This window comes from Phocoena phocoena, chromosome 6 (assembly GCF_963924675.1).
Source record: "Phocoena phocoena chromosome 6, mPhoPho1.1, whole genome shotgun sequence".
NCBI classification, from domain to species: domain Eukaryota; kingdom Metazoa; phylum Chordata; class Mammalia; order Artiodactyla; family Phocoenidae; genus Phocoena; species Phocoena phocoena.
In genome coordinates, this window is record NC_089224.1 from 102,380,833 (window position 1) to 102,525,011 (window position 144,179).

At 48.2% G+C, this 144,179-nt stretch overlaps 1 protein-coding gene and 1 pseudogene across 5 annotated transcripts; one reads left to right on the forward strand and one right to left on the reverse strand.

Annotated features, from left to right (window-relative positions):
• Positions 1-13,155: 13,155 nt before the first annotated feature.
• On the reverse strand, positions 13,156-77,736 carry GGTA1 (glycoprotein alpha-galactosyltransferase 1 (inactive)). Of its 5 annotated transcripts, XM_065878569.1 has the most exons (9): positions 77,408-77,655; positions 68,212-68,306; positions 43,239-43,354; positions 34,264-34,352; positions 27,263-27,298; positions 25,461-25,526; positions 24,467-24,559; positions 18,387-18,524; positions 13,156-14,098 (listed from the first exon to the last, which is right to left on the reverse strand). In XM_065878569.1, the coding sequence occupies exons 2-9, from the start codon at positions 68,297-68,299 to the stop codon at positions 13,405-13,407; spliced, it is 1,320 nt and encodes a 439-aa protein (XP_065734641.1). In that variant the 5' UTR covers positions 68,300-68,306; positions 77,408-77,655; the 3' UTR covers positions 13,156-13,404. The 5 variants fall into 5 exon arrangements, with proteins under 5 accessions (XP_065734641.1, XP_065734646.1, XP_065734645.1 ...); XM_065878574.1 differs by lacking the exons at positions 68,212-68,306; positions 77,408-77,655 and adding an exon at positions 76,320-76,373; XM_065878573.1 differs by lacking the exons at positions 27,263-27,298; positions 68,212-68,306 and having other exon boundaries at positions 24,467-24,568; positions 77,408-77,658.
• Positions 77,737-116,896: 39,160 nt separating this feature from the next.
• LOC136124849 (large ribosomal subunit protein eL30 pseudogene) lies at positions 116,897-117,244 on the forward strand (annotated as a pseudogene).
• Positions 117,245-144,179: the final 26,935 nt, after the last annotated feature.

Below are 144,179 nucleotides of genomic sequence, written 5' to 3' on the forward strand. Positions count from 1 at the left end.
ACACATACAGACTGAAAGTAAGGGGATGGAAAAAGATATTCCATGCAAATGGAAACCAAAAGAAAGCTGGAGTAGCAATTCTCATATCAGACAAAATAGACTTTAAAATAAGGACTATTAAAAGGGATAAAGAAGGACACTACATAATGATCAAGGGATCGATCCAAGAAGAAGATATAACAATTGTAAATATTTATGCACCCAACATAGGAGCACCTCAATACGTAAGGCAAATACTAACAGCCATAAAAGGGGAAATAGACAGTAACACATTCATAGTAGGGGACTTTAACACCCCACTTTCACCCATGGACAGATCATCCAAAATGAAAATAAATAAGGAAACACAAGCTTTAAATGATACATTAAACAAGATGGACTTAATTGATATTTATAGGACACTCCATCCAAAAACAACAGATTACACATTTTTCTCAAGTGCTCATGGAACATTCTCCAGGATAGATCATATCTTGGGTCACAAATCAAGCCTTGGTAAATTTAAAAAAATTGAAATTGTATCAAGTATCTTTTCTGACCACAACGCCATGAGACTAGATATCAATTACAGGAAAAGATCTGTAAAATATACAAGCACATGGAGGCTAAACAATACACCACTTAATAATGAAGTGATCACTGAAGAAATTAAAGAGGAAATAAAAAAATACCTAGAAACAAATGACAATGGAGACACAACGACCCAAAACCTATGGGATGCAGCAAAAGCAGTTCTAAGGGGGAAGTTTATAGCAATACAAGCCCACCTTAAGAAGCAGGAAACATCTCGAATAAACAACCTAACCTTGCACCTCAAGCAATTAGAGAAAGAAGAACAAAAAAGCCCCAAAGCTAGCAGAAGGAAAGAAATCATAAAAATCAGATCAGAAATAAATGAAAAAGAAATGAAGGAAACGATAGCAAAGATCAATAAAACTAAAAGCTGGTTCTTTGAGAAGATAAACAAAATAGATAAACCACTAGCTAGACTCATCAAGAAAAAAAGGGAGAAGACTCAAATCAATAGAATTAGAAATGAGAAAGGAGAAATAACAACTGACACTGCAGAAATAAAAAAAATCATGAGAGATTACTACAAGCAACTCTATGCCAAAAAAATGGACAATCTGGAAGAAATGGACAAATTCTTAGAAATGCACAACCTGCCAAGACTGAATCAGGAAGAAATAGAAAATATGAACAGACCAATCACAAGCACTGAAATTGAAAGTGTGATTAAAAATCTTCCAACAAACAAAAGCCCAGGACCAGATGGCTTCACAGGTGAATTCTATCAAACGTTTAGAGAAGACCTAACACCTATCCTTCTCGAACTCTTCCAAAATATAGCAGAGGGAGGAACACTCCCAAATTCCTTCTACGAGGCCACCATCACCTTGATACCAAAACCAGACAAGGATGTCACAAAGAAAGAAAACTACAGGCCAATATCACTGATGAACATAGATGCAAAAATCCTCAACAAAATACTAGCAAACAGAATCCAACAGCACATTAAAAGGATCATACACCATGATCAAGTGGGGTTTATTCCAGGAATGCAAGGATTCTTCAATATACGCAAATCTATCAATGTGATAAACCATATTAACAAATTGAAGGAGAAAAACCATATGATCATCTCAATAGATGCAGAGAAAGCTTTTGACAAAATTCAACACCCATTTATGATAAAAACCCTCCAGAAAGTGGGCATAGAGGGAACTTTCCTCAACATAATAAAGGCCATATATGACAAGCCCACAGCAAACATCATCCTCAATGGTGAAAAACTGAAAGCATTTCCACTAAGATCAGGAACAAGACAAGGTTGCCCACTCTCACCACTCTTATTCAACATAGTTTTGGAAGTTTTAGCCACAGCAATCAGAGAAGAAAAGGAAATAAAAGGAATCCACATCGGAAAAGAAGAAGTAAAGCTGTCACTGTTTGCAGATGACATGATACTATACATAGAGAATCCTAAAGATGCTACCAGAAAACTACTAGAGCTAATCAATGAATTTGGTAAAGTAGCAGGATACAAAATTAATGCACAGAAATCTCTGGCATTCCTATATACTAATGATGAAAAATCTGAAAGTGAAATCAAGAAAACACTCCCATTTACCATTGCAACAAAACGAATAAAATATCTAGGAATAAACCTACCTAAGGATACGAAAGACCTGTATGCAGAAAATTATAAGACACTGATGAAAGAAATTAAAGATGATACAAATAGATGGAGAGATATACCATGTTCTTGGATGGGAAGAATCAACATTGTGAAAATGACTCTACTACCCAAAGCAATCTACAGATTCAATGCAATCCCTATTAAACTACCACTGGCATTTTTCACAGAACTAGAACAAAAAATTTCGCAATTTGTATGGAAACACAAAAGACCCCGAATAGCCAAAGCAATTTTGAGAACGAAAAAAGGAGCTGGAGGAATCAGGCTCCCTGACTTCAGACTATACTACAAAGCAACAGTAATCAAGACAGTATGGTACTGGCACAAAAACAGAAAGATAGATCAGTGGAACAGGATAGAAAGCCCAGAGATAAACCCATGCACATATGGACACCTTATCTTTGATAAAGGAGGCAGGAATGTACAGTGGAGAAAGGACAGCCTCTTCAATAAATGGTGCTGGGAAAACTGGACAGGTACATGTAAAAGTATGAGATTAGATCACTCCCTAACACCATACACAAAAATAAGCTCAAAATGGATTAAAGACCTAAATGTAAGGCCAGAAACTATCAAACTCTTAGAGGAAAACATAGGAAGAACACTCTATGACATAAATCACAGCAAGATCCTTTCTGACCCACCTCCTAGAGTAATGGAAATAAAAACAAAAATAAACAAATGGGACCTAATGAAACTTCAAAGCTTTTGCACAGCAAAGGAAACCATAATCAAGACCAAAAGACAACCCTCAGAATGGGAGAAAACATTTGCAAATGAAGCAACTGACAAAGGATTAATCTCCAAAATTTACAAGCAGCTCATGCAGCTCAATAACAAAAAAACAAACAACCCCATCCAAAAATGGGCAGAAGACCTAAACAGACATTTCTCCAAAGAAGATATACAGAATGCCAACAAACACATGAAAGAATGCTCAACCTCATTAATCATTAGAGAAATGCAAATCAAAACTACAATGAGATATCATCTCACACCAGTCAGAATGGCCATCATCAAAAAATCTAGAAACAATAAATGCTGGAGAGGGTGTGGAGAAAAGGGGACACTCTTGCACTGCTGGTGGGAATGTGAATTGGTTCAGCCACTATGGAGAACAGTATGGAGGTTCCTTAAAAAACTACAAATAGAATTACCATATGACCCAGCAATCCCACTACTGGGCATATACCCTGAGAAAACCAAAATTCAAAAGGAGTCATGTACCAAAATGTTCATTGCAGCTCTATTTACAATAGCCCGGAGATGGAAAGAACCTAAGCGCCCATCATCGGACGAATGGATAAAGAAGATGTGGCACATATACACAATGGAATATTACTCAGCCTTAAAAAGAAATGAAATTGAGATATTTGTAATGAGATGGATAGACCTAGAGTCTGTCATACAGAGTGAAGTAAGTCAGAAAGACAAAGACAGATACCGTATGCTAACACATATATATGGAATTTGAGGGGAAAAAATGTCATGAAGAACCTAGGGATAAGACAGGAATGGAGGCGCAGACCTACTGGAGAGCGGACTTGGGGATATGGGGAGGGGGAAGGGTGAGTTTTGACAGGGCGAGAGAGAGTCATGGACATATACACACTAACAAACGTGGTGGGGTGGATAGCTGGGGGGAAGCAGCCGCAAGGCACAGGGATATTAGCTCGGGGCTTTGGGACAGCCTGGAGGGGTGGGAGGGGGAGAGTGGGAGGGAGGGAGATGCAGGAGGGAAGACACATGGGAGCACATGTATATGTATAGCTGATTCACTTTGTTATAAATCAGAAACTAACACACCATTGTAAAGCAATTATACCCCAATAAAGATGTTAAAAAAAAAAAAAAAAAAAAAAAAAAATGGCATACTAAAAAAAAATGGCATACTAGAACTTTAAATACTATATTTGAAATGAAAATATTAGTGGGTAGGCTTACAAACAGATTGAATACTATAGAAGGAAAGGTCAGTGAAATGAAAGCTAGATCAATGTTAATCATCCATTGTGAAAAAGAGTGGAAATTAAAATCTATTTACATTTAAACTGTATTCAGAATCCACCTTTACCACCCACATATGGAAGTTTTCACACTCTCTCACTGTGAGAATCTTGCCAAGTTGGGTGCCTTCTGGAGGAGGAAAAAAGAGGGGGAGAACCAGGGGATGCAATGCCCTTCAGTTGGACAAATAAGGTGGTGAGGCATGAACAGGCATAATAATATAAAGAAACCTATTTTAAAGCCCATCTCCTTTCAGGAAGTGTTTGAGACAGCTTACAATTAAGGTGTGGTTGCAATAAACAGGGAAACAATACAAGCAGAAAAAGCAAAAAGGAACAGAGAGAAGAAACGTCTATTTAGTCACCCAGGTAGGTATTTTCACATGACTTTGTTCATCCCAGCCACTCCATGAGAATAAAGGTTTTACCTTTATTTTCATTTACATTTAAAATAAAGTACTGATAGGGAGGGACTTACTTGTCATTTTACTATTTGCTTTCTTTATGCCTTATAGCTTTTTTTGTCCCTTATTTCCTGCATTACTGTCATCTTTTGTGTTTAGTTGATTTTTCAGTAGTGAAATATTAGAAATTCTTTCTCATTTCCTTTTGTATGCATTCTACAGCTATTTTCTTTGTGGTTATCATGGGGATTGCATTTAACATTCTGAAGTTATAACACTCAAATTAGAAGTTATACCAGCTTAACTTCAATAACACACCAAAACTCTGTTCCTTTACAGCTCTGTCCCCATCCCTTGTGGTTGTTGATGTCATGAGATTACATCTTTGTACATTGTGTGCCCCAAAACATAAACTAATAATTCTTTTAAATGTATTAGTCTCTTAAATTATGTAGAAAACGAAATTTGGAATTACAAACCAAAGTTATAATAATACTACCTTTTAGACCAGTAACTTAAAAAAATATGTATTTGTCTCTTTAATAATGTAGCCAAAAAAAGTGAAGTTACAAACAGTTGTTACAATACTAGCTTTTATAATTGCCCATATATTTACTTTCACTGAGATCTTTATTTCTCCATATGGATTTATGTAACTGGCTAATGTCCTTTCATTTCACCCTGCAAGACTCCCTTCTGGCTTCCAAAGTTCCCAATGAGAAATCTGCCAACAATCTTATTGAGGCTCTGTCATATGTGACAAGTCATTTCTCTCTTGCTTCTTACAAGATTTTCCCTTTGTCCTTATCTTTGTCTTCCAAAAGTTTGATTATAATGTGTCTCAGTGTGGGTCTCTTTGAGTTCCTCTTACTTGGAGTTTATTGAGCTTCTTGGATGTTTATAGCCATGGTTTTCATCAAACTTGGGAAGTTTTCAGGTGTTATTTCGTCAAATACTTTCTCTCTCCTCTCCTTCTGGGGCTCCTCCAAAGGAGGTCACTTACTAATTTTCCCATTATATGTGTTGTTTTTGAATGTCCTAGTCTTTAATATCTGGTCCCAAAGAGGGAAAAAGAAAAATGAAGGGAGAGGTAATGGGTGTTGACCCTTTAAATCCCCTGGAAGTTACTTCAGCCGGAGGGGGAGGGGCTTGCAACAATGGGGGGAGTTGCAACAACAATGAATGCCTGTCTCTTTGTCTGCGCCTCTGTGATCAGAAGCATCAATCAGCAATCAGAGCACAGATACCCAATATTTGGAGGACAGGGTCTTTTTGCCTACCCTGGCTTCCACAAGCTGTGGGTAAGTCACTGCAGGAACACATGCACGGCTATCTGCCAAATGGCTGGGAGATGGGGATGGATGGCTGCCTGTGCTAAGAGCTGAAATTGACTGCAATTAACCTTAATTTACCATTCAAGTCTTCCTCTGGAAGTTGCAAGCCTTCAATAGACTCCAGAGTTCCAAAATAGTTACATCAGACAATTCTGCCAGTCTAGGGGGAGAGACAGCTTCCTGGTGCTTTCTACTCCACCATATTACCAGAATCCTCTTCACCTGGGAAGCCCTTAAAAGTCCCAATGCCCACGCATACCAAATGAATCAGAATTTCTGGGGTTGGAACTAGGCATCAATATTAGCTCTCCAGGTAATTCCAGAATGCAGCCAAGTTTGAGAACCAGAGTGCAGCTTTATGTCTCCTATTACTAAAGGGACACATAACTCTTATGTGATACTTTGGATTTTGGAGGCAGTGTCCCCACACATAAGGGTATCCAGCTACCTCCCACTTGTCTGATAAGTGTAAAAGCAGTGAGCTTCCAGTAGGACCTTGGACAAGAGAAAGCTCTCCAGCTGGTCCATGTTGCAGACAAGTTACCCTGTCACTGGACTCTTGTGACCAATCATATCTTACGTAGCTAAAAGGGTCTGAAGTAGACTGGAATGATGGATGAAGACTGTTGCTAGCCTTGATAGAAAACTTAACAGCAGAGATCAACTGAATTCCAGAGTAAGGAAATGCCCCTTGAGCAGGTAACCATCATTCCCTCCTTTTATTTTACATTTTTTCCCCCTCCTTTTAAGTAGGAGTTACTGTAACTTTCTCCCCTCTTCCTTCCTTGTCTCTCACTATTGACTCTTGTGTATTTGGGTGTGAGCTAAATTTACCATTTATTTCACAGACTGCAGAATAGTCAGATGGGCTTTCTAAGGAGCCAAAGGATAAATAGTTATTACCTGGAGATGGTGGGCTCTGAGAAGCTTAGCCCTCTGACATTTGCTGTGGATTCTGTGGCCTGCTGTTAGGAGAGGGGTCTGTGCTAGAGTTGTGCATAATGTTTTTGAATCATGGTAGCAGGGAACATTTTAGATATGTGGAAAGAAGTGATTGACAGCCAGACAGCTATAAGTGAATGTGGTAGACACTTTTAGAGGCATCTACTGAGCTCACAACAGTATATCCTTCTCTGAGAACCTCCCCAGAGTGTAACCTACCCTCCAGTAAACCTACCCCATGTCACAACTGCTGGGAGCATGAGTGGATGCTGTGCCACATGGGTTTTCTTTTCCAGGTATTTAGAGTTTTGAAGGAAGAAATCTTGAGTCTGGAGATAGTTGGAGCTTGGTCATATTTGAAGACCTTTAGGGGAAGTTTACAATTTTCAACTGTTGAAGCCCTTGTACTTCCCTGGCTCTTGCTTATGGCCTGGTTGTAGTGATGTGCTAGTAAATTTTTACACAATCACCTCCTCAGAAAGATGCAAAGGGAAGGGAAGGGAAGGGGATGGAACCCTGATTTCTAGTGTTTGCTGATTCCCATGGTGCAAACATTCCCACCATGGCCGATATCAAGCTACCACAATGAAGTCACTGAACAGGGTTGGGAAGTGTTGCGTACAACACGTTCTCACAAGCAGGTATGAACCAGCTTCAGTATACCACTGTCTGGTTGCCAACTCTCCCTTGTATTTAGTAGAACTCTCCAGTAGCCTCACACTAATCTCCCTTTTGGGTTTATACAGATCAAGGGGAATATCTGTTCTTTGCAACCAAAGTATCTTTAACTAAAACACCTAGCTAGCATAACCACCTTTTATTCTGAACACAGTCAACTTACTAAAAGTGTGTTCTAACTTTGGCTGATTTTTAAATATTTATAGCTATATTCATTTATATGCAAAACACATATCTATTTCTACAAATGTGCAGTCCTCGCCAGGTCCGGAAAAGACTATTTTTAACCCTATTTGATGTTTTCATCCTAAGCAGTTGCTTAGGATAAGTGTTGTCTTGGGAAATTCCTGCCCTCTGGTGTCCAGTATGGGGAACTACTTTTGTCTGAGCTGTGAAATGTTACAGGGGGTTAAGACTAGGTGAGTTCGAAGCTTTCGGCACCCATTAGGGACTATTCCCTGGGTATAGACAGGTGGGTATTATGCAGATTGGCTCCCCACGTTTCTTTCTTCATAAAGTTCAAGGGAACTTTACACCAGGTTTCTCAAGCTCATCACGATTGACATTTTTTTTTTTTTTTGCGGTACGCGGGCCTCTCACCGTTGTGGCCTCTCCCATTGCGGAGCACAGGCTCCGGACGCTCAGGCTCAGCGGCCATGGCTCACGGGCCCAGCCGCTCCGCGGCGTGTGGGATCTTCCCGGACCGGGGCACGAACCCGCGTCCCCTGCATCGGCAGGCGGACTCTCAACCACTGCGCTACCAGGGAAGCCCACGATTGACATTTTGAGCCAGATGATTCTTTGGTGTGGGGCCTGCCCTGTGCATTGTAGGATGTTTAGCAGCATCCCCGGCCTCTGCCCACTAGATTTGCATAGCAACCGCCCCCCCACCCCCCGCCAAGTTGTGACAACCTACAATATCTTGAGAGATTGCCAAATGTCCCTGGGGTCGGTGCAGGGGTGGGGCGTGGGCGCGCAGCAGTGGCGGTGGTTGTACCAAATCATCCTGGTTGCGAACGACGGCTCTACTCTGATGGAGTAAGCTCGTCCCGTGCATCACGGACCTTAAGCAGCACTGAGCTCCGTAGGTTAGGGTACCCGGTTAGAGCCTGAAGCTCAGACCTCGACTCGAGTTCCCATAGTGATAGAAAAGCATCTGCTTTGTAGTGGGACACAGAGTCCACAGTCAAAAAACAATTTTTTTTAATTAAAGCACTTCTTATGAGGCATGACGGGAGTGGGTGTAACGATTCATTCGTTAAGCAGCACCTCTGGGAGAGGTGATGTAATGGGTGCTGGAGCTGATGCAAAGGCAGACTATGGTCCTGCCTTTAAGGAACTCACAGTTCTAGAAGGGTTCAATGGGGATACTTGCAGTTGTAAGAGAAACCCCGATTCCAAGTGACTTAATAATGGGACCTCATTGGCTCACACATTCGAAAAGTCCACAGGCAATTCAGGCTTTAGGTAAGGCTGGAGCCCGTGGCTCAGGGCTGTCATCAAGGACTGTGGTTCCTTCGGCGTCCCTGCTCCTCCTGTCCTATTGTCAGTTTCATCCTAAGGCTGACCTCCCTTGTGATCCCCAGAAGTGTTAGTGGCTTCTAATGTTACATGTGTCTGTATTTCCAGTAAAAGACCTGAGATTCAATTTGATTGCATTAGTTTAGATCACCTGCCCACCCCTGAATCAGTCATTGCCACCGGGGGAGGGAAAGTGTTGATTGGCTTAGTCTGGGTCACTTGGTCCAACTATGGCACTAGTTTCCATAGAAATCACGTAGACTCCATAGAGGAGACCAGGCTTTGCTGGGGAGGGAGAAAGAGAGCCACAGATGCTGGGTGAATGTGCAGCCCTCAACCAGCCAAAGCCCTCTCAAGCTCTTTGCTGCTTTTCACACAGGCTCTGCTATGAGATTTCACCCAGTCCCAAGGCCTTGGCACCATCTGGGTGGGTCTCCGTGAAAGTCTCATCACAGTGCTCTGTGCTGTGGGTCTGCTGCACCTCCCTCCGAAGCCTCACCCCATCTCCACTCTTCACAGTGATCCCCTTCTCTTCTCGCAAAGCTCAATTCAGAGGCAGCCCCTCTGAGGCTATTTCCACCTCGCAGACATCCTTTCCTCCTCTGTACCCCCTTGGCCCTTGAACTTTCCTGGGCCTCGTATTGCTCAGGCTCCATTTGACTTTCTCCAGCGTGGCTCCAGCATGAGTTTAGACCTACCTTCTGCCTCTGAAGAGTCTGGGTCTACTAAGTTCTCTCTCTTTAATTCCTAAGACAAGGATTGAGAGCTTTTGGTGGTGATTCCCTGCTGTCCACAGATTTCAAAAACAGGATGGTTAAAGTGTGTGTGTGTGTGTGTGTGTGTGTGTGTGTGCACATATGTGAGAGACAGTAAGGGAAGCAGACTGGAGCCGTGGGAAGAGCAAAGGATTTGGAGTCGGACAGTCCTGGGTTTGAGTCCTAGCTCTGCACCCTTATAGACCTGAGGCTTTGACCAATGGATCCCCACTTAACCCAGCTTTCTCACCTTAAAAGAAGTATGCATTGTGTTGTACATTCATGCTTTCTATATTTCACACTTGTGAGTATGCTACCATGCCTGTGTTATTCATTTACATAAGGTACATTTAATAAACAGTGATTTAATAAATTCTTATAACTGTAAGTAGTGCCATAGCTATCAGTAAATCACATAGTGACTTTGGCTGAGAGAGAGAAAATGAGTCATTACAAGAAGGACAAGAGAAGTCAGGCCCTTCTAGCCTTACAGAAACTTCTCCCCCTCCAGCTGCATGGAACCCCCAGAGTGGAAGGAGGAGGCATGGCTGTCCCTTCCACCCACCCCCTCACCCAGCTTTGCCCTCTGAGGCACTTCCTTGGTATAACAGCTTATGAGTGACCACTGGGCTTATAGCGGCCCTGCAGGCACAACATAAAGTTGAGAATGACCGCAGTCTTTTATTTATTTTTACATGATCCATTTTAACTAATTTAATGCACTTGGGGCAGGTTTTGTACAGAAAAAGTGGGAAGTGGTGTGGGCCTAGGAGCATACCTAGCTTTTAAAATATTACTTCTTACGGCAAAAATTCCCCTTTATCAGATTCTTCTATAAAGCAGCATTTTCCTTGATAGGAAACATGGCCCTCCATATGCATGGTGTCAACACATTTATCCTCATCAGCTTCTCTGGTGTGAGCTTCAGCTCAGTTGCTTCCCAGCTGGGTGGCTTAACCTTTCTGAACCTCACTTTGCTCATCTACAAAATGGGAATAATTCTCTACTATGAGGGAATCATGTCCCATTGCATATCCCATGCACCACACTACATCAGGCTGCTCCACTTCAATTTTTGTATTTATTATAAATACACCCACCCAGTCTTGCTGGAAATTCAGCAAGTCTCTCCCAGGGCTCCCTTGGCCAGATATATTCCCCAGAGGTCAGGACTAGTAACCACCAGATATGGTTATGGCATTGTTTTCTCCCTCTGCCCTTGTGCCCCACCCAGACCTTCAGGGGCAAGCCTTATTCTACTGCCACTTAATTACTTCAGCGTATCACTCTGGGAAGCTCTTTATAAGCATTCATTGTTACAAAAGTGAGCAAATCTCAACCATGTTCCTTCTATCTTTGTAACAGTGGACAAATTCTTAGAAGGACACAAGGACTATTTGGAATCTAAGTATTTAAAATTCTGCAATTGACAATTCTGAACATCTTCGGGAGAAAATGCACACTCCATGACTGGACCAGAATATACTGAGAAAATAATTTATTCAATTGTAAATCAGGAATTTTCTTTATTTTTTTAATACTGAACTATCAATAACATCTTGAGTTTGTCCATTTGGAATTTAAGTGAATTATAAAAAATCAAGATTCCTTCAAAAGGAAACATCAGTCCTTTAATCTGAGGATAGGTCATTGCTTTGGGACTTAAACCATGAACTCTCCCTACTCCAGAATGGACCCCAGAAAACTTGAGTTATAGAGAAGCAAGAGTCCTAACTGACCTGCAATCTCCTGTCTTTTACAAGGGCACTTCTTCAGGATTTTTGTTGGTCTTGTTTTGTTCTGCTGGGTTGTGAAAATTCTTGGCAAGAACTGAAGACTAGGAGGCACAGTGAAACAGTAGCGAAAATGGAGGTTTGATTTTATCAAAGCCGCCCATGGTGCTGAACATCAGGCCAGTGCAACGGCTCTTCAAGTAAATTGCTTGAAAATGGAAACCAGTGACCTAAACTGGGACACAAGCAAAATATAAACGTGCCTGCATATGTAAATGCTGCCTCCTAACTTCCTTTACGTTGAATTGCTTAAATTTAAATAATATGTAAGATTTCATAGCTTCTCTTTTTTTTTTTTTTTTTTTTGTGGTATGCGGGCCTCTCCCGTTGTGGAGCACAGGCTCTGGACACGCAGGCCCAGCGGCCATGGCTCACGGGCCCAGCCGCTCCGCAGCATGTGGGATCTTCCCGGACCGGGGCATGAAGCCGTGTCCCCTGCATCGGCAGGCGGACTCCCAACCACTGCGCCACCAGGGAAGCCCATAGCTTCTCTTAGAGAAAGGAATTGAAGGTTAAGCTGTTCAGTCACGAAGACTGGGTCTCCCATTGCCATCCCCTCTACTTTTGATATAAAATCAATGAACTGTTTCATTATACACATCTGATGGTTACACTTCAGTAGTGCAGATGGGGCAGGGGAAAACAAGAGGTTCCTTGATGTCAGCCCTCCAAGTCGGGGCATGATGGGCTGAGGGTTAGAACAGGTGGTGGCAGGATTTGCTGATGACTCACTGTCCTGAAATGAAGCCCAGGTCTGGGAAACGTAACCCCTTGCAAGCCTCTTCAATCCCCTGCAGGTTTTTGTCTACTCTGACACCACCCGCTTCCTCTGGCCAAGGATTTGAAGACTCAAGTTCCAGAGCACGGTGGACCGAATATGACTTGGCCAAAACAAGAAGCATCTTCTAAGACAACACATCTCTTGGTGTCATAACGGTTGAGGAGCCTGGAGACCACCCACACTGCCTCCCATTCAGTGCCTGAATCCATGCTGCTGTATTTATGTGCCAACCCCATGCCCTGTTCCCCTCAGAGGTGGCATTGCCCCCACAGTGATCAGCCCCGTCTCTCTACTCTCTGTTATTTCATGGCAAACTTACTTTGAGGCTTGTTTTCATTTCATGCTGAGAACCCACTGGCTCATCAGATTCCCTGTGACTCCCAACATTCGTCACTATGATATCCACTGGGAGTCTTGACCAGTCTTTGCACGGAAGCCAAACAACGTCCTGATAAGAAAAGGACGTGGACCACAAATGGCCTGAAGTACTCTGCTGTTGAAACCACTTGAGGGTTGCCAAGGTTAACTGTGTCCTACTAAGAGTTCTCCTGTTTGCAAAACAACTCTGCTAGCAGAGACAGGAAGACACTGAAATCAAGAGGACAACGGCTCACAATTGTATCTTGTTGCCAAACATTTCCCTATGCATACTTTTCTCTGGTAGGTCAATTGACGCATGTAGAGTGTTTCTGGCTTTTTCTTTGCCCATGACAATTTTCTTTTCTTTTCTTTTTTTTTTTTGTTTAGCTGATAGTGTATCCCCCTCAACCCAGAAAAGATAAGAAATCACTAGGAATTTACATCTGATTACCATAGGTTCATTCTCCCATATTACAAGGCTTGAAGTTGCAAGGAGGAGTAATATGTACTTGCTGTGTTGGTGTTTTGTTAGTATTTTTTTTTTTAAGTTAAAATTAAGTGTTACTTTTCCGAAGAAGTAGCCAGAAGAATACTCTCTCAAATTCAGAAACCTACCGGCACAATTTAAAGTCAGACGTTATTTCTAACCAAATTATATTCTTTTGTCTGCCAAGATATCTTGACAAGCTTAATATCTGAAGGCAGGCCTATATGATAATCCCAGCAGTATTCTGGGGATAAGATTTTCGTGGGTTTGTTGAGAAGGAAATACTTGTTTAGATGGCTTTCATCATGCCACTCGGCTTCTATGTCATTTTTCTTGTCCTGGAGGATTCCCCTGAAGCACTCCTGGGTGATGTTTAGGACCTGAATGGGTGTTCCCCCAAAAATGGCCGCATGGTAATAAAAATCCCCCTGGCCAAACGGAATGTATGCTGCGGACTCTTTCCGCCTCTCGTAGGTGAACTCGTCAGGATCTGCCTTGTACCACCAGGCCTGCAGCTGAGCCACCGACTGGCCCAGGGTCTCCAGCCCAAAGGTGTCTTGGAAGACCTGGTCCACGTCCATGCAGAAGAGGAAGTCGACCTCATGCTGGATGTGGGCCACAATGTGCTCCCCGATGGTCTTCATGCGCATCATGCTGATGTCCTGCCACCTCTTCTCAGGCCTGATCTCAAACACTTTGAAGGAACGCAGAGGACCCAGCTCTATCAAAGGCATCCTGGAGACATCATCCACCATGATGTAAAATATGACTCTGTGGCCAACCATGAAGTACTTATTAGCAGATGTTAAGAACTCCTCCAAGTAATGCTCAATGTATCTGAAACAAAGAAGAATGGGATAAATGTAACCTCTAGGATTTCTGCAGGAGGCGACATGCTACTCTCATCATCTTGTCTGTATTTTGCAGTTTACGAAAGGAATTATTTTTTCCCCCATCCTAGACAAGTGCTTTCACAGAGGGACGTTCCTGGCCACTCTCCACCATTCAGTCACTCATTCCGGGAGGTGGAGTGACTTACCTGACTGATGCTTCTAGAAGGGTGACTGGGCATGCCCAGCCCCGCCCCCTCCTCTCTCACTCTTGGAAGCCGGCCAGGTGGAAAGAACATGTGTTCTCAACTGCTCTGGGCCTTGTACTGGTAGCTTAGTGGTACAGGCCCTGCTCCCACAACCAGAGGCTTGCAGTTTCTTGTGCTGTAGGTGCCTGGATACCCAAGTCTTTCTAATTCTGTGGTTCAACATTAGGAAGCCCAGGGCCTTCAGATAGAAGTCACATTCTCCAGTATCAGCTTTAACTGTAATGAAGGTGATATTCACTACCACCTGCCTTACTTAGCCCCTTGTCTTACTTATCAGTTGATTCAGACTTTGGGCAGGCAGAGGGGGTACTAGTTCTTTTTTGTTCCTGCTTTATTGAGGTATAATTGACACATATCCTTGTGTAAGTTTTACGTGTGCCAAGTGTTGATTTGGTGCACGTATATTACAAATGATTACCACTGTAGCATTAGTTAACACCTTCATCACATCACATAATTATCATTTCTTTTTTGTGGCAAGAAGATTTGAGATTTACTCTCTGAACAGTTTTCAAGTCTATAATACAACATTATTAACGATAATCACCATGCTGTATGTTAGATCCCCAGAACTTATTCATCTGATAACTGCAGGTATGTACCCTTCAATCAACATCAGGGGGCACTAGTTCTCAGGCCTCCCTTGAAAACCCCAACCTATACTCCAATGTTGCTGTTGCCCTACCAGATGCAAGGGTGACGTGACCCTTGGGTCATTTGGGGATGCATTAAGTCTAACCATCGCCACTCTCTTATCCTTCTCTGGGACCCAGAGAATGGGTTATGGGACATGGATATCCTTCCATATTACACATTCGCCCTGTGAATTTCCCTCTGGTCACCCCAAACACCAGTCCATTAACCAGATACTGCCATTATAAGACCCATCCCAGTACCAGAGCAAACAAGCTCTGATTTAACCTTATTTTAACTATCTCATTTCCTTTTCTAAAAATAGATTTTATTTTTTAGAGCATGTTTAGGCTCACAGCAAAATTGAGCTGAAATTGCAGAGTTCCCATATGCCCCCCGGCTCCCCTGTCCCTCCCACAGCTTCCCCAGTGTCAACGTCCAGCACCAGGGTGGCACATGCATTGCAGTCGATGAACCCACAGTGACACATCGTTATCAGGCTAAGTCCACAGTTTACATTCTATGGGTTTGGACAAATATATAACGACAGGTATCTTTCATTATGTATGGTATTATACAGAGTATTTTCACTGCCCTAAAAATTCTGTGTTATGCCTATTCAACCATTTCCCTACTCCAACCCCTGGTAACTACTGATCTTTTTACTTTCTCCAGTTTTGCCTTTTCCAGAATGTCATATAGTTGAAATTGTACAGTATGTAGTCTTTTCAGATTGGTTTCTTTTACTTAGTAATGTGCATTTAAGGTTCCTCCATGTCTTCTCAAGCCTTGATAGTTTTTTGTTTTTTTTGCACTGATAACATTCCACCATCTGGATGTGCCATAGTTTATTGATCCATTCACCTACTAAAGGACATCTTAGTTACGTCCAAGTTTTGGCAATTATGAATAAAGCTGCTATAAACATCTGTATGCAAGTTTCTGTGTGGACATAAAGTTTCAGCTTTTTTGGGTAAACGCCAAGGAGTGCAGTTGCTGGATCGGATGATAAAAGCATGTTTAGTTTTGTAAGAATCTGGCAAACCGTCTTCCAAAGTGGCTGCACCATTTTGCGTCCCACCAGCAGTGAGTGAGAGTACCTCCCGCTCCACATTTTCGCCAGCAGTTGGTGGTGTCAGTGGTTTGGATTTGGATCATTCTAATAGATGTGCAGTGGTATCTTAGCTATTTACTTATTCATTCAAAAAACATCATGTTTGGGACTTCCCTGGTGGTGCAGTGGTTGAGAATCCGCCTGCCAAGGCAGGAGACACAGGTTTGATCCCTGGTCTGGGAAGATCCCACATGCCGTGGGGCAACTAAGCCCGTGCGCCACAACTACTGAGCCTGCGCACCACAACTACTGAAGCCCGTGCGCCTGGAGCCCGTGCTCCGCAACGAGAAGCCACCACAATGAGAAGCCTGCGCACAACAAAGAGTAGCCCCCGCTCGCCACAACTAGAGGAAGGCCTCACGCAGCACCGAAGACCCAGCGCAGCCAAAAATAAAATTAAATAAATAAATTAAAACAAAACAAAACAGAACATCATGTTCGTGTCTTCTGTAAGCCAAGCGACACGCTATCTGGTGAAGCCATGGGGATGACAGAGAAGGGGAAGAAAGAGTAGTTGATTGGCTTAACACAACTCATGCCACCCCCAGACTCATGCTCAGTGAAGGTGGAGTAAGTGTAATTTGCTGATCATACTAACAGCCAATTATGGTGTTTTGTGAGTAATAATAAGTGGCACTTCTTTTTGCTTTTTGGTTGCTGCCTGGATTCCCTTTCGTTACTACAAAAATAAACTGTGTTTTTAATATTGGTCTCTGGAAACCCCAGCGTTGACAGTATCGATTCTTTAAATGGAGAGAATATATCGGAGCAATATTAAGAGGGATTTCAACATGGCTCTGGGGCTGGTGGCCAGGAAATTCTTCCATACTCTGGAACTTTAAGAACAATCTATTGCACCCTGAAGGCTGGGAGACAATCCCAGGGGAAGGGAGGGGGCCTTGGTGAGGTTTAACATTGTTTAGAGATTAAAGCACTGCGGTTGGCTCTGTGCATTGTTATTTGAAAACAAACCAAACATCATACCTCCTAAAAGTCCAAATCCACTCTTGGGAGGACTTATTGCTGCTGAGTACAAACAGGAGAGCACATGGATTTCACCAGGATATGTGATTTACAGTTTAGTTCTGAGAAGCTGCAAGGAGATGGCAGAAACCACTGTGGAGCCGCCGGCAACGTTCTTTTTGGAAACATCAGGATTAAATCAGTCAGCAGTGTGGCTGGCTTGTCCCCTCTCATACCAAAGGATAAGGTGAGCTGAGAATCTGCTCCTGACTCATAACAGTACAGATTCTTCTAGTAAAAATGTCAAAACTCCAGTCACCCTTCTCAATTAGAGATGCCGCCTAGGCCCCTGGGATCAGCACATTTAGTGACATTAGGACTTGATCAGTACGGTGATGGCAATGGCTTCTGGGCTCTGGGTCGGAGGTCTCGGGAGAATGCTCAGATCTTCACTCAGGTCATCCTGGGCCTTCACCCCTCTTTGTACAGGCGAGAGGTCAACTTTCCATGTGGCCTTTGGAAAAGGTACAGATGGGAAGGCCCATGGTGGGGCGGTGGGGGCGGGGGCGGGGAGGAGGGAGGAGGCTAATAGGAAAAGTGAACTTTTAATTTTGTTTTGGAAAAAAAAAATCTTCAGTATAACCCAAAAGAACAAAATGGGTTATATTGTATTTTAAACTAAGATTACAGCTACTACTTTTAAGTAAGAATGATTGCAGTTTGGGGAGCAATGTTCTAAACAAGGAAATGGAAGCTGAAACAGGAACCTATCCAACCTCTGGAAGAGGAAGTTCTGACCAGCCAAATCTCCTGGGGCCAAAGCCTCCAGGATGAATGGGGCAGGCAGCAGCCCAGGAACCCATGGAGGAGTGGTCAGCCATGCTGATGTGGAAAACCACCGCACTTAGGTCACTTCTCTCCCTGGTCCTTGGTCCGGGGTCTTGAGATCGTAGGAGAAACAATGACGCCCATTCGGGCTGTCTAACAGCCGGCATTTTTGGAATTTCCAGAGAGCTGTGGAGGTCAGGGCAGAGGCGGCTGTGGGCGTGCTGTAGACTCCGGGCTCGGTGGATGCAGCAGACATTCTTACCTGCAAGTGAGGCCCTCAATGAGGTGGGAAGTTGTCGACTCCCCGATCACTGTCTTGTTCTCAGCCTTTTGGGGCCTCAGCAGAAATGAGCCTGAAATGGTCCTATTACTCCATTCTAACAATTCATACACGTCACGAACAGCCTCCGTACGCCCAGGGGGCCCCTCGACAACCTTCTGACAGTGGAACAAAAAAAAGTAAAGTCAGTTTTATTGGCAACACCTACCTTCCGACAGCAAAAACCGTCAAGCCCACGGTAATTTTCTGTTTGGCATAATAATTTTCTAGGATAGCTCTGCTGTAGGTGCCTTCCCACACCACCGGCGCCTTCCATCCGGTCATGGTCACAACCTCTGGGCGTTTACTGGTGACAAAACAGAGTCCATGAATCAGGATGGCTTTTAAGGTAGGGCAGAGACGGTCTGAGGGAAAACGGGTCAGCCTTGAATCCCGACTATAGTTTAACCTCAAACAGTCGGCTGGTGGTATGACATTTGCATCATCTTCTGGGTGAGGGACAGGAGACCCTGGCCCAGGTGTCTCTGAGGGCTGCATTGGGGGAGCCTGTGGGGATCTTACCTGTACAACTCAAACCCTCTGTCCCCCCACCTTCCTGCTTTCCTTGTCCTCGTCTTCCTTCTAAATCTCTCCTGCGGTCTCCCCAGCCCCTTCCTAAGCTTCCAGTGGCCTCTCTGGGTGTTCTTCATCCCTGTGGGTGCCATCTGACCCTGAGAAAGCCCTAGTGCTTGATGCAGGGGGACCAGAGAGTGCCATGAGAGCTGAAAGAGGAAGAAGCCGCTGTTTCAATTTGCATTTTGCTAGAAGGGGATCCCTGGGTTGGAACCTGGTTATAGGGCAAAAAGGGCCCCAGACTAAGGGTGTTCTGGTGTTTATCGTTCATTTGACAAACAAGGAGACAGTCACCCAGGAAAGAAGGGACCCTGCAGGCTGGGGTTCTTGCTCCGACCTCTCTCAGACCATGTGGCCTCTTTACTAAGGGCACAAAGCTGGGGGAGGTGGGAGGGGAGGATGTTCTCTGCACTCAGAACACTTGAAAGGGACTTGGCAAAGCCAACACAAACACAGGAAACGACGTAAGAGCAACGACAAAACACCAAACTGTGAAGAGTAAATGCAGAAAGGCTGAGTAGCAGCTGGGGCCCAGCCCGAGGCGGGGTGGGGGGATGGGAGTGGGATGGCAGAGACAGCTCTGACCCCCATTTGCTCTGGAAGTGACTGCACTTGCCTGTTGGGAAGTAGAAACTAAAACACAGTCATTTAGACTCAACCCCCATGGACGAAGCTGAGTTTTTCTAGTGAGGCTGGGCAAGGCTGGGTCACGCCCTGCTAACCCCAGCCCCCAGTACAGTCTCACTCATGCCTCCTGTCCCTCTGTCCGCAAGCTCTGCACTCCTATTCTGGAGCTGACTCAGCCCTCCCACCCCTGCCCTGTGCCCTGCTTCAGGGCTGCTTCCTTCTTCCCCACACAGTGAATCTCCTCCAGAGACGGGGAGGGACACTGCCAGGCTGCTCTCGCAGCCGCCCCCATCTTGCCTGGGGTCTCAAACCCCACCCCAGCTCTGCCCTCCCACCCCGGGTAAGACAGCTGCATGGCTGCATGGCTGCACAGGGAGAGCTGCTCTCGGTTTCCTTCCATCATGAAAGAAGCTATTTTGGACTCTGCACCAACCCGTGAGATACTTTCACACACACTTTCTCATGTAGTCCCTGCAAAAGCCTTGCCATGTATTATGTTCATTGTACAGATAAGAAAACCAAGGCTCAGAAAGGCTTGTTAACATGTCCAAGGCCAAACAGCTAATGATGTAACTAACACACATTGGACACTTCCTATGGAACCAGGCACAGCACCAAGGGCTTCACCCTTCAAAGGTAGGTGCTGTGTTGAGTCCCATTTTATCAATGAGGAAACTGCAGCACGGAGCAGTTAAATAACTTGTCTGAGGTCACACAGCTAGTAAGAAGCCAAGCTGGGATTTGAACCCAGATAACCTGACTCCGTCATCTGTGCTCTGAACCACTATTTCTGTTGCTTCTTATATTGCATATTTATTTGCTAGGCTGATGAAATGGGGTTAAAACACAGGTTTGTCAGTCATTTCCACTCAACTTACTACTTCAGCATTTTTTATCAGTGCAGAATGAGAAATGATGAGGTTTTTTTGTTTTGTTTTTAGAAGCTTATGTGATGCTTTTAGTCACATAAAACTCCCAGCTTTGTTGAATGACTGGATTTCAAACCAACACACACACACACACACACACACACGGCTTATCATTCTATAACCAATGTTTCTGAACATAAACCCTCCCATGCATTGTCACCTCATCCATTGCCTGTCAAGGATCTCTTAGCAGTTCTGTCCCGGCCCATCAGCTAAGCCATGCAGCCACGCGTGAGCTGAACATTTGGCAAGCCGGTAATATTATTTTTAAGAAAAGGAAGAGAAAAAGGAGGAAAGGACGGTATTCTTATTTAATACTTCTGGGTACAGGGCCTGTCCTTGACTTTCATTCTCTCATTGAATCCTCACAACTACCTTCTAGAGCGGGTGCTGTCCTCACCCGTTTCACAAATAAAGAAAGCAGGGGTAGGCGAGAAGGAGAAGGGAACTACATCTTTCGCCATTTAATCAACAGGAGGGGCCAGACCAGGGCCCTCAGCCCCACCACGCACATCTGCTAAGTCTCTGCTCTGTGCCAGGCCCAGAGCTGAGCATGGAGATCAGAGGAATGAGACCTGTTCTACACCTTCTAGAAAGACTGAGTCAGGACACCAGTGTCCAGTTTGTTTACTGGGCTGGGAAGAGTCCTTTGAGAAGGGAAAAAAAAAAAAAAAAGCAGTAATATTAAATTAACGTTTCATTAAAAATTAAAATGTTCTATTTCCCAGCTGTTAATTATTAAATTCCACTGGCAATTCCAACGTGTCAGCGACCCTGACTAGGAAGCCAGATGACAGGCTGAAAACACAGGCCGTGGGGAGAAAGATGGGGTGGGAAGATGATCGAGATCAGCTTCCTGGATGAACCTCTGCTCAGACCCCACCCCACCCCGCCCTGAAAAAAAAAAAAAAGACAAGTGACAGCAGGCAAACCACACATGTGTAAGAGCAAAAGATGTCCAAGGTTACCAAGATGGGGCTCTAAAAGGAGGAAAAAGTACCAGGAAAGATGGGAAACTGCCCAAATGCCTTCTTTCCAAGCAGGGCATCCACTGTGTTACTTCAGCTTGTGGGGTTCCACCAGTACAGGCTAAAGGTTTCCCACAAGATAAAAGGGCCTCCATAACCCAAACACACACCTAGCTAGGTAATTGGTAGCTTTTACATTCTGTGTACTTATTTATGGGTACGTTGTGGTCCCCAAGGATGGGGAAGAGAAAGTGTTAAAGTTCTATGAATCACGCAGCAGTTCAAAACAGGTGTGGAATGCATACAACGTGTTATTTACTGGACTCCTTCCAGGCAGCAGCACGTAGACAAGAGCTGATGGTGACATGAACAAGGGTGGTGGCTGTGGGAGGGCGAGAAGGAGATGATGTGGGAAAAATTTGGGGAGAAGAGTTAACAGAACATGTAAATGAATTAGACTGTGGGATGGATGAAGGAAAGGCTGAAGGAGGAATCAGACAGGTCTCCTGGACTCTGGCTTGAGATGGAGAATGAGAAGAATGAGGGTGGGGTAGGATCAAGAACTCCATCTGGGTCACGTGAGACACACAGAGGTGTCAGGCAGGCAGTCAGACACAAGCAGGGGATCAGGGAAAACCTTTGGACTAAAGATAGAAATGTGGGTGTCATTCTCCCATGGATGGTGTCTAATGCCATGGAAATGCGTGAGAGCACACTGGAAGATGGTATAAAGAAAAGAGATAAGGATACTGGACTCAACCTCCAGAAACTAATATTTAATGGCTGGGAAGAGGGAGAGGCCCCAATTAAGGAGACTGAGAAGGGAGATGGGAGAAGCAGGAGGAAAATTAAGAGGATGTGATGATACAGAGAGTAAGTGATATTGATGTAAAAATGCATACACAATATACTTCAGATGTTTCAGACATCTTAAGTTTACAGAAAAGGATACATTTCTATAAATATATTTGTTAATTCAATTGTTCACCTTTCATTCAGTTATGCAAGAAACATACTTTAGTTCCTGAGAAGGCTTAGATTTGGTGTCACTACAAATCAATATTCTTTAAATATCTGCTCGCCGGTTGTTTGAGGAGAAACTGAGCCGTGCGTGGGGGAGAGTGGAGAGAGTGACAGCTGGTGGCTGTGAGCTGTTCCTCTTCTCTGACCCCAGTAATTCAGCCCCGGCCCCGCCTTCCAAGTCTCACTCCGCAAAGCACAAATACCACAGTAAAAGTGTGCCGCCCTCCTTTGAAGGGAGCTTGGCGACCATCTCTAGCTCATCTAGCTGGCCCTTGGCGTGGGGCACGGGGGCGGGGGTGTCTCACCACCCCACACACACACACATCTAAGGAGCTTGTCAAAGCTACAGTGCCACCATATTCTTACATTTCCAGGAATGGTTTAGCATCTCATAGATGGCTACCCTATGTCATTGTCCAGCTCTTCAAATGACACACGGGAGGCCAAAATTCCCCATCCTTTCACACTGACATGGATCCCTTATCTCAAAACCATAAGACAACTTGCCAGAACATGTTCAGTCTTTCCAGAGCCCAAGCCCCCTCATGCTGGAATAGATACTACTCTCCCCTGATCCTCCTACCTCTACAGCCACTCCTGCTCCTTTTCAGACTTTTCTTCCTCCACTGGCCCTGTAAAGGCTGATGTCAGACATCCACCTGGGCTGTAGATCCCATTGCCACCTGTACTCTGATGGCTCCTCTTCCTACATCTCTACTACGTATCTTCTGCCACACTTACGGGCACTGCTATACACTGACTATTGTGTCCCCCCAAAATTCATGTGTTGAAACCTAATCCCATACATGATAGTATTAGTGGGTGGGGCCTTAGGGAGGTGATTAGGTCATGAGGGTGGAACCCTCATGAATGGAATTAGTGCCCTTAGAAAAGAGACCCCAGAGAGTTCCCTCTTCCCTTCTACCATGTGAGAAAACAGTGAGAAGATGACCGTGTATACATTAGGAAGTGGGTCCTCATCAGACACCACATCTTCTGAGGCCTTGATCTTGGACTTCCCAGCCTCCAGAACTGTACAAAATATATTTTTGTTGTTTATAAGCCATCCAGTCTATGGTATTTTGTTATAGCAGCCTGAATGACAAAGACAGGCACCCTGTGAATCTCTGTCCAGAGAGTACCTGTATCTACAAGTACCTGAATCCACATACATCTCCAGTTGAGCTCATCGTCCCCCACGCCCCCACCACCACTAACAGACCCTTTCCTGGTCAATGGCACCACCAACCACCAGTCTCTCAGGCCTCAGGGTCATCCTGGACAGCTCTTACCTCCTTACCCCCAAACCGCATCCTTCTAAGTCAGGTTGGTCACACCTCCTTACTAATCATGGCAAACACTAGTTGCACACCTAGTGCCCCTATAGGACTGTGAACTTCTTGAATATAACCATACTGATTGATTTCTACTGTCTCCTGTGCCTAACATAATGTCTAGTATAGAATTTTTGACCATGACTCATAGTGAGAAATACATCTTCTGTCACAAACACATATGCACATACACATATATATGGAAGCAAAGATTCCACTAAACAATACCTATCCATACTTCATGTGATACCTTCTGATTTTCTATTTGATTTCAACTTTTTAAAAAGCTGTTTTTAACCCATTCAGCTAATTTCTGAACACATTAATGGGCAGTGACCGGTAGTTTGAAAAACACCAGCTAGCATATCATAGGTGTTTGATAAACATTTGTTGTATGTTAAAGAATGCGTACATGGCCCTATGAGATTCTGGATCATCACCGCCATTTTACAGATGAGTTAACCGAATCACAGAATTTTCTTGCTCTGACTCTAGATTCTGTGGCTTTCCACAACACCCCCGTGGCCTATAAGAACATTTCCAGCACCAGTATTTTGTGATTCATTTGCTGCCGCTGGCTAACTGCTGTCAGAATCACTGTAGTTGTTGCTCAAGCATTTAAGTCAAAATATCCAGCCTCTCAGTTTCTCATCTAATCTGTTTTCAAAGTCTAATAGATGCTAAGACTCGGTCTCCTCAGTCAGGAACGCTCTCCACGGCACAGTTGCCTATGCAGCCCCCCACCACTGCTGAGCTATGGATTTACTGAACTTGGGGCAATGCTTCTTTTCTTACTGTGGATTAAACCAGTCCAAGAGCTGAAGCTCTTCTTCGTCCTCCTTTCTTTGTTCCTTTGCTTTGTCTATGTCTTCTTCTTCTTCGTGGTAACTGTGGGTCCTACATACAAAGGGAAAACAAGCTGAGGAAGGCAGGGAGGTGAGTGAGGATCCCGCAAAAACGGGTGCCAAGGGCTTCCCTGGTGGCGCAGTGGTTGAGAGTCCGCCTGCCGATGCAGGGGACACGGGTTTGTGCCCCGGTCCGGGAAGATCCCACGTGCCGCGGAGCGGCTGGGCCCGTGAGCCACGGCCACTGAGCCTGTGCGTCTGGAGCCTGTGCTCTGCAACAGGAGAGGCCACAACAGTGAGAGGCCCGTGTACCGCAAAAAAAAAAAAAAAAAAAAAAAAAAACGGGTGCCAAGGCAGAGAACATGTGCACTAAGTGAATGTCTGGAGAAAGGTTCATGATACTATACGTTTATTCATAAAGACGTACTTTTGATGCAAAGGTGCAGTACTCACCTTTCTTATTATCCTCCCAGGTCAGCACAGTTAGCAATTTAATGACCCAACAACCATCAGGTTATTTCAGGGGGAGGGAAACTTCATAAAACCGTCCTCATGAAAACATTTTAGCGTATGACAGTCTTTCCTGCAATCCCAACTTTAGCCTGAATTTCACTCATCCTCAAGTTAAATGGGATAAAACAAAAACATGAAAACCAAACTTAATGTCCCAGTCCCAACCATGAAATAGAGTCCCTGTGTGCTTCCAATGGGCCAGAAAGACAAGTGACTGAGTTTATGGCTGTGAAACCACTTTTTTTTTTTTTTTAGTCTTTAATTTTTTTTAACATCTTTATTGGAGTGTAACTGCTTTACAATGGTGTGTTAGTTTCTGCTGTATGACAAAGTGAATCAGCTCTACATATATAAATATCCCCATATGAAACCATTTTATTTGGACTCTATAGCGTCAGGTGGATAAACAGACCATCGTCTGACCGCCTTACCCATTGTTAAACCAGCTTGGAAACCACCAGCCCTTCTGAATGCTGCTGTCACCAACTTCTGGGTTTCTAAGAAATGAAAAAGATGACAAACGCTTTTAGAAAATGAGGCAGTCCCAAACTGGGGGGTTTCCAAACTCTTTTCATGGCAGGTCACTTAAAAAAATTTTTTTTTTAATCACTAATTCATAAAATGAGCCAAAGCGACACCACTCTAGCTGAATGAGAGATGGACCTGACACTCCCTGGATCTCCCCTCCCTTGGGCGTCCCCTGGCGCTCAGCTCATCCAGGGAGCCCTAGCAGGGAGAGAAGGAGAGAAGAATGACAAGATGTGGAGGTAACTAATACATAACTCTGGGTCCTGGACCTGCCACTCACTAGTTGTGTGACTGTGATCGGACATTTTCCCTCTCTGAAGCTTGATTTTCTCCTCTGAAAAGTTAGATGCTAATAATAACAGCAACAATAATAAATCTACCATGAAGGTGGCTTTGAAGACTAAACAAAGTAGCATACGTAAAAGAGCTTTCTAAGTTGAAAATGACTGTAGCAAGTCGGCGTCTTTCAAGAAAACAGTGCACGTTTCCAAGAATGATCTCTTCTGCTAAACGAGGAGAATTTGAGTTGCTACAAAGGTCAGCAGTGACAGACTCGGGAAATCTGAGGGTCTCTAAACCAGAAAGAAGCTCAGCAATCTGTAATCAGAACCACTTTCACCACGCACATGCTGAAGTGTCCACATTCACTGTGAGAGTCTCTCCAAGGCGGGCACCTTCCGGAGGCGGGAAAAGAGGGGGAAGCCAGGGGATACAATGCCCTTCGGTTAGACAAATAAGGTGGTGAGGCATGAATGGGTATAAATAATAAGAAACCTATTTTAAAGCCCATCTACTTTCAAGAAGTGCTTGAGATGGTTTATGATTAAGAAGGTATGGTTACTTTTCTTTTTCCCACTTGCATACAATGAATAAATTTTCCAAAATTAAAAAAAAAAGAAGGTATGGTTACAATAAAGAGGGAAACAATACAAGAATAAAGACAAAACTAAACAAACCAAACAAAAACAAAAGGAAACAGAGGAACATTTTAGTCACTCAGGTAGGTGTTTTCACATGACTTTGGGTCATCTCAGCCACTCTGTGAGAATAAAAGTTTTACCTTTATTTTTATTTTATGGCTGAGATATTGGTTGAGTGGGTTTGAGCAAATTGCCAAGATCCCATAGCATGTAAGCACAAAAGCCAGGATTTAACACCAGGGGAGAAATTATATCAGAAATGAAGCCCGAGGAAAGTACAAGTTAAGCACGACACTTTGCTCTGAGCTTCTTGGCAACCAAGACAAGGACAGAAAAATGAAGGCTTACAGAGTCCTAACTGCCAATCCTCCTCCTCCTCCTCCTCCTCCTCCTCCTCCACACACTAGTTCATTGGGAAACCCAAACTTTTTTCCTGATCCTTTGTCTCAACAAAATTTCTCGCAGGGGTCTTTATACAACATGTAGTGGGCTGCATAATGGACAATATCTACCCTGATTATTTTTATGAGTAAGGCAGGGATGTTCTCCAGACAACACTACTTAAAGAGACAGATAGTTGATGAGAAGCACGGACAAAACAAGAGTCACGGCTCTATAAAGGCAAGACTAGGGGGCTGGAGGAGTACAGGCCAGACCCCTGGGACCCCTCCCCTCCACCTGTGACCAGAGCTGCATCACCACCTGCCATGTTAAGAATGGACTGTAGGGGTGCCAGAGTGGACATGGGAGGCATCCCATAGATATCTAGAATTCAAAGCACTTACTTTGACTGGTTTATCCAGAACAAAGAGGCTTCTGGGCTAAAAGCAAATGAGAAATAAAAACATATCATGTTACTTTTAATTTGGAGAAAACCATTATCATTGAAGTCCTGGGCTGAGTTGAGAGCTTGGGTTTTGTCTACTCCCAGGTTTCCACCTTCCTTTGAGATAGAACCAATGATATCAAGGGACTTCAGTCACTTCTGGATTACTCAGAACAAGGGGTGGGAAGAAGGTCTCTGGAGAATCTCAAATCTCAGTTAAAAACAAAAAAAAGATGGCAGCTCTCCATTGTCCGGGGTGGCCTTGCTGAGGGAGAGGCTCCACAGACAGGTCCCCTCCTGCCACCTGCTCAGGGATCACCCAGGATTATCTTAAAACCAACGACTGCAGAGCCAGCATACCACCAGCTCAGAGCCTTCTACAGAGCAGCCTCAAAGGGCATTTCTTTAGCTAACGAAGGCAGTGAGACCATCTGAAGGCACCTACAAGACTGGACCAGCGACTGTATGACTCCTCTAGGGGACCACCTCCCTTCATTCAACAAATACTTGCAGGCGCAGACCTACTGGAGAACGGACTTGAGGATATGGGGAGGGGGAAGGGTGAGTTTTGACAGGGCGAGAGAGAGTCATGGACATATACACACTAACAAACGTAGTAAGGTAGATAGCTAGGGGGAAGCAGCCGCAAGGCACAGGGATATTAGCTCGGGGCTTTGGGACAGCCTGGAGGGGTGGGATGGGGAGAGTGGGAGGGAGGGAGACGCAAGAGGGAAGACACATGGGAGCATATGTATATGTATAGCTGATTCACTTTGTTATAAAGCAGAAACTAACACACTATTGTAAAGCAATTATACCCCAATAAAGATGTTAAAAAAAAACAAAAAAACAAAAAAACAAATACTTGCTGACAGTGTGTTACATGCCAAGTGCTAGGGATATGGCATTGACTGAGACAGACACAGTCCCTATGCGTCCTTGTGATGCAGACAAGCTACTGGGAACAGCAGGAAAGAAAAAAAAGGCATAAGTAACCAGGAGCACTTAACAGGAAGACCTGGAAGGCTTCCCAGAGGAGGGGATAATGTTTTAGCTGAGTTCTGAAGGATAAATAGGAGTCCAGGGGAAGAGGAACAGGGAAGAATGTCCCTAACGGAGACAAAAAAATGCAAAGGCCCTGAGAAAGGAACGAGGCACTTAAATGTGCAAGGAAATAAACAGAGAAGTAGCCAGAGGTCCCCTCGCTGGGGCCTGCTGGAGATTTTGCCCTTGAAGAGTTTTAGGCAGGAGACGAATAGGGTCCTATCTGTAGGCCTTGTGAGAGTAGATATGGGTGACTAGTCATGAGGCTGGCAGTGGTCCAGGCCCAGGTCAAGGGAGCCAGGGAGATGGAGGGAGAGGAGTGCACTGACTTGAGAGACATTTAGGGGGCAAAGGGACAGGACTTATAGTGCTAGATTCCTCTATTGTTTTGTGCACGGACGCTGTGCCCAATGGCTAAACCTTACTTGCTCACTTCTCCGCCCTGTGAATATAAAGAAGAGAGCTTGGTAGAAACAGTTCTGGACCTGGGCTCAGGTACCTGCCCTGGCTCAGCGCCTTTCTGGCCCCAGCTGCCCTCATCTCTGAAAAAAATAAATGGCTAATATTTGTTTCAGACTTTGCCTTCTGCCCCTGCTGGGAGTCCACATCTCCTGGTAGGAGTAAAATGCATGCCCTCTTTCCACCTATGGTTTCCCCTCTGAGCTCAATACTTGTGGACCAAGCTCTAACGTCCCTTGCTTCTAAATCTGTTTATTGATCCAACAATATTCATAATAGCTAATAATTGGCCAGGGACTGTTCTAAGAGATTGACATGTATTAGCTCATTAAATCCTCACAACAATCAGTGAAGGAGGTTCTATTCTTCCTCAGAGGCACCGACACATTAAGTGGTTTTGTTCAAGGTCGTACTGCTAGGAGAAGAAACAGTATTTGAACCTGGGGAATCTGACTCCACGCCCTACAAGAGGAGGAAGGGAGAGGGGAGAGGAGGGGGCGGGCCCGCTGCAACTCAGCACTCAGACCCCCACCTGGCACTCCGGGCGTCAATCTGCAGATTCAGATTCGCCACCTTGTCCCAACTTTTTAATCTGCCATCTTGCCCTTTGCACCCTCCTCTCCCAGAAGCCTTCGGCATCTCAGGTCACAGCAACACCCACGCTGCAGTGTATGGCATTTGACACATATTCATCCTTCAAGGCACAGCTCAAATGCCACCTCTTCTGTGCCTTCCTTGGTACGACCCTAGCACAGTGCCTGGCACACAGTAGGTGCTCAATAAATATTTGTAAATGAAGGCCAAAAAAATAGATCCCTCTCTAAGCCAAACATAATCTTTGCCTTCTTGAACTCTCATGGCCCCTTTTCTCTCCCTCTGATGTCCTTCCTCCACTCGCATTGTTGGTTTTTTTTTTTTAATTTAACTTTATCTAGGCTTTTGGTTTGATTTTCTAAATTTAACTTTTAAAAATATTTATTTATTTATTTATCGTTGTGTTGGGTCTTTGTTGCTGCGCACGGGCTTTCTCTAGTTGCGTCGAGAAGGGGCCGCTCTTCGTCGCATTGCATGGGCTTCTCGTCGCGGTGGCTTCTCTTGCTGTGGAGCACGGGCTCTAGGCGCATGGGCTTCAGTAGTTGTTGCACGCGGGCTCAGCAGTTGTGGCTCACGGGCTCTGGAGCACAGGCTCAGTAGTTGTGGTGCGCAGGCTTAGTTGCTCCATGGCATGTGGGATCTTCCCGGACCAGGGATCGAACCCATGTCCCCTGCATTTGCAGGTGGATTCTTAACCACTGTACCACCAGGGAAGTCCTGCATTTTTGGTTTATTGGTGTGTACGTCTGCTTGCTCCATCCAAAGCATAACCCCTTGAGGGGAGGAATTCTCCATGGCTCACACTGTATCCCTCACAGCACTCGGCATGAACAACCAGCTCAAGAAGGAGCCCCAGACGATGAATCAGATCTGAGTTCTAGTTAGAACTTGGACATAAATTCACTGTTAAGTCATTTCACCTATTTGGTCTCCATTTGTCACTTGAAAAATGGGAACTCTCAGCTAAAGGAAGGGTTGTAATCGTGGGTCGAGAATGGGCTGCAATCAGACAGCCCCGGACCTAAATCTTCCTGAAAATGTGACTTTGAAAATTCACCTTTAACATTGTGGAGACTCAGTGTTCCTCATCTGGAAATGCTGACTAATACTTACTTGCAGGCCTATTTTAAGAACTGGAGGGAATGCATATTGCAGTTCCTGGCAAATGCTCAATAACTAGTAGCTGCTATCATCAAAATCACCCTCACTATCACTACTTTATTATAACTTTTAAGGTTTCTTCCATCTCTAAAATTCTAAGAATTTTTTCTTATCCAGCCTCAAATCAAACGTTCTTTCAGGATGCTCTACTGACAACCGTTCTCTTTCCTAATCAGTTGATGTGTTCGACTGAGTTATTTTACAACCCTTTTTAGCTACCGTGCTGCCCACCTGTCTAGGGTTAGTGCCCTCAGCTCACCTCAGATCATCACATGGTCAATTCACAGGGTGGCAAAGAATCTGCTGCCCTTTAAACCTCTTGCAGACATGCAAATAGATTCCTCACGTTGAAGAATTCTGTGGCAGCAGTCTGGGTGCCAGACTATGGCCCCGAAGAGCAGCCAGAACCTGCCCCAGTTACTGTGCAGAGAAGAGTGTGCCCAGCACTGAGAAATAACCCTCTTTATTGGAGGCTAGTGCCAAGATGCACATTTGGGCCTTTGGCTCCCATAATTTAATTTTGTGAAGTACCCAAAATATGGAAATATGACTCTGGCTGCAATTCAAAACACCAAGGTTATCCAACCAAGCGTTCAGAGCTTGAAGGTTACCTACACAAGCAACTCAATTCAGGGGAGGAACCCGAAGGGTGCCTGCTCTTCTGTTGGAACCTTCCAACTGCTAGAGCTCTTCCTTCTATTACTTGCTAAAATCCCCTGTCCTATTCTGCCCTCTGAGCAGATGATGAGGGTGGCGGTAATGATGGTGATGATAATGGTGAGAGCAGCTAGCATTTACTGAGTGTGTTGCCCTAAGTGCTTTATACACAGTAACTTATTGAATCCACCAACCCTATGAGGCAGGTACTACTGTTATGCCCATTTAAAAGAAAAAATAATCCAGGTTTCCTAAAGCTTTTACAGCTATACAAACTGGTCTGTTCCACAAATACACTCACTAAGACAGGGAGAACAGCCCCCCTATTCACCAGTCATTTCTTTATTTTTTTCAACTTATTATTTTATATTGGGGTATAGTTGATTAACAATGTTGTGATAGTTTCAGGGGTACAGCACAGTGATTCAGTTATACATATACGTGTATCTATTCTTTTACAAATTCGTTTTCCATTTAGGTTGTTACATAATATTGAGCAGAGTTCCCTGTGCTATACAGTAGATCCCTGTTGGTTATTTTTTTCTTTTTTAGCGGTACGCGGGCCTCTCACCGCTGTGGCCTCTCCCGTTGTGGAGCACAGGCTCCGGACACGCAGGCTCAGCAGCCGTGGCTCACGGGCCCAGCTGCTCCGCGGCATGTGGGATCTTCCCAGACCGGGGCACGAACCCGTTTCCCCTGCATCGGCAGACGGACTCTCAACCACTGCGCCACCAGGGAAGCCCTGGTTATCCATTTTAAATACAGCAGTGTGTACACGTCAATCCCAAACTCCCTAACTATCCCTCCCCCCACCCTTCCCCCCGCCGCCGGTAACCGTAAGTTTGTTCTCCCATTTTTTTTTTTTCCTCCCATTTTTAAAGATAGGGAAACCGAGGAACAGTGTGGCTGAATAACTTGCCCAAAGTCACAGAGGAGGTAAGTGGTGGCACAGGACCAGCCCCAGGCAGCCTAGCTCCAGACTTCAGCGAGGATATTTCCTCAGCCCTCAAGTATCTAAGGAAGCCCCAGGAACTCCCTGCATCCAACACTGAGTCATCTTTTCTTTGGACTAAGTACCCAGAGTTTCAATTCAAAAGACCTGGTTTATAAACCACTTCAACAGGGTCACTCTCTAGCTTGTCTTGTTTTTCTTAAAATGAGTTGTTCAGAATGAAGCAGGATAACACTCCAGAAGCGGTGAGATCTATGCAGCACCCCAGGGAATAACAGCTCTGGAGTCTAGAGAATCCTCCTCCTACTGATGTCCCTGAAAGTGCAGTTCCTTTATAAGTGGCCAAGATTGTCCTGCTGGCTCATCAAATCTTAGAATTTAATAATTATAAGAGACATTCTAATGTTCATCCAGGCCATCATCTTGAACTTGGGAGGCTTCTAAGACACTTCACCATGAAAATATCAGTGGTGCTTCCCTGGTGGCGCAGTGGTTGAGAGTCCGCCTGCCGATGCAGGGAACACGGGGTTCATGCCCCGGTCCGGGAAGATCCCACATGCCGCGGAGCGGCTGGGCCCGTGGGCCATGGCCGCTGAGCCTGCGCGTCCGGAGCCTGTGCTCCGCAACGGGAGAGGCCACAACAGTGAGAGGCCTGCGTACGGCAAAAAAAAAAAAAAAAAAAAAAAAAAATCAAAAAGAATGGTGACGAGACAGCTCTCCTGGCCCAGAATTGGAAGGTGGCCTTTTTTTAAAATTTATTTTATTTTTGGCTGTGTTGGGTCTTCGTTTCTGTGCGAGGGCTTTCTCTAGTTGTGGCGAGCGAGGGCCACTCTTCATCGCGGTGCATGGGCCTCTCACTGTCACGGCCTCTCTTGTCTCAGAGCACAAGCTCCAGACGCACAGGCTCAGGAGTTGTGGCTCACGCGCTTAGTTGTTCCGCGGCATGTGGGATATTCCTAGACCAGGGCCCGAACCCGTGTCCCTGCACTGGCAGGCAGATTCTCAACCACTGTGCCACCAGGGAGGCCCTAAGGTGGCCTTTTTGAAAGAAAGGCTGAGCTGTACCAATGCCTCTTAAGTCAAAACCATCATGCATTTTTGTAGCCACTTGCAGAGACTCCTTTCTGTCAGAGGCCTCTACAGCTGGAATCTCCGAGGCATTGGTAGTTTCCAAAAACACAGAAGCAGCTCAAATATTTGGGGTGAATCCACTGATGAACTTGAAAACTCAGAAATATTTAATTCATCTTGCTTTCCAGGGTTAAAAGAAAGACAAAATACCCCAAAGTTTTGCCAGGCACAAATGAAATCACCAGCAATTCAGAGTGTATTTTGCACCAAAGTCAACAACCTTGAGTTGTTCCTTTAAACTCTGCAAGTATTTTAGGACTGCAAAAATCAGGGTGGATTTCTCATGGAATTCCTGTCTGAAATTTCTTAAGGTAATTTCCATATCTGGTCATATAAATAATTTAATATGACATTTTGGTCTTAATATGACCTTACTGTTTCTGGCTCTAGCCTACCCAGAACCGCAAAGGTATAAAAATCAAGACATTAGGAACATGGCAGAAGGAAGATAATCAATTACTTAGAAGGTGCATGAAGATCTAATGATTTTGGGCTTCCCTGGTGGTGCAGTGGTTAGGAATCCGCCTGCCAATGCAGGGGACATGGGTTCAAGCCCTGGTCGGGGAAGATCCCACATACTGCATAGCAACTAAGTTCACGTGCCACAACTGCTGAAGCCCGCGCGCCTAGAGCCCACGCTCCTCAACAAGAGAAGCCACTGCAATGAGAAGCCCGCGCACCACAACGAAGAGTAGCCCCTGCTCGCCGCAACTAGAGAAAGCCTGTGCACAGCAACGAAGACCCAACGCAGCCAAAAATAAAATAAATAAATCTTTTAAAAAAGGAAAAAAAAAGATCTAATGATTTTAAAGACAGTCTAGGGCTCAGGGATACAGGAAGGATGGAATCCCTTCTTTATGGTGTCAGTTAATCCTAATTTTAATTCAACCTGCTGACTTGGCTGATACCTGGAGATTAGAGGAGACTTTCATTAACATCGCTTTATCATGTTTCATAATTACCTGTTGATATATTCCCAAAACACAACAATTACAGTTGAGACAACCAGCATTGACAGAATCACTTTTCCTTTGACATTCATTATTTTCTCCTGGGAAAAGAAAAGAAGAGGGGGAAAAATAGATTAAATGTTGAGAATGGGATATGGTTTTTAAGAAATGCTTCTACCCATATCCTTTCTAAAAGGAAAAGTTGATGAATATTTAACGAGAGCTAAGGAGCATGTTCTACCTTAAACTGCATAGGCCCGTGATGGCAAATTAGCCAGTTCAATGAATTGACGGGGCTGCTTGGGTTGGGAAGGACACTAAGGCCACTTTGAGGCTCAGAGGGAAAGTACCCTGATTGATCACAAGGTTCACCATGGACGTGGGAGAGTGGGGGGTTGTTTGTTTATTTATTTACTTACTTATTTTTATTGTAGTATAGTTGCTTTACAATGATGTGCTAGTTTCTGCTGTACAGCAAAGGGAATCAGTTATATGTGTACATATATCTTCTCTTTTTTGGATTTCCTTCCCATTTAGGTCACCACAGAGCACTGAGTAGAGTTCCCTGTGCTATATAGTAGGTTCTCATTAATTATCTATTTTATACATAGTAGTGTATATATGTCAATCCCAATCTCCCACTTCATCCCATCCCCCCTTCCCCCCTTGATAACCATAAGTTTATTCCCTACATCTGTGACTCTATTTCTGCTTTGCAAATAAGTTCATCTGTACCATTTTTCTAGAGTGAGGGTCTAGCTAATGTTTCCCATGGACACCAGCTGCCTCTGACTCAGATCGCCCCACCTCTTGGCATGTGATTTTGGGGAACCATCCATTCCTGAGCTCTGCTGCCCTTGATATACTGCCTGTATGCCCGTCCTCAGAGGGGAAAACTCCCTGGTCCTTTACAATCTAGACTCAACTACTTCCCAGCCAGCTTTTCTTCTCCACGCCCACACAATCGACACACAGTAGGTATATAACTATTTCTTGACTGCCGCATGAAATTGTGATTGAAGGGGGAAGGGGTGATGGGTATGGAATAATGGTTTGGGAAGTACCTCAATTTGGGTAGTCGGGGAAGCCCTCACTGGGGAGGTGATTTTAAAGCTTCCCACGGGATGAAGATAGGATGGAAAAGGATGAAAAGTGCCATGAGAAAGGGTGAGAATATTTCGGAAACAGCATCTATACCAGGCTGACCGAGAAAAAGCTTCTTGTGTTTGGAATAAAACAAAAGCAAAAAACCTGGACAAGAAGAAAATAGCGAAGTTGTCCCACCTGAGCGGCTGGAACGAGGGCGGGGTGGTGGTAGGAGGCAGTCAGAGGGTGGGCAGGGGCAGTCAGAGCCTGGAAAGGCATGGAAAGTGGGTGGGGACCCACCAAAACATCTGAAGCTGAAGAATCACTTCATCCAACTTTGTTCAGAGAGACCCATCTGGGCGCTGGGTATGCAGAACGGATAAAAAGACAAGGGCAGACTATTTTAATGGTCACAAAGAGGAGGTGGCCTGCCTCAAAGGGTGGCTTCATTCAAAATATACTTTGGAGACAGAACTGATAGGATTTGGCTGGTAATTTAATCATCAGGGATGAGGGAAGAAACAAGGTTTCTGCTTAAGCAGGTGGGCTGTAGCATTCCTACAACCCATTCCTCAAATGGGTTGGAGGAGGAACAGGCTTGAAGGATAATGACCATGAATTGCCTTTTGGATGTGTGTATTTCGAGGAGTGTGTGAACACCTGAATGGAGACGAGTAGGCAAGTGGACTTCCGAGCCTGAAGTTCATGGGAGAGATGTGGGCGGGCTGTGCAGTTGGAGGAGCTGTCCACGGACCCAGGACAGTATTTAACGTGAAGGGAATGAATTCGATTACCAAGGAGAGAATGTAGAGAGAAAAAAAGGAAGGAGGGCCCTGGGCTGAAGCTTGAAGATGCCGACACTTAGAGGTAGGATAGAGGAGGGGGCGAGAAGGAGAGGACCAGGAGGTGGAGAAAACACAAGAGTGGACACGTGGGAGCCAATGTCATCGCCTTGGTGAAGCCACTTCCCACCTCCACCCCTGACCACCAGCGAAGCCCCCTTTCTCTCCTCCAGCTCCCTCATCACTTTATTTACGTTGCTGTACACATCACCTTGGGAGGCGGCTCATGTGGTAACGTCCACATTTTGGCTCTGTCTCCCCTAATGATTCGTTTGAGCTTCCTGAGGGCCGAAAGGATGTCTTCTTCTTCTTCTTTTTTTTTTTTTTGGCCACACCACGTGGCATGTGGGATCTTAGTTCCCTGACCAGAGACGGAACCCATGTCCCCTGCACTGGAAGCATGGAATCTTAAACACTGGACTACCAGGCAAGTCCCAGGGAGGATGTCTTCTTATTCAACCCTGAATCCCCAGTGCCCCACAGACAGCAGACGGGGCTGTCAATAAATGTCTGGTGAGCGCATGAGATAAAATGAGAATGGCACTGAGATGTGTCCTTTCAGGGGACAGGTTATTCTCCAATTCTTTTCAAAGAGCGTTCTGAGATGATTCCCAGCTTGGATCTCACATGCTCCATCACCTTTATTATTAAATGCAGTTAAAGAAGAAAAGGTATGGGATCAGCCATGACACTCTATTCCTTTTTTTTTTGCGGTACGCGGGCCTCTCACCACTGTGGCCCCTCCCACTGCGGAGCACAGGCTCCAGACGCGCAAGCTCAGCGGCCATGGCTCACGGGCCCAGCCGCTCTGCGGCATGTGGGATCTTCCAGGACCGAGGCACGAACCCATGTCCCCTGCATCGGCAGGCGGACTCTCAACCACTGTGCCACCAGGGAAGCCCTCTATTCCTTCTTGCTTAGAAGGTGTGTTCTGTTTGGAAATGGAAAAGCCAGGGCTGAACTCAAGGTCATAACTCAACCTCCAGCTTTCAGATACAGCTGTGATCGGTGGTGTTCCAGAGACCGTGAGAAGATGAGCCTTCTGGGCCACAGGGAAACCTCGGTCTCAAGCTTCTTCCCTGTGAATACCTCGTGAGCTGGCACAGACAGCCCGGGGCCCACAGCAAAGTTACAAAATGCAGAGGGCTGCATGCAACTCGGCCCCGCTGCTGGAAGAAGCCACTTGATTTCTATGTCAACAGCATTAGCACTGAGTGCAAGGAAAGGCCTGGGTGTGGAAGCAAACAGATCTGGATTGAGACTGTGGCCATCTCTCTCTGCCACTGTCTTCACCCCCAGAGAAGTGTGGCTGGTGATAGAACACAGGAGCTTGGGAATGAGGCGGGGATTTGAGACACATGAAAATGGGTAACTCCGAACATGTAAGCATCTTTTCAGACCCTCACCCAACTCCAAGCTCTGAGAACCAAAAGCCTGTTTATAATTCAATTGGCATCCAGGCCCCAACTGACATGAGGCTATTTATAAACTTTATCCCACTTAGTGAGACTGTTTAAATGTTTCTTTGCATAAATATTGATGTACTTTGTTACGTGCTTGCTGCTGCATTGGGTACATTACATAATATGGTAAACACTCGGCATCTAAAAAATTCTGAATTCCGACACATCTGGCCCTAGGGATTCAGAGAAGGGATGGTGGACCTGTAATGGATCACGTTTAGGTGGGTTTCCTCGTCTCTAAAATGGGGTTAAAAATGGTGATGACTGTAAGAGTTGGCATCCATAAAATATTTAGCATTTTGCCTGGCACCATATAAATGCTCAAAAAATGCTAGTTCAGGCTTCCCTGGTGGCACAGTGGTTGAGAGTCCGCCTCCCGATGCAGGGGACACGGGTTCGTGCCCCGGTCTGGGAGGATCCCACATGCCGCGGAGCGGCTGGGCCCGTGAGCCATGGCCGCTGAGCCTGCACGTCCGGAGCCTGTTCTCCGCAACGGGAGAGGCCACAACAGTGAGAGGCCCGCGTACCGCAAGAAAAAAAAAAAAAAAAAAAAAAGCTAGTTCTTCTAGTGGTATCCATAAAACAGGCTGTTGGGAGGATCCAATGAAGACAGCACAGTGCCTGGTAGTTAGCAAGAGCTCAAAGCGTATTTGAGAGAAAAGAATAAGGGTTTTGGAATAAGAACATGTTAGACAATAAAGTGCAAACTGATGCAAATTCGGGACTCTAAAGGTTTATCCAGCTGTTCCGTGCTGCAGCCTGATTAAGAGCCCCTTGGCAATGCCAGGCGACTTTGATTTTCTTTGATCAAGCCCAGGCCATCCGAAGCTTTATCAACCCCACCTGCTGAGGATCAAACGCAAATTTTCTCCTGGTGTAAGAAACATTAAATAGAGAAACGCACAAGCTCTCGTGGTAGAGAACACTGACGCTTACATCAGGGAGAGCCTGATATAAAATCAGACACACCCCCTAATCCCCTCTCCAAATGCAGCTGTTTGATTTTTTAATTTCAGAAATTAGCCTCAGAGGCAACTCTTGAAGCCCATTTCTTTCTGGACTCTATAAATGACTTGAATCTGCTTACTTTTTGCTGTGGCCAGGCATCACTCTTGTTGGAAACTTACAGTTGAAAGCTGTGCAAATGAGCCGATCTCACATCCTTTAGCAAAGCACTGGAAATGGGTGTATACACGCTTACTGGAATCTGGAACCCCAGTGTCTGGGGACAGAAGGGTTGGCAGGGTGGCCAGCGGGTCTTTTAAAACATTTTAATTTTTCTCTCTGGATAAAATGAGGCATTTGGCAGCCAATGCAGCCTAAAAGCCCTTCGCTGATGTGTTTGTCTCTCAGAATTTTCAAAACTGTGTCATTCTGAAGATTCGTGGTTGACTCTCTTACCCACCAAGTAGGAAAGTTGGGGTTACTTCCAAATATCCCATTTAAGGGGTTGAGCACAGAATTAGGACCTACAGAGTACTAGCACCCTGCCTTATATGGGAGAGTGTAACTAGCTGAGTCACCTGGACCCCACCCCTCAGAGGATCATGTGAGCCCAGCCAGGCGCAGTTCCACCTGAGCCCTCCCAGCATCTCCCAGGCCCTCTTATGGTGTTTGCGATTTCCCTCCGAATCCATCCCACCACCGGCACGGGCTGCTCCTGGGCCACTCCCAGAACTCAGTCCCTGCAACGGTTTCCACAGGAAACCGTCCCCACTCCTGGAACAGGTGCACACTGTGCTAAAAGCCTGGGTGCATCTCGCAAGGCAGGGCCACACTGTAAGCCCGTCGTTCCTCCGAGTGTCCTCGCCCCCTCCCCCCGCCTCCTCTCCCACTCCTGTTTGCCTGGAGTGTCAGACGTTTCCATGTGGCCCATAAATTAATTCTTCCACACAGAATGATACACACACCCACGACTTCAGAGAATCTCCTAGCTTCACCCCAACTGATCTAAGTCAAGGTATTCCTTCCAGATAGAATTCCTCTCTGAAAGGAATTCTCGTGGCCCTTGTTTTCTCCATCCCATGTCGGGAAAAGGTGAGCATCTCAGCTGCATCACAGCACTCAGAAGCCCTGGAAAAGCCATTATCTTGGGAGAGAATGGGAACAGCAGCGGCAGAGGAAACCAAACCTTCCTGCAGGCTGAAGAATCTTCCTCTCTCCCCGGGATTCTTCCCCCTGCCCCTGGAACCCACAAGTGCTGCAAACGAAACAAAGCAGCTGAGGGGGTGGGGAGAGGGCTCAGGAGCTGACTGGGTATTAGTCACCCTGCACAAAACCCCGCTAAGCCCCTGCAGCCCTGTAGGCACAACCCGGGGCAAGTTCTCTGGCTCTGAGCCTCTATTTACATAGACAAAATGGAGCTTCCAACACCCTCCTCTAGGGTTCTTGAAGGGACAAAAGGAGACATGTTTGCACAGCACATTGTGACCGGCAGTCAGTAAATGCTCCACCGATGGCAGTGGAAACAAGGGTGATGCTTTCTCAGGGGAGAGATTCAGAAATGCGTGGCTCTGAGGGCAGAGCTGTGGTTCCCTCTGAGAGGAGACTTGGCCCTCCAGGGCGGCACCACACAGAAGAGTCAAGGGAGAGCCCTCCACGCCACGCTGTGACTGCTGTGACAGTCAGCTCAGCTCCCCACCGCCCCCAGCTCGGGGTCCCGCCGCGCGTGGCCTTTGCCCCCGTGGCTCACCACGGGCAGGGAAGGAAGCGGCGGCTCAAACGTCACGCCAGCTCCCACACAGAGCGGCTTTGGGAACCAGGGTCACGGGTTCCTCTGGCCTCAGTCTCCCCAGCCTTGAAACAAGTCCTGTGGACTTAACTTTCCATGACAGGCTTTCCTGATTGACCTAGGACCTGGATGAGAAATCAGCCACAGGGCTGGAAGTCTCATTTTATGAGGACAAGTTCACTCAGCCACATGGAGCTCGTCTTGCTGCAATGGCCCACAGATTCCTGGAAGTGATGATCAAGAGAGAGGACGGCCAACCAACTCATGTTGAGCCCACAGGCCAGCTGATCCAGAAGCTTATGAAACCTCTGAGTCAGGATCCCCGGCAAGACTGGGCCTGCTCTCCCACCGGGGTGGAGAGTGGGAAAAGCCCAAAAGCTGCCCCGAGGCGAGGCACTGCTCCTGCCTGGGGGAATCACTCCAGCCTGGGTGCCTGTCCCAGGACTGCAGGTGAGGCCTGAATACTGACCCCACTCCCTGCAGACCTACCTGGGTCCCAGTAACAACCTGCCCCAGCTAGGCCTTGCTGAGCTCCCAGGAGCCCCCCACTTCGATCCACAAGAGACGGAGCTGAACTAGCTGCTACTCTGCTCCCTGCTCAGGGGTCCCAGTGATCCAGACCTCACAGCCACCTGGTACCCACACCCCCCTCCCGCCATCCAGGATCGAAGAGCTGAGTTCTTCAGAGATCTGGCTGGAGCCACCTGAGCAGGGAAGTGCCAAAAGATTCACGGCCGTGGCATCACCAATAACAAGTTGTAAAGCTGAAAGAAACTTCTAAACTCGCAGTTATAAAAAGCAACCACTGACTAACCATGCTAGAGGCAAAACTGATTTGTCTTTGTCTCTATTAAAAATGATACTACAAAATCAGCAAAGAGGCAATCCAGGAGTATGCAGCCAAAATGTGACAGGTGCATCAGACAGCTGAGTGATACTGATCATTTTTCTATTACTTTCACATTTTATTAGGATGTTTTCTGGATTTTGTCCTATGTAGAGTATTTGTCAATTTTTGTTATTTGTTGGGATGTCTCCTCACATTCTAAATAGTTTTCCATAACCATGGGTTTCACATCCACGGATTCAACTAACCACGGATCGAAAATGTTAAAAAACAAAAAATTCCAGAAAGTTCCAAAAAGCAAAACTTGAATTTGCTGCGTACATGCAACAATCTACATAGCATTTACATCATACTCGGTATTGTAAGTGATCTCCAGGTGACTTAAAGTGAACAGGAGAATGTGTGTAGGTTATATGCAAATACTATGCCATTTATGTAAGGGACGTGAGCATCTTCAGAGTTTGGTATCTGTGAGATCCTGGAACCAATCCCCTGTGGATACCGAGGGACGACTGCATTCACTTCCACACTAATATTATACTTGCAACTCTGCATTCTTTTTCTCAAAGCGGACCCTGAAAATTGAATAAGCTTCTGGCCCTGCAACACTTGGATGCCCCCCAAATGAACCAGGCCAGGCCCCAGGCTAAATGCTTTACCAGTAATCTCTCAGGTAAGCCTCACAACGACCGTGTGAAAGCATTCTAGTATCATGCTCATTTTACAGGTATGAAAATGGAGGCTCGGAAAGGTTAAGTGACTTGCCCAGTGCCATACAGCATGAAGTGGTGGAGCCAGGATTCAGGTCCAGAGAGTTGGCCTCTAGTGCCCCCTCTTTTAACTCTTTTGTTCTCAGTAAACATGCAGGCTTATCCATGGACTAACCACCCATGTCTCTTTGCAACATCCTCTCATTTTGCCTTTCATGATTACCACTTAGCAATTGACCCAAAGCCAGCTAATCACAGGCTAGACTCACTGAGGGGCTAGCTTCTCCTTGGACCAGCTGGTGAGCATTGGCTCAACTCTTCTGCCATTTCCAGGTGCCTCTTGTGTGCCTGGTGTGGGAGCCTTCCGCACTCACTCCATCCTGTTCATCCCTCATCCTGGTCAGCGCAGCGGCTTTTAGCTGAGGAAACTGAGCTTTAGCAAAGGCTGAGATCACTGGGCTCACCCACAAGGTGGGTGGTGTGTTTGAAAAGCAGACCCTCTGCCTCCCAGGCCCAGCTCTTGGCAGGGGGTGGGTGCTGAGGGTGAGGAGGGAGAATGCTGCTTTATCCTAAAACCTCTCTAAATTGGTGGGCATTACGGGGAAATGCTCCCTGTTGGGAGAAACATGTTATAATTCGTGGGGAAAAAAAAGTGCATGGAGGGCTGTTTCCAGTTATGTTTCTCATTACAAGGGTCAAAGTAAACACAGACGGAGGAAAACAAGAGACAAGCTTCAAACTAAATATACAACTAGCCGTCGCTCCAGCCGTCACAGATGGACAACCTGTTCTCGGAGGGACGTCTTGTCGTGCCCTTTCTTGAATCCCCTTCAGGAAATCTGAAGCCTGGATCCAGCCAGCTTTTCCTTGCTGCCTGGCCCAGAAATCAGTGTGCAAGAGTTTTTCCAAGAGAAAGAAGGGGAGGTAAATGAAGGGTCGGCGCTGCCCTGAGAGGGCTCTGCATCCACCCGCAACGCAGGTCCTGGGCCCCAAGACTCGCCCTCCTGCCCCTGCAATGGCACTTTTGAGTCCTGCACAGAAAACCCCAGGCTGCAGCCACGCCCTGTGAGGTCCTGCCAGGGGCAGCAAACTAACAGGGACTGGACCAGCATCCCACCAGCACCCACTTCTTGATCCGACGCCGGGGAGAGGAGGACTCTGTCTTCTTCTAGAACTACCGAGGGGACCAGCAAGCAGTTAGGGGGAGAGCGGGGTTCCTCCCCCAGGGGCATGCACGCCGCAGCCGGCTCACAAAACCCCCAGTGACCCCGACAAGGCAGAGGTAAATCATTTCAACATGTCACGTACCTCATCGTCTGCTTCTCTCCCCCCAGAGTAAAAGGCAAAACAACAAAGTTCTATTGAGCTCCGTTCTGCAGAAGGAGGCCGGGCTGGGAGGAAAGGAAGGTGCTCCGTTCCAACTCCTGTCAAAAGAATAAACAGCTGTTTCAGGAAGAGGGGGGCAGACGGATCCCGCAGCAGCAGTCAGGGCTTTGTTCCTTGCTGGCCCTGGGAAGTGGGCCGTTTATCAGGCCTGTTGACTCAGAGCTGCATGCCAAGGGCAGAGACGTTCCTCTCTGGGCCCGGGAACGGCCCGGCCTCCCTCACCAAGCGAAACTACAGGTCCAAACTAGGGCTGGTGTTGGAGGAGGGAAGGCCACCACCCTTGGGAGAGACGTACAGGCCACCTGCGTCACCCGCTCCTGGGCGAAAATGAGAACCGTTCTGAACCCAAACAACCCCAAGTGACAGCTGATGGAGAGTTAAAAAGGAAGGGAAAAAAATGGAGAGGGGTGCTTGAAGGAGAGAGGCCTCAAGACTCCTGTTGAACTGCCACCTAAACGTTCCTCCACATCGAGCCTCTCTTCCACATCCTTTAGGCTTCAGAAGTTGTTTTGTTTGAGCGCTATTTTTATAGAATGTTCTGAGATCGCCCGCATTGCAAGCCCGAGCTATAAGAACTTTAAAAGGTCACTGAGGCCCAACCCCGCTCTTTGGCTGAATAATGCTTAACCCTTCCCACACCCACCTCCAGCTCCCAAAATAGAACTTCCCAGCTGGAAGGGACCTCACAGCGGTGGATTTTCAAATGTTGAAACAGCGAAAGCTTTAAAAAAAAAACACACATGAAGTCATTCTCAGAACCCCTATGTGAAACAGAGGACACAGGGAGCTGTGGTTGATGCAGGGAAATGAAGCTTAAAGCCCCCCTACCCATCTCTCCCAAGTGGCCCTGGACACCTCCTTGGGAGTACAAACTGGAAACCCCAGACAGACCAAGGAGACGGGAGCAAAACCAGATGGAAAGGGGCCAAGGACTGCCCCCCAGCCTCCAAGGGATGCCTAATCCAGCCTCTTCCTCTTGGTCTCCAGAGCTTTCACGGCCCCCTCCTCTGGGGGCATGAGCTCATCGACCACAGTCTTCAGGGTCTGGAAGTACTGCTTAACTACTGACTTAAATCCTTCCTGCCGGCATCTACTACAGCTAACCCAGCCGCACCTTACAACCCAGTTATTCCACCCAGGTCTATACCTCAAAGAAAGTACACATAAGCTCACCCAGAGACACGGACTGGAACATTCACAGTGCACCAAAAACTGGCAACGACCCCAAGGCGCACCGTCAGACAGGTCGGGTGTGATCGAGCGTGGGAGTCCACGTACATCAGCGAGAAGTAACCAGCTACAGCCACTGACATCAGCAGGATGCATCTCACACACACTTCTTTCTCACTGAGCCAAAGAAGGCCTGGGTGACTCCATTCATTGAGCGTTCAGAAATAGGCAAAACCAACCTGTGGTGCTAGAAGTCAGAGAGGGGGGTGGTAGAGACTGGGAAGGGGCCCCTGGGAGTTCCATGTTGTTTCTTGAGCCAGGTAGTGGTTACACAGGTGTGTCTACTTTGTGAAAATTCATCACAAATGTCCCTTCTCTGTGTGTATGTTAAGAGCAAAAGTGAACAGAAACCCTCCTGCTGGAAACTGCATTCTCTGGGGCATTCTGTCTTTCCCTGACTCTGGTTCTCAGGACACAGGGTCACGGATAGACCTTGCTTTTTTCCTTCTCTTGGGGTGGACCTCCCAATACCGAGCACCACGGAGCACCTCACTATGGGCTCAGGGAAGATCTGTTGCATTAAATGATCCAGGCATCTGTACTGTGGTCAACAGGGAAGGGAAAGATGACAGCATTTGGAGGCTAAGGAGCTGCGCTAAGATAAACTGGTCCTTTCTACAAGCAAGCAGTGATCACATGGGTCTTCCGTTTTATAGTTTACAAAGCAGCCTCTCGCCTTTATCTCAGTGAGTCCTCAGGCTCACCCACCCAGGGGTCAGGGAAGGGAGGGAGGCTCTGAGAGCCTCTGCGACTTTGCTCGAGGTCGCCAGCTGGTGGGTCTCATGCCGCCCTTCCTCCTGAGCTGCCCCCGGGGGACACTCTACAGGTTAGTGGAATCAGAAGCTCCAGGTTGGTTAACCACAGCTCGACAGAGCATGCAAACCTGGAAGGCAGAAAATTCAACTTCCAGAGGATCCAACATGAAATTCCTCCTTCCCTGAAGCAGACTCTCAAAACAAGGGAGCACATACTTGTGGTCGGGTTTTTCATTGAGAGGCGGGGAACTGGAGCAAGGGAGCCTCAGGCCATGTTGCTCTGATCAAAGGAGGCCAGAGGCTGGCATCCCGGGCCGGGCTGACTAATCTCATCACTCCATGGTCACCAAGGTCCCTTCCAGCCCTAACAGTCCACGGGCCTGTCAGACGACAGCCAGCATTCAGGGCCTGTCTGTCTGCCACACGCCGACTTAGAGGATCACACAGCCTCAGAGCTGCAGCCAAGGGAGCTACAGCCAAGGTGTGGAGATGCCCTGGCTTCACATCCCAGACCCCTTCCGGCTGGGAATCACGAAGGATCAGACCCCCACCCTGCTCACCTCTGTGGAAGTGTGAGGATTAAGTGTTCTCGGCAAAGAATGCTACAGACACGAAAGTTTCAGGCTGTCACTGTTTGTTGAATCCTGAATGTGTTCAGGGCAGTTATAAAAGACATTCTCTTTGTGTGTGTGTGTGTGTGTGTGTGTGTGTGTGTGTGTGGTACGCGGGCCTCTCACTGTTGTGGCCTCTCCCGTGCGCAGGCTCAGCGGCCACGGCTCACGGGCCCCGTCGCTCCGCGGCATGTGGGATCTTCCCGGACCGGGGCACGAACCCGCGTCCCCTGCATCGGCAGGTGGACTCCCAACCACTGCGCCACCAGGGAAGCCCTATAAGAGACATTCTTGCTGATGCTCGTGAGTGCTGGAGCGATTTGGTTGGTCTCCCCTTCCCTGTGTTGGGGATAATCTTAATCCCCACCTCTCAGGGTGGGCCAGGAGCTTCGAGCATATGGTGGTCCTGAATTTGGACTCTGGGCCCAGGCTGCCTGGATTTGAGTCCTGGCTCTGCCCCGTATGCTGTGCAATCCTGGGCAACTTACTTAACTTCTCTGTGTCTCTGTTTCTACAGCTATAAAATGGGGATAATAGTACTTGTATGGTAGCTGGCACATGGTAGGGGTATAGAGATACATATTACCCATTATTGCAAGAATTAAGGAGATACTCCTTGAAAAGTGCTTGAGGTTCTCAATCACTGATAATCTCTAATGTTCAATTAATCCAAGGTTGCCGTTCCCTTGATTTTACATTGGTGTATGAAATAAAAATTTTGATCATGTTTTCCTCCAGGTTGGGGAAACGTGGGGAAGGAGAGGTTCCGGCCAATGTTTCCATTACCATTAAGTACTGCCACACACCTGTGAGCATCAGAGCTGAAATGATCTTGGTGAAAGCCCATGTAGTAAATAACTGCACCCAGGAGAGTTTGCACCTCTAAGTCTATTTCCTTGAGAAGAGCTGGAAACATGAAATCATGATGACTCTTTCCAAGCAACACACAGCAAACCTTCTTGAGATGTGCCTCCATGCCACCTAACTCCAGGACAGACTCCACCAAACCCATGCTGGAGCGCTCCCCCTGCTTCCATAAGCTTCCATCCTGAGCCTCAGCCACACCCCTTGTACCAGGAAGTCCCTCCCTGGGGCTAACCTTAGTTCTTCATGCTGTAGGTCAGACTCTTTCTAGAGAAGGAAGATGCTGGCTTTGTTGACAGCTTGGAAGGTACGAGGAGCTCCCACCGAGGGGCAAGGACTGGGTTCTGAGGACAGCCTGGGCTTGAGCCCCCAATACAGGTGGCTGGATTTCCCCAACCGAGGAGTCTCCCCTCCCCCTCTACCCTCCCTTGGTTCCTCTCACCGCTTCCTCAGGCTGGTGGCCCCAGATGGAGGTGAAAAAGAGGCACCTGGTTGTTCTTATCACAATCGGGTGGTGGGTGCCAGGGGGTGCCCTCGACTCTCCTAGAAATTCTCACCCTTCCCTGAATGGAGAGAGGCTTGAAGCCAGTAGGCCAGTGCCCTGCCCCAGAGCAGAACTACTTCCTGAACAGGTGAGAAGCTCAGTGTCCCTCAAGGTCACAATCGTGCCCTGTTTAGAGCCCACTGCTGTCTACAACGACCCGTATACTTTTACACAACCCTAGGAGGGTAACTAGGGTGAAGAGTACAGTCCCAAGTTATAAGGAAGGGAACTGAGGATAAAGTAAGAACCTTACAGAAGTATATGGTCTGAGTCATTAACCCTGGAATGGAAGACAAGTTTAGGGTTTTTCCATGATCCTATCCCACCTTAACCTCTTATACCCCCGATGGTGGTGAAGCCAGACCAAACTGGGGATGCTAACGGATGTAGAAGAAGGCAGAGGCTGTGAACCAGATGCCACTGGAACCCAAGAGCTATTGGGGGGCGGGGGGTGCTTGTCTTCCGTCTTGGTCACTTCCGGGTTTTCCCAGTACCTGGAACAGTACCTGGCACCTGTTAGATGCTCAGTAGATATATGTTGAATGAATGCTGAGTGAAAGCCAGGAGCCAGGTGGGCAGCAGAATTGTGTGACTCTGACCAGGTATAATGCAATAGGGAGTGATGGGGTCTGTGGTAAACTGGGGAACTTCTGCCCAAATCAGAGCGAAATCAGATTTTCAAAAGAGAGAAAAAAAAAGTGGGAATTCCCGGTGGTCCAGTGGTTAGAACTCTGCGCTTCCACTACAGGGGGCCCATGTTCGATCCCTGGTCGGGGAACTAAGATCCCGCAAGCTGCCCGGTGCGGCCAAAAAAAAAAGAATAATAATAATAAGAGAAAAATAACTGCACCTAAACAGCACTTCTCTGATTATGGAATGTGATATATTGGCCACAGATGACTCCTTTTTTAAGGGAAATCATTTTGTACCAGAAACTAAAGTACTATTTGAACCCCTGCTCCATTATCACCAGCCTGTGTGATGCAGCCATGTCCAGTTTCCTTCTCTGTGCCTCTGTTTTCTCATCTGTGGAGTGCACGGTCCCTCCCAATTCCACTCTGCCCTGCCTGAGCCTGAATCTGGGGGTACACCTGTGAATCGGGCTCTTATAGAAATCTGACCGGGGGAATCTCAGAAGCCTTCATGGAGGAGGTGATGTGACTGGACCTTTTCAGGTGGGCTTCTCCTGCCTCCCAGCGACCTGGCATGTCTGTCTGCACAGGCCTTCACCCCTCTCTTCCTTCTCACTAAAGACAGGCTGGCAAGCAGCACCCCCCTTCAGGATTTATAAATCCTCTTCTGCTCAGGCCCGGTCCCCCCCAGGAGGTCCTGTGGGGTCATCTTATGAACGAACCAGCTTTGGCTTTTGGAGGCAGGGGCCAGGATGCCACAGAACCTCCAGGCCACTCAGGAGCCCTTCTGAACCCTCCCAAAGGAGGCCCCAAACACACCGGTGAAAGAAAAGAGGAAATGGGGCACAATTCTGGCCGCAAAACAGAGAAACTCAGCCAAGCAGAGAGAGGGGAAACCAGCTTTTTGAGAAAGGGGACTCCGAGTCTGGCAGAGCCACAGAGAACTTTCTCCCAACCTGGCTCACTGCAAGGCCGGGGTGAGGACTCACACAACCGTGAAGATAAGGATAGGCAGGCCTGCCCCACTCAGCTCAGCCCAGCCCAGGCCCAGAAGCATTTCTTTCCAAAGAGCCTGTGGAAGAGGATGGATTGCAGTGAAGAAAATGTTTTAAAAATTGAAGTCAAGACCAATAATACAACCAGATAAAAGAAAGCCCGAGAAAGTGCTTTCTAAATCCAATGACCTGCTTCCACAGGCCATGTGGCTCCAGGCACATCCTTTTCCCCATCTGGGCCTTACACCCCATGTGGGCGCTAACCAAAGCTGAAGCAGCACTTTCCCAGGATCCCTATGGCTCTTTGGAGGGGACCCACGTGGGCTCGGTGGCTGTGAAGAGCCTGTTCTCACTTGCTCTGCAAACCTGGCTGAATCTGCAGCCTTCAGAGCTCAACGTCACCTCCTCTGAGATCTGCTTCCCGGCTGGAGCTGATTCTCTCCCCCAAATTCCCACTGCCCTTGCACAGCCTACTTGGAGCACAGGTTGCTGTGCAAGTGTCCACCTCGCCCTCCACGTGCAAACTCTCAAGGGCAGCAGGGAGCTCTGCTTTAACTCAAGGTCCCTGGTGGTCCTCATACAGGGGCCAGTACAGAGGCGGTCCTGAGGATCGGTGGATGGATGGACAGATGGATGGTATATTGGCTTGCTAGGGCTTCCGTAAGAAAGTACCACAAACTGGGTGGCTTAACACAACAGAAGTTTATTCTCTCACAATTCTGGAGGCCAGAAGTCCAAAGTCAAGGTGTTGGCAGAGCTGGTTCCCTCTGAAGGTCATGAGAGAGAACCCAACATGCCTCTCTCCTAGCTTCTGGTGGTTGCCAGCAACCCTTGGCGTGTTCCTCGTGACAGCATAACCCCACGCTCTACAGCACCACACAGTGTTCTCCGTGTGTGTGTCCGTGTCGAAGTTTCCCTCTTCTTAGAAGGACACCAGTCACTGGATTGGAGCCCACCCAAATCCAGTGTGACCTCATCTTAGCTTGAGTCATCTGCAAAGAATCTATTTCCAAAAGAAACTCATATTCATAGGCACTGGGAGTTAGGACTTGAACACATCTTTTTTGTAGACACAATTCTACCCACTAGAGACAGTTATCCAAATAGCTATTGGTTGGGAGCCTGTAAACACTCGCAGAACCACCTGCATACAATTACAGAGCTGAAAGCAAAAGGTTGGAGGCAGGTGGGGACGTGGAGGTGGTCTTGAGAGAGAGGAAAGTGGATGGAATCCTTAGAGCATCTCTATTTGATCAGGATTATAGGAAGAAGAGAAATGCCTCCCTGAGACAGGCTGTGTGGGATGCCCAGTAGAGATGCTGCAGGTCAGCCAATATTCAGCTCTGGGCAACATAGAGATGTGAGTGGATAAGATCACCCTAGGAGGGGAAAGATGTGAAAGAAGAGGGGGCCCCCGGGGGCAGCTGGCATCAAAACCCCATGGAAGCTTGGAGCCGGGTACCAGATTGCAGTGCGTCGAGGAAAGAACCTCAGGCGAGGAAGTGACGTCAGTGAGTGCAAGGACCTCTTGCCAGCAACTTGCCTTGGGAAGGGTTGGAGAGAGGGTCGAGTTAGAGAAGCCATGGAGAAAAAGGGAAATACTCCTGAGTACACTGCTGACGATGGGAAACCCCTGATGAGACAGAGCCATGGAGAGGAGAGGAGGGTCTGAAGGATCAGAGGAGGGAAAGGACAGGTGCTGAAGAGCATCCCTTCAGGGAGGATGGAGGTGGGGATGCCACCAAGACAGGCAGAAGGTGCTTCCCCTTGTGCAAAAAGTGAGGAGACAGGGGACTTCCCTGGTGGCGCAGTGGTGGAGAGTCCGCCTGCCGATGCAGGGGACACGGGTTCGTGCCCCGGTCCGGGAAGATCCCACATGCCGCGGAGCGGCTGGGCCCGTGAGCCATGGCTGCTGAGCCTGCGCGTCCGGAGCCTGTGCTCCACAACGGGAGAGGCCACAACAGTGAGAGGCCCGCGTACCGCAAAAAAAAAAAAAAAAAGAATGCTGGGATTAGCCGCCTCTGAATTCTCAGACACTCCTCCTCCGGCTGCCTCTGGCCTCACTTGCCCCCGGAAGAGGGAAGGCTGTGGAGGGAGGGTCGTGTTCCGGGGGCAAGGGTGCTGCTGCCTGAGAGTCCCAAGGAGTGGGATTGCCAGGCAAACGAGGGGTGGCGACAGACAGAGGTCCTGTCCCCCGCTGGGCCTCCAACTCTGAGCTACTCCCTGCGTGTGCCTCGCTGTTCCCCACCCCCCTCCCCAATCAGATGAAAAGGTGGGGCTGGTGTCTCGGACTCTGCATCGCATGCCAGCTCTGGGGGCTCACGGCACCCCTCATGCCCAGCCACACGCTCTCAGCGAATAACCCCCCCAGAGGAGCAGTTGGTGCGTTCAGAGCATGTGATGAGGCTCCAGAAACCAGAGTCAGAGGGGAGATCACAGCCTTTGGGTGGAGGGAGGGCACTCTGGGGAGGGAGCCGGTGGCCCGAGCCAACAGCCATGCTGAATCCAAAGCTCTACCTGGTTCCCATCAGAACAGCTGAGCAGTCACGGTCTAAAGAAGACTCCTTCCCCCTCAGCCAAGATGGGAGGCCCTGGAACCAGCAAGGGGCCGTTTCATGTGGGAAGAAGTGAAAGTTTTCAGGGACCTCTGCCTGTTTCCTGTTCTCCCTCCTAGAAGGAGATCCCCCCCCTCTCAAGGGGCCAGCTCCCAGTCGCAGCCTGTTGACTCCGTTTGCTCCCCTGGCTGGCCGACAGCACAGTTTCCAGGGGACATGAACAGTGACATAAACAAGTCACTCTCATCCAGAGTTCAAGTCCCTCAGGCCTTTACGCCAGTGGCAATGTCAGCTCTCCTCTCCCGGTGTCCTGCTAGCCCAGCCTCCCTCCTAAAGGTGGCCACACCATTTACAGCATCCATGCCGGACAGCCTCTGCCTGAAGCCTTCCAGTGAGGGGGAACTCACCACCCACCCGAGTAGTCTGGTTCATCTCTGGACTTTTCTGATTGTAAGACACATCTTTTCAGTGTGGAACTGAGCTCTGCATCCCAGAATGTTATTATTAATAATAAGGACTGCCTTTCATTTACATACACCATCTCATTTAATCCTTTCTACAATCACTAATGAGCCCTCCATTCACCAGACAGGGAATCTGAGGCTCAGAGGTTGAGTAACACAGACCAGCAGATAGCAGAACCAACAGCTCCTCAGAGATAGGGCCCCTGACTCTTTCCTCTCCAAGCAAAACATCACCTTCCCTGGCACACTTCAGGAAAGCCGTGCCCACACGCATTTATTCCCTCAGTAAACACTTGGAGGACATTTACTCAGTCCTGGGACTGCTGGGACTGGGGTGCGCACAGAATGAATCACATCCACTGCCTGCACTTGTCAAGCCCAAGTCTGGTGAGAGAGACACGTGTGCCCACAAATGCCAAGTGCTCTCTGTGGACCTCAGCTACTGCCATTTTGTGTTAACCAGGCTGGTGCTGGCACAGAGCCAGGGCTGCATAGGTGTCCCCTGGTGGAAGTCACTGCTCCTCTCTACCCCTCGTCTTGTTCTTCTGTTCTGTTTTACCATCCTCCTGTTTTTGACATCTGGGCTTTGCCTTTTCACAGCAACCCTTCCTGGTGTGGGTAGTTTCTCAGAGCCTGTAAAATCAAGGTGCTTTCCGTAGGACACTTCTGATTTATGCTTGTCGTGGATCAGTTTTCAGGTCAATGTTTTAGTGCCCCCTTTCACTCTCAGAGGTGTGTAGGTCTGGGGGATAAATCATAGGGTCACTCTATGTAAAAACTGTTCAATAAAATAAAGAGGGCTCAACGAAGTCCCCTCAGACCCTCTAGGATGCAGAGCTTGTGTTTACTACCAACCGGTGCCTCAGGGTACCGGCTTCATCAGCCAGACTCTTTTCTGAGGCCCCTTGTGGTACAAGAGGTGGTACAAGCCCAGTCCCTCCAGACGCATCTCCGCCCCCACCCCCACCTTGTCCCCCTTAGCGCCTGCGGCTGAGATCATCTCAGCTCACCCTGCTTCCCCTGTGTAGGCTAGGAGGTATTAAGAGTCTAAGAATTTACTGAAAAATCCTGAGGTTGTTTCTGTCTCGGGCTTCTTTTTTTTCCCCACCACTAGATTTTTTTCTTGTAATAAGTTGAGCGTGAAAGGCCTTCCAAGAAATAATCTCTAATGATGACGTTCTAGGAACCTAAAGAGGGAAGCTAAAAAAACAACAACAACAGCTACAAAACCAAAAAACAACCTCTTAATGGCGATAACTTTTTCTCTGCCCGTTCTTGGGATGAGCCAGTCCTGAGTTCAAATTCCAGCCCCGCTCCCTACTTTCTTGCTGTGTGGCCCTGGAAATGTCACTTCACATTCTGAGCCTTGGTTTACTCATCTGTAAAACAGGGATAATAATTCCTTACTCCTTGAGTTGTTGAAAGGATGAACGATAACATCTGTAAAGTCCCTGGTACCTCACAGGCACTTAGGAAAAGGCAACTTGTATTATTATCACTGGTTCCTAAGAGACAAGCACTGTCCCTACCTCATCATAGCAGCAGGAGGCCGTACAGCATAGAGGTTAGAGCCTGCACTTGAGTGAGCCCGGCCTGGGCATTGACTAAGTGTGTGGCCTTGGGTGAGTCACTTGACCTCCTGGGACTTGATTTCTCTCCTCTGTAACATGAGAATAGCAATGTCTCTCTTAGACCATCTTAAATGAGGTAGTGCACATCAATAGATGGTAGCTACTCAATTCCTAGTGATGATTATTCCAGAACTCTGCACCTCACAGGCTCCAGCACCACCTGCTCTGTGTCAAACGACGACTTGTCCTCACGTCCTAAAAACAACCAGCTCTTCCTTTGCACGGGGCGTTCAGGAGGCCTCCTGCTTGCTGGAGCCTCTGACACAGCCCGTGAGGCAGGATGGGTCCCTGCATACAGAGGGAGTCTGGTGACTTGCCCAAGGTGGGAAGCTGGGTTTCGGTAGAGACCAGAATTTCTTCAACCTCCTCCCGTCCCAAAGGAAGTCTGCAAATCACTGATTCAGAGTTGAAGGGAATGATGTGTTCGTTTGTTCATTCATTCATTAAGCAAATATCTATTTAATGTCAACATTGGCACCTACCAAGTGCTAGGCACTGTCCAGGCTGCCAGGTCGACAAGGATTAGCCAATACGGCCTCCCTCTCACGGAGCTCAGTGTAGTGGGAAGTGGAGCCCAGAATCCAACTCTCATGCCACCACATACATCCTGCAACCGAGGTGAGTGTCCTGGGACAGCAATGAGTCACCCCCTTACTCCAGGCTCCACGGACTTCTGGCGGACTCAGAGAGCAATCTCACCTGCCTCTTCGCCCATGTGGCTACAGGAACACCCCCGCCACCCAGGGTCACTCTCCTTTCAGGCCTGGCCTCCGTCTTCTGAGCAGCCTCATTTTAAAGATGAGAAAACCGAGGCACCAAGGCAGGGAAATAACTTATCCAGGGCCACTCAGCAATGAAGTGAGGAGGCTGGGGCTAGTACCCAGGTGTCTGGCATCTCTCCAGGACGAGGACGAGAAGCCTCTTAACTACAGCATAAGAAAGCAAGAACTCAGGGAAGGGGCTGAGGGCTGCAGTCGGAAGTCTTCTCCCAGAGTTTCCTTATTCATGCCCAAGAAAACCCCAAAAGCCTCTGCCAGGGAGGGCCGTGTCTCTGTCCTTCCCTCCCCCTTCTACCCTCACTGCCCTTGAATGATTTTGGATGCCACGATGGGACACAGAAATGCAACTGGGAAAAGGTGAGCATCGTGTGTGGGCTGGAGACAAGTGAGGCATCCGATTCAGAAAGAACATCCCTCTCATAAACATCAAATAGCTCAGAAATGGAGGGAGAACGCCTAAATATGTGCCACGCTTACAAAACGTCACATGGGTCTGTGACGAAGAATGTGGCTTGCGAACCCCAGTTCAACACCATTGCCTCTGCCTTCCCTGTGCGTTTAGCACCTGGAGCTCCCAGCAGGTATCACCCGCCCTCGTCAGGGCTGCTGCCTTCTTCACCGAGCTTCTGCTTTTCATTCCCCCGAGAGGCTGGCAGCTGCATGCGCCTTTCTGTTCTGCTTAGTGCTTGGGGCTGAGAAGTGCCTTTAGGGTTTTTTCTCTCTGGGTGTGGTTTCCTAGCACTCACAAAGGAGGGCCTACAGCCCACTCTGTCTGTGCTACGTGCCTGGTTATCTCAGCTTGCAGAGTTGACCTAGCACACAAAAAAGGAGTGGCCCACCTGGGGTATTCGTTAATGCTGTTCTACTAAACAGTCCCCGCTCTCCACCTTCATGGTAGGCTTTCATTTCCTGGTCCCCTTGTGGTTGAGTAGGGCCATGTGACTAGTCCGATCAATAAGATGTGAGATGGCCCAAGCATTTAATTGCCAGGGGAAGACCCTCTAGGGCTCTCTTTCTCAGTGCCATGAAGTACATTCAAGGAGGTAACTGCTCCATCAGCCTGATTCCTTGAATGAGGAACACAGCCCCAAGCTGACCCAAGATGCCCATATTAACTAGAGTAAGAAATAATAAACCTTTAGGGAATTCCCTGGCGGTCCTGTGGTGAGAACTCTGTGCTCTCACTGCTGAGGGCCCAGGTTCAATCTCTGGTTGGGGAACTAAGATCCCACAAGCTGGGAGGCACAGCCAAAAAAAAAAGACAAACCACCTTTATGGGTTTGGCCCCTAAGATTCAAGGGTTGTTTGTTACTGCAGCATACCATACTCCATCCTGACTAATACACTGCCCACCTCACACAGAATACGATATTCTCTAGATATTAATCTGCCCTCTTCCCTATAAAAATCTTTACCCTCCTCTTCAATGAGAGCCTTGCATAAACAAAGGAAAATGAAGTGGAGGCAAGAGCATCTCTCCAGTGTCCTGTAGAAATTTTTTCCTCCTTAGGTTTCAAAGATGGCTGAAGATTCAGCTACGTTTGAAAGGAATGAGAAGGAAGTTCAGCGTGTTATCTTCTGCAGCTTCCCTTTCCTATGAGATAGGAAGCTAGGTCACTCATGAGAACGTCTTGCAGGCTTGCAACGTGACAGCCACCCAGGTTAGGAGCAGATGCCTTGGGCACTGGGAGAGGACACTGACCAGGAATGAGGACACAGGGTGCCAAGCAGCTCTGCAACCCTGCTGGGGCTGTAACCGAGCCAGCCACACCAGCCCAAGGACAGTGGTAGGGATGGCAACTGGCTGGATTCCTCCCCAGTTAGGGACTGCCTGGCCGGGGTAGGCGGCAGTGAGGGTGGCTAGAAAGACAAGGAGGGGATGTGGTTCGAGGCAATGAAGGATGTGTGCTTTAACTGGCTGATCACGGGAGGGAAGGAGGAGGCGCTCACAGCATCCCTGTAGATTCTACTGGTATTCCCATTTTACAGGGAGGGTGACCAAGGCTCAGAAAGATGGTATCTCTTGCTCAAGCTGAGGATCAGAGCCAGAACTCATCCAAGTCTGGCTGACACAAAAGTTTAGTCACCACCCAGTGCTCTTTCAGCCGGAAGCCATTTCACTCCCTCTGAGCTCCCCTTGGCCCCTTATCAGGCTTCTTTTCTGCACCTTTACTTCTACCTTTAATTACTTACATATAATTACATATATCCCAGTCCAGACTGTGAGTTCCTGAAGAGCAGGAATCGGTACCTTATATAATAATAATAATAACAACAGCAGCAAAGCAGGAGCAGCAGCACATGCTACTACTTCTCGAATGCTGAGCTGGGTTCTAGGCACTTTACACTCATTATTCAATTCTCACTGAGCTCTCTGAGAGGTAGGTACCGGAATCATCCCCATTTTACAGATGAGGAAGCGTCTCAGTTCGGTTGAGCTGAAATTCAATCCCTAATATTAATATTGGGTTGGCCAAAAAGTTCGTATGGGTTTTCCGTAAGACGGTATGGAAAAACTTTTTGGCCAACCCAATATTTTAGTAACTATAGTTCAATTTGAGCCATTCTCTCTATAATCCTATTCATTTTATTTTTCACATTTAAAACATTCCCAGAAGGAGTCTATAGGCTCCCCCAGATGCCAAAGGAGTCCATAAAGGAGCACAATAAAGGTTAAGGACCCCTGCAGGGGCAGATGCCAGGATTCCAGAGACTGGGTTCTGTCCCGCATTGTCCCATAGAACCCAGAGTTCCTGGCTGGGATGGGGTAAGGAACCCTATACCATCTTCACGCAACAGTGGGGAGTGAATAAATGTTGCTTTATCCCATCCCCACAGCAGAAATACATAAATAACATAACTACTTTGATTTCAGCAGTGTGAACCCACATACAACATTCATCATAATAAACAAGGCACCTGTTGCCCCAATAAAAAAAAACAACTATTTTTAGCATCCCGCGTGCTAATTAGAAAAGCATCAGTTGTTGATCACAAATTAGGACAACAGGGGGGCTTTGTAGCAGCCACCTCTGGACAGAATGCTGGCTGGCCCTACCCCCAGACAGTCCCTATTAGATTTGCTTTCATAGCTTTTGAGCGCTGGCTTGGTCCAAGCAGCACTCACATAATATCCCATACAGTATATGTTGAAGTTTTATACTTTATAAAACTTTTTGAAAGTAGAGTTTACTTAATTCCAGGCATCCAAACATGTACCCTTGACTCAGAAGCAAGGCAGAGCTCTCTGGATTTCCGAAAACCAGGGCTATTATAGGAGTCAGGGATAAGGTACTGGGGCCAGTGCTCTCTGCCCAGAGCAGACGGCTAGTTGCCCTCCTGGCCAGCTGGCCAGGGCTGAGTGCTGGGCCTCAGGACACCCGGGTGGCAGTCTGGCACTGCCCCCATGGGCTGTATGACCTTCCATAAATTGCGGGCTGTATCTGGGCCTCGGTTTTCTTATCCTCCAAATGTGGGGCTGTACTAGATCCAAGTCCAGCCAATAAACAATAACAAAGCACCCACTCTATACCTGGTACTGTGGGGAATGCAGAGATTATACAAACTCCCTAAGGAGCTGACAGTCTAGTCAGGGAGTCAGGCCTGGAAGCAATTAACTATTATGCACGACAGAAAGATTTAAGTGTGAGTGGCTGAGTGGGGATGGAGGCCCCGTGTTGTGTTCTGGGGCCACAGAGGAAGGACTAAGCCATGGTGTACGGGCTGTGTAGCAAGGCTTCAAAGAAGAAGAGGCTACATTTGAACTGGGCCTCAGAGGGTGAGTAGGAGTCTGGTGGGTGGGGAAGGGCACTTGGGTCGAAGAGCCAACATCTGCAAAAGCAGGGGCTGGAAGGGGAAGACCCCCAGTGGAGCCCAGTGTGGACTGTGGAGCTGGGTTTCCAGTCCTGGTCTCTCCATACATCTACTGCTTTGCAGTCTGGAAGGAACAGTCCTGGGAACCTGTTTTTTTTGTTTTGTTTTGTTTTGTTTTGTTTTTTGCGGTACGCGGGCCTCTCACCGCTGTGGCCTCTCCCATTGCGGAGCACGGGCTCCAGACGTGCAGGCTCAGCGGCCATGGCTCACGGGCCCAGCCACTCCGCGCATGTGGGATCTTCCCGGACCGGGGCACGAACCCGCGTCCCCTGCATCGGCAGGTGGACTCTCAACCACTGCGCCACCAGGGAAGCCCCCAGAACCTGTATTTTTAACAAGCTCCCTAAGTGATACTGACATGCATGCAGCAGGTGTTAAGGGCTGAGAAAAAATATGAATGAATGAATGAATGAATGAAAAAATGAACTTGACCTCAGCCAAGTCCCTTCCTCTCTCAAGATGCCTACCCTTTGTTAAAATAAAGGTGCTGGATCAGCCTGGTGGTTTTCAAACTGTGTTCCAAAAAAACCCCAGGATCTCCCCAAGTCCCTCAGAGACACAGAGAGGAGCTGGAGAGGCTGAGAGAACAGGACTCTGAGCCCCATCCACCCTTCTCTAGACCATCTCTCCTTTTATCTCTTTGCTGTTTTGTTTGTAGTAAAGGTTCCTTGGCTTCAAAGAACTTTTAAAACCACTGAATTGGATGATCCCCAAGAATCCCCAAGGAGAAATTAAAAAATTTCTTGAGGGCAGCAGCTCATCTTTCGTGAGTATTTCTTGAACAAGTACAAACAGAACATAAGGCTGTTTATCAGAAGCAAGTTATCTATTTTATCACTGTATTTTAAAATCTTTTGCTGTGGCCCAGAAATCAATGAGTGGAGAAAAAGGAAATGTGGTATGACAACACAGTGGAATATTATGCAACCTTTAAAAAACGTTGTTGAGGAATAGCTGATACAATGGAAAAATGAAGTAAGAAAATCAGATACAAGATTGCACAGAGACTATGATTTACACTATGGATCTTATACATCAGAATTACTGGACATGTAGGGCAGTTCCTCAAAAAATTAAACACAGAGTTACCATATGACTCAGCAGTCCTACTTCTGGTTACATACCCAAAAGAACTGAAAGCAGGGACTCAAAGAGATACCTGTACACCGATTTCAAGCAGCATTATTCACAACAGCCACAAGGATGGAAACGACTCAAATGTCCATCCATGAGTGAATGGATAAACAAATGTGGTCTAGACACACAGTGGAATGTTATTTGGCCTTAAAAAGGGATGAAATTCTGACACATGCTTCAACATGGACAAAACTTGAAAACGTTATGCTAAGTGAAATAAGCCAGACACAAAAGGACAAATATTGTATGATTTTACTTAGATGAGGTACCTAGAGTAGTTGAATTCATAGAGACAGAAAGTAGAATAGCGGTTACCAGGGGCTGCCAGGAGTGGGAATTGGGAAATTATTTGCTTAATTGGTTTGAGATGATGGAAAAGTTCTGGAGATGGACACTGGTGATGGTTGTCCAACTTGTAAATGTACTTAGTGCTACTGAACTGTACACTCAAAAAGTGTTAAAATGGTTTATGTTCTATTTTACCACGAAAACAAAACCTAGCTTCACGTGGTAAAAGCGGTGAATTCTGCGCAATGAGATTGTGGCCAAGTGATCACTTCATTCTTTCCACTTCTCTGCATTTTTCAAATGTTCTACAATGAGAATACGTTACTTTTAAAACCAGACAAAAAGCGGGAGCTTCCCTGGCAGTCCAGTGGTTAAGACTCCACGCTTCCACTGCAGGGGGGACGGGTTCGATCCCTGGCGGAACCCTGCCCAGGGAACTAAGACCCTGCATGCCGAGCGGTGTGGCCCCCATAAAAAACCAAAAACAAAAAAAGCAAAGCCAGATGAAGAGCGATTTAATTACATAAAACTAGTGGTTCTCTGGTACTTTCCCAAGATGCATTGTTGTCTTTTATGTAAATGTAAGCAATACTTTCTGAACTTAATAAAAGCAGCCAAGTTCAAGGATGCCATCTAAAGAATACACCAAGCTGCTCAGTCAAAATAAACTACAGAATGGACTTGAGGATATGGGGAGGGGGAAGGGTGAGTTTTGACAGGGCGAGAGAGAGTCATGGACATATACACACTAACAAACGTAGTAAGGTAGATAGCTAGGGGGAAGCAGCCGCAAGGCACAGGGATATTAGCTCGGGGCTTTGGGACAGCCTGGAGGGGTGGGATGGGGGGAGTGGGAGGGAGGGAGACGCAAGAGGGAAGACATATGGGAGCATATGTATATGTATAACTGATTCACTTGGTTATAAAGCAGAAACTAACACACCATTGTAAAGCAATTATACCCCAATAAAGATGTTTAAAAAAAAAAAAAAATAAATAAATAAAAATAAACTACAGGCAGAGCAGTCCCCCTTTCTAAGGCTAGTTGTTCTTGTCTATATTTAAATAAATTTCAAATAAAAAAGGAACCCAAACAAATCCTCTAACGAGCCTCCCAAGAAGCTGTCTGGCTTGGAAAAGCTCAAAGGCAAACTGAAGAGAGAAAGAAAAATGGGGAACAGCTGGTGTTTTTTTAGGACATTAACTCACCGCAGCTGGGAAAGTGACTTTGTCAGTGAATTTCTATCCCTTCTGCTTCTGGAAAACTTCTGGTGTAGAAAGAATTCAGAATCCAGGAGAGGCTCACCACCTGCATTCACTGCAAACCCACTTCCTCCAGCACCTCTCACCCCAGATAAATGTCGAACAAAGATATAAAGACTATTGGTTTGAAGGGCAGCCAACGTGTCTGCCGGCCAGGGTGCCCTCTGCCCCAGGTCGTGCGGGTCCACCTTCCTGGTGCCTGGGCCCTCTGCTCCGGGCTGGCTCAAGGGCAGACAGACCAGAAGGTAGCCTCCAAGATGAGCAGGCTGGGGCTACCCCTGGAGTGGCCCTTCCCTGGCTATGTGACCTTAGGCAGTGTCCTTTAGAGATTCAGTGTCCTTCCCTAGCCAGTGGGCAGAAGGGCACCCACCTTGCAGGGCTGCTGGGAGGGTTAAACAGTGCTGCTTGTGTGGAGTGTCTACTGAGATGCTGGATGCATAACAGGTGCTCCCAAGCTTCCTCCTTTATTTCCTATAAGTTCACTGTCCAACACACATATGTGTCTTGGTGGGGCATTGGCACCATATGTGATTAATGCTGACTGGTGGATTATAGGATTACAGTCAAGTGATGGGGTGGAGAGAGGCTCCTTCAGACCTGGGGCCCAGGGCCAGCCCTGGAGGAGACACGGGAGGGGAACCAGCAGTCCCGCCGTCCTGGGTCTCCCTCCCACACTGACTGGCCAGCACGGAGTCCTTTCACAAGAAGTCTGTGTGGGATCCACAGAGCAGGTAGGTGGGCTCCATATTACAAATGGAGAAACAGGGGCTCAAAGAGGCTAACTGTCTTAGTCAAGGTCCCACAGTTCGTAAACAGCCAGTCTGAGGGTTTTCTAAAATTCCCTTGGCGTGAAGGCAGAGGGGGGTGGGTCCCAGTACTTTCAGCTCAGCCACTGACTCACTTGTTTAGTTAGTTGTTTATCTTCTGTCTCTTTCCTTTAAAAAAGTTTTAAAGAACTTGGGGATGGGGGAAGAGAAAGATTCTCTGGGGCACTAAGCTAGATGGGTCTCCAATCTCTGGGCTTCGGTTTTTTCATTTATAAAATGAGGCACTTCCTGCCTCGGGACCTTTGCACGTGCTCTTCCCTCTGCCTGGGACACCTTTTCCCACCCCCCTCACACCTGTCTACCCCCTCCCTCCGTGTCCTTTAGGTCTCAGCTCCAACGTCACTTCCTAAGGGAAGAGTCTTATTCTCCTTGTAGCTTCCTGTTCTTTTCCTTGAGGGCAGTGATCAGTCTTTGGACATATATGCATGATTATTTGATTAATATCCACCTCCCCACCAGATGGAAAGTTCCTTGCTAATCAGCATCGGGCTGAGAGGTGGCATTCAATGGTATTTGTTGTATGTTGATTCAAGAAACGAGTTCTCCTCAGGGCTCTGCCAGCAGCCAGCTCTAGGATCTTAAGAAAGTGCTCTGAAAAGAGGGGACATATGTATTATATATGTATAACTAAGTCACTTTGCTGTACAGCAGAAACACAACATTGTAAATCAACTATAATCCAATAAAAATTAATTTAAAAAATTATATTTGATTGCCCAAAAAGTTCATTCGTGTTTTTCTGTAAGATGTTATGGAAAAACCCAAACGAACCTTTTGGCCAACCCAATAGCTTCTTAAGTGGCCCAAATTTTCAACAATAAAGTAATTATTAAATATATCATGAAAACATTTGTACAATAAAGCATTACACAGTTAAAAAAAAAGAAAGTACTCTTCCATCCCCGCCCACCTCCACCCCAGTCTCAGGTTCTCACCTATGCAACCTGGAGAGGTGAACTGGGGCACCGACTAAACAGATCTCTGCCAGCTCAGCTCACACATTCTATGATTGCGTTGTCTCAAAAAGAAAAAACAAAACAAACCCAAAAAACCAAAAAGCAAAAGCCAGGGTGATTCCAGCATCCTCTATGACCTAGGCCAGGTTCTTACATCTGGGGGGGTCTCAGTGTCCCTATCTACAAAATGAAGCATTTAGGCAAAATCTTCCAGCTCTTCCCACCTCCAACTATTCTAATTCCCGAAAGGAAGGTCCCGCCCTCCCCTTGCCCTTCATGGACTCTACCTCAATCCAGGCTCACAAACAGGAAATGTGACATCTAGGAGCGGATGGGCCGCTTGTTTCTCTACAGCATGGGGGGCTGGCAGGGGAGCAAAGAGTCTGAACTTTTCCAACGAATGCCGGGACTCCATGCCCAAGACCTTTCTCAAGCAGTGCAGGCAGAGGGCGCTGCTGGGGTCTGGCTGGGCTTCCCATGCCCTTCCCACCCCCACGTAACCACAGGGGGCCCCCGCAGCACAGAACCAGTAGATGAGCCCTCTTGGCGATGTTACCTTGTAACTGTTACTCTGATGCTTGACCCAAGGTGGTAAAACCTCAGGACAGAGCCGAAGGTGGCGTGTAGGACTCCTGGGCTCCAGCGCAGGCCCTGTGTGACCTTAGGGAAGCCCCCACCCCTCTCTGGGCCTGGGTTTCCCCATCCATTGGAGTGAGAGGGTTGGATTGAGGGCTACGCCAGCTCCCTGCTTGCTCTGACATCTTCTTTATCAAGGCAGTACGCGGCCCTGATGAAGGGTCCCACCATCTCACCCGTATCTGAGTCCCAGATCTCTCCCCTACCATGTGGCCCTGGGAAATTGCTAAACCTTTCTGTGCTTCCTTGCCTCATTTATAAAAAACAGGTTTCTGGGTGATGAAAAGGCAGGGCTCCTGTAAAGCTACTAGAACAGCATCTGGAGGAAGTGCCCAGTAAGCGTGAGTTGTTCCTGTTTGATGATATCTCTGGTTTCTGAATCGCTCCCCTTCCCAGTTTGCTGACTGTAGAAAGGGCAGGCAGAACCCAGACAGCCCTACTTGCCCGGCAGCGGCAGTCCACATCCAAGCCCCATCCCTCAGGGAAAGCAAATCTGAATCTCAGTGTGGGCCAAGCACCGTAGGAAAAGGGAACTATGCAGGGAAAGGCAGAGAAACCTACGATGCTGCCCCAAAGCAGATGGACTGGGGGCATCGGCTGCTCCCTGGGGCTGCTGGGCACCAGAGAAGGCCTCCAGCTGCACTGAGTCAGCAGTAGAGGGAGGGTCCCGGACCATCTCCACCTTGTGGAGGAGGGCAATGAGACGCAGAAGAAGATGCGGATTGGGTTTATCTGTTCCTACTTCTGCCCGGAACCTCCCAGGGGAGAGGAGGCTGGATTCAGTCATCTCAGCCTCAAAGGGAACAGGGAACAGAGAAGGGATGAGGATGACTCCCTCGGACAGCGCTGGTGGCCTCTCCCCTGGGGACATGGAGGTGTGGGCCTCACCATCTCCCTCCACTCCTCAGGGACCCAGGGAGGGTCCCGAACCCCGCCTGGCTCAGTGTTCTCACCTGCAAAGGGAGGAGACTCCAACACCTGTTTCCACCAGCTGCTGTGAGTCTCAAAGTGGGGCTGCAGACAGATGCTGTTTGTTCCTCCACGAGGAGGGACAGAAATTGAGAGTAATTCACGTTTACGGTATTTTACCAAAGGAGCGGTTCACGGGAGACCAGAAATAAAGGAAGAAAGAAAGGACCGGTCTTTTACCTCACTGTCCTAAGATGTAAAGCATGATGCAGGAGACACGTAGGCTCCCTGTTCTGCCTCCCTCCTAGGGCTGCCCCCACTTGGCTCCAGTGGGCTCTGTGTTCCAGGTGGAGCTGTGGGCGCCCATCCTGCTGGAACGACTCACCCAGGCAGACTTCTCTCCTTCACCCTAGAGCATTTCACCCAGCTGCAAATGCCACAGGCCTCAAAATATCTGCTGCCCCTGATCAGGCAGGGCCTGGCGCTCTCTCTGCACAGCTGGATGGGGCCAGTCATGGCAGCTCAAGGGAAGCCATGCTGCACTCAGTGTTGAAAGCTGTCCTCGGAGGAAAAGAATAAAACCGACGGTCCTAACAACCAGTGCACTGGCTTTTATCCCTGAGGATGCTCAGTTGAGAATCCCTGTTTGGCTGCACTGTGGGGAAGGGACGCCTTTGTCAGGTACAGAGACTTTTTATACCTGAAGGGAACCCTAGGGGTCTCTGCTCAAACTCTTTTCTTTTACAGATGAAGAGGCTCAAGGAAACATGCACCCTTTTGGGATTAACATATACACACTGCTGTATGTAAAACAGATAACTGACAAGGACCTGCTGAATAGCACAGGGAACTATATGCGATATCTTTCAGCAACTTATAAGGAAAAAGAACACACACACATATATATATTATATATATATATATCTGAATCACTTTGCTGTACACCTGAAACTAACACAATTGTAAATCAACTATACTTCAATTAAAAAAAAAGAAAGATGCACTTCATAGCAGAGGCAGGATTTGAACCCTCGAAGGGTCCTAGCCCTGTCTCTGCTCGTGCAGTTGATCCATGGTTATTGAGGGTCAGCTACATGCGTGCAGTGTTCGAAGCACTGGGGATTCGGCAACGAACCACCCAGGAAAGTCTTCTGTTCTCACAGAGCTCACGTTCTAGTTGGTAAACAAATATACAAAATCAATAATTATAATTAACAAGTCATTAAAGACATAATTTCAGGTGGGGAAAAGGGTAATAAAGCCAATAAAAAGGCTGGCATGTTAGAGACTGCCTGAGGGTAGGGGAAGCTGCTGTTTGGGGGGATGGCCTATTTTCACTGGGTCCTCTGGAGTCCCCAAGGACCTCCCAAGCCAGTAGCATCCTGGAGCTGGCTCAAGCTGGCTTGCAAGAGCCAGTTGTTAAATTTTCAGGAACTTGGCGAGCAAGTTGTTAAACACAGCCATTATTAAACATTAAATTCTATAAGCTCACAACTAAGTGAATTACAGTAAGATCAAAGGTAATCATCAGGGGCTTCCCTGGTGGCGCAGTGGTTGAGAGTCCGTCTGCCGATGCAGGGGACGCAGGCTCGTGCCCTGGTCCGGGAGGATCCCACATGCCGCGGAGCGGCTGGGCCCATGAGCCATGGCCGCTGAGCCTGCGCGTCCGGAGCCTCCGCAACGGGAGAGGCCACGACAGTGAGAGGCCCGCGTACCGCAAAAAAAAAAAAAAAAAAAAAGGTAATCATCAAAATTCATCACTTCCTAAATCAGAAAGAGAAAGACAAATGCCGTATGCTAACACATATATGGAATCTAAGGGAAAAAAAAAGTCATGAAGAACCTAGGGGTAAGACAGGAATAAAGACACAGACCTACTAGAGAATGGACTTGAGGATATGGGGAGGGGGAAGGGTAAGCTGTGACAAAGCGAGAGAGAGGCATGGACATATATACAGTACCAAACGTAAAATAGATAGCTAGTGGGAAGCAGCTGCATAGCACAGGGAGATCAGCTCCATGCTTTGTGACCACCTAGAGGGGTGGGATAGGGAGGGTGGGAGGGAGGGAGACGCAAGAGGGAAGACATATGGGAACATATGTATATGTATAACTGATTCACTTGGTTGTAAAGCAGAAACTAACACACCATTGTAAAGCAATTCTACTCCAATAAAGATGTAAAAAAAGCAGCAATAAAAAACCTCATCACTTCCTAATTGTTTTACTACATGCTATACCGTTGAGGTTATTTATGTCTGCTGTATCTAGACACAGTGGAAAATACTCTACAGCAGCATGCTCCCGGCTCCTCCAGTAGTAGCTTGAAACTGGTCACAGTGGAAATATCTATACTATGGGAACTGGCAAATACCATGTATTAGGGCTTTCTTTTTTTTTTTTTGGCCTGGCCGTGCAGCTTGCAGGGATCTTAGTTCCCTGATCAGGGATCAAACCTGTGCTCCCTGCAGTGGAAGCGTAGAGTCCTAACCACTCCACCACCAGGGGAGTCCCTGGGCTTTCATTTCTCAACTGGTCATGAAACATTTACCAGCATACCACGGCCTCCAGCTCTAATCCAGGCCTTCTGTGTTTGTGGGAGTCTGTTTTTCTGGGGAGAGCGTATGGTGGTACAGCCCAACCCTCTGGCGCTGTGTGTGAGGGCGGTGGCTACAGTCCTGTGGCCATGAACTTCCCTCTTCCTTTTTTAAGGCTTCCACAGCGAGGAAGTGAGTGTGGGATGTCTAAACAGATCTGTCAATTCCTGCAAAAGAACTGCTCTCTTCAACAGTATTTAACAAGGGTCTGTAAGATGGTGATTCATTCATTCCTCTGGTTTATTTTTGATAAGTTAAATCCTATCCTAGGTATACTGGGGAGGTAAAAATTTAAAGGAACACCCTGCAGAGAATCTGTTTGTGTAAAAATGTGCGGTCACTTCTGAATTCCTCTAGGTTTCCGTACGCTGGGTTTCTTCCTTCGAGAACATAACTGTTCTGATAACGGCGGAGTGACGTTACTATTACTTCTACCAATAATAATGATAACAGTAGCTGCCATCTACTAGCACCATGTCAGGCACTAGACACACTGGTCATCTCTTAAATCCACACCAACCCATTTACACATGAGAATGTTGAGGTGCGGGGGTTCAATAACTTGACTGAGGCCAGGCTGCCCCTCTGGAAGTTCCCCAGAACTTTTCCCTCCCATAGCTGTGGTCCTGTGACTCTCCTTAGACCTGTAGGATTCTGTGACACTACCGGACCCCCTATCTCTGGTGACTTTGGAGGATTTTGTGACTTCTCAGCTTAGCGTCAGGAACCCTCTTCCACCACCAGAGCAGAACGAACCGAACACTCCCCCTGGTCATTCATCTGCACCTGGAATGCAGGAGAGTGACCCAGGCCTGGTCAGCTTCGCGTCATAAAGAAGTAGCGCTAAGGTTCAGATGCCAGTGAAATGTTACAGCAGCTCCAGTGCCAGCAAAAGCTACAATTAGCTCCTGTTGGGAGACCCTAGCTGTGTGGTCTGTTGTCCAACCTCTACTGGTTCTGCGCAGCTTGCTTTGCCAGCTTCCCCAGGGATACTGTGAGCAACAACAAAAAATTCTTCCAGTGCGCGCCTCCTCTGCCCCAGTGAGCCGTAAGCTCCCTCGGCTGCTTGCAGCCACGACTCCTGACCGGTACCTCTCCTCAGGTGCTTCTTAATATCACAGCCGCAAATATTTACTAAGCCTTTTCATGCCAGGGAATGAATTCCTAAGCACTCAATTTGCACATGAGAATATTAATTCCCCCTTCCTCTGCACAGCTCTGGTTCACATATGAAAATAAGAGCTTGCAATAAAAATACCAATCTACAAACAACCATCGATCAACCGAGAGCAAATCCAGACCCAGTCCCTGCTCTCCGGGAGCCATATTCCCCTTAGAGAAAACCCCGCCCTTGATTTTGCAAAATGTCTTGTCGTTCCCCACAGATGCCAGGCAAGTTCCTCTCGGAGACAGCTGGCCGGCCGCTTGAGGACTCATGGTTTCCCTGACGGAGGAGAAAGGACAGCTGCGCTTCTGCCTGCAGATGCTACCAAACACAACCTCACCCCGCTGGGCAGCTGACCCATTGCCCCAGGCTCGCTCCCTCCTCGGTGTCGCTCCAGACACCAGGGCCATCTGGATTCTGGAACGGCCATGGGGAAGATCAGGATGATTGCTTCTCAGAGCCTCCTCCCTGTGCCTGAAATACTCTTCCCTCTTCTGCCTCTAACTCCTGCAGGCTGCAGTTTGAAGGTCACTTCCTCAGGGAAGCCCTTCCTGACTACTTGCCCCGACAGCTACAGGCCCCTGTGACCCTCCACCCTGTACTTCTCCTTCTTGGCTCTCTCTGTGCACTTGGCTGTTGAATGACTGTCTCCCAAGCTAAATTCTACCTCTGCACCGGCAGGGATTGTACCTCTCTATTCACTGCTAATCTCAGGTGTCTGGCAGGGCACGTAGCAGACGCTCAATAAATTCTGGATGCTTTAACAATGAGTGAGTGAAGTTCTGACAGCTCAATGAATGTTGAATGAATATGTGATTCAAAGCATGAGTCTTGGCAAGAGGTGTAACTTTTAGAACCAGTTCCTGGTACCCAAACTCACAAATGGGGGCTCAAAGCTTGATCCCTCTGCCCAAAGCAGCTGCTTCTCCCTTGCACATTTTTAGTTTGAATGTTCATTTCCTGTTGGTTTGGACTTGTCTGCGTTTTGTTGAACAGCAGATATATTGCTCAAGAGAGAAGTCTGCCAGATCATAGCCTTGTATCATTTTGTTGACAGAGAAACTGAGGCTCCGACAGCTCCTGCTGCTGGCAGCACCAGCTTCAGTGGGGCGAGACGAGCTTACCTTCAGCCCAAAGCTCTTTTTAGTGTCCCTCCCACCCCCCACATGGGGCCAAGTCCAGGGCACGTGAAGCAAGTCTACAGAAGATAAGAACACCCAGACTGGGAAGGAGTTTGAAACTTTTATTAAGAACTTAATATAAGTCCCTTAATCATAAGGGACTTCCCTGGTGGTCCAGACTCCGCACTCCCAATGGAGGGGGCCCGGGTTTGATCCCTGGTCGGGGAACTAGATCCCACACACATGACGCAGCTAAGAGTTCGCACGCCGCAACTAAGAGTCTGCATGCCACAACTAAAACCCGGCACAGCCAAATAAATAAATAAATAAAACTAATTACAAGACCTTACCTCTCTCTCTCCAACCTCTTCCAGCTGCTACTTTTCACTCTCTCTGGCTAATTTTGGGCTGAGCCAGGCAGGAGCCCTCAGCTGGGCTGGGCATGGATCTGTGCCCCAGCACCCTGGCCCCCCTTCAGAATCACCTTCATTCCCCTTGCCCGCAGCCCACCAGAGTCTCCAAGCCAAATTAGGTGTGGAGTCAAGACTGGGCTTTCACGCCTCAGTTCTGCCACTTCGTTCTTGAGAGACTTTGGCCAAAAGATCAAAACTCTAAGCCTCAGTTTCCCCACATGTAAAATGGGGGGAATAATTCCTGCTTTGCCAACTTCACAGGGCTTCTGTGAGCCTCAAGCAAGGTGGATATACGATCTCACTTGTCTAAGTGTCCACTAGTGTAGGGACCTCTAGTAAGAACAACTCTACAGTATTTTTCCGTTCCCTCCAGGCTCTTGCGATCAACCCATAGCCAGCCGACCTCTTCCAGGGCCCAATCCTCTATCCATCCTCTCAGCCATGCAACCCTCTTGACCACGTCCTTCTAGAAATCCTTTCTCCCTCTGCCTTCCCAGATGTGCTCCTTCTGTCTCAGATCACTCACTCTCCAGTTAGGACCTGGCCCAAGCAGCAGCTCCATGCTTTCTCCTGCCCTTCACATCTGCCCACCACACACGGCCTGAGACAGGCACTGCAGGAAGGACAGGCCTTACACCAGCTCCCTGGAGAACGCCTGGGTGCGGTTTCCCCAGGGACACAAAACGTAAGCACACTGCCTTGGGTCTCCACCCTGCTGCCCTCGCCACGTCTCCTTTAGAGACTCTGTTTGGCAATAAGGCCAGAGCCCAAGTCCTGGCAAGAGCCACAGCCTGACCGTAGGCAGCTGAGGTCTGTGGCCTCCACGCAAGCATTGAGACGGGGTGAGCAGATTAGTTCCTTGGCTGGAGATTTCGATGACATGTTTTTACTTCCCCTTGTTAGAACTGCAAGGACTTTATTTATTTAGATTTTTTTAATGTGAACCATTTTCAAAGTCTTTATTGAATCTGTTACAATATTGCTTCTTTTTTTTTATTTCTTCTCATTGCTTCTGTTTTACGTTTTGGTTTTTTGGCCGTGAAGCATGTAGAATCTTAGCTCCCCAACCAGGGATTGAACCCGCACCCCCTGCATTAGAAGGCAAAGTCTTAACTACTGGACTGCCAGGGAAGTTCCTGCAAGGACTTTTATAAATAATTGAGTCAAGTATACTAAATGATGACCCCTTTGCCTTCAGTCCACAGTCCAAATGTACTTTTTTTTTTTTTTTTTTTTGTGGTACGCGGGCCTCTCACTGTTGTGGCCTCTCCCGTTGCGGAGCACAGGCTCTGGACACGCAGGCTCAGCGGCCATGGCTCACGGGCCCAGCTGCTCCGTGGCGTGTGGGATCTTCCCGGACCGGGGCACGAACCCATGTCCCCTGCATTGGCAGGCAGACTCTCAACCACTGCGCCACCAGGGAAACCCTGTACATTACTTTTTGATTTCCCAGACTGGCCTACGTGGCCTCCCTCTCGCAGGACTGAGGGTGAAGCTTTTATCAGCAGACCTTTCAGCCCAGGCTGACAGGGGAGGTATTTTGCCCCAGGTCTGACAGGCATTAGGGTGCAAACTCAGGCAGTGCGCCTCCAGAGGCCACTCTTAGCCAGCAGCGTGGGTCAGGTAAAGAGCACTGTGGTCATGTGCACGGTGTGCTCCAGCAGCTTATAGTCGAGGAGGGGAGGAATGATGACATGCGACAGAATGTATCTGGGGTGTGTACTGCAGGATGCCCAGAGACCTGGCGGGAGGAAGGGGAATGCCTAATTCATGGGGGGCAGGATGAAGAGACTGCCATCTCAGAGAGGGTGATGGTTAAGCTGGGTCTTGAAGGATGAGTGGGATTCTGTGAGTAGGTTTGTGGGGCTCTTGAAGGATGAGCATGAGTCTGTGAGTGGGCTTGCAGGGGAGGTGGGGAGGGTGTTCTAAGCAGAGGGAGCAGCATGGGGAAAAGCCCAGAGCGGTTTCAGGAATTGCAGTCATTCCCTCAGGCTGGAGCAGAAGTTCCAAGGGGTGGGGTGGTGAGGGATGAGAATTTCAAAGACCTTGGATGTCACCTAAAGGGATATGTGCTTTATCCTGAGAGCAGAGGGGAGCCTTGGAAAGATGGAAAATGCCAATCAATTTGGTGTCTAGAAAGAGGACTTGGGCTGCAGGGAGAGGGTGTGCGGGAGGGTGCGAGTCTGGAGCAGAGAACAGGGAGCACACAGCAGCAGGGTCCAGGTTGAAAGAGCTGCATACCAACTCAGCAGGGGCAGCTGGGTCAGGGGCGGGTGGGGGGGTGGTGATGAAGCCTAGATAGAGGGATATAGAGACTTGAAAGGCCATTGCCATGCTTCAGGAAAGGGGAACAATGGTACCAAAGAGCAGTGTGATGGGGATTAGTTTGGAGAGATAAAGATAGGTGGGGACCTGTGTGAAGCAGTTTCTAACAAATATACGTGGATTGCTGTTCCCAAGTATCTATTCCAGGCCAATAGGTAGAGGACATATATCTCTGTCCCATTGACTTTGGACTTGGTCATATGACTGGCTTTGACCAAAGGAATATGGGTAGAAGTGATCATGAGCCAGTTCAGAGACTTTAAGAAGCATCACATCATCTCTTTCTTCCTCCAGCTCTCACCATAAAATAACATATAACAGGTAGAAGCAGCAGCTTCAGCCTGGGTCCTGGGAGGAGAAGATACAGGGAGCAGATATTCTGTCTGGCTGGCACCGAGAGCAGATCTACAAAACCATGCAGTTGCAACTGCCCTCCAGCTGACGTGTAGTGTAATAAATAAACCTTTGTGGTCATAAACTATGCGTTGGGGGGGGGGATGTCTGTTATGCAGCAAAAGCTAACTGATATACACTATATATATGAGATGAGATGGAAGCAGGTGGTGAAGAACCTCACACGTCATGATTAGTTGTCCACATGGAGAGTCAACAGAGAATTTTGTAGTTGATGAAGCTTCTCCATCTTTTTTCAAAGCCAACCCTTCCCACTCCCTCCTACTCCTCCCAGCACCTTGCTGTATTGGCCATCCTTTCCCTCTCCTGGACTAAATCCTTCCCCTGAGCCTATATCTCACTTATCTTTTCCATCCTAAAGTCCTTTTCTTCACCCTGTCTTCCTCCAACTATAGCTCAATCCCTCCTCTGACTTTCTCAAACAAACTTCTTCAGAGAGTTACTCTACTCACCATCTCCAGTTCTTTCTCTCTCACCTACCAGCAATCTAGCTTACCTGCCCTCCACTCCACCAAAACCACTCGCAGTATATTTCAGTAATCTCCTAATTGCCCAGTGCAACCCAGTCTTTATCTTCCTTGATTGCCCCACACCATTTAGCTTGGAACTAAATTCAGTATCTCCCTGCCCAATCTCAGGCATTCCTCTTTCCATATTCTTTCAGCTAGTGGCACCATCCAATGACCCACGACAAAAAGCCAACAGGAGATAATGAATTCTGTTCTGGATTTGTCCAGTCTGCAGTGCCTTTGAGACATCCAAGAAGAGATACCCAAAGGGCAGTTAAACACGTGACTTGGGGGGCTTCCCTGGTGGCGCAGTGGTTGAAAGTCCAGCTGCCGATGCAGGGGACACAGGTTCGTGCCCCGGTCTGGGAGGATCCCACATGCCGTGGAGCGGCTGGGCCCGTGAGCCATGGCCACTGGGCCTGCGCGTCCGGAGCCTGTGCTCCACAACGGGAGAGACCACAACAGTGAGAGGCCCGCATACCGCAAAAAAAAAAAACACAAAAAACAAGAAAAACATGTGACTTGGGAGCCTACAACAGAGATCTGAACTGGAGGTAAAGATGATTGCTGTACAGGTAGCATTTAAAGCCATGAGCATGAACCAGCTTGTGTATTTATAGAGCACAAGGACCAGATCTTTAAATCTCAGTTGATATATAGAGAGCTCTCCCGAGCTCGTAAATTCCTATTCCTAAGGTCACAATTCCAGCCACCATTTGGTTCCTTCCCTCTGGAGTCATGGCTCACAGTGGCCTCCACACCACCATCTTGTTTCATATTCTTTGCCCCGATCATGTTGTGTTCCTCAAGAACTCTTATAATTCCATCATAAAAACAAAAGGTATAGGGGCTTCCCTGGTCGTGCAGTGGTTGAGAGTCCGTCTGCCGATGCAGGGGACACGGATTCGTGCCCCGGTCTGGGAGGATCCCACATGCCGCGGAGCGGCTGGGCCCGTGGGCCATGGCCGCTGGGCCTGCGCGTCCGGAGCCTGTGCTCCACAACGGGAGAGACCGCAACAGTGAGAGGCCAGTGTAGCGCAAAAAAAAAAACCCCAAAAAACAGAAGGTATAAGACACCATTATCCAGGCACTAAAATGGCTAAAATAAAAAAGACAGGGCTTCCCTGGTGGCACAGTGGTTGAGAGTCCGCCTGCTGATGCAGGGAACATGGGTTCGTGCCCCGGTCTGGGAAGATCCCACATGCCGCGGAGCGGCTGGGCCCGTGAGCCATGGCCGCTGAGCCTGTGCGTCCGGAGCCTGTGCTCCGCAACGGGAGAGGCCACAACAGTGAGAGGCCCGTGTACTGCAAAAAAAAAAAACAAAAAAAATGTTTAAAAAAAATTTAAAAGACAGACAATACCAAATATTGTCAAGGATGTGGAATAATTATGTCGTATACATCGCTGTGGGGATGTAAAATGGTATACTCTATGACCCAACAATTTCACTTCTAAGTGATAACAAATGACCACAAAAGATTTCTACCAGAAATAATAGTCCAGGGACTTCCCTGGTGGCGCAGTGGTTAAGAATCCACCTGCCAATGCAGGGGACACGGGTTTGATCCCTGGTCCGGGAAGATCCCACATGCTGCGGAGCAACTAAGCCTGTGGGCTACAACTACTGAGCCCGCGTGTCTAGAGCCCATGCTCCACAACAAGAGAAGACACTGCAGTGAGAAGCCTGTGTACCTCAATGAAGAGTAGTCCCTGCTCGGCAAAACTAGAGAAAGCCTGCACGCAGCAACAAAGACCCAATGCAGCCAAAAATAAAAAAGAAAGAAAGAAAGAAAGACTAGCCCAGATTGGAGATAACCCAAATATTCATCAACAGGAGAATAAATACGCAAATGATGGTATATATATATATATATATATATATATATATATATATATATATATCCATAAAATGGAATACGACTCAGCACTGAAAAGGAACAAACTACTCATATACACAATAACACAGGTGAATTAAACAAACATCACGCTGAGTGAAATAAGCCACACATGAAAGAGACACACGGTATGATTCCATTTATGTGACGTCCAGGAGCAGGCAAAATTAATCAATGGTGAGGAAAATCAGAAAATGGTTGCTTGGAAGGGCAGAAGGAAAATTCATTGGAAATGGGAACTTTCTAAGATGATGCAAATATTTCATATCTCATTTTGGGTGGTGGTTACATAGGTGCAAACAGCTGTCAAAACTTGCTGAACCCAGTACTTACCATCTGTGGATTTTATCATATGGAAATTATACTTCAGTTAAAAATTAGGAAAAGAAAATAATTCTAAAGTGTCTAGAAAATAAAAGCTAAAATAAAGACAATGTACAGGGCAGAAAACACATTCAGTTCAAATATATCAATAATTACGATGTGAATGCACCTATATTAATGTCCAGCCTCCCCCTTAACCCAGCCCCCCTTTCGGCCATTCTCCTCTCACCCTTGCCCCCATCTCAATGACATCTGTCCATTAGCTGTTCTCTAGCCATCATGAGAGATGATGTAACGCAAAGAGCAGAAGCCTTAGAGCCAGACAGAGCTGCTTTCAAATCCCGGCTGCAATTTAGGAGTTGAGCGCCCACGAGCAAGTTACTTGACCTCTCTGCACCTTCATTTCCCCAACTATAAAGGAGGTCGATGATACCTGTTGGGCTGGGCTAAGAAAGGGGCAGTGTGCTGATTAGATTCTGGGGAACCTAATTCTTTTGACCTCAGCCTGTGAAACCAACTTGCATGTGAAAGGCCCACTGAAGGCCTGGAAAAGCTCAGAGGATGAGACTCCTGGGCTTCTTCTCCCTCAAGGGTAGGGAGGCGGCCCGGGGGCCCTGGAGTTAGGGTCTAGGCTGGTTGGTGCTAAGAGGTGAGCCGGTGGCTCAGAGCCACCAGGGCCAGGAAAAGGCATTGCTGACCTAGGACGAAGGAGACAGGTTTCCTGGCTAGGCTTGGCCACTGGCGGATCTTGCCCAAATCACTGGGCACACCTCTAGATTTAGTTTCTCCACCAAAGATGGCCAGATCAGACTGGATCTGAAGAATCTGATACCAAAAACAGCCTCTGGGGTTTCCTAATATATAGAAGAGGCAAAAGCAGAACTGAACCGGTTCTGCCTGAAAGAGGGACGGTAAGGACCAGAGCCCTGCCGCCTAGGCTCCCCTCCCCCACCATGGTGCCCCTTGAGCGAGGACCCTAGGCTTCTCAGGGGCAAAGTTTGAAATCTCCCTGACCAGGTAAACCCTAGGGACTTTTTCAGCTCTGTCTTATTCAGTCATTGCGTACCTGTTACATGTAACAATAACTGGGAATCTGCACCTGCCCCCCAGCCTGGTAGGGGAGGCAAGGTACACCCAGAATTAACTCCGAGCAAGGTAAAAAGTGCTGAGTGTAGCCAAAGAAGCGCAGAAGTACAACAGACCACCCACATCCTTCCCCTACGTACAAACGCGCGCCCACACACACGCACATACACAGCCCCTTGGCACTTGGCATTTCTTTACTCACTGCAGTATCTCTATTTCGTAGTTATGGAAACTGAGGCTCTCCCTGGGAAAGGGTTTCCCAGCTAGGAGGCAGCGAGGCCAGGGCTCCCCCCACCCTCACCCCGTACTTCCTGCCCCCTGAGACCCACCTATTTCTAAGTAAATGAAGGATACAGCAAGGCCTGCTCAGCGGCCAGAACGAGCGCAAACGACAAACAGAGCTACAAACGCAGCCGCCGGGGTCTCGGGTCTCTCTTGGGGGAGGAGCGAGCTCGCCGACAGCCTCCGCGCCTCCCTCCCTCCCTCCCTGGCCCGCGGGAAGATTGGGGAATCTCAAGTCGCTCTGCTTTCTCTCTTCGCGCGCTGACATTTTTTTCCACTTTACTGTTTCTTGGACGCCTTTCAAGAGTTTGTGCAATCATTCTGTTTAGCTGTTTTTCTGCCATTTTCAAACGCGGAGTGGTGTCCCTTTGAGTGGGAACGTGGTGGTTTGAAGACCTGAAGGGCTTCGCTTCCCATCACCCCGATGCAGCAGGCCTGGTAGCTGCCAAAGTTACAACGTTTGAAACTTTCCCGATGCTGGGTGTTGGGTTGCTCCGCGGCTCTCTGAGCTCCCCGACCTCTCCCGCTCCGTGCCCCGGCTCTCGGGGGTTCCTGCGCCCCTCACTTCACCCTCCCAGGCTCCCCCTTCCCGGAGGCATCCTCTTCCCATCCGGTCCTGGGCGATGGAGCCCTTCCCCCACCCTGCTCCATACATGGGGGCAGAACCCTCTCTCCTTTCGAGACTTCCTCGGTGGTCCAGCTCCGCGCCCCCTGAGCCTGCCCTCTCCCGCCTGCACCTCGCGAATCCCGTGGGAAGCCCACCCCGCGGCCTTTCCGGCCCGAGTCTGGGCAGAGGCAGGGACAGGATGGGGACAGAGACGGGGTCGGAGTAGGGCGCAGTGGTAGCGACAAGAACAAAAGCGGGGACACAGGCAGGGCAGCAACAGGGCAGGGCCAGCGCGGTGGCCCGTCCTCTCCCCGCGCCGCCCTCACTCGGCGCCCGCCGCCCAGGGCCGGGCCGGGCTCGGCTCGCGGCCTCTGGGGGCTCGGGCGGCGCCCCGCGGGACCCACCTGATCCGCAGAAGCTGGGCGCGCTCGGGGCTGACCTGTGCCTCGGCTCCCGGCCCCGGCGTCGTCCTCGGGCGCGCTGCCTCTGCCCGAGCCCGGCGGGGCGTGCCGGGGCGGGGTGTGCCGCCTGCGCTCGGGCCGGCCGGCCGCCGGGCGCTCCTCCGGGGCGGCGGGCAGCGCGCGGCAGGCAGGGGCGCGAGGAAGCGGTCGGGCGCTGGGCAGCGGGCGGCGCGCTCCCTGCTCGGCCCGGCCCGCGGCTGTTTGTGCAGAAAGGGTCCCGCCCCGGACACGGCGGCTGGGAGGCCGGGCGCGCGAGTGCACGACTGCCGGTGTGCGTGTGTGTCTGGTGGCGGGGAGGCGCAGGGGGTGTTTGTTTCATTTTCACTCAGGCAGAAAAAAGCCTGAAACCAGCAAAAAAAGAAAAGAAAATCCCTGGTGATGGTGGCTGGGCCTCTTTGCCTTCCCGGGCCTGCACGTGGTGGGGGAGGGGTGGGGAGGGGTGGCGGGGACCCGGAGCATCGGAGGGCGGGGTGGGGTCTGTCTCCCCTTACCGCAGGAAGGGGCCCCGGTGCCCTGGCGCCCCGCCAAACACGGGGGGAGCGGAGAGCCTGGGAGGTCTGATCCACCATTTGTTTCCTGGGGAAGGAAGGGCGCAGAGGTAGACAGCGACAGGCCTGCGGGCTGGAGCTGCTCTCGCTGGAGCCCCCCCACCCCCCCGCCAAGTTCTGAGCTCCCCCCGACCCAAGTCCTCCAAGTCCTGAGCTGCCGACTGGAGAGGCTGGTCACTGGGCACCTAGCGCGGCCCCTGCCCGGGTTTGTTCGCAGACTTACTGGTCTTTGGGCCCAGAGTTTCTCAGACAGAACTCTATACACGCCCTGGGGTTCTCTACTAGAATTATTTTAGAAGGGAGCTAAAGAAAAAAAAAAAATCTATTTCAGAGTTTGTGCTTCTGGGGCCAGTATGACAACCATTCACTTTGGTGAGTTGATGCAGGTACATCCGGCTCATTTAGTCCTACACTGGTAACCACGACGGTCACCTCACTTCTTGGGCTCCCAGACCATCTATTTTGCTGGTGCAAAACTCAACATTTGCTTTTGCCAGGATCATCTGCCACTGAACTTCAATTTCAGAGACTAAGAAATTAGCTTCTCAAGTATTTTAATGCATTGGAGCTATAATTTGACACCATGAAAATGGCACAGAGCCTGGGTGTGGTGTATCATTTTAATTGTTTTGTGCTAATGAGAAAAGAACAGAGGCCTGATTGAATACTTGAAGGATACACAGAGGCTGCAGGGGGCCAGGTGAGGTCTTGGAGCTTGGGAGAACAAAGTTTCCTGATGGAGGCAGTGGAGTAAACAGTGGGAGAATTGAATCATCAACCCCACACAGTGGCTCAGGAAGGAGGAGTTCCATGGCAATCAGTACAATAAATACTTTGCAAAAGCATAAAACGCTCCATGATTGTCTTTGGAGAAGTCACTTGTAAGAGTTCATTAGTGGTGAGTGTCACTGTAAATATACAATGAGTGATGTCATACCAAGTGTATTATTTCCCCATTTTCATTATTGCGTTTGAGAATGCATTGTTTAAATTGCTCAGCCCATCAAACTGCATAATAAGTGAGTTTGTTTGCTTCTTTTTTAAAGGAAACTATGACAGTAATTCTAATCCTAATGTTGCTGCCAGAAAACTACTAGAGCTAATCAATGAATTTGGTAAAGTAGCAGGATACAAAGTTAATGCACAGAAATCTCTTGCATTCCTATACACTAATGATGAAAGATCAGAAAGAGAAATTAAGGAAACACTCCCATTTACCACTGCAACAAAAAGAATAAAATACCTAAGAATAAACCTACCTAAGGCGACAAAAGACCTGTATACAGAAAACTATAAGACCCTGATGAAAGAAATTAAAGATGATACAAACAGATGGAGAGATATACCATGTTCTTGGATTGGAAGAATCAACATTGTGAAAATGACTCTACTACCCAAAGCAATCTACAGATTCAATGCAATCCCTATCAAACTACCACTGGCATTTTTCACAGAACTAGAACAAAAAATTTCACAATTTGTATGGAAACATAAAAGACCCTGAATAGCCAAAGCAATCTTGAAAAAGAAAAACGGAGCTGGAGGAATCAGGCTCCCTGACTTCACACTATACTACAAAGCTACAGTAATCAAAAGAGTACGGTACTGACACAAAAACAGAAATATAGATCAATGGAACAGGATAGAAAGCCCAGAGATAAAACTATGCACATATGGTCAACTTATCTTTGATAAAGGAGGCAAGAATATACAGTGGAGAAAAGACAGCCTCTTCAATAAGCAGTGCTGGGAAAACTGGACAGGTACATGTAAAAGAATGAAATTAGAACACTCCCTAACACCATGCACAAAAATAAACTCAAAATGGATTAAAGACCTAAATGTAAGGCCAGACAGTATAAGACTCTTAGAGGAAAACTTAGGCACAACACTCTATGACATAAATCACAGCAAGATCCTTTTTGACCCACCTCCTAGAGGAATGGAAATAAAAACAAAAATAAACAAATGGGACCTAATGAAACTTAAAATCTTTTGCACAGCAGAGGACACCATAAACAAGACAAAAAGACAACCCTCAGATTGGGAGAAAATATTTACCAACGAAGCAACTGACGAAGGTTTAATCTCCAAAATTTACAAGCAGCTCATGCAGCTCAGTATCAAAAAAACAAACAACCCAATCCAAAAATGGGCAGAAGACGTAAATAGACATTTCTCCGAAGAAGATATACAGGTTGCCAACAAACACATGAAAGGATGCTCAACATCACTGATCATTAGAGAAATGCAAATCAAAACTACAATGAGATATCACCTCACACTGGTTTGAATGGCCATCATCAAAAAATCTGCAAACTATAAATGCTGGAGATGGTGTGGAGAAAAGGGAACCTTCTTGCACTGTTGGTGGAAATGTATATTGATACAGCCACTATGGAGAACAGTTTGAGGTTGCTTAGAAAACTAACAATAGAACTACCATATGACCCAGCAATCCCACTACTGGGCATATACCCTGAGAAAACCATAATTCAAAAAGAATCATGTACCTCAATGTTCACTGGAGCTCTATTTACAATAGGCAGGACATGGAAGCAACCTAAGTGTCCATCGACAGATGAATGGATAAAGAAGATGTGGCACATATATACAATGGAATATTACTCAGCCATAAAAAGAAACGAAATTGAGATATTTGTAGTGAGGTGGATGGACCTAGAGACTGTCATACAGAGTGAAGTAAGTCAGAAAGAGAAAAATAAATACCATATGCTAACACATATATATGGAATCTAAAAAAAAAAGGTTCTAAAGAACCTAGGACAGGAATAAAGATGCAGATGTAGAGAATGGACTTGAGGACACGGGGAGGGGGAAGGGTAAGCTGGGACGAAGTGAGAGAGTGGCATGGACATATATACACTACCAAATGTAAAATAGATACCTAGTGGGAAGCAGCCGTGTAGCACAGGGAGATCAGCTCGGTGCTTTGTGACCACCTAGAGGGATGGGATAGGGACGGTGGGAGGGAGATGCAAGAGCGAGGGGATATGGGGATATATGTATATGTATAGCTGATTCACTTTGTTATAGAGCAGAAGCTAACACACCATTGTAAAGCAATTATACTCCAATAAAGATGTTAAAAAAAAAAAAGGCTGTAATTCCCCATGCTATACAATACATCCTTGTTGCTTAAAAAAAAAAGAAAATATTGTTCTGAAGAACCTAGGGGCAGGACAGGAATAAAGACGCGGACATAGAGAATGGACTTGAGGACACGGGGAGGGGGAAGGGTAAGCTGGGAAGAAGTGAGAGAGTGGCATGGACATATATACACTCCCAAATGTAAAATAGATAGCTAGTGGGAAGCAGCCACATAGCACAGGGAGATCAGCTCTGTGCTTTGTGACCACCTAGAGGGGTGGGATAGGGAGGGTGGGAGGGAGACACAAGAGGGAGGGAATATGGGGATATATGTATACGTATAACGGATTCACTTTGTTATACAGCAGCAACTAACACAACAATGTAAAGCATTTATACTCCAATGAAGATGTTAAAAAAAAAAGATGACACAGGAGATGAGACATGTAAAAACATCACTCTGCTACCATTAAACTTGATGCAAGAGATTTGATTTCAGCAACACATCATCAGTCACATTAATTTAATGCCGTTAGTTTGGATTTTATTGGTTTTGAGGTTGTGTTTGTATCTACGTAGAAATTTTGTTTTGGTTTTATGGTTTGTTTATAGAGCTCTGAGCATGAGGACTTCCTGCTTAATTTCAGGTTTATACCTATTTCAGTAACAATAAAATAAAAATAATTTAAGTCAATACTATGGATCTGGAAGGGTTTTTTGTTGTTGCTGTTGTTGTTTGGTCTTGTTTTGTTTTTGTGAGGAGCTATATATAGTTCTCAAAATCTAACTGGCAATTCCAGTGACTGGATCGCTGAGCTGGGAATACAGCTTCAAGATTACATATGTTAGCTTTGGGATCAGGGCTTCTAGGTTTAAGGCCTTAGATGAGTCATTCTTCCCGTCTGAGACTCCTTTCCATCATATACTGAAAGGAATAAGATGACTAGTTCATGGGAGGGGCAAAATCAAAATGGGATAACTGTTAGAGAAAAGGCTTTAGAGCCTACAGGATCAGCACAGGAGTTCGAGGAGTTGACGGAGGGGAAGTGCGGGGCAGGTAAACACAGGTAGCTCTGATCACTTGCTAGGCTTTGCTCCAAGCGCCTCGAACACACCTGAGCTCACTTCATCCTCTGCACACCCTAATCACATCCCCATTTTCCAGGGAAGAAAGTCGAGGCACCGGCAATTTAAGTAATTTTGTTCAACCTTCTCTCTAGGTATGACCAAAGTGCTCTGGGGCCAGAAGACCTTCCTCCCTTACCTCCTTCATTCTTTTAACAAATACTTATTGGGACCCTACTATCTGTCAGCCCCTGTTCGTCAAGCTGAGGACATCCAGGCAAACCAGCGAGACAGCATTATAGCCCTGGAGGAGTCTGCAGCCCAGATACTAAACCAAGACCAACCCAATCAATGATTGCAGGACCATTGTGATCAGGACTCTGAGGGATAAATACAGGGTGCAGAGGACCCTGAGACCAGGAGAAGGAGGAGTTGGCTAGATGAAGACTTGAGGGAGAGTGACCCAAGCAGAGCCATGTGCAAAAGTCTCTAGGTGGGAGGAAAAAGAGCCATAAGTATGTGCTGGAAAGCTTCAGCATCACTCTAACAGTGTAGGGTTGGTGCCAGGATGGATTATTGGACCACGGGGACAGGATAAGGAGCATAGAAAGAGACCCACACACATGTGGAAATTCAGTGTCGACCAGAAGCGGGACTGCAGATCAGCAGGGGAAGAACAGACTTCAGAAAGTGTTGCTGGACCCAAAAGAATTGGAAACAGGTGTGCAAACAAAAATTTGTACAGGAATGTTCATAGCATTGCTATTTACAGTAGCAGAAAAGTGGAAGCAGCCCAAGTGCCCTTCAAGCAATGACTGGATAAATAAAACGTGGTACATCCATGCAACGGAGTATTATTTGGCATAAAAAGGAATGAAATACTGATTCACACTACCACATGGATGAACCTTGAAAACCTTATGCTGAGTGAAAGAAGTCAGACACAAAAGGCCATGTATTGTATGACTCAGTTTATAGGGAATACCCAAAAGAGGCAAACTCACAGAGACAGAAAGCAAATAAGTGGTTGCCAGGAGCTGGGGAGGGAGAGTGGGAGTGACTGCTGAATGGATACATGGTCTCCTCCCGGACTCCGGAACTAGGTAGTAGTGAGGCTGGCACAACACGGCAGATGCATTAAATACCACTGACCTGTGCACGTAAACATGGCTTACCCATTTAAACGTGAATTTTATGTTATATAAATTTTATCACAAGTTTAAAAAGTGTTTCTGAGCAACTGTCTATCCACACAACAAGTAAAATAAAATCAGATTCCTAACACACACACACACACACACACACACACACACACACACACACACACACAGTGTGCTGACCTTAAAGAATAATATGGATACATGACTATATTAAAATACAAAACATACAGGAAATAAACCACAATGAATTAATGGGCAAACCAGAGACTGGGAGAAGATGTTTGCAACGTAGAAAACAGAAAAGGATTGGTATCCAGAGTCTACAAGGAACCCCTGCAAATAAACAGGAAAAGACACATCTTCTTCTTCAATTTTCACACCTGGTTAAGGTCCTGAGTGAAATGCCACTGGGTCAGGGTTCCCAGCTGTCCCCTTCGTGTCACTTAACATCACTGTATGGACAGAACTTTCCATTTGGCTGCATCCGTCCCTGGCCACATCTATCCTGTGACATCGTACCCCCAGCACATACCTGGCACACAAGACACGTGTGATGGGCACGTGCTGACTGGGTGGAGAGACGGGTGCCCAGATAGACGAAGAACACTTAGCTAGAGTCTTCATACGCTGCCTCATCCACACGGTCAGCAAACCTCGCCGCTGTCACCCTGGCCTCCCCTCTTACCAAGGTCCCTTTCTCCCTCAGATTCTCCGTGTCAGAAACACTGAGGTGAGGTGACCTCTGGCAGGCAGGGTTTGGAATGTGAATCCAGAAATTTCTCGGTGGAAGGAAAATTGCCTCGTTGAGGTTTTTGTGGGGAAGAGCCTATCAGCGAGGGTGGTCTGGTGGGGAGGACCAGGGTCCCCAGAGCCTGGTGAGCCCTTCCCACAGGAATCCCGGCTCCAGGAAATGCGGAGCTTCCTCGGATCCAGAGACACCCAGGGCCCTGGCGCCCCAGGAGATGGCCAGTCACAGCGCTCAGCTTACAGGTCAGGAAATGAGATTCAGGTGCTGGAGCGGCTGCCTCAAAATCACTAAGTAGAACTTTTCAGAGCTGGGTTTCATTCCTAATTCTCTCACATGCTGCCCAGCCTCAGACAGGAGGGGAAACTCCCAGGGCTAGAGTGGGAAAACGTTTTAAAGCAGTTTCCAGAAGTGGCTGAGCTAGTCAGGAGAAGTAGGTGATTGAGCACGGAGGAGGAAGCGGGGTTGCGGGACGGCAGCTGGGAGGGGAGCGGCTCGTGCAGAGGTCAGAGGACGGGACAGGCGAGGTCCACCCTGGGGGCCACGGGACCACCAGCCTGGGGCTGAGGGGCTGAAGCAGAGGAGCTTGGAAGGGGAAGACCAGGGATTCGCCTTTTATCCTTTCCTGAGAAGGGAGCCACTGGAGTATCCCTGGGAAGGGAGGGTGGCATGATGGAGGTTGTCTCTGAAGGGATAGTCCCACCAGTGCTGTCACAGTCACTGAAAAATAAGGTCACAAGGGAAGGAAGGAGAAAGCAGGAGCCAGAAAGGAAAGAGGGAAGGAAAGAAGGAAGGAAGGAAGGAAGGAAGGGAGGGAGGGAGGGAGGGAGGGAGGAAGGAAGGAAGGAAGGGAGGAAGGAAGGAAGGGAGGAAGGAAGGAAGGGAGAAAGGAAGTTAGTTAAGGTAATCAGAATATGCCACCCTCAAAAATATGCCACTTTGGGGCTTCCCTGGTGGCGCAGTGGTGGAGAGTCCGCCTGCCGATGCAGGGGACACGGGTTTGTGCCCCGGTCCGGGAAGATCCCACATGCCGCGGAGCGGCTGGGCCCGTGAGCCATGGCCGCTGAGCCTGCGTGTCCAGAGCCTGTGCTCCGCAACGGGAGAGGCCACAACAGTGAGAGGCCCACGTACCGCCAAAAAAAAAAGAAAGAAAAAAAAATGCCACTTTGGCATAAAGATTATTTTGAGCTGAAGGCAAGTGAGAAGCAGCAGACAGGAAAAACTCTCTGCCACCACCTCCCCCCTTATCTTTCTGTCTAAAAGCAGGGCATAAATTTCCCTTCGTAAAGGTGACATGAGTTCTCCTTGTGAGGTACCCCACCTCCCCACCTCCAACTCATACCGGGAAGAGGAGAACAACCTTTATCAGCAGAGATCAAGGTGAGACTGCATAAACAAACCTGATTGAAAGTACCCGTATCTTCCCTTAGCTTCCCCACCCTGGATGTATTTACCTTCCTGCAGTTTACCGCCCTTAGTAGCCCCAACTCCTTTCCCTTTTGTCTAGTCACTTCACCACCATTTATTGTCCTGCGTTAAAATGGTGGATAAGCCCCCCAAGTCTAACCACTTCTCTGGGTTTTCACTTTTTTTCCTGTGAAGCTCCCACACATGTAAAAATATTAGCATCAATGAAGGAACATATGCGTTTTTCTCCTGTTAATCTGTCTTTGTCAGTTTAATTTGCAGGCTGCAGAAGCAGCACATAAGAGGGTAGAGGAAAAGTGTTTTCCTCCCCTACTGAGGGAAGGAAGGGGGCGGAGGAGAAAGGAGGGAGGGAGCGAGGGAAGGAAAAAAAGGCTTTCTGACTTGGGACTGGCAACAGATAATTGCTTTCCTTCCAGTTTGACAATAAATAAGATGGGAGGAATTGACAATAAATAAGGTGGGAGGAATTGACAAGCCCAGGAGAGCAGGGACTGACTTGGCTCCTTTCAGGCCCATCAGCTTCTCCATCCTTTACTGATCCAAGGAAATGCTATTAAAAATCATCATCTCCAGGAGAGGAAATATCCTTTTTACTTTGTTTTGTACTTGGAAGTCATTTGTTTTCTAATGATATTAAATTCCACCTCTGGCATTTACATACATCTAATTTCAAAAGGCAGAAACAGGGAGAAAGCCAAATATTTTAAGGCTCTTGGGTTCATTTTGGAAAACAGTTAGTGCTTCCAGGGCCAAAGAATTCTACCAGTTGAAATAAAATTTTACCTTTGCAACGAAAACTTATAAAGCTACATTCCACCAGTGTTAAAAGTGTGTTCCTCTCAACCTTCGAAAAAGATCAAAGAAATAATCCACTTGAGCGAAGGGTAGGGGGTGGGAGGACACTTTTACTGTAAACCCTTTTATACATCTGGATTGTTATTCCCTGAGAACATCTTATCTATTTTTTTATTTTTAATAGTATTTTTATTAAGAAAAAAAATTTTTTTTAATTTTTTTATTTTTCTGGCACACCATGGCATGCAGGATCTTAGCTCCCCAACCAAAGATAGAACCCTTGCCCCCTGCAGTGGGAGCACAGATTCCTAACCGCTGGACTACCAGGGAATTCTCCTCTATTTTTAAAAATTAAGCACATAAACAAAATAAAAACACAACTTAAAGAAGCTAATGTCCTGGGTCTTCTCAAGGGTTTGAATGTTATCTTCTGGGCATTAGAAATAAAATTTGTAGGGACTTCCCTGATGGTCCAGTGGCTAAGACTCCGCATTCCCAATGCAGGGGGCCTGGGTTCGATCCCTGGTCGGGGAACTAGATCCCGCATGCTACAACTAAGACCCAGGGCAGCCAAAATAAATTAAAAAATAAAATTTGTAGTAGAACAAGCCTGGGATCAGCTCAGGTTCAAGCTTTGTTCCTGCAATTCCACAAGCCAGGTGACCTTGAGGGGGAAAAAAAAAAAAACAATTAAACTTCCTGAGCCTCAGTTATCTTATGTATAAAATGGGGTAATTATCTCTACCTCCCAGGGGGATGTTAAGATAAAAAATGAGATAAAGTGTGCTCTTGCAAAAGAGGTTTGAAATATAATAAGGCACCAAAGAAATGTGAGCTCCTATCATCAATTATATAAAGTTCTTCTTTGAATTCTTGGATCACTAAACCCAGTGGGAATGAGGTCCCCCCACCCCCTGGTCATGCTATTCCCTCTGCACCTTGTTAACCCCTCCTCACCCTGTAGATCTCAGCTCAGGCACAACCTGGCTACCTGGTCCCTCACCTCCCACCACGCTTCTTGGGCCCCTAGGCTCCAGCCACATTCTCCCCTGTGCTGTCCCTCAAACAGGTCAAGTACGATCCAAACCTGGGCCTTTGCACCTGCTGTTCCCTCTGCCTGGGATGCTCCCCCGACCCATAGTCACTTCACTACTTATTGTAAGCATGTATTTCTTAGATTTTTTTTTTTTTTTTTTGCAGTACACGGGCCTCTCACTGTTGCGGCCTCTCCCGCAGCGGAACACAGGCTCCGGACGTGCAGGCTCAGCGGCCACGGCCCACGGGCCCAGCCACTCCGCGGCCTGTGGGATCCTCCCGGACCGGGGCACAAACCCGCGTCCCCTGCATCGGCAGGCGGACCCTCAACCACTGCGCCACCAGGGAAGCCCTTAGACTTTTTAAAATTAAAAACCAAACACAAACCCATCTTTAGCTAAAAAAGTTGATTAAAATCTGTGTCCATTGGTCTTGGCTTTTGATCTATGGCTGTCAAAGAAAGACGCACTGGGAACCTGGTTTGTTTTTCTGATTTGTAACCCTGTCAGGAGGTCCCTGCCCTGAGGCTCTGTGTGGGGTTCTGTGTGTCCCCATTAGGCAGCTTCCTAGTTCCTCCAGTGCTTCACCTTCTATCTTACCATTCTTCATGCCCCCAGGCTCACACACACCTGGAGGCATCCCAGATGAATGTTCCATGCCACCCTACTTCTAGAGGCAGAAGTCATACCCAGGAGGACCCCAAGTTACCAGTGGCTGCCCCAGTAAAGAGAGAAACTCCTGAATTCTAACAAACCTGGGCCCCCATCTTGGCTTGACCATTACTAGCTGGGGTCTTTGATTAAGATGCAGCCCTTTTCAGGGCCTCAGTCTCTGTATTTGTGTAATGAGGAATCCTCCCTCCCAGGATCCAATGAGATGAGGTATGTGAGGTACCTGGCAGTGTATGATGGCGGTGATGGTTATCAGGACACAGAGGAATGAACCTTAAATGGAGGAATGTCAGGAATTAGACGGGGAAGATACAGGGGGTGGATGAGCATTCTTGGGTCATCTCAAATCATAACCGTAGGCAAAACCAAGGTACCCAAGAATCCAGTCCTGTGTCTCTTTTTGCACAGAAGGTGGGGACATGACCTCCATTTGTTTTTCTGGCCGCGCTTTGCAGCACATGGGATCCTACCGGCGCCCCCTGCAGTGAAGCGCGGAGTCTTAACCCCTGGACCGCCAGGGAAGTCCCTCATTTTGAATGCTCACTATGGCAACTGGTCTCTCCCCATGCTGTACACTGCACTTGCTGGGGTCCTGGACAAAACTGAACAGCTGCCTTGACCATGGATCATTTTTAGAGGATGTCAATGCTTTCGTCCAGACTGGAGTTGACTGTAACTATGGCTTTCTTCTTTCTGTAAAGTGGGACTCTCCCTCTTGAAGAGTCCTGGCTTTGTTGAGGGTCAGCACTGGAACTCTCCCTGAAAGAGACTCTGCTGCTGCCTTACTGGGTGACCTGAGGAAGTCCCTTCCCCTGGACTCCAGACGCCCTGTCTGTACAGTGACCCCATGGGATGGGGCAGTCTCCCCAGGCCCTCTCCGCTCTAGCGTCCTGCCTACGGAGCATTTATGAGTCAAGGCAATACCTTCTCTGAAATTGCCAGCCATTATTACTAGTTATGTGATCCTGAGCAAGTGATGTCACCTCTGTGCCTTAGCTGCCTCATCTGAAAACGTGGGTAATAATTTACTAAAGAGTGTAGAAGAGAGCCTGGCATGAAGTAGATACTATATGTGAGTTGGTACCCTCATCACCACCACTAATACCATCATCATCATTATCACCAGCATCACTGCCATCACCATCATCAACATCACCATCATCAACATCATCATCACTATAATCAACATCACCATCATCAACATCATCATCACCATCATCAACATCATCATCACCATCATCAACATCACCATCATCAACATCACCATCATCAACATCATCATCACTATCATCAACATCACCATCATCAACATCATCATCACCATCATCAACATCACCATCATCAACATCACCAACATCAACATCACCATCATCAACATCATCATCACCATAATCATCACCGTCATCATCACCATCATCAACATCATCATCACCATCATCAACATCACCATCATCAACATCACCATCATCAACATCACCATCATCAACATCATATCACCATCATCATCACCATCATCAACATCATCATCACCATCATCAACATCACCATCATCAACATCAACATCATCAACATCACCATCATCAACATCACCATCATCAACATCATCATCACCATCATCAACATCACCATCATCAACATCACCATCATCAACATCACCATCATCAACATCATCATCACCATCATCATCACCATCATCAACATCATCATCACCATCATCAACATCACCATCATCAACATCACCATCATCATCACCATCATCAACATCGTCATCACCATCATCAACATCATCAACATCATCATCACCATCATCATCACCATCATCAACATCACCATCATCAACATCATCATCATCAACATCATCATCACCATCATCAACATCAACATCACCATCATCAACATCATCATCACCATCATCAACATCATCATCACCATCATCAACATCACCATCATCAACATCACCATCATCAACATCATCATCACCATCATCAACATCATCATCACCATCATCAACATCATCATCACCATCATCAACTTCACCATCATTATCATCAACATCACCATCATCAACATCACCGTCATCAACATCACCGTCATCAACATCACCATTATCATCATCAACATCACCATCATCAACATCATCATCACCATCATCAACATCACCATCATCAACATCACCATCATCAACATCATCATCACCATCATCAACATCACCATCATCAACATCACCATCATCATCATCATCACCATTATCAACATCACCATCATCAACATCACCATCATCAACATCAACATCACCATCATCAACATCATCATCACCATCATCAACATCATCATCACCATCATCAACATCACCATCATCAACATCACCATCATCAACATCATCATCACCATCATCAACATCACCATCATCAACATCACCATCATCATCATCATCACCATTATCAACATCACCATCATCAACATCACCATCATCAACATCAACATCACCATCATCAACATCATCATCACCATCATCAACATCATCATCATCAAAATCATCATCACCATCATCAACATCACCATCATCAACATCATCATCACCATCATCATCACCATCATCAACATCACCATTATCAACATCATCATCACCATCATCAACATCACCATCATCAACATCATCATCACCATCATCAACATCATCAACATCATCATCACCATCATCAACATCACCATCATCAACATCATCATCACCATCATCAACATCATCATCATCAACATCATCATCAACATCACCATCATCAACATCATCATCACCATCATCAACATCACCATCATCAACATCACCATCATCAACATCACCATTATCATCATCATCACCACCATCATCCTCATCATCCAGCCTCATTAGACTGTTGGTTGGTATGCCTGGTGTGAGGAAAATTGCTCAGAACAGGATACAGAGACACCTGGGTACAAGCCTTTGCTTAAGCAAAGTTTCTGCATCTTCCACAGCCTCAATCCTTTCTTCCTAAGGTGAGGGGATTGGGTCTGACAGTTGGGGCAAAAGGTGTACCCTGTGGCCAAAGATTAGATCCTTTTCTCGTCCTTCTAGCTTTCCAACCAAATTCTTCAAACTTTGGCTTCCAGGACAGATGTTACTTTTTTTTTTTTTTTTTTTCCAGGATGTCACCAGCATCTGGCCCTACCCTCAGCTAAAAGCAGTCAGGTTGATCTGAACAAAAAAAAGGTTTGGTGAAGTGTCTACCAACAGACTAATGGATAAAGAAGATGTAGTGTGTGTGTGTGTGTGTGTGTGTGTGTGTGTGTGTGTGTGTGATGGAATATTACTCAGCCATAAAAAAGAACGAAATATTGTTATTTGTAGCAGCATAGATGGACCTAGAGATTGTCATACTGAGTGAAGTGGGTCAGACAGAGAAAGACAAGTATCATATGGTATCACTTATACGTGGGCTCTAAATAATGATACAAATGAATTTATTTACAGAACAGAAACAGACTCACAGACATAGAAAACAAACCTACAGTTACCAAAGGGGAGAGGAGAGGGAGAGATAGATTAGGAGTTTAGGATTAACATATAAACACTACTATATATAAAATAGATAATCAACTAGGACCTACTGTATAGCACAGGGAACTATATTCAATATCTTGTAATAACCTAAAATGCAAAAGAATCTGAAAAAATGTATGTATAACTGAATCACTTTGCTGTACACCTGAAACTAACACAATATTGTAAATCAACTATACTTCAGTAAAAAAAAGAAAGAAAAAGTGTTGGAGCAATGCCAGAGAAGAAAGAAATCCAAGCCCACAGATTTTCAGGTTGAATTTCTTATAACTGTAACAGGGTTGTAGCCACCCATCTCCTGAGTAAAACAGGAGACAGACTTTAGGAGAAGAAAGAAGGAGAGGAGGGATGAAAGGGGAAGGGAGAGCAGGAAAGGGAGAAAGGATGAGGGAGGGGGCGGCAGGAAGAGGCCACCAAGGCAAGACATCTCAAGAAACAACACCCCTTGTTATTTTCACTCACTGAAAAATCAAACTGTGTTGTGGCCAATTATATCTCAATAAAGCTGGAGGAAAAAAAAAAAAAAACCTGGCTGTGTGCCTGGAGAGCAGTTGTGTGTATTTGTTGTCTACGTGTGTGTGAGTGTGCATATATGTGTCTGCCTTTGAGACCGTGTGTATGCTTGAGTATGCATGTGTATGTGCACGGACACATTTGAATGTGTGTCTGTGAGTCCATGTCTCCACATGCCTAGACAGCGCCGGGCACACGTTAACTGCTCTCTGGCTCTGATCATTGAACAAATATGCACGAGAGGACATGTGTGACTCCTTGAGTGGCTCTGATAGCCAGGCACACGTGTGGCTGCGTGTACGTTCCTGTATGTCCTTCTGAACGTGCCTGTTCGTGCCTGTGATGGAGGTGAGGCAGGGATGCATATTGGTGTCTGGATGTGTGTTGTAGCCGTGTGTCTGCACGCATAAGTGTGTGGGTGCCTTTGAAGGGTGAGTGTGTGTTTCAGTGTGTGCGGCTGCAGGACTGAGTGACAGGGAGTGTGTGCTTGTGTGCAGTCGTGAGCTTGTCTGCAAGGGTGGTGCCCGAGCAAGCGTCTTGGTGTATGGCTGTGCGCGCATGTGCATGCGTGTGTGCTCTGAGGGAGTGTGCACCTAGGCACCCACATGTACAGGGACCCTGGTAGCCCTGGGCTTGATTTCCCCCCCACCCCCCAGTCAGGAAATGCCTGTGGTTTGTACCATCAGTCTGTTCCCTTTTCATTTCAATGGGGGCTCAGGGTAGCCTCTTAGCAGCTCTCATTCACCTGCCTATTTGGACTTTCTTTGTGGGAACCAGAAGGGCTGAGCTTGCAAGAGCTCCACTGAGGCTGGTTGACACCCTGATGCTGAGGATCTGGAGGAAACACCATGGCTCTTGCCCCAAGGAGGGAGCCCCTGTTGTGCCCCATCCCGTGGTGCTCCCAGATCCCCCTGCTGACCAGTCCCTCCCCCCACCAGGGGAGTCTCAGCATCCGGAGCAGGATTGAACAGGGCAAGAGATTTGGAGGCAGACAACCTGAGTTCAAGTTCAGCTTCCATCCTTGGCTGAACTGGGAGGCTTTGGACAAGTCGCTGAAAGTCTCCAAGCTTCCATTTCCTTGGTGGCACAATGGGACACCTGACATCAAGGTTGACCCCTTCTGGTCCCAGTGACCATGAATATGTAGAGTGGAGGCTTCCGGAGCCCGCCCAGATCTCCATCACACCCTCTGGTGCACCTGTCCCCAGCCTCTGTGAGTACTGGCTTCTAAAGTCTCAGCTGCCCTTTTCTTGTCCTCGGCCAAATGCTAGCTGCTTGCCTGGGAGGTCACATGCTCCTCAGAGCACCCAGCACCCAATGACTCCTGACTCCTATGAGCTATAGAAACTTAGTCTCCTTGTCTCAAGATGCAGCCAGCTCCATGATACAATTCACTCTCTAGGGGTCCCCAAAGGGAACAGGTTAAGATAATCACCAGTCAAGACCATACTCTTCCATCACTTTCTTTCTCTGCCCGACCTGTGTCCTTCAACCCCCTTTTCCTGAGAACATGCCCCTAATAAATCACTTTCACAAGAAGCCCTTCCCAGGCTCTGCTTCTAGGAAACCTAGCTGAGGACAGTATGAAAGCGTTTTTACACACAATCACCCCAATGTTTGGGGCATGCTTAGTATCATCCTATTTTTAAGATGAGAAAATGAAAGTTGATGGAAGAAAAAATGAAATAATGGAGGGGAAAAGCGCTTAGAGTGACATCCACAAATGTCTCTTGAGCCGGTTGCCAACGCGGGCCTCTCAGACAACAGCCAGTGTGCTGCTCCATCGCGGGTTCCCCAGCCCTCAAGTTTCTTGGGATCAAAGGGGACCTGAAAGCTCATGTGGGACATGCATATCATGCTTGACTCCTCTCTACACAAATGTTCTCTCCAGGAAAACGGCCAGTTGTATTTGAATGCTCCTGATGTTGGGGAGCTCACTCCCTCCAAAGAAGCATCTTCTGCTTTTAGGGGGTGCAACTATTCATCACCTTTCCTTCATTCAGCAAACATTCGTTTAAAAAAAATCATTTATTTGGTTGCGCCGGGTCTTAGTTGCAGCAGGCTAGTTGTGGCACATGGACTCCTTAGTTGCGGCAGGCAGGCTCCTTAGTTGCAGCTCACTGGCTCCTTAGTTGTGGCATGCGAACTCTTAGTTGTGACATGCATGTAGGATCTAGTTCCCTGACCAGGGGCCAAACCCGGGCCCCCTGCATTGGGAGCATGGAGTCTTAACCACTGCTACACCAAGGAAGTCTCTCAGCAAATATTCTTTAAGCACCTACTGTGTGCCAGGCACTATGCAAAGCACCGAGGATGCAGTGATGAGCTAAAGCCAGCTCCGTTCCTGTCCTCATGGAGCTTATGGACTGGCGGGAGAGAAAACCAAGGAGAAACAACTGCAGGGATAAACACTGCAACCCTACAAGGTGTGGGAACAGAGGTACAGGCTGTGAGAGAGGGTCCGGGGTGCCCTTGAGGGCTTCACAGTGGGAAAATCCAGATGTGCGTCGGGAGGACAGGGAATGCTTTCCTGAGGATGTGATGACCCAGCTGGTTTCTGAAGGATGAGTAGAAAGTAACAAGGGGATGAGAGAAGGAACAGTGTTAAAGAAGGAGGGAGCAGCACAGGCAAAGGCCAGTGGTGGGCAGGAAAGGAGAATGGCACACAAGTGGCCTGGAAGGGAGACAGTGAGGTGGGTCGGAAGGTGGGGGTGGGGTGTGGCCCTGAGAGCAGAGGAGGCCTGAGGGTTTTAGGCAGGGCCCTCATTCAGATCATCAGTCTCATCTTCCAGTTCTTCTCATGACAAAATGACTCCTTTCCACCTGGTTGAGACATCCCCTCTACCACCGGGATTCCTCCACCTGCTCCGGCAGGCCCGTTGCAGGCTCTCCTCACTGCCGCTGCGTGACTCAGAGCACAGGCATCTCGAGATCTCAGAGAGACACACCTAGAAATGACTGTTGCCGCCATTCGCTGCATCAAAAGCCAAGGTCTCTTCAACAGCCTGAAGGAGACCAGGGTGATGCGGGGCCTGGGAACACAAAAGCAAGTTTCCGGAAGTCAGAAGAGCCCGCCTGAGAAGCCGGGGGTTCTCCTCTTGGGCGCCCTGTCTGTCTCTCCATGACCCACCTCCCATGTGAAAACATAGACACACGGAAGGCCTGGGTTTTCACTGACCCACCACGTGGCCTGCCCTGGCCGTCTCTGGGGGCAGGAGGACACGGCTGCTGAGGCGACGGGGGAAGGAGGCCCACTGGAGGCGAATGGAACCAGGAAGCCCCCCACATCAGCTCTACCTCGGCTTTCTCCCACTGCCTGGGTGTAAAACACAGACTCCTGGGCTTCTCTGGTGGCGCGGTGGTTGAGAGTCTGCCTGCCGATGCAGGGGACGCGGGTTCGTGCCCCGGTCCGGGAAGATCCCACGTGCTGCGGAGCGGCTGGGCCCGTGAGCCGTGGCCACTGAGCCTGCGCGTCCGGAGCCTGTGCTCCGCAACCAGAGAGGCCACAAGAGTGAGAGGCCTGCGTACCGCAAAAAAAAAAAGACTTGGCAAAAATAATTTGAAAATCATAAACTCACTCTAAAATGGAAACAGACCCTCCCCAAATGCATGCAATATACCAGACAAAGAAAGAAAGAACAAACAAAAACTCTAAGAGTAAAGGTAAAGGAAAGCCAATCTGCATGGTTTTATCATTTAAGATCTTTTACAACCTAGTTTTAGATTTATAGAAAATTTTCATTTATTTTTACCATCTCATTTTCAACTTTCACAGCAAATTCTCAACTCACTTCTTGTGGCTTAACAACTTTTTTCCTTCTGATTTCTGGGAAATGTCACATAAGGGTTTACGTAAAGATTATATTTTCTTAGTAAGACAATGTAATAATTTTAATTGGGGAGATGGGCATTTTTTAAAGTATAAATCTATCTATAATCTTTGACTCTCTAAGTTTATTTCTAATTAGGTTCCTAGCAGAGTAATTCCATTTGTCTCAAGCAAAATTTCGATAAAATTCTATCGTACCAAAAAAAAAAAAAAGAAAAGAAAAGGGGGAACGGAGGTAGTGAATGGAATTAGAGTTGCTAATCAGCTGACCTTAAAAATAAAGTGTAAAAATTCTGGACTGTCTGGGTGAGCCCAAGACAAGAATATTTAAAAGTGGAAGACAGCGTCAGAAGAGCAGCTGAGGAGGAAGCAGAGATTGGGGTGATGAGATGCAAGGATTCAAACCCTCATCTCTGATCTGAGGGTGGAAAGAGGCCACAAGTCAAGGGATGTCGGCAGCCTCTGGAACTGGAAAAGACAAGGAAACAGAGTGTCCCCTAGAGCTTCTGGAAAGCAGCCGACGCCTTGATCTTAACCCAGTGAGACCTGCATCACACATTGGACATCAGGACCATAGGCTAATAGATGTGTGTGTTTTAAGCCAGTAAGTGTTTGGTAATTGTTTCAGCAGCAGTAGAAAACAAACCCACAAGAGCCCTGATAACACTGGTGCAGTGCCCAGCCCCGCTTGGCTGTAGGAATACACCTCTCCAGCCCAGGCAGGGGAAGGATTGGTGAAAGAAGCCTCTGGTTTTGAAGAGTCACTGCTCTAGGGGCCCCGAACGGACATAGGCCTGTCCCAGGAGTACTTGCATCCTATAAGGGCAATGTCCACACCGGTTAATCCTGGTAGGTACTGTTCACGGCATTGCCCTGAAGATTTCAGAGACACGGTGGTGAAGAAGCGAGGGCCCCAGCTTTTGAAGAGCTTCTAGGCAGGAGGAGAAAGAGATGTGAACAAGCCGGGAATCAAACCCCATTAACACCCAGAACAATGAAGTCCTAACGGCAGAATAGCAGGCAGTGGAGCTGAATGCATGAGAGACCTCCCTGGTTTCGTCATCAACCACGTGGCCTCCTTGGGACAGGACCATCCCTGGGCAGCTGGGCTTCCCTTCCCGGGGCTTCGATTCCCCACATGTAGGGTGGGCTCCTCCCTCTTCCAGTCCTCTTCCTTCTGCCTGGAGACACAGGAGACAGATGTGACAGTCCCAACAGTTATTCATCCACAAATGTCTCTAAGCACTTATAATGTGCTGACCCCCAGTCGGAGTTGTCACATACACATTTTCTTTTTTTTTTCTTTTTTCTTGTAAAGCTAATTAGCCAGTTTTATTCTTTTATTTTCCCCCTAAATATCTATTTATTTATTTATTTATCTGGTTGCCCCGGGTCTTAGTTGTGGCATGCAAGCTCTTAGTTGCGGCATGCGACCTCTTAGTTGCGGCACGCGTGTGGGATCTAGTTCCCTGACCAAGGATCGAACCCAGGCCCCCTGCGTTGGGAGTGCGGAGTCTTAACCACTGTGTCACCAGTGAAGTCCCACACACATAGTTTTCAACGATCCCTCAAAACACCTTAAAGGAGTTAAGTGAAATAAGCTAGATGCAGAGGACAAATATTGTATGATTCTACTTATATAAAGTACCCAGAGGAGTCAAATTCACAGAGGGAGAAAGTAGAATGGTGGTTACCAGGCGGTGACAGGAAGGGGGAATGAGAATTATTATTTAATGGGTACAGAGTTTGGGATGATGAAAAAGTTCCAGAGACAGAGGATGGAGATGGTTGTACAACAGTGTGAATGTACTAATGTCAGTGAATTGTACACTTAAAAATGGCTAAAATGAAAAAAAAAAGGCTAAAATGGTAAATTAGTGTTACGTATATTTTACCACAATACAAGAATTTAAATACCCAAAGCAGAGACGATTCACCCCATTTTACAGATGAGGAAACTGAGGCTCAAAGAGATTGATTGACTTGCCCAGTATCACACAGCTAGAGAATTGCAGAGTTGGGATTTGAACCCAGGTCTGACTCTAAATCCAGGGTCCTTTTCTCCTAATATCTTCCCTCTGTTCTTTCCAAAGGTCCTTCTACTCTGAGGTAGACCCTGCACTAGGAACAGTGAAGAGGGTGGTAGAGAAATGAGGCGGAGGTGGTCTCAGAGGAGCATTTCTGAGGAAATGAGGAAAAGGCACTTACCTTTGCAGGTCAAAAAGAGGAGGCTGGCCTCTGGCCGTATCATCCCCACGCCCCACAACTTGGCTACTTCCCCGAGCTTCCCTTGATAATCCTTGCTTTCCGTGCCAACAGTGGAAGCAGGTGGCCTGGGAGACCAGTGAACCAGGGAGAAGCTGTGGACACTCCTGTGCTCTCTGCTGCAATGGTAACGAGAGAGCAGTCAGGCAATCCTGCCACCCAGAGGGAGGGATCTGGATGGAGGGTACCCAGCATTATACAGCAAACCTGCAGAGGTTTTCAGAATTAGCACCCTCCCACCAACCAACTCTGGGCTGGGCTGTCACCCTCCATCAAAGTAGGATGTCCCAGAGTCAGAGGCTGGCACAGACAGACCATGTTGGATAGACAGGTTCTGACCGTGACCCAGAAGAGCCCAGAAAATAGAGGGACAGATGGCCGGAGAACTGATCTGATGACGGTAAGCAAAGTAGAAGACCAGGGGTCATCAGTGCTGGAAAGGGACAGAAAAAGCCATTGGACTGGTTATCTATTGTTGCTTAAAAATTATCCCAACATTTAGTGGCTTAAAAAAAATGACAAACATTAATTATCTCACAGTTTCTAGACTCAGAAAGCCAGGAGCAGCTTAACTGGTGCCTCTGGCTCAGATCTCTCTGGAGGCTGGAATCGAGGTGTTGGCTGGGGCTGCCATCCCTACTGGGAGAGTGATGGAAGCCACGGGTGCTTTGAAATCTAATCTCAGATGAACATCCATCACTTTTTCCATATTCTGGTCACTAGAAGCGAGCTCCTAGGTGCAATTCACACTCAGAGGGAGGATTACATGAGGAAATGGATACTAGAGGTGGGAATTCTTGGGGGTCATCTTAAAGGCTGTCTGCTACAGCCAGCTAATCATTGCTGCTGACATAGTTCTTCGGGATGGTGCTGAGACGGGGTGTAAAGAGGGCAATGGGCTCAGCTTGCTGGGGGCAGCCGTCTTGGAAGGGGACAGGGCAGACCCGAGTGAGAGACGGGTGGCTGCAGAGGGGTGACGCTTGGGTGGACAGCAGTTCCCCCACTGAAACGCTTCCCTGGCACCCGCCGGGGCTCCTGCCATCTTACACCTTCATTGTATAGAGAAGGCAACTGACATGTCCAAGCTTGTTGGTGACAGGGTCAGGGAGAACCCAGAGCTCAGGGCCCTTGACCCACGTCTGGCTGGGACCTACAGAACAGCTCATACCTAAGTTGTCCTGTCCTGTGGACGGGAGCTAACACGGGCACCTGGAACATCCCCACCTCTGCTCCCTGAAGCTTCTGACATGGGCATGTTGGCCTGAGCGATCTCTCAATCCAACCTCCTGCCTTCAGCTATTGGGACTGGCTCCCAGACATGGAGACAATATTAGAAATTGAGACAGTTTTGGACAAGCCCACTCCTAAGAGTTGTGGAGCTGGGCCAGGAATACCAGTGAAGGTCCCCAGCCCTCGCCCCTGCCCCTCTCCCTACCTATGACCCCATCCCTACCACGACACGGGCCTTGCCTACCTGCACGGGCAGTCTCAGTTGGTCTCAGCCGTGTCCACACCTGCTGCCTGCACAGCCACCACGGGCCGAGGCCTGTGCACGCTGGCACGTGGGCTAGTGTCTTCTGCTCTCAGGGGGACCACTGGGCAGAGAATTCCAGGGTTCCAGGTACCCAGGATATGGTTCCAAGAAAAGGACGATGCAAGCTCTGAGAGGGTGAGTCCTCTTGGCTTCAGAGACTCCTCACCCCACAGAGAGGGCACAGCTGGAGGAAGACCAGCACACAGTATGGACTCTGCCCCGGGTCTAAGAGCACCTCCCTGAAGGTCATTTAGCAGTCCCCCCTCCTTGGCCCTTCCTCACCGCTCTCTTCCTTTCCACCACCATGGTTTCCAAGTTTCAAGCTGGGTTCACATTTTCACCTTGCACAGCGTCCCCAGCCAGCCCTGTGGCCCGCTTCCTGCCAGCTCTGCCAGCCAGAGCTATGGTTCCTCAATTTCCTGCATTTGCACAAGTGAGCAAAAGGGCATCCGCATACCCACGTGACACTGAATTGATGAAAAGGACTGGCAAAAGTAGAAGTTCTAGAACAAGTTGGACATTCAAGCTTTGTTTCTGTGCCACTGTCGACGTCAATGCCCAAGTGGAAAGAATTCTGTGTCTGAAACAATTCTTTAAAACCGTTACTACCAAAAAAACCACCAAACATGAAAGTACCAAAAAAAAAGTTTAATAATACATTTACTAATTTTTGTGTAATTCTGCATATATCCTTTGTTTTTGTTTTTTTTCTAATTTGTATTGCAAATGTTACACAGACGAAAACATACGTCACATTATGAAGTCATGAAGCATTGCAACGAAGCAAACGTCTGTCCTTCAACCACGTGCATTAGACCCTAGAAGCTGCTGATACTGTCGGTGCCACCTGTGTGCTCCCCCATCCCAGCCCCCGCTTCCTCCCCACCCCCCTGTAACCACTACCTAAAGTTGTGTTTCTGATACCTTTGCTTTTCAAAAATAGCTTTCCCATAGATGTGTCCATCCCTAAACAATATATTCTTTGGTTTTGCTTCATGTTGAAACTTTTATACACATGGTATCGTGTTGTATGTCTTCTGTGATTCTGCTTTCCCCTTTGATATTATGTTTCTAAGGCTCATCCATGCTGCTGTTTCCAGTTGTAATTCCTTCATATTCACTGCTTTATAATAGTCCATTGTGGGAACAGAAACTGGATACATAAATTATGTTTTCTTCCGTATTGTTTTTTTCCCTCCTTGGTATATGATTGATAAATCTTCTCTTGGGAAAACCTATGTGTATGTTCTTCCTCCCTTGTTTGGTGTTAAACTTATGTTGATACCAAGAATAATGTTTTAAATTTTATGAGACCCGGAGCTTGGGTCTGTGGGTCCTCAGCATTCTCATCATTCAGTCGTCCCACCTCTGCTAGGATCCTGTGGGGCCAGGTACCCGCTGTAACCTGAAGGCATCTGGGCTCTCGAAAGTTCTTCCTTGAGTTGAAGGAGAATCTGCCTCCCCTTGGCTTTCTCTCATTGGTTCCAACTCCTCCCCACCCCCTGGGTGCTGTTGAATGTCTGCACTTTCTATACCAAGAGAGCGATGGTTCTCCCCCACCCCTACCCTAACCTATGTATCTGCTTCCACTCCCCAGGCTCCACCAAACCCTGCCTCTTCCTCCCGCACCCAAGACGTCAGTTCCAGTTCTCTCCCCATCTGATTGCTATCCTTTCACCACCTCCGTCCTTATTTTAGTGTAACCCAATGTTCCCAGATCCGGCCAACTCTGGATATGAGCAATGTCCCACTAACAGTTAACCTTCAATTCTGCAAGTTGGAAACCTTCTACCTGCTCACACAGGAACTCCAGTCCCAAGGAGTGTGATACAGTCACTTAAGAGCTAGTCCTGGTAGGGCTTCCCTGGTGGTGCAGCGGTTAAGAATGTGCCTGCCAATGCAGGGAACACGGGTTCGAGCCCTGGTCCGGGAAGATCCCACATGCCGTGCAGCAACTAAGCCTGTGCGCCACAACTACTGAGCCTGCGCTCTAGAGCCCACGTGCCACAACTACTGAGCCCATGTGCTGCAACTACTGAAGCCTGCGCGCCTAGAGCCCGCACTCTGCAACAAGAGAAGCCACTGCAATGAGAAGCCCACGCACTGCAACGAGGAGTAGCCCCCGCTCACCGCAGCTAGAGAGAGCCCACGTGCAGCAATGAAGACCCAATGCAGCCAAAAATAAATAAATAAATTTTTTTTTTTTTTAGAAAAGAGTTAGTCCTGGCTGCCACTCCACGTCACCGCCATGGCCAAGGCTTTCGGAAGTAGAAAGTGACTAATGCCGGTGGTGACACTGCCACTAACTGAGCAGAAGACATCATCTGACACAGCCACCCCTATCCTCTCCAGGGCTCCGCCACCACGATTCAGCCTGTAGCACTGCCGCCCACACTCACAGACCTCAGAGTGCCACCACAGCCTGTCATGTGGCTGTAAAGGAGAAGGCTCTTTCCTCTCTGGGCTGTGCCCTGTCTCAGAGACCCACAGCAGGGCTGCTTGGGCCCTCACGTGTTACAGAGTTTAGAGAGGCAGCTCCTACATTCCCCCCAGGACCACTAGGATGAGGGCAGTTTCCAACAGCAGCCACTAATCCCCTGTGTCCCCCTCCCTGGCCTTGGGGCTGAGTCTGCTACACCACACCAGATCCCTTGCCCTTGAGTGCCTTGCCAGCCGGTCCCTCCCTCCTCTGCCCTGCTCTGCCACACATACCCGTACACGTCTGAACCTTGATTGTGAACACAGATATCCCTCCCAGGTTGTCCCTCTACCCCATGTAAATCAGTGGGTACAACAGCATGGGGCTGGGTGGAAGATGTTGCCTAAGTGGGCACACGTACTAAGGTGTCTGAATCCCAACTCTGATCAGTCAGGACCCCCAGGACACAGGGTTGATGGTCTCCCTGTCCCATCCCTTGTTAATAACCAGATTCACACACCCTTTTAGGTAAATGAAGACAAGGAAAAGAAAGACAATATTTGAAACCTCTGTTTGTTAAGTATAAACCCCTAAGATTTTTTTTTTGGTCTCCTTCTGATAAAGAAAGAACCAGCAGTTTTCAAGTTAATCCAAGAAGCAACTGCTCTTTATTCAACCCTGGAAGGGGAAGTACAGAAGAAACGCAGTCTAAGAAAGTCATACTCTAGCGGAGGAAATGTACTATCTTGCCAGATCTCCTCCTGTTGTTCTGACCACTCTTTGCCTTGAAGTCCTTCTTCAAGTGAGAGAAATAACTCGTATGTGCCTATGAGCCCCTGGGGGGCAAGACCCATGTCTGACCCTCTCTGTTTCTCTCCCAGGACCCAGCCTGGGGCTTGGCTCATCATAAACATATAATCATAGGAATCAAGAATGTGAGGGAGGGGAAGAACATCTGGAATCCAGCCACATCACTTCCCTGCTCAAACCGCCCCCTCCATGGCTCCTCATTAATGGCAGGAAAAATTGCAAGCCCCTTGCCCAGACATTCATGCCTTTCAGCTCCCGGGGCTCCAGCCCGCCTCTCTATCCTCATTTCCCACCACTCCTGCTGCCCCCGTGTTGCCGGTTCTCCAGCTTCCAGTCACACGAGACTCAGTGAATCAGTCTGGGTCCATTGGGTGAAGAACCACTAGGCGTGGGAGAGAATTGGGGTATCTTACAGGGAGCGGTTGATGCGATTGTGGGAGTGTAACAGCGCATCAGTTGTTTACGCATAGCTGTGGTCACTGCACCTAGCGCAGCATCAGAGACCAGCAGAGCAGGCGCTAGAGAGGGAAAATCGTCAGGAGTTGGGGAGAGCAAGGGCAAGCTGGTGCTTACGGGAAGGAACTGGAACCCACGCTGTCTCTACTTGTGTCCGAACCTGTAGCTTCCGTCAAGGGGCTGACCGGCAGAAGTGGAGCCTTCATTGAAGAAATTGATCCAAGAGATGAAGAAGAAATGGAAGGGAAACAACAAGGTCCTACTGTAGAGCACAGACAACTGTATCCAATATCCTATGATAAACCATGATGGAAAAGAATATATTAAAAAAGGATGTGTATATATATATATATATATATATATGTGTATAACTGAATCACTTTGCTGTATAGCAGTAATTAAAACAACACTGTAAATCAACTATACTTCAATTTTTAAAAAAAGGAAGAAAATTTTCACTCTATGTCCTGGTAGTAGTTTCTTAGCTAAATCACAAAAGTGACTCTGAGATAACCTGCTTTCAATTACCTTCTAAGAAAATAAATAAGAGGGACTTCCCTGGTGGCGCAGTGGTTGAGAATCTGCCTGCCAATGCAGGGGACACGGGTTCAATCCCTGGTCTGGGAGGATCCCACATGCTGCAGAGCAACTAAGCCTGTGCACCACAACAACTGAGCCCGCACGTCACAACTGCTGAGGCCCGTGCGCCTAGAGCCTGTGCTCTGCAACAAGAGAAGCCACTGCAAATAAGAAGCCCACACACCGCAACGAAGAGTAACCCCAGCTCACCACAACTAGAGAAACCCCGCATGCAGCAACGAAGACCCAACGCAGCCAAAAAAAAAAAAAAAAGAAAAGAAAATAAATAAGAACCCTCCAAACACCGAACCAAAAACCAAAAACAACAAGAAGAAGAAACTGAAGGAGAAAATCCAATGGGAGCTGAAGCAGGTGCGGGCCTGGCTGCTACATCACACCAAAAAAAAAAAGAGAGAAGGAAACCCTGTAGAGGTATGCCAGCATACATGAGCTGCAACAGTGTCTGTCCTCATCATCTGACCATAAACACCACGGCCACTTCCAACATTCACTTCCACTTTCCAAGCCTCATGCGAATTTTTCTTATGGCCAACCCCAACCCAGAGGTAATTCCAGAAACGTAGTTCCAGCTCAGCTGAATTTGACCAGACACACACTTCCCCAGCCTGTTTCCTCTGCTGAGAATGTTCTTCCGCATTCTCCTTCTGAGTATCTCCTACTTAACTATCAAGGCCCCACCCAAATGGCTCTCCATCCCTCAAGTGTCTCCTGTCACCCATGGGCCGACTTCATCAACCCCTCCTCGTGCCCCAGCGACGCCGAGTACCAGCCTCCATCAGACACCTCACATCTATTCGATGCTCACGTGTGAGGCTGGATCTGTATCATCTCTGTGACCCAAGGGACTAGATGCTACTGAACATCATCTCGGTCAACCTTCACACCAATCCTTTGAAGCAAAATGCTTTTATTGTCTCTATTTTACAATAATGGAGGAAACTAAGACTCCAGGAAGAGCTGTCTCTTGCCCAGTGATGCACAGCTCGTAAGGGGCAGAGGTAGGACTCAATCCTGGTCCATCTGACTCCAGAGACTGAAGTCTTAATCACTAAGCAATTCTTAAGGTAGAAAATATTAAAGGTGACCGTGGGGTGACCGACATCCCGGTTTGCCTAGGACTGAGTGGGGGTTCTTGGAATGCTAGCTTTTCAGTTTGAAAACCGGGGTAGGTCCCAGGCAAACTGGGACGCCTTGGTTACCTTTGGCAAAGTGATCTGTCTGTTTAAAGGTGAGAGAGGCACTGGGAAGCCAGGGAGGGGATATTCTGAAGCACTGATCTTATGCTACTCCCCAAGACCAGAATAAGAAGAAAGTTTTTGGATTGGCTTCATTTGTCTAATTTCTTCCTTCCTCAGAAACTCAGCCCTCTGGGTTATTTGGAAAGCAATTTGGGGCCAGCAGAGCTCGGGGGTTGCTGGTTGCACATAGAACGGTGGTAGGAGGAAGTGTGAGGTCAGGGGTGGCAGGGAATACCGTTTTCTTTCCTACAAAGTCCATCACAAGCCTGCAACCTGGGATCGAAACTGGGAGCCACAGAGCCTGCAAAAGGCGGGGGAGTCTCTGGGCTAAAGAAGCATCAGCAGAGTCGATAGAGGTAGAATCCTGGCCTCCGAAACACCAGTGCTGGGAGGAACTGCTCAGTCCAACCGGACTGGTTCAACTCTGGGAAGGGATGCAGCCAAGGCCACAGAGCAAACAGAAGAGCTGGAGCTGAGACCCAGGTTTCTAGGCTTCTGCCCCCAGGTGGGGACCTGGGCAGGAGAGAGCGGCCCAGCCCACCGCTGACTTCAGGCAAGTGGCTTCTCTGTGTCTGATGCTCTCTTTCTTTATCTGTGAAATGGGGAGAACTTCCAGGTCAAATAAGAAACGTCAAGGCCTAGAACTGTGCAGAGCACCTAAGAAATGTCAGGGCCCTTCTTTAGCCAAACCTAGCCCACAGCCTGCAGTCCTGGAGTCAAGTCTATTGGCCAAGTGGGGAGTCTATTACTTACCAGCTCTCTAATTAAGCAAGTTCTTTCCTTCTCTTGGTGTCAGACGTCAAGTTCATGAGGGGTTACTGGAAATGAGAACAAAGCTCTTATCTTAAGAGCTGGGAACTGTCTTTGGGGAAGATACCTTGAAAACCATCTTGGAGAGACTCAGGAGGCTGGGTGTGATAAGACACAACAGAAAGGCTTTGTTTGGGGTGGGAGTTCCTGAAAGGGAAAATAAGAGATGGGGTGGGGGAAGGGAGAGGAAGGGGCAAACAGAAGACGCAGCAAGATGGAGAAAGCCAGCCCCAAGGAGGGGCGACCAGCCAGACTTCCAGGCAAACAGGAGTGGCCGAAGGAGAGCTTTAGAATTGAGGATGCTTCTCCGCTCTTCCCCAGAAGTGGTTTGTAACACCGTCCCCTCTCTACCTACAAATCATCAGTAACATCTACCGGTCCCAGGAGTGCTTGATACAAAGAGTGTGTGTGTGTGTGTAACTCGGACAGAGCTAAGTTTCCTGTTTGAGGCAAGGCAGCACAAAACAGAGATCATATGCAAGGAAGAAAAAGCCAAGGATCTGACAAAGCTTGGCTTGGCGGAGACCACTGGGTCCATGGACATCCACTCTCTCCTTTCCTGGGCTCACAGCTTGCTACATTCCCCAGCCTCCTCGAGGTTAGGTTTGGCCAAATGATGGCGTTGGAGCCGGTAGGATGTGATGAGTGCCACTTCCAGGCCTGGCCCCGAAAACCTCCCATCCCAGCCCCTCCCTGCTCATCCCCTTCCTGCGTGTGGGATGACCTTGGGGGCCCTGTGTTGACAATGGCTGATCCATCATCAGCCTGGGCCCCGTGTCCATCCCACCAACCTGGAAACAAACCTCCTAGATCTTATCACGAGAGAAAAAAATAAACTTCCATTGTGTTAGGTCACTACATTCTGGGTCTAATGGCTAAAGAAGTTTAGCCTACTCAAAACAGTAAGCTTGCAGGAGGTTTAGACCTCCAAGCACTACGAAATCGGGGTGGAGAGTTGGGGTAGAGGGCGCTGGACACATTTTCACAGATCTCCAGGATGGGCAGTGCCATCTGAGATGTGGGTCACACGTGAGAGGTGTCTCTTGGGCACTTGGCAAGTGACAGCCTTTCTGATTATGATGAAGTCCATTATGGAAGAGCTGGTCTATCTCTAAAGTGGATTCATCAACCCCACCTCTCGGGGAGGAGGGGCGGGGGGACTGGCCACGGGCTGTGGATGCCATCATTGGCATGAAGACCATAGGAAGACCTTAACTTGAGCGTTGTTTTTGCCAGGCTGGGGAGAGAAGTCTCCTTCGCAGAGCTGAGACGAGCTGCTGTGTGTGATGGGAGGAGAGATCGTTTGGCTCGGGAAGGGGTGAGAGGAGGCCACACCCTCAGCAAGGCCTGAACACCTTCCCCTGTAGGGAGAGTACATAAGTTTGGTGCATTTTTAAGTCCCTCGCCATCCTGATAAGTCTCCCGAAGCCCTGTAACAGGGAAAGGGACAGAACATGCCCTTAATCTTTCTAGAGGGTGAGAAGGAAGGTACCCTCCCTCCGGGTGGGCTCCTGGGGCTGGGGAGGAGGCTGGGGGTCAGGGCACCAAGAGGTGTGGAAGCTTGGGCCTCCCTCTGGCTGCCCAGAGGCCTTTGGGCCAGTGGCTGAGCTCACCGCAGTAGGGGTGAAGTTGCCGGCTCAGCACCCCAACTTTGGGAGGTTCACGGTGGCCTGAACCAGAAGCGCGGGGAACATGGGGCAGCTCGAGTGGACAGACATGAGACCAGCACCCTAGCAGCGCCACGCAGCAGTGCGTTGGCAGCAGTGACAAGCCATCCAAAGCATCCCCAGACTTCCCCAGCAATTCCAGAGTGTGATACAGGACTTCCTGTCAATGGAGGGTAAGAGGGGGTGCAGCTGGGTTTCACTAAATTTGAAGAAGGGAGATGGGATAGGATTTGCTGCCAGAGAGAGTGGAAGAGTCCATATTTGTTGCCAGAACTTAGAAGGAGAGAAGGTACTGGTCCCTGGGGATGCCTGGGGGGTATCGGGGCAGGCTGTCTCCACCGGCCCAAGCCAAGCACTTTCCTTTGTCCAGTTCTGCTCCAAGTGTGGCTCTCAGCATCCAGGGGCATCAGGAAACTCAGAGCCCTGACTCTCCAGTGAGCAAACCAGCTCCAGGCAAGCAGGAGGCCTTGGAGCAGGGCTCAGCTCCGACACCAGTGTCCTGGGGCTCCGGAGCAAGGACACAGAGGGGGCGGGATGGCGAGGCAGAGCAAGAGTGGAAGGAAATGAGCTGCCTGCGTTCTGTGAAGGCTCAGAGTGACTTATTATGGGAAGATCTTGGCGGAGGTGGAGCCGGGGAGGTTGGGAACAGCATCGCCAAGACAACCAGAGGTTCAACTGTCGGCCAAGTCTATCCATCTTGCAGATGTGGCCCATCTCTCCCACGCTGGAGATTCAGAACAGCAAGAAAAGATATTAGAGGAGACAACCAGAGTTCTGTACGGAGAAGCTTAGAATGGAAAATCGTCATCTTTTGGGTGCCACAGTTCCTTGCCTTCCAGAGACCACAGACAGTATTCTCAGTGCCCTTCGCTCCCAGGCCCCATAGGTTTTCTGTCGCTGGAAGAACACAGACGCTGGAGTCAGGCCAGCCAGGGTTTGAGTCCCAGCTCTAGCACTTGCTAGCACTGCTTGAGCAAATCACTTCAAGTCTCTGAGCCTCAGTTTCCCCATCTGTGAAATGGGGATTATAAAACTTGCCAGCTAGGGCTGTGGTGAGGAATCAACAGACATAAAATGTAAAGCAAAAAAAAAAACAAAAAAAAAACAAAAACAAAACAAAACAAAAAAAAATGTAAAGCAATTTGTCACAATCATCCTCACTGTGACTTAATGAGTTAGCATTTGCTCGATGCTGGGTCCTTTTCCTGACTTTTCGTATTCAGTCCTCACTATGACCCCTCTCGACAGATGAGAGAGACAGAGCCCAGAGAGGCAGAGTGATTTTCCCAGGGTTGCTCAGCTTTAAGATGGCTGAGCCTGGCCTGGAACCCAGGTGGTCTGACCTCAGAGTCCAGGCTCTGGGCCCCTCCCTGTACTTGTGATTCAGAGCAGGCTATGTATCAACGGTGCTCAAGGGGAGGCTGAGACATAAGTGGGAGCGTGGAGCAAGGAGGCATCACTCTGAGGAGGGTTCTTGGAGGCAGAGGGATTTGAGGGGAAATTTTCCCAAACAAAGCGGGATATCAGCAGGAGGGAAGGGGTGAAGGGGAGGCATTGCCAGGCAGTGGCTGCAGTGGAAGCAAAGTCGGGGAAGTGGAGACACACGAGGGGGATCGGAGAACAAACCCATGTGGCTGCAGCTGAGGGCCCCAGGCAGAGAACTGAGCAGGGGCTTCACCCGTGGAGCTGTTTCATTACAGAAAGCAGTCATTTTTTCTCTCAGTCCCCTTCACAAACACATCAGACTGTGAGCTCCGTGAGGGCGAGGACCAGGTGAGTCTCCTGCCCTGCTGCATCCCCAGTGCCCAGACTGGCACCTGAACCATGCACCGTAGACACTGGACAAACAGTTGCTGGATGAATGGAAAGGGGGAGGGTGTGTATTCTCATCCATCTCTCTCTCTCTCTCTCTTTTTTCTTTTTCCAGCAGTGCCATGTGGCTTGTGGAGATCTTAGTTCCCTGACCAGGAGTTGAACCCGGGCCACGGCAGTGAAAGCGTTGAGTCCTAACCGCTGGACCGCCAGGGAATTCCTGCATCCATCTCTTACTTTGTTAGAACTGCACCTGAATTACCATATAACCCCCTTTGCTCCCGCAAAGGAGGCATACTGTAACAGGGAGTGGGGGAGGGAGGTTAGGGAGAGAAATGGGTGGAACCAAGCCCCCCTGACAAGCATTTATCTCAGGATACTGACTCCAGGAAACAGAAACCACAGCCACGCCCTCTTCCCCACACCTGTTCACCCGGGATATTTTAAGAGATGAATCTCCATGGGTTTCTCAAATCTTGCAAGCAGAGACAGTGACAACTGTTCTAGACTATCATTTTTTTTTAATTTATTTATTATTTTTGGCTGTGTTGGGTCTTTGTTGCTGCACACAGGCTTTCTCTAGCTGCAGTGAGCAGGGGCTACTCTTCATTGCGGTGTGCAGGCTTACTGCAGAGGCTTCTCTTGTTGCAGAGCACGGGCTCTAGGCGCACGGGCTTCAGTAGTTGTGGCTCACGGGCTCTAGAGCGCAGGCTCAGTAGTTGCAGCGCTCGGGCTTAGTCACTCTGCAGCATGTGGGATCTTCCTGGACCAGGGTTCGAACCCATGTCCCCTGCACTGGCAGGCAGATTCTTAACCACTGCGCCACCGGGGAAGCCTTAGACTATCTTTTCAAGAATGTTTGTATAGCAAACAGCCTTGGAAGATGGAGAGTCTTTCTCTCTGAATCAAAGAGCAGGCATGCTTACTGCCCACTATAAAAGCTTGGTGTTCATCTCTTGTATTGCAGCCCACTGCATGTGAGGCATCCAGCTGGACCCATCTCTGTCATCCTTGTCTAGACTTGCCTATTAAAATATAGGACACCCTTGTAAGTTTGAGTTTCAAATAAACGACTACATTTTTTTTTTTTAATTAAAAAAAAATTTTTTTTTCTTGGCCATGCTGTGAGGCTTGTGGGATCTTAGTTCCCTGACCAGGGATCAAACTCAGGCCCTCGGCAGTGAAAGCATGTAGTCCTAACCACTGGACCACCAGGGAATTCCCAATGACTACTTTTTTAGTATAGGTATGTCCCATGCAATATTTGAGACATACTATAAAAAGGTATTTATCATTTATCTAAAATTCAAATTTAACCAGGTGCCCTCTGTTTATTTTTTAAATCAGGCAGCCTTTCCGCCGTGGGACCCGGGGGCCAGAGGAACTGGGGCAAATATGCTGACGTTTTTGCCATTTGCCATGCCGTGAGTAATAAAGATCTTTGTCTCTGGCCCAAGGCTCTCGTGTTTTCTGCGGGCACCCTAGTTAGCTCACAAGTAGGGCAAAATCTCATACTTTTCCCAGTTCTTGATGGGTATCCCCAGCCTAAGCTTGAAATCTGGTCTAGAGTTGGCAGCTCACAGCATCTGTGGGATGAATAGTTGTCAATCCATAGGAATTAGTGCCAAGCACACAGAATTCCTCAGGGATTTAGAATGGGTTCCTGGTGGTGTAGCAACTTTACATTTCACTAATGCATTGTTGTTACCATGGTTACTATAACTATACAGGACTGCATAGCTTCCAAAGAGCATTTGCATGCGTTATCTTGTTCAACTTCCCAATGACTTGCTGAAATATGCACGATCATTCTTAGGTAGAAAACTGAAGTTCAGGGTCAGGAAGTCCATTGCACTGGCTTGTACAGTGGTGATACGTTTCCCGAAGATGTCAATGCTGCCGTTACCACCATCAAGACCAAGTGTACCATCCAGTTTGTGGACTGGTGCCCCACTGGCTTCAGAGTTGGCATTAATTACTAGCCTCTCACTGTGGTACCTGGTGGAGACCTGGCCAAAGTACAGCGAGCCGTGTGCATGCCGAGCTACACCACAGCCATCGCTGAGGTCTGGGCTCGCCTGGACCACAAGTTTGACCTGATGTATGCCAAGCGTGCCTTTGTTCACTGGTACGTGGGTGAGGGCATGGAGGAAGGAGAGGGTTCTGAGGCCCGTGGGGATATGGCTGCCCTTGAGAAGGATTATGAGGGGGTTGGAGCCGACAGCACTGAGGGAGAAGATGAGGGTGAAGAATATTAACCTGTCTGCTGTAATTTTGCACTCTTGTCTTGGGACTGCTTGTTTGTGTTCTGTGGAGCTGCCCATTGTCGCCCCATCTTGTCAATAAAAGTGAGATTTCTATTTTCAATGTCAAAAAAAAAGTCCATTGCACAAGGACACACAGCCAGTCATTAGCGTAGCTGGGATCACTCAACCAAAGAGGACTTATGAGACCTACTGTGTGCCTAGCACTGGCCTAAGCTCATCACATACTTTATCTAGTACTAGTCTGGTAATGTGGGCATAATTAAGACCCCTTCTGGGGTCTTATAACACCCGAGTTCGCATGGCTGGGGAGTGGCAGAGTCAAAATGAGAACCCATTTCTGTTTAATGCCAAAGCTTGAGCAAAAAGGTACAGTAGATCATAGGGTATGGGGGGGGAGGGGCAGAGCCCCGCTTAGAACAGAAGTCTATGGAGTCATACCCTTTATAGCAGTTTCCTGATAGCCCCATTCAGGCTGGGAGCTACAGCACTAAGCAGGGAACTGAGGCATCGCAGCCACACAGACTGGACAAGCTAAGCAACCACTCATACTGGAATTCAACAAATACTACAGTTTATTCCAGGACCCGTGGTCTGGTGGGCTGGGCCGTCTCAGGGACGGAACGGTGCTTCAAGCTGAGAGGGACGCGAGGGGGACAATGATGTTTTCTGCACATCCTTGAGGAAAGTTGACTTTTGGGGGGAAAACACATTCCTACACCAGAGTTTCCCAGTGTGTTTCCTGAAACGTTAGTTTCAAAAAAGAGGGAAAAGGAAATTCTATAGTGAAACAAGTTTGAGAAATGTCATAGCCCCTCTCTCTTTTTTTTTTTTTTATAAATTTATTTATTTTATTTTTGGCTGTGTTGGGTCTTCGTTTCTGTGCGAGGGCTTTCTCCAGTTGCGGCGGGGGGGGGGGGGCACTCTTCATCGCGGTGTGCGGGCCTCTCACTGTCACGGCCTCTTCTGTTGAGGAGCACAGGCTCCAGACGCGCACATAGCCCCTCTCTTCCTCTTGGATTTAGAGTCTTCAGTATATGAAAGGCTCTGATAAGTCCTGTAGCAGAGGACTCTGTTCCATTTTATTTAATCTGGAATTTCCTGAAAAGACATGATCGGGGCATTTCTCTCTTGTTTCTTTTCCAAATAATTTTTTCGGTACTAATTTTCATTAAGACCTTTTGAAAAATGCAGGAATTGCAAGAATTTGGAGGCCACAGCGTTTCTTAAAATTCTCCCTTTTCCTCATTTTCAGCAAAACTAAGCCTTCAGTTTTGGCTCAGGAAATGGAAGCAGGATTTCCAGGGCCTCTACCAGCATAGAGTACTAAATGCTCTACCAGCATTTAGTACTTCATGTACAATCTTTTTTCTTTTTTTTTAACAGATCTTTATTGGAGTCGAATTGCTTCCTTCTATATGAACAGAGCCTCAGGAGTTATGTGAGGCAGCGGCCCTGGGCAGCATTTATCATCAAAAAGAGGTGTGGGGGGCTTCCCTGGTGGCGCAGCGGTTGAGAGTCCGCCTGCTGATGCAGGGGACACGGGTTCATGCCCCGGTGCGGGAAGATCCCACATGCTGCGGAGTGGCTGTGCTCCGCAGCGGGAGAGGCCACAATAGTGAGAGGCCCACATACCGCAAAAAAAAAAAAAAAAAAAAAAGAGGTGTGGGAAGCAGCCGCATAGCACAGGGATATCAGCTTGGTGATTTGTGACCGCCTGGAGGGGTGGGATATGGAGGGTGAGAGGGAGGGAGATGCAAGAGGGAAGAGATATGGGAATATATGTACATGTATAACTGAGTCACTTTGTTATAAAGCAGAAACTAACACACCATTGTAAAGCAATTATACCCCAATAAAGATGTTAAATAAAAAAAAAAAAGAGGGGCTTCCCTGGTGGCGCAGTGGTTGAGAGTCCGCCTGCCAATGCAGGGGACACGGGTTCGTGCCCCGGTCCGGGAGGATCCCACATGCCGCGGAGCGGTGGGGCCTGTGGGCCATGGCCGCTGAGCCTGCGCGTCTGGAGCCTGTGCTCCGCAACGGGAGAGGCCACAACAGTGAGAGGCCCGCGTACCGCAAAAAAAAAAAAAAAAAAAAAAAAGAGGTGTCCTGAGAAAGCCCCCTTATCTCTGGGACATTTGTGCATTTCCTGTACTGCCTTGCCAGGGGACATTGTCTAATAGTAGGTACAAGTGAAATCCCATTTAGCACTTGGCCTCTTGAGCCACAGGAAATGCAGCTGAGACCAAGTTCCCTCACCCCGTGCAGAAAGGGGATCGTCTGCCTCTCGAACCAGCCACAGAAGCAACATTGACTGAGTGTTACACACAGGGGGCCAGGCAGGTCCTGCTCCCCTGACCTACTCTCCCGACAGCTCTTCCCGGGCTGGAAGTCCTCACTGTCAGAGCCACCTTTTGGTCCACGGATGCTTTCCAGGCTGTGAGCCTCTTTGTTCCGAAGAAGAAAGACGCTCTTGGGGCACATTACCTCTGAAAACCCAAGGGTGATGCTACTTAAGCTGTGACCCAAAGAATTAATACACGGGATGTGACCAATGTTGCAAGAACAAAACCAGTTGCGTGCTAACATAAGTTCAGGCAAGTCGACATCCCCTGTGGAAAATCACAGAGCCCAGTACAGACCTGAGTAGCCATGAAGGAGGAAGGCTTTGACTGGCCTGCGAGTAGAGCAGCCACTTATATTCACCAGGAATAGGAAATGCCCCGCATGGGAGATTTGGTCAACGATCTGTTAAGAACCAGGCTTACAGGAATGCACCACGGGGACAGGGAGAAAGGTGTACCAAGTGCACAACCACGTGCACTCAGACGTCAGACAGCTAAGAGTTCAAGTCTTCCTCCGTAATTTAGAATGATGCAGCCTTAGGCAAGTTACTGAAACCTCCCTGGCTTCAAATTCCTCACCCCTAAAATAGGAATCATAACAGCTCCTCTCACAGGTGGTTTTTGTGAGGATTGAAGATTAGTGCACGAGGCAAGTGCTCAGTGAACAGCCGTAGCCATCGTTACTGTGGTTGTTATTGTTTTTGTGTTATTGTTTATGGAGATGGAACAGAGGGGTAGCAAGAAGTGGGGGGAATCATGAAAGGCGGGGAGGGAAAAGGCCAAAGACACAGGCAGACCTCGGAGATATTTCGGGTTGGGTTCCAGATCATTGGAGCAAAGCCTATATCGCGAAATAAAGCCAACGTTGCAATAAAGCGAGTCACACACATTTTTTGCTTTGCCAGCGCATATAAAAGTTATGTTTACACTATACCATAGTCTATTACGTGTGCAATAGCATTATGTCTTTAAAAATGTGTACGTTAGTTAAAAAATAACTTATTGCTTAAAAATGCTAACCATCATCTGAGCCTTCAGAGATCACTGATCACAACTCGGTGCTTGGTGACCACCTAGAAGGGTGGGATAGGGAGGGTGGGAGGGAGGGAGACGCAAGAGGGAAGAGATATGGGAACATATGTACATGTATAACTGAGTCACTTTGTTATAAAGCAGAAACTAACACACCATTGTAAAGCAATTATACTCCAATAAAGATGTTAAAAAAAAATCATGAAGAAGTTTGAAACTTTGGGAGACTCACGAAATGAGCAAGTGCTGTTAGAAAAATGGCACCGATAGACACACTTGATGCGGGGTTGCCACAAACCTTCAATTTGTTAAAAAAAATTTAAAAAAAGGAAAGTCTGCGAAGCACAATAAAACAAGGTGTGCTTGTACATCTTGCTACCTTCATCACGGTGTGCTATAACATCAGAGCTGGAAGAGCCTTCCCTTGCCTACAAAGTTGTAATAACTGAAGTCCAGAAGCACGAAGAGACTTTCCCCAAATCATACAGTGTGTTAGTGTCAAGCCAAGAAATCATTCATTCCCCAAATATTCACTGAGCACCTACTCCACTATGCGGAGGCAATTTGCATAATTCAAGAAACATATGCAACACACACCAGAAATCTCAGGCTTGCAATTTACCTTATAGAAATATTTGCAAAATGTTTTCAAGATAAATATGTTTTTTTTCTTTTTTTAACATCTTTATTGGAGTATAATTGCTTTACAATAGTGTGTTAGTTGCTGCTATATAACAAAGTGAATCAGCTGTACGTATACATATATCCCCGACCTCTTGCGTCTCCCTCCCACCCTCCCTATCCCACCCCTCTAGGTGGTCACAAAGCACCGAGCTGATCTCCCTGTGCTATGTGACTGCTTCCCACTAGCTATCTATTTTACGTTTGGTAGTGTATATATGTCCATGCCACTCTCTCACTTCATCCCAGCTTACCCTTCCCCCTCCCCATGTCCTCAAGTCCATTCTCTATGTCTGTGTCTTTATTCCTGTCCTGCCCCTAGGTTCTTCAGAACCCCTTTTTTTTTTTGATTCCATATATATGTGTTAGCATATAGTATTTATTTTTCTCTTTCTGACTTACTTCAATCTGTATGACAGTCTCTAGGTCCATCCATCTCACAACAAATAACTCAATTTTGTTTCTTTTTATGGCTGAGTAATATTCCATTGTATATATGTGCCACATCTTCTTTATCCATTCATCCGATGATGGGCACTTAGGTTGTTTCCATCTCCGGGCTATTGTAAATAGTGCTGCAATGAACATTGTGGTACATGACTCTTTTTGAATTATGGTTTTCTCAGGGTATATGCCCAGTAGTGGGATTGCTGGGTCATATGGTAGTTCTATTTTCAGTATTTTGAGGAACCTCCATACTGTTCTCCATAATGACTGTATCAATTTACATTCCCACCAACAGTGCAAGAGGGTTCCCTTTTCTCCACACCCTCTCCAGCATTTATTGCTTGTAGATTTTTTGATGATGGCCATTCTGACTGGTGTGAGGTGATACCTCATTGTAGTTTTGATTTGCATTTCTCTAATGATTAGTGATATTGAGCATCCTTTCATGTGTTTGTTGGCAATCTGTGTATCTTCTTGGGAGAAATGTCTATCAAGATAAATATGGCCTTTTCTTGCTCTCCGGCCATCTTGGTGGCTGCAGTGGGCTGGAGGTGTCCCGCACCTAAGGCAGGAAGATGGTGGCCGCAAAGAAGATGAAAATGTCACTGGAGTTGATCAACTCTAGGCTCCAACTGGTTGTGAAAAGTGGAAAGTACGTGCTGGGGTACAAGCGGACTCTGAAAATAATCTGGCACGGCAAAGCAAAACTGGTCATCCTTGCCAACAACTGCCCAGCCTTGAGGAAATCTGAAATAGAGTATTATGCCGTGTTTGCCAAAACTGGTGTCCATCACTACAGTGGCAATAATATTGAATTGGGCACAGCGTGTGGAAAATACTACAGAGTATGGACATTTGCTATCACTGATCCAGGTGATTCTCATATCATTAGAAGCATGCCGGAACAGGCTGGTGTAAAGTAACCCATGCACAATTTTTCTTTTTTTTTTTTTTTTTTTTTTTTATAAATTTATTTATTCATTTATTTATTTTTGGCTGTGTTGGGTCTTCGTTTCTGTGCGAGGGCTTTCTCTAGTTGTGGCAAGCGGGGGCCACTCTTCATCGCGGTGCGCGGGCCTCTCACTGTCGCGGCCTCTCTTGCTGCGGAGCACAGACTCCAGACGCACAGAGCTCAGTATTTGTAGCTCACGGGCCCAGCTGCTCCGTGGCACGTGGGATCTTCCCAGACCAGGGCTTGAACCCGTGTCCCCTGCATTGGCAGGCAGACTCTCAACCACTGCGCCACCAGGGAAGCCCCACAATTTTTCTTTAATAAAACTGGCCGGAGCTTGTTTTAAAAAAAGATAGATAAAGATGTTTTTCAAAGGGACATAATAAAATACGCATGTGTCTACTCATTTGAGCAGAAGGAATACGGTAAGAATAAACCAGAAGCTAATGGGCTTGGTTATCTACAGGGGGTAGGTGTGAACAAGGCAGAAAGAAAGGGAAACGAAGACAGGGTGGAGAAGAGAAAGACCATTGGAATTTCTCTTTTTGTGTAGCTCTGACTCATGGAGCTATGACAATATTTCACATACCCCAAAGGTGACTAAATAAATAGATGCAACCAGGATGCAGGGGGAACACCCAAAGTTACTCAAATGGTAACAGATGAACCCAACAGTATGACAAATGAATAACGTCACCACACTGAAAGCAATAGGGAAGAAAACAGCTAACTGAAGCAACTTTAGGAAACAATTGTTTTGACTGGCTCTAGACATTTACATTCCCACCAACAGTGCACAAGGGTTCCCCTTTCTCTACACCCTCACCAACACTTCTATTTTGTTTTTTTGATAAGAGCCATTCTGACAGATGTGAGGTGACATCTCATTGTGGTTTTGATTTTCGTTTCCCTGATGATTAGTGATCTCGAGCATCTTCTCATGTGCCTGTTGCCTATCTGTATGTCTTTTTTTGGAAAAATGTCTTTTCAGATCCTCTACCCATTTTTTTTTAGTATTTATTTGGCTGCATTGGATCTTAGTTGCAGCACATGGGATCTTTCGTTGCTATGCGCGGGCTTCTCTCTAGTTGTGGCATGTGGGCTCCAGGGCGCGTGGGCTCTGTAGGTTGCGGTACACGGGCTCTAGTTGAAGCGCGTGAGCTCAGTAGTTGTGACGCGCGGGCTTCGTTGCCCCATGGCACGTGGGATCTTAGTTCCCGGACCAGGGATCGAACCCACATCCCCTGCATTGAGATGCAGATTCTTAACCACTGGACCCCCGGGGAAGTCCCAGGTTGTTTGTTTTTTTTTTTGATGTTGAGTTGTATGAGTTCTTTGTATATTTTAGATATTAAACCCTTATAAGATATATCATTTGCAAATATCTTCTCCCATTCAGTAGGCTGTGTTTTTGTTTTGTGGATAGTTTCTTTCAATGTACAAAAGCTTTTTAGTTTGATGTAGTATTTGTTCTTGTTCTGTGGAAGAACGCCTTTGGCATTTTGATAGGGATTGCATTGAATCTGTAGATTGCCTTCGGTAGTTTGGTCATTTAAACAATATTAATTCTTTCAATCCACGAGCACAATCTATCTTTCCATCTACTGTATTTGTGTCATCTTATAGTTTCCCAAGTACAAGTCCTTTATCTCCTTAGTTAGATTTATTCCTAGGTATTTTACTCTTTCTGATGCAATTATAAATGGGATTGTGTTCTTAATTTCTATTTCTGATAGTTTGTTATTAGTACATAGAAATGTAACAGATTTCTGTATATTAATTTTGTATCCTGCAACTTCATTGAATTCATTGGTGGTTCTAGTGGTCTTTTGGTGGCATCTTTAGGATTTTCTTTGTATAGTATCATGTCATCTGCAAATAGTGACAGTTTTATTTCTTTCTTTCCAATTTGAATTCCTTTTATTTCTCTTTCTTGTCTGATTGTGGTGGCTAGGACTTCCAACACTATGTTGAATAAAAGTGGCAAAGAGTTTTTTCTCTTTGCATTTCAATTTGGGATGTTTCTATTGACATATTTTCAAGCTCACTGCCTCTTTCTTTGGCTATGTCTAGTCTACTAATGAACCTATCAAAAACATTCTTCTTTTTCGTTAGTGGTTTTGATTTCTAGCATTTCCTTGTGATTCTTAGAGTTTCTACCTCTGCTTACATGATCTGTCTGTTCTTGCATGTTGTCTACTTTTTCCATTAGTCCCCTTAACATATTAATCAGAGTTGTTTTAAATTCTTTATCTGACAATTCCAAGCTCTGTATCATATCTGAGTCTTATTCTGACGCTTGCTTTGTCTCATCATACTATGTTTTTTCTTGTCTTTTAGCAGGGCTTGTAATGTTTTGTTGAAAGCTGCCCATGAGGTGTCTGGTACTAGGAACTGAGGTAATCGGGCTTAGGGTGAGGTTTTATGTTAACCTGGCTAAGAGCTGGGCTGTTAATGTTTGCTGCAGCTTGCAGGTGCCACAGGCTTCAGTTTCTTCTAGTTCCAGGCTGTTTTTTCTCCTATTGTCTTTGGGTTTCCCTAAGAATTCTTTCTTAAATAACTTCTTTGTCTTGCAGCTCTATAAACTCTAGTTATTATACCTGTTGACGTGTGTTATAGAGTTAGGGAGGGGAAGCATGCTATAGTCTTAAGATTAAATCCCAGCTGTTTCATTTTTGTAGTGGTTCTGAGTGCCTGCGCTGTGACCTTCTTAACTCCCCACGCCCACGGGATACAGAAATCTGCCCTTTACCCAGATCAGATAATACTATGGTTTAGCAGTTTTCCTTGGGGGCATAACTTTGTTACAGACAAAGATCTGGGTGTGTTTGGAAATGGTTACCCTTCCTCTGCCCCCTCCGGAAGCAAGAGGAGATTTCTGTCCCGTCTTCAGGGTGAGACCCGGTAGGCTCCTGGAGATAAAACCCACACACATTTTATCTAGGAGTTTTAAACTCTCAACCCAGTCCACACTGAGCCTCCAGCAATCCATCAATTACTATCAGAAGAGTTTCTGCCCATTATGGCTCCAGAGGCTCCCCCAGGAGGCTAATCATGTTGTGATTCTGTGTTTTTCTCCTTTTTCTCCAGTTTTTGGGGGTGGGATTTGCCCTGTGAACTCAATTCTCTGATGGATCTAAGATTTGCAGTTTCTCCAGCTTGGTCTTCCTGTAAGGATGGAAATGATGCCTCCTAAGGTCTTTTTTTTTCTTTTCTTTTCTTTTCTTTTTTTTTTTTTTTTTTTTTTTGCGGTACGCGGGTGTCTCACTGTTGTGGCCTCTCCCGTTGCGGAGCACAGGCTCCGGACGCGCAGGCTCAGCGGCCATGGCTCACGGGCCCAGCCGCTCCGCGGCATGTGGGATCTTCCGGGACCGGGGCACGAACCCGTGTCCCCTGCATCGGCAGGCGGACTCTCAACCACTGCACCACCAGGGAAGCCCTTCTTTTCTTTTCTTTTAAAAATATTTATTTATCTGGCTGCGCTAGTCTTCGTTGCGGCATGCGGTCTTCTTCTATTTTTTGTTAATTAATTGATTTTATTTATTTTCGGCTGCGTTGGGTCTTCGTTGCTGCGCGCGGGCTTTCTCTAGTTGCAGTGATGCGATTGTGGTGCGCAGGCCTCTCATTGTGATGGCCTCTCCTGCTGCAGAGCATGGACTCTAGGGCGCGCGGGCTTCAGTAGTTGTGGCACGCGGGCACAGTAGTTGGTGGCTTGCGGGCTCTAGAGCGCAGGCTCAGTAGTTGTGGCACACGGGCTTAGTTGCTCCGCTGCATATGGGATCCTCCCAGACCAGGGCTTGAACCTGTGTCCCCTGCATTGGCAGGCAGATTCCCAACCACTGCGCCACCAGGGAAGCCCCATGCGGTCTTCTTAGTTGTGGCATGCAGACTCTTGGTTGTGGCATGCAGACTCTTAGTTGTGGCACGCGGGATCTAGTTCCCTGACTACAGGGATTGAACCTGGGCCCCCTGCATTGGGAGCGCGGAGTCTTAGCCGCACTGGACCACCAGGGAAGTCCTCTCCTGAGGTCTCCACACATTGGAGTTGGAACTGAACGTCTGTGTGTATATATGTAATTTTTACAAAACACTTCATACATGTCATCCTAAACAGTTTTGGTTATTGTTATTTGCAAACTGACAGACTTCTGCCCTTGAGGCACTCACAGTTTGGAAGGGGGTGGCAGAGAGAGTCTGTCATTAATTTTGGAAAATTCTCAGCCATTCTTACTTCCAAAATCTCTTCTCCTCCTTCAGGGATTTCCATTACACATGTGTTACACCTTTTGTAATTGTCCCAAAGTTTTTGGATATTCTGTTCCCTTCTTTTTCCCATTCTTTTCTCTCTTTGCTTGTTCAATTTGGGACATAAATAATGACATCGGTAAATAAATGATATAAATAGTGCGGAGCGCTGAGAAGTGCCCCAAGAATGTTTACAGGGGAACCTGCCCCATCGAGGCGGAGGCCGGGTCAGCATAGCCAGCACTGCAGCAACAACAGTTCAGCTGGGGTCTGAAGCATGCTGGGGAAGAGAAGAGGGACAGAGAGGAAGGACAGAGGGGGACAAACTTGAGGAGGGAGGAGGCCCCGGCTTTTCCAGCTCTCCCTCCCAGTGCTTTGTCCTCTGTCCTTTACTACCTCCTTATTATTATTATTTTAATAAATTTATTTATTTATTTTGGCTGCACTGGGTCTTCGTTGCTGCGCGCGGGCTTTCTCTAGTTGCGGCGCGCGGGCTTCTCATTGTGGTGTCTTCTCTTGTGGAGCACAGGCTCTAGGCACGCGGGCTTCAGTAGTTGCAGCACGCAGGCTCAGTAGTTGTGGTGCACGGGCTTAGTTGCTCCACGGCATGTGGGATCTTCCTGGACCAGGGCTCGAACCCGTGTCCCCTGCATCGGCAGGCAGATTCTTAAGCACTGCGCCACCAGGGAAGCCCTATTACCTCCTTATTTAGTCATCCTCACTTTCAGCTTGCTTCCTCAGCTGTCCTGCGCTCACCTGGGCTGTTGATTCACAGTGGAGATGCTGTCTCCTCCGTGCGGAGCCAGTGCGGGGGTGGAGAGTGGGGTCTGACTACCCTCCTCCTCTCTTCTCTGAATAAAGCCTCTCGAGACCAATTAGTGATGCCCAGTCAGTGATGCTGGGAGTAGAAAGCTGCCAGGAGAGCTCTGGTCCCCGGGGTTCTGCCACCACCAGCCTTGAGCAAGGCAGGTGAAGGTCAGAGCAGCACGCTGTTTGCTGCTGCGTGTTCTTGCGTGTGTTAAGCACTCTTCTTTGATAGCGTATCTTGTGAGATAAGCATTTTTATCCCCACTATACAGACAAGAAAATGAGGTGCGGGTGTGTGTGTGTGTGTGTGTGTGTGTGTGTGTGTGCTCATTTGGCCCATCTCCAGGCAGCCAGAAAGATACAGGGCTGGGATTCAAACCCAACGTCCTAACTTGAAGTCTGAGCTCCCTCCCCTTCACCCCCATCAGGGCTGGGCATGCCCAGTGTGAGAGGAGCCGTGCTCTCTGTGGCCTCAGCTGCCAGCATCTGCCCCCAGATGCACAGGCAGATGCTGTGGGGATATCATGGCAGGCGCGTCGGAAACTTGGCTTGGAGCCTCCATTGTCTCAGCAGCTTGTAATCTGGCCCTGGGCAGGGGGCTACGGGTGGAGGCCACTTTTCATGGGAACTCAAGCAAGGAGAGAGTGTGAACCATCAGACTGGGACCCAGGCCAAGAGACCAGAAAGAAAGCTGGGGTCTTGGCCAGCACTCCGGGCCCACGGGAGCCTCCAGCTGGGTGGAGCCATGCGGGCTGGGCCAGATGTGGGTGGGGAAATTGGCAGAGTTGCCGGCGGCTCTTTGTCTGCAGGGGAGAGAGAAAAAGAGCAAACTGATGGGACAAACCAGCTGACATCCAGGGAAACAGGGGCCTCTGGTCACCCAGGGAAGGAACCCAATCCATTAGGAGGGAGCAGAGAGGCTTCTTGGGGGAGGGGACCCCAGTGATGAGCAGAAGTTGGTCAGGACAAGAAGGGAACATGGCCTTTCTGGTTGGGCGAGCAGCAGGTGAGAAAAGCCTCTTGATGAGGAAACGTCTGACCCAGCTGGGCAGTTCAGGGTCAAACAGTTCAGTCTGTCCTGAATGTCAGGTGTGAAATACAGCATAGCGAGAAATGAGGTTGAGGTTGGGGTGTGGAAAGGGTACAGATGCCAGGTGTTATATGGGATATGCGTACACTTGAAAAAAAAAAAAAAAGATTGTTCATCTGAAATTCGAATTTAACTGGACATCCTGTATTTTTCTACGCTGAATCTGGCAACTCCAGCCTTGGGGGCTATTTGCACTTAATACCTAAGTCGTGGGGAGCCATTAGAAACTTTTCAGAAGGGGGATGGTGTGGTGAAATTTGCATTTTAACAGGAGATGGTGGAATGCAGGGGGCAGGGAGATCAGTTAAGAGAAGCTTTAGGGATGAAGAGTGGGTGGGCAGAGAGGGATTTATTAAAGAGGTAGAGTCAGTGGGCCTTGGTGAGCAATCGAGTGTGCAAATTGAGAAAACGGGAGAGTCAAGGACGACACCTTTAGTTCTGGGCAACTAAACAGATGATGGTGGCCTTTCCTAGGAAGTGAGGCATGTTTGGGAGGAGGGAGAAGCCAAGGCCAGCTTTCGACACGAGGACATCCAAGAAGAGAGGTCCAGGAGACGGCTGGTGATGGAGTCCAGGTGAGAGGCCAGGGCTGGAAGTCAGCACTTGGAAGACAGCGGCTTTTGGAGCAAAACCACTGGGACCATGGGAATGGAAGAGGGGCTCGGGGAAAGCCTATGGGGTAAGAAGGAAAGGAGGCTGAGAAGGGAACCCTGAGACATAATAATTGTTTAGAGGAAGCAGAAGGAAGAGAAGCCAGCAAAGTAGATCCAGAGGCTGCACAGAGGTTTGGAGAAACACAGGAAGGGTCTTCGTGACACCGTGTCCCCCCGCCCCGGAAGCTAAGGCAGGACAGAGATGAAAGAGAACAAATGTGAAAGTACCAGACATTACCAAGACATCAAGTCATGTGAGAACAGAAAGTGGTCCTATGGATCTGGTCCTAGAGACCTGATGAGGGGTGTTTCAGGGGAGGGCTGGGGGCAGAAGCCAGGTGGGAAGGGATGAGGAGAGAGTGGGCGGTAGGACTTTGACTGAGAGCCACTTGGACATGGTATTAACCCAAGCATCTGTCCTGTCCCTCCTCAGGCCCCACCAAACTGACAGTGAAGGGGAAAAGCAGGTATATACCAGCCCATGATGACAGAGAAGCTGGGAGAGGAGGCATGAGCAGAAAAGAAGATTTCAACAAACCTTTGGAAGATGGGATGCTAGCAGAGAAGTAGCATGTAAATTCGTGGCTACAACCTGACGTGCCCGCAGAGGAGAGGAGGGGGAACCAAACAGTTGGTCCTGAACATCCCAGAGCCCCGGGTCATGGAGGGACCAGGTCTGGTGGGAAGCTTGGACACAGAACAGGTGTTCCTCAGGTCTTATAGGTAAAGATGACTTCACCCACAGGCATAAGAATATTAGTTTCCTCGTGGAGGAACTGCAAAGGCTTGCAAATATCAGGCACAGCAGAGAATAAGACTGAGACAGGGATTAAAGGATATGCATCCTGAGTGATGGGACTTCTAGCCCTCTTCCCCTGTCCTACTCCTAGAATGCCAGTAGCCGGAAGTATTCCTTCATGCCCTACCCTGAAGGAATTTTCTCTGGAGCTATGAAGTCCCAAATGATGGACCTCTACTGATGATGATGACTTGGAAGCCAGGACACCAGTAGGAGAAGGTTGATGCAACAGTCCAGGTAACAAGGGATGGGACCTGGGCCGGGGTATCCTCAGAGGGAAGAGGCGAGATGGATTCTGGAGGTATTTAGGAGGCAAACTTTGGGAGGGGAGGAGGTGGTGGGCTGACTTCTCGTGAGAGGGACTTGTGGGAATGGACGGGCCATTTCCCAACAGAGGGAGCATCTTCAGTAAGCAGGATCCTCAGGGGACAGTCCAAGGAAGGGAACTTCCGCGACAGGGGGCGTGTTGCAAGTTCTGGGGCAGAGAGGAGAACAGAGGAGGAAGCTAAGCTGCCATGAACTGAACTTGGTTGAGAAGCCTGACTCCCTGAGGCTGGCTGAGAGAGGCATCCTTCATCTTGGAGAGTGGGGAGTCAGAGTCAGCACTGTGGGTGTGGCAGTGGGCAACAGAAACCAAAGACTGATGCCCACCCAGGGTCAGCTGGGAGGACGGGGACTGTGCTGGAATCAGGTGGCCTCTTCTGTTGAAAATGACACAAAACCCAGACAACCTTAAAGAAAAAAATGACTTCCATCATGGATAGATCTGGCTTCAGGCACAAATGGATTCAGGACTCAAACGATGTCGCTGGCCCCTGCCTGCCTCGCCTGGGTTGGCTCCGTTCTCCAGCTCCCTGGGCGTGACCCCCAGCAGCTCCCATTACCTCAACACCAAGTCCAATGGAAGGCACAGTGCTCTTCCTCTATATCTCAAATCAAAGCCCTGGGATTGAGATCTGTTGGTCCCGACGAGCCTGACATACGGTCAATCCCTGAACTGATCGACATGGCGGGAATCATGGAAAGCACTGTTGGGCTTAGAGTAGGTGATGGGTTTCACCCCCAAGACGGGAGATGGAGTTTGCTACTGTGAAACACGTGGGTAGGGGCACAAGGTCCCTCAAAGCCAAATCAGGATACTATTGCCCCAAGCAAAGAGAGGATGCTTCACAGCAGAAGCAACTGATGTCTAGATCTGTCACTGGGTCCTGATGCTGGGCACCTCTGGATTCTGGGGACCCCTGATTTTAGACCCTCAATACATGTTGGTGGGCTGGCTGGAGAGATGGATGGATGAACAAGCCACCCTTCCAGCTTGCTGGGAGAATAAATTATTTCCTCCTCTGTGTCTCCCTCTTTATTTACCTTTACCACCAGCCTCGCACAAAATCCTATCTTTGTTTCATTCATTGCAGTATCCCTAGCACCCAGCACAGGCCCTGGTACCCAGTAAGGGCTCAAAGAACATTTGAACGAATGAATGAATGAACTACAGGCAGAGCTCCCCATTTGGCCACTTATCCTCTGAGCCTCAGTTTCCCCATCTGCGGCCAGTGGGTGCTGCTCTGACCATGACAGAGTAGCCACGCCAGGCAGCCACATCATGTACAGTGGCTCGATGAACAGAACACGGATGTGGACATCACCCATCCCCGCAGAAGCAGCCTCTCACGCTGATCACCAGCTTTGCATGACAATCCTAGCCCTGGCATGGAAGCAGTTAACTGCCCTCCTAAAAGGCAGGAAAACTTCAGCTGCACCCCTCCCCCTCCCCTGCATTCCTGCCCTCCCCTGCTGGCCAGATGCAGAATCTAATTTTGCAAAGGCCAGAGGACTAATCCATTTAGCAGAAGTCATGGGGAAGGGAAGTGAAGAGTTAGTGACTGCCCCCAGGGTTAGTGATGGGAAATTAAGGTTTGGAATACGTTCAACTCTCGGCTGGAAAACTACTGGGAGATGAATCTTAGCCCTACATAAAGAAGGGTGTTGTCATAGCCAGAGCTGAACAGAGCAAGAAGGGGCACGCTCCTCAGAGGTGATGAGTCCCCCATCACTGGAAGCATTCAAGCAGACATAAGGCACCTAGGTAGAGGGGATGTCGTAAAGGGATTAAATAAGTGCTCCTTCCAGCCCCAGAGTCTTAGAATTCCACTTCAGCACACAACGAGAGGGCATCATCTGGCTGCTGGTCACTGTCTAAGGGACTATACCCTTGCTGACTCCCTTAATCCTCCCAACAACCCAGGGAGGAGGTTATCCATAGCCGTATTTTGTGAATAAGGAAACCAAGGCTCGGTGGGACCAAGCTGCTTGCCCCAGGTGACTTCACGAAAGGTAGCGATAGTGATGGGCAGCATTGGCTGGAACCAGATGTCAGGCTGAGCACCTTACATGCATTAATTCATTGGATTCTCGTAACTATTCTATGAGGTAGGTATTACCCTGCCCGTTTTACAGATTAGGAAACTGAGGCTTGGAGAGGATAGGTGATTTGCTCAAGGTTAGAAAGTCTGTAAGCAGCAGTGTTTAGATGCCAGGTCTGAGGTCTGCCTGACATCAAAGTCCAGGCTCTTAACCAGAGCAGGAGCTGCCAACACAGATTTTCAGGCTCTGTCTGTTGTTCTTTCCACTGAAGATCGCTGCTGGGGCGGCGCAGGCTCCTGACAAAGTGCCCTTCCCACTGGCTTCCCCTTCTGGGAGAAGAAGAGCCAGAGGACAAGGGGAAGTGGGACAAGCTGCATCCATTCCTACCATCTCTTTCCACCCCTGGAATCCCATCACGGAGAGAGCAGCTACAACAGAAGGGTCAGCCCTGTCCGACAGAGGTCTGTCCTGCAGAGAGAGGGGCTCATGACATGGTGGGAAAAATGCAGTGGAGAGAGCATAGTCCTAGGTTGGGCCCCAGACCCTGGTCCATGAAGGAGCAAAGCCACCCACTCCTCTAGGACAATAGGGGGAAGGAAGGTCCCAACATTTCCTGAGCACCTACTACGTACCAAGCACTGAGCACATTCGATCTAGTCTCTCCCCTACTCCTGACATTGACCTAGAATACTGACCTGACATTAATTAGCCCAGGAGGCCTGAGGATCATCCTAGCCTGGCGCTAATTAATGCATTAGATGTGGAAATTCCCTGGCGGTCCAGTGGTTAGGACGTCGTGCTTCCACTGCAGGGGGCACGGGTTCGATCCCCGCTTGGGGAAGTAAGATCCTGAAAGCCGTGCGGCACAGACAAACAAACAAAAAAGAGATAATGCAGTAGATGCCGTTGTTTCTCAGCTGCCTTCTACCTCAGCGCCTTCTCTCTACAGTCCCCAAGGTCTCCATCTGCGGCCACTGCCCACTTAATACCTGAGGATGCCCTCCCCAGCCCTGGTATGACGTTTGGGAGCACCTTACTGCCACCTGCTGGCTGATGCTGGAAGAACAAAGGGACAGGTTCAGGAGTCCAGCTGTCTGGTTGTAGGTGGGCTGGCTGGTTGATTTGCTCCCTGCCTTGCTGCAGAAAGGATTTCGGGGAGCTTCCAAGGGTACATAATATACAACCAGAGCAGAAAATTAGAGTGTGGAAAAAGAAGAAAGAAACACAAGGATGGGAACACAAAGGAGGCAGAAATGAAGCTAAAATACTGACCATAAAGATTCACTGTTGCGGAATAACACCAGAGACTCAGGAAATTTTGTAGATGGCTTTTATCATCTACTCAAGGCACAAAGAAACGAGGGGAGCATCTTGTAGCCATGGCTGAGTGATCAATCATTTAGTTCTCACCCCATCAGCTTTACAGGTTCTTTATACATGGGTACAGTCCACGATTTCATGCACGGAACACACACACACACACTCGCATCTTTCCAGAAATCATGTTGGAATGCACAGGGCAGGGGGAGACCCTTATAATGTGGATTTGAGAAGTATTCAAGGTATATATTTTGAAAACAAGGAGAGTCATTGTAAACAGAGTAATTTATTCACATGAAGAAAGATCCAGATACACATTTTGAAAAGGCAGTCTTCTTTCAAAAAAACAAAGGGAGTGTAACTGAGAAGGTGTAAACATTAAGGGTATTTCTGTTAGGTGAGCTTTAACTTTTGGGATCTGAGGCACGGGGTTCTTTTGATGGGAGGGGCTGGGTTCCCTCATCACTATAGACTTGCTATGGAGGTCACAAAAAGGGAACTGTGGCCACTTGCACAATCCCCGGTCTGGGAATGAAGACGAACCAGTCTCTCAGGAGGAGAATGACTTTGGTACTGTGATAGGAATAAGTTGCTCCCAGGCTGGGTGAGGGGTACCACGGGAAGAAGACAGAGCGAAGATGAGTGATGTCCTTGGTGCTGGCTTCCCCCATGAGCCACTTCACCGGGCTTCACGCCTGATCTGAAGACAGGACAGATCTTCCGCTGGCGCCAAGACCACACTGACCTGCCCTGGCCCCTGGAGAGGTTTCGACTGTCAGGCAAGTTAGTTCCCCTCAGTAGGGTTTGATTACAGGCAGGCTGTGAGTACTTTGAGCTTGGGCTCCCTGTGGAAGCCTTGTTCCTGGTCTCTCCTCCAGGAGATTAAAACTCTCTCCTAAGCCCTTCAGCTTGTGAGAAAAACCGAGTCCCGCTCCCCTGCCTTTCAGCATCCCTGGCTCCAGGGCTCCTCCCTGGAGTGGATGCCTCTGGGGACCCTGACTAGGTAGCCTTGCCCCCTGGATGCTGGGCCAGGCTCCACCGAGGGTCCCAGCCCTATAACCACTGAGTCAGGTTCTTGGGTCCCGGGTCCCTTCCAGGCTGTGCGGAGGGCCCCTCTGTTTCCCTCTGGCTGAATTGGTTGAAACAAACAGATATCTCCCCAGACCAGCTCACAGAAAGGGAGGTTTATGACGCAAACACAGGTGGTGTGGCCAGGGAGCTGAGAATCTCTTGACACCCCAAGATCAACCAAATCAGGGCTCTTTGAGATGCAAATGACAAAAACCCCAAGCAAAAAAAAAAAAAGGAAGAGGAGGAGATAATTGGTTCAGAACTGACATCAGGTACATCTGGATCCAGAGACTCAAACACTGGCACTAAAACTCAGTCTTGTACCCCCATCTGCTTCCCTCCCGGCTGGCTCCGGTCTCAGGAAGGTGGCCCCTGAGGGAATAAGGTGGCTGCAGCATGTCTGGCTCAAAGCCACCCTCTGGCATCCCAGGGAACAGAAAGTTTCTCTCTTCCCATCACCTCTAACCATAGTTCTGAACAGCTTCAGGTCTCACTGGGCCAGTGTTAAGTCACATGACCATCTCTGAACCAATCACCATGGCCAGTAGGAAATGATTATACTGATTGGCTAGGTCTGGGCCTCCTGCCTACTTCTAACCAATCCAATCACTTCGACTGAAATTTTAGGAGCTCCTTAAGGAAAATGGGGGAGATGGGGTTGTCTAATGGCCAAAAAAGAGAATGCTGGGCGAAGACAGACATGTTCCATACAGAAAGCGCCGTATCAGTGGCCTTCCAGGAGCTAGAGCCAGGGGGCTGGTGAGGGCTGAGGCAGGCCCTGCAGAGCTGCGGGCATCTTCCCTCCCCTTTCTGTGGCAGCCCCTCCGCTGATGATCTGGAGACCCAGGCCAACCCAGAGCTGGGCCACATGGGCTCAGGGAGTCATTCAGGGTGAGTTTGAACCCTGGCTCTCTGCTTCTTAGCTGAGGGACATGGGACACTTTACTTCATCTGTCTGAATCTCAATGTCCTGCCCTAGGAACCTGGGCCAATAGCAGGGCCAGCCTTTTGGGTGGCGCTGCCAGAGCTAAGGCACTAAGAATACTTAGCACAAGCTGCTGTGGAAAACCGGCCGGCGGCCCCTTAAAAAGGCAAATATAGAATCACCATATGACCCAGCAGTTACAGTCCTAGGGATATACCCCAAACAATTGAAATCAGGGAGAGATATTTGTACACCAACGCTCACAGCAGCATCATTCACAATAATCAAAAGGCGAAAACAGGGGCTTCCCTGGTGGCGCAGTGGTTGAGAGTCCGCCTGCCGATGCAGGGGACGTGGGTTCGTGCCCCGGTCCGGGAGGATCCCACGTGCCGCAGAGCAGCTGGGCCCGTGGGCCGTGGCCGCTGGGCTTGCGCGTCCGGGGCCTGTGCTCCGCAGCGGGAGAGGCCACAGCGGTGAGAGGCCCACGTACAGCAAAAAAAAAAAAAAAAAAAAAAAAAAAGGCGAAAACAACCCAAGTCCAACAAAAAATGGATGGACAAAACGTGGTATATCCAGACGATGGAATATTATTCAGCCTCAATTAAAAAGGGCTGGAATTCTGACATATGACAGCATGGATGAACCTTGGAAAAACTATGCTAAGTGAAATAGGCCAGACACAAAAGGACAAATATAGTATGATTCCACTTCAGTGAGGTACCTAGAATAGGCAATAGAGACGGAAAGTAGAATAGAGGTCATCAGGGGTCAGGGGGCGGAAGAAATGAGGAGTTACTGTTGAATGGGGATAGACTTGCTGCTTGGAATCATAACAAATTCTGGAAGTGGTTAGTGGTTATAGTTGCACAACCCTGTGAATGTACTTAAAGGCCCTGAAGTTACACTTAAAAATGGTTCAAGGGCCTTCCCTGGTGGCGCAGTGGTTCAGAGTCCGCCTGCCGATGCAGGGGACGAGGGTTCGTGCCCCGGTCCGGGAGGATCCCACATGCCGCGGAGCGGCTGTGCCCGTGAGCCATGGCCGCTGATCCTGCGCGTCCGGAGCCTGTGCTCCGCAACGGGAGAGGCCACAACAGTGAGAGGCCCCCGTACCGCAAAAAAAAAAAAAAAAAAAAAAAAAATGGTTCAAATGGCAAATTAAAAATAAATGTTTAGAAAAGTTTTTTAAAAATCTTAAAAAGAAAAACTTCTTAGCACAGAACCTGGTACACAGTAGATGCTCAAGAAGCAGTAGCTGTGATCAATATTCATAGCATTGCTCACGTTTCTTTAGCATTTGCTCCCACTGCAGTGTCTGTTTCCTGGGATGCAGAACTTTCGGTGCCCAAATCAGGAAAGTTCTTGGCAAGTCAGAAGGGTTGGTCACCTTCCCTGCTAACTCCCTCTTCCCTTCGTTGGTCAGTTCCAGAACTCAGGGGGACAGTCGGTTTGGTCCAGCTCATCTTTTCAAGCCAGGTCACTAACAAACCCGCAGAGGATTTCCTTGGAGCCGGGGCTCACCCTTGATCACCTGGGGGGACCTCCCTTTGACGGGACCATAGGTGAGGCAGACGTCAGAATGGTTCCCAGTTAAGACCCACCTGGGGAGGTTGACAGCCCCTGACCTGTGCCAACCTGACCATCGGACAACCAGTCTTGGAAGCTGGCACTGTTGAAAGCAGACCCCAGCCCAGGGCACCCTTTCTTAACCCAAGACCACGTTTCAACCTGGTTACTGGTCTTTGCCCACCACGCTCCCTCATCCTGATACCACAGCCTTGCCCAGGAAGGACCCAGAGACCCTACCACCCTGTGCTCAGGGGTGGCAGTTGCTGTGGTGTGACTGGGTTCCTTCCCTTGGCCTCCCAGCTGCTCCGCGTCAGTTTCAACAGCGACCCTGGGGCCTTCTGGGTGGGTGTTGAGTGCTTAATACCATCTCCTGTAAACCTCACAACAGTCCTGGAAGGATGTTCCCAGGTGAGGAAACTGAAGCCCAGAGCTGCAAAGTCACTTGCTGAGGTTCATCCAGCTGGTCTGTGGCTGAGCCAGATTTGAACCTGATCTGTCTGACTGCAGAGCATGTGTTTTTCCTGGCTTCCTGTCCCCCCAAAGTCACTCCCCCTCCAGAATTCAACCTTTCAGATTCCAGGCATCAGGGACAGGGCCTGGACCACCTCTCCACCACAGCCCCGGCCCCGACCAGTGGGAATGGATATTTCTTCTTTGTTTGTTTGTTTTTATTTTTCTTTTTAAAAAATTATTTTATATTGGAGTATAGTTGATTAACAGTGTTGTGTTAGTTTCAGGTGTACAGCAATGTGATTCAGTTATACATATCCATGTATCTCTTCTTTTTCAAATTCTTTTCCCTTTTATGTTCTTACACAATACTGAGCAGAGTTCCCTGTGCTATATAGTGCGTCCTTGCTGGTTATCTATTTTAAATATAGTATGTATATGTCAATCCCAAACTCCCAGTTTATCCCTTCCCCCTCCCTTTCCCCTTTGGTAACCATAAGTTTGTTTTCCAAGTCTGCGAGCCTGTTTCTGTTTTGTAAATAAGTTCATTTGTATTATTTTTTAAAGATTCCGCATATAAGTGAAATCATATGTTATTGTCTTTCTCTGTCTGACTTACTTCACTTAGTATGATAATCTCCAGGTCCATCTGGGAGTGGATATTTCTATAGCCTCCTTTTACTGGGCCTCCATCTCCCCCTGGGAAGGGAGGGGTAGCCTGGGTGGTCTCTAAGAGCCTCCTTGCAGGGGTGGGAGGGTGATAGGGGCGAGGTGCAGGGCTTAGCTGGGCCCTGGGCAGGGAGAAAGGGAGGGGCTCACAAGAGTTCTACATCAGGCAGGCTCTCCTGCCGCCTTGGTCCCCTAACTCTGTTCTAAGAGCTTTCCCAACATCATCCCTTGGAATCCTCACAACGGCCCATGAGGTGGGCACCATTATTTACTCTCCCCATTTTGCAGATGAGAAAACAGAGGCTCAGAGAATATGATCAGATGGCCCCAGACTGCACACCTAGGATGTGCCGAAGCCAGCGTGAACTCAGCCTTCTCCAAAGCAAGTGTCTTAGCCCAGCCCTGCCCTCACACTCTTAGCCTCTGCCTCACGCTGCCCCCTCTCTGTGTCCCCCTCGCTCCAGCCCCCCAACTCTAAGCCTTAATGTTAAACCCAGAGACAAATGTCCAGGTCACTCAGGCCAGCCCATCCCTTTCTCCTTCCACCAGGGGGAGTATGAGCTCCTTGCAAAGACCTCGAGGTGAAAAAGGAAGGGTCTAACATCTGAGGCCAAGTCAACCAGAAAGGTGGTGCATGCCAGGAGGGGTGGGATGAAGGTGGGGCGGGGGGTAGGAGCATGGCACTTGGGAGAAGGTCACCGGGCTTGAAGTCCCAACCCTGCCACTGCCTTGCAAGGCCCTCCCCTCTGCCAGCTGTTTCCCTGTCTATAAAATGGGAGGTGGAGTCCACAGAGCACGCTTCTCACCCTGTGATGTGCATGTGAATCACCTGGGCATCTTTTTTTTTAATATATATAAATTTATTTATTTATTTATTTTTGGCTGCGTTGGATCTTCGTTGCTGTGCACAGGCTTTCTCTAGTTGCGGCAAGCGGGGGCTACTCTTTGTTGCGGTGCGTGGGCTTCTCATTGTGGTGGCTTCTCTTGTTGTGGAGCACGGGCTCTAGGCGCCCAGGCTTCAATAGTTGTGGCACATGGGCTCAGTAGTTGTGTCTCGCGGGCTCTAGAGCGCAGGCTCAGTAGTTGTGGCGCACGGGCTTAGTTGCTCTGTGGCATGTGGGATCTTCCCGGGCCAGGGCTTGAACCCGTGTCTCTTGCATTGGCAGGCGGGTTCTTAACCACTGCGCCACCAGGGAAGCCCGTGGGCATCTTTTTACAAGGCAGATTCTGACTCAGTGGGTCTGGCGTGGGGCCTGGGAAGCTGCATGTCTAACAAACTCCCCCGGTCGGTGGTGCCCACGCTGCCGGTTCTTGGATGTACCTCTGAGAGACCTGCCAGCTCTGACAGCAGTTTGGTTTTGCGAGATGAGCAAGGAAGACTTGGCAGGGTTCCAAACCCTTCCGCAGAAGTGGCTGTTCTGTCCCTCATTCTTTTCATTCAACAAGCATTTTCTGGGCCTCTCTGTGTGCCAGGTCCCCGCCTGTGCTGGGGATGCGGAGACGGACAAGACCCAGTCCTGCATTTGAGGAACTCATGGACGCAAGACCCAGAGATTACAGCCCAGCAGGACCAGTGCAGGGGGAGAGGGAAGCCAGCGTGGGGCACTGTGGGACCAGAGGGGTCCCTGAGCAGACATGGGGGGCTGTTCAGGGAAGGCTTCCCAGGGGAGAAGACTCCTTTACCTACTCTTAGTGAATCAGCAAGAGAGCGCCAGGCAAAAGTGAAGGTGGGGAAGGGAACGGGTGTTCAGGAAGAGGAACTGGCAATGTGCAAAAGCCTGGAGAAGAGAGAGGCAGGCTTATTCACACACACACACACACCCTTTGGAGGTGTAGATGTGGCTAAGAAACTGCATTTTAAAGAGACGAGAATCCTTATTCAGGGAACCTCCATGAGCTCCAACTGGAGTGGGTTGTTGTGAGATGGTTTCCATGGTAACTCTTTGCTTTCATCCCCCAAAGACGCAGCAAGGATTGCTTCCAAGTCTCCTTCACATCCATGACCAAGGCTCCCCCAGCTGCCAGTCTCCAGTGTCCACTCTGCATCCCTTCCCCCACTCCTGGCTCTGAGCCCCCAGGTCTGGGAGAACGCAACCCCAGGGAGTGTCCTGTCGCACACAGGGTCCCCACCTACCCCCACCCTTGTCGGCTCCAGTGCCTGCGTGCTATTCCCCCTTGGCCCAGTGCTACCCCAGCAACTTTGGGAGGCAGTTCTGGTTGCCTTCTTTGGAGGTGACTGAAGCTCAGAGAGGAGCAGACTTTTCCCAGGTTTGAATCTTTCCACCTGGGGCAGGGATGGGGAGGGAGGTACTGTCTACAAAAGGTCAAGGTACTCAGCCCCAGGTTGACTACCTTGAGTACCTTTGCCTGGCCTCTGCCCCGAGGCCAAAGCATCCGTTCGTCACTTCTGCGATGTTCCCGTAGATATTTGAAGTTTTAACTAATTTTTTATTTGCTTGTACCATCAATTACTGAAAGAGGGATTGTGAATTTGTCTGTTTCTCCTTTTAGTTCTTTTGGGTTTTGCTTTATACCTTTTGGGGTGACATGCAAATTTAGAATCGTTGTATCTGCCTGCTATATTGAACATTCTTTTTCTGCTGTGAACAACTCTCTTTATCTTTAGCATTTTTTCCCCCTTGAACTCTACTTTTGCTGATATTAATGTAGCTACACAGGTTTACTTATGGTTACTATTTGCATGGCGTAACTATCCATCCTTTTACTCTTCTCGTTTCTGTATCTTTATATTGGACATCTTTCTCTTGTAAGCAGCACATGACTGGGTTTTTTGTTTGTTTTTTTAATCCAATGTGTTAATGTTTGACTTTTAATGGGAGTATTTAATCTGCTTACATTTAATATAATTGCTGATCTATTCAGCTGTAGGTCTTCTGTCTTACTCTTTGTTTTCTATTTGTCCCACTTTTTCTGTTACTTTTCTCTCCTTTCTTGCCCTCTCTTGCCAACCTGAAGTTACATACACGGGGAAAAAAATACCCTTTAAAAATGAAGGTGAGGGCTTCCCTGGTGGCGCAGTGGTTGAGAGTCCGCCTGCCGCTGCGGGGGACACGGGTTCATGCCCCGGTGCGGGAAGATCCCACATGCCGCGGAGCGGCTGGGCCCGTGAGCCATGGCCGCTGAGCCTGGGCGTCCGGAGCCTGTGCTCTGCAATGGGAGACGCCACAACAGTGAGAGGCCCGCGTACCGCAAAAAAAAAAAAAAAAAGAAAAAAAAAGAAACAGAAAATAGGTGAGACAAACAGAAATATATACATATATTTTTTCCGTAGGAAAAAAATCTAGAAGCTTATTTGCCAAAATGCAATCAGTGGGTGTCTGCAAGCAAGGGGGTGCATGAATGCTGGGAGGAACTGTCAATTTCTGCCTTGTATGCAGTCTATGGAGTTTGCACATTTTTTTTCAGTAAGCATGTATTATTCAAATAATTACAATCACAAAAAGGCCGCAAATATATTTCCATTCTGAAGAAATAAATTTTTTAAACGTAGTGAGAATGGGACCTGGTATGCCTTACAGCCTGGAAAGGCCGTTTACGATGTGGGTTCCTTTCCTCTGCCCAGCGCTCCGCACCTGGAGCTGAGTGACCGACCTCCCGATGTCCTGACCCGCGTCGCCCACACGATGGCGCTGCGGGGCAGGTTCAGCTGCTCCCGGAAGGGGCGTGAGTAATGGTGGGAGGGAGTGGGCTGCCGTCGCGGTGGGGGAGGAGTGGCGCATCTTCGTGAACAGATTTATTTCTTCAGCATCCTGAGACAGGCTCACCACCTGGCGTCGGGAGCGCTCGCACGCCACGAACCAATCGCCCCGTCGGTGGCTCTGGAGCCTCTCAGCGCCAGCCGCCGGGCCATTATCCAAGCTGTGGTGCCGCCCAGCCAACCTCTCGCCGCGCTGAGTTCAATGCCCTCGGGTATCCCAGTGACCAGACCGGATTCCCAGGGCCTGTGGAGCTCTCAGAGGGCTCGGTAAATCATCGTTGGGACTTGTCTCCAGAGGTAGTGAGTTCTAGGTCCATGGAGGGGTGCAAGCGATGTTAACGCACCTCATCTATCAAGGGAGCTGCAAGAGGGTGGAGGAGGGTCTTGCCTTGGACGATTGACCCTGGGTCTCTCTGGGCTGAGGCTGGGTGTTTCTGGTCTCTGTCCCCAAATTCTCCCACATGTAAATCTGAGCAAGTCACCACCTGCTTAAGACACGCGGTGGCTCCCCGTTGCTCTCAGGAGAAGGTCCACGCTCCTGAGCCTGACTCCTGAGGTTCCTCACCACCTCCACTACCTCCGTGCTCCATCACACCGAATCCTTTCTTTCTCTCCCACCCGCCATGTACTCTCTCACCCCTGAGGCTTCTGCATGCTGTTCGCATTCGCTCAAACACTTTTCCAACCCCTTTTTTCTTGGCTAACTCTGTCGCATCCTTCACACCTATTGTTTAAATGTTGCCTCCTCCTAGAAGCCCCTCTGACCCCTACGGGCTGCCAGGCCGCCCTCTCCTAATACCACACTTGACTCTAATCACATATTGATTGCTTGCCTCTCCCGCTGGATAGTGGGTCCCTTGTGGCCCATCTGCCTGGGTCATCGTTGCTTTCCCAGGGCCAGGATGGCACCTGCTCCATAAATTATGGTTTCGTGAAACAGTGTGAGCGTGCATGAAATGATGGGGGCCCCTTCTTTTTGAGGTCCCAAGGGGGCGTGGCAAAGGTGCTTTGTGGGCTGTGGATGGGATGGAGGTGGGAGGGAGGAGGCAGTTACAACAGTCTGTCCAGAGGAACCACTGGGCTCCCCTTGGACTCCTGCTGCCCGGGGAAATAAGCCGTGATGGCTGGAGGCTGCCGGGGCCCCTCCCCAGCACACAGAGGGCGCCGGGACACACGCTGACCTCAAGTAGCACCGGGAAAGAGGTGGGTGTGTGGCTCAGCTCCACCCAGCTCTGCGTAGCAGCCTTCCTCCACGTGCGGTCACCTCCCAGACCCCAGTGTCCAGCCCACACGCCCCGCTGATGTTGGACATCTCGCTGAATGTCCTCAGCACCCTCAACTTCTCTGAATTCATCATCCTTCCCCAAATTGCTTCTCCTCCTATTTCCCCATTCCCCAGGCTACCACCCACCGTCCTCCCTCTCCCACCCACTCTCTAATCACCAAAGCCTGGTCTCTAATCAAGACCCCACCATCTGCCTTGTCGACCTCTCTAGGGTCCTGTGAGGATAACACCCCCTCACCATCTGCCCCCACCCCTCCCGCACCCCATATTACAGCCAGACTTATTTTCAGTTCCCCAAACAAGCTGTGACTGTTCTCTCCTCCTGGCCTTGCTACCTGATGAACGAGTCATGTGTCCCTCAGGCTCCCACTTAGACACTCCTTCTTCCAGGAAGCCCTCCCTGGTCCAGTGCCCTTCCTTGGGGCTCCCACGGTAACCTGGGCTTCCCCCATTTCTTTTTTTTATTATTATTATTTATTTATTTATTTTAACATCTTTATTGGGGTATAATTGCTTTACAAGGGTGTGTTAGTTTCTGCTTTATAACAAAGTGACTCAGTTATACATATACATATGTTCCCATATCTCCTCCCTCTTGCGTCTCCCTCCCTCCCACCCTCCCTAACCCATTTCTGCCCAGGTCGCACCGTGTTGCCAAAGCCGGTAGTGCTGTGTCCCCAGCTCACTCGCTGTTCACTATCACCTCAGGCCCTTGTGGCCCAAAGCCCTCCTCCCCTTGGCTCCCGGGTCCCCGCCCTCCTCCCCTCTCTGATCGCTGGCCGCTGCTTCTCAGTTCTCCTGACAGGTTCTTCCGCATCTCCCTGCCCTCTAATGTTGGGAGTGGGCCCCCAGACCTCTTTTCTAATCCATCTCCTCTCTCCCTTGGGGCTGGCATCAGGCTTTCAATCCCACTGCACACTGCCAGCCCCGTGTTTCCGTCTCCAGCCTGGACCCGCCCCCGACTCCAGGCTCCGCCCCATAAGCGGCCCCTCACCTCTCCACTGATGGCTAAGGCACGCCTCCAACTCACCTCAGTCAGATCAAGTTCTTGGTTCAGACTCCTTCCTCCACCTGCTCCTCTTCCATCGTCCCCATTCTTCTGGTTCATGAGGCCAAAAATCTCGGTGTCGTCCTTCATTCCTTTTTATCATTCCACATCCCATCCATGGGGCAAGCCCGCAGCTACCTTCAAGTACACCCCTCCCCAGCCCTGCCATCACCTCCACTCAACTGCCTTGTCCAAGACCTCTTGTGGGGTTAAGTTCGGTGGCCTCCTGACCCTGGTCCATGCTTTAGCCCTAGGCCTTTTCAGTCTATTCCCAACCCAGCAGCCAGCCCCACTGCCCCAGACCTTCCACAGGCCCCTCCTCACTCAGAGTAACAGCCACGCCTTCCCCTGCCTACAAGACCTCCCAGAGCTGACCTGCTCTCCCACAACCCCAATGCTGGCCTCTCTGGCTATTCCCACCTCGGAGCCTTTGCACTGGTGGCTCCCTCTACCTTTGACACTCCTACCCCCCATATCTGCACAGCTCCCTCCCTCATTGCTCTAGAGCCCCTCACTCTGCCTTATCTTCCTCAGTAGCCCTTATCATCACCCACCTATCCTGTCTGCTTCTGTGTTTATTATCTGTCTCCTCCACTAGAACGTAAATCCTGGAAAGCAGGGATTTTTTTCCTCTTGTGTTCCCTGCTGTATTCTCAGTATCTGGCATGGGTAGACCCTCTTTCACCAGACAGTGAAGACTAAAAAGGCAGGAATATGATTGTATTCACCACCAATGCCAGAGCACTCAAGCCATCATCAGTGTTCAACAAATACTGAAAGCATGGATGGATGGGTGGGTGGATGCGTAGGTGGGTGGGTGGGTGGATGGATGGAGGATGGGTAGGTGGGTGGATGGATGGGTGAATGATAGATGGGTGGATGGGTGGCTGAATGGGTGAGTGATGGATGGATGGATGGATGGATGGGTGATTAAGGGAGGGATGGATGGATGGATGGATGGATGGATGGGTGGATGGATGCATGAATGGGTAGATGGCTATGTGGATAGGTGGATAGAGGGATGGACCAAGATGTTGATGTAGTATTGTCCTGGGTCTGACTCTGCAGGAGAAGGCAGGTCTGTCCACCTGGAGACATCTGAGCTCTAGAGTCATTCTGGAGCACCTGAGATGCTGAGGTCCCAGATCTTGACAGGCGTCTGTAGGACTTCCCCAATCCCCAGAGAATGTGCAGTGCTTACTACCAGCAGTGAGGAGAAACTGCTCCAGTACACCACACCAATCCAAATTTTAAGTTCTTTTATTATTTTTTTTTATTGAAGTATAGTTGATTTACCATGTTATGTTAGTTTCAGGTGTATGGCATAGTGATTCAGTTATACATATGTATATGTATATATATTTTTTTCTTTTTCAGATTCTTTTCCATTATAGGTTATTAAAAAATATTGAGTGTAGTTCCATGTGCTATACAGTAGGTCCTTGTTGTTTATCTATTTTATATATAGTAGTGTGTATATGTTAATCCAAAACTCCTAAGTTATCCCCCCTCCCTTCCCGCTTTGGTAACCATAAGTTTGTTTTCTATGCCTGTGGGTCCATTTTGTATTTAAGTTCATTTGTATCATTTTTTTTAGATTCCACATATAAGCGATATCATATGATATTTGTCTTTCTCTGTCTGTTCTCATGGTTTTGACACAGCAATTCTGCTTCTGAAAATGTCTCCAACAAAAATACTAGCATTGGTGCACAGAAATAGATGTGTGTGCTTGTAATCATGTAAAACAGGGGCCAGCCTGGATGTCCCTCAGTAGAGGCCCGCTGGGTGATGGTAGCACAGCACACCACCCAGGAATTGGTGGCCAATACAAAAATCAAAGAGGATGGATCCATGTGGTGAGATGGGAAGATTCAGGATTGAATTGCTAAGTGACAAGAGCACGTCACAGAACAATCATAGGATGAGCCATGTGTGGTGTGAATAAGCATCTACTCTGTGTGTGTGTGTGTCCGTGTGTCCACGTGCATAGGAAGGGGATTGGATTCACACTCACCCGTCTCCTCACCACGGTCATCCGTGGGGTACAGAGTGGGATTGGAGGGGAAATTTCCTTATTAGTCTATATACTTCTGTATCGACTTTTAACAGTAAGTTTGTATTCCTGTGTAACTGGACAGTTGACCCTATGAATGTTTTAGCACTTGATCTAAGCACGCGTTTTTCTAGCTTCTTGATGGCAGGCGATGGTCTGATGGCAGCTGGGTTGGGTGGAGGGGGTGTTGACGGGTTAGTGGTGAGTTCATCAGCCAGGGTGGTGGGCGTGGGATCTATAATCAGGCTCTAATCAAAAAAAAAAAAAAAAAAAGAGCCTCACCCTGGCATTCAAGGCCCTCTACCCAACTTTCAAGCCCAGTCTCCCAGCTTTCCCAAACCCATACAGCAGGGGTTGACACACTACAGCCTGTGGGCCAAATCCAGCCCATCATCTGTTTTTGAACAGCCTGCAGGCTAAGAAAGATTTTTACATCTTTAAATGGCTGGGAAATAATCAGAAGCAGGGTACTATTTCATGACACAAGAAAATCATATGAAATTCAAATTTCAGGGTCAACAAATAAAGTTGTGGTTGGAACATGGCCGCGCTCGTTCATTGATGTATTGTCCAGGGCTGCTTCGGAGCTGCAATGGCAGGGCTGAGTAGTTACAACGGAGGCTATGTGGCCCGCAAAGCCAAAAATATTGACCATCTGGTCCTTTACAGAAAAAGTTTGCTAACTCCTGATACATAGGACCTTCTATCCCAAGCAAATCAGTCAGTTATGGGGTCCCACTGTTTGGCCTTTGCTTTCTCAGGTCCCTCTACCCTACATGCTCTCTCTCTGTCCCTCTTCTTGTCTACCTGCTGGAAAACTAGCCATCCTAAAAGATGGTTTCCAACCCCCCATGTGACCAGTGGGGCTGACCCATCCCCTCCTGGCTGGTGCCTTGGGCGTCCCTCCCTGCCCTCCCTCCCCCCATCCAAGTGGACCCTCCCGGGCAGGGACTCTGATTCATTTCTGTGTCTCCAGCGTTTGGCAGAGTCTCTGGCTAAAGTTTGAGGAATTGCGTGACTACCATCATGCTGTGTTGGTAAAACACTTCCAGGCTTTTTGGGTTTTTTCCTGACTCACCACAAAACCTGAAAACTAGCCAGGAAGCATGAGGAGGGGTGCAGATCAGGTGTAGTGCAGAGGGCTGAGCTCATGTGAGGGGTTCTGATGGTCCCAGGGGCTTCCCCCAAGGCAGAGTCACTCTGTGGCCACAGAGAAAAAAGCCAGGAGCAGCACAGGAAGACACAGCATGCCTCCACTGAGGAAGGACCTCACTTGGAATCAGAGGCAACTGACTTCCTGGGAAGGAGGGAGTTCCCCGTTCTGAGAGGTAAGCAAGCAGAGTTTGGAGCAAGGATGTCATGGAGAAGATTCCTGCCCTGTTTGGGGCAGGCGGGGAGTGGGGGCGATGAGCTGGATGAGCCTCCAACCTGGGGCTCTGGGAAGCCTGGGATTCTCTTGGAGCGATGACCAGGCACTTGGGCACCACCAAGGCCAAGGCCAAGTTCTGGGGGCTAGGGGAGGAGGCAGATGGAGAGCATTATCCCTGCCAGCTGCTGAAGAGCCCCCTCACATCATGCCAGCCTGCCTCATCCCTGCTGCCGGAAGGCAGGGCGTGCCCGTGTCTCCAGGGTCTCCCAGAACCCAAGGCAGGGCCCTGGGACCCAGCAGCCAGGATGTCCCACGTGGAGCCCCATAGCTCATCACAAAATCGATGATGTCAGGAACTTTGAGGACCCCAGGCCACCATCTCTGCCATCCCCTTGGCCCTGGAACTCCCCTAACTGCCGGCATTTATTTAGAGCTTGCTTCTCTTCCTGGAAAGGTCTGAGGTTCTTTAATGATAATTCGGCTTCACATTTGCAGGATGAGAAGCCCACAGCGCATTGTGGTTGAGAGTCCGGGCCTTGGAATCCACTCTGTGACCACCGGGGGCAAGTGACTTAACCTTCCCAGCAGCGCCACGAAGGACTCAAATTTCGAATCCGGCCCAGCAGTGCGGTGCCAGGGCCACACAGTCTAGGCCTTGCTCCTGCCGCTTCCTGGCTGGGAGGTTATGAGCGTTTGCTTTCTCTGAGTCCTGCTTTCCCCAGGACGATGCAGTTAGGATCCCCTGGGAGGTAGGGCACGGGAACGCACGTGGAGGTGGGGCGTGGGGAGGGGGCTGCTGTCATCAGAAGGAGACCCTCCTTCCCCCGCGGAGCCAGTGACAGGGCCGGCCTGTAATGTGCCCTTGCCCCCTGCCGGCTAGCTCAGAACTTATCGAAAGGTATCAGCCCTCAGTTTTGTGGCCTTTGAGCCAAAAAAGCCAAGCGACCCTCTCCTTAAACATAGGAGATGGCGAAGGACAGATGCTTGGAAGGGCCCAGGATGTAAGGTGGGACCACCGGGGAGCAGACCCAAGGCTGGTCTGTCAGTTCTCTCCCACCTCCGAGCCTCCCTGTCACCTCTACCCAGCCATGCTCCTTTCCTCTTTGGCTGGGAGGCCCTGCTGCGTGCTACGGTGGCACCAGTAGGGCCTTCCCATCAGGCAGACAAGGTCTTAAACCCCAGCTCTGCCACTTCTCACGGGCTCAGTGTAGCCTCTCAGTTTTCCCATCTGTGAAATGGACTCAGAAAACTTTTGGGGAAAGTTGGTGCGAGAAGCAGACAGGGTACCAGGCTCACAGTACAGCCCAACCCCACTCCCAAGTTGAAGACCCTCTGGTTTCCCTCCTGCCAGCTGGCCCTGGGGGTCCAGCCCTTAATGAGAAAGGAGAACCCAGTCCAAGCAGATAAGCATGAAGACGCAGGACTGTCTGGATGTGAGAGGCCCTGGAACTCAGTGAGAGCTCCTGGATGC

Excerpts from the sequence above, each read along its gene's own strand:
- GGTA1 (XM_065878569.1), bottom strand. The coding sequence starts at position 68,299 with ATGAGTCCTCAAGCGGCCGGCCAGCTGTCTCCGAGAGGAACTTGCCTG. Across the intron at positions 43,355-68,211 it reads GACATTTTGCAAAATCAAGG|GAGTTGGAACGGAGCACCTT; the intron begins GCGGGGTTTTCT and ends TTCTTTTGACAG. Across the intron at positions 25,527-27,262 it reads TTCTGGATAAACCAGTCAAA|AAACCCAGAAGTTGGTGACA; the intron begins GTAAGTGCTTTG and ends TTCATTTCTTAG.